Here is a 123,659-nt window from a genome sequence, read left to right on the forward strand (position 1 = left end):
GTCTTCACCAAGGTAGCGCACAGCACTGCAGCTGTGCGCCATTGCTCCTCAGCACACTTCACACTTCGGTCACTGAGGGTGCAGGGCGCTAGGGGGGGGGCGCCCTGAGCAGCAATAAAAACACCTTGGCTGGCGAAAATACATCACATATAGCCCCCAGGGCTATATGGATGAATTTTAACCCCTGCCAGATTACACTGAAAAACGGGAGAAAAGGCCGCCGAAAAAGGGGCGGAGCCTATCTCCTCAGCACACTGGCGCCATTTTCCCTCACAGCTCCATTGGAGGGAAGCTCCCTGGCTCTCCCCTGCAGTCACTACACTACAGAAAGGGTTAAAAAAGAGAGGGGGGCACTAATTAGGCGCAGTATAAACAATACAGCAGGTATAAGGGGAAAAACACTTATATAAGGTTATCCCTGTATATATATAGCGCTCTGGTGTGTGCTGGCAAACTCTCCCTCTGTCTCCCCAAAGGGCTAGTGGGGTCCTGTCCTCTATCAGAGCATTCCCTGTGTGTGTGCTGTGTGTCGGTACGTTTGTGTCGACATGTATGAGGAGGAAAATGATGTGGAGGCGGAGCAAATTGCCTGTAATAGGGATGTCACCCCCTAGGGGGTCGACACCTGAGTGGATGAACTGCTGGAAGGAATTACATGACAGTGTCAGCTCTTTACAAAAGACAGTGATTGACATGAGACAGCCGGCTACTCAGCTTGTGCCTGTCCAGACGTCTCATAGGCCGTCAGGGGCTCTAAAGCGCCCGTTACCTCAGATGGCAAATACAGACGCCGACACGGATACTGACTCCAGTGTCGACGGTGAAGAGACAAATATGACTTCCAGTAGGGCCACACGTTACATGATTGAGGCAATGGAAAATGTTTTACACATTTCTGATAATACGAGTACCACCAATAGGGGTATTATGTTCAGTGAGGAAAAACTACCTGTAGTTTTCCTGAATCTGAGAAATTAAATGAGGTGTGTGATGAAGCGTGGGTTTCCCCCGATAAAAAAACTGATAATTTCTAAAAAGTTATTGGCATATATCCTTTCCCGCCAGAGGTTAGGGTGCGTTGGGAAACACCCCCTAGGGGGGATAAAGTGCTCACACGCTTGTCAAAACAAGGGCTCTACCCTCTCCTGAGATGGCCGCCCTTAAGGATCCTGCTGATAGAAAGCAGGAGGGTATCCTAAAATGTATTTACACACATACTGGTGTTATACTGCGACCAGCAATCGCCTCAGCCTGGATGTGCAGTGCTGGGTTGGCGTGGTCGGATTCCCTGACTGAAAATATTGATACCCTAGATAGGGACAGTATATTATTGCCTGTAGAGCATTTAAAAGATGCATTTCTATATATGGGTGATGCACAGCGGGATATTTGCCGACTGGCATCAAGAGTAAGTGCGCTGTCCATTTCTGCCAGAAGAGGGTTATGGACACGACAGTGGTCAGGTGATGCGGATTCCAAATGGCATATGGAAGTATTGCCTTATAAAGGGGAGGAGTTTTTTGGGGTCGGTCTTTCAGACCTGGTGGCCACGGCAACAGCTGGGAAATCCACGTTTTTACCCCAGGTCGCCTCTCAACATAAGAAGACGCCGTATTATCAGGCGCAGTCCTTTCGTTCCCATAAGGGCACGTGGGCAAAAGGTTCCTCATTTCTGCCCCGTGACAGAGGGAGAGGGAAACGGCTGCAGAAATCAGCCAGTTCCCAGGAACAGAAGCCCTCTCCCGCCTCTGCCAAGCCCTCAGCATGACGCTGGGGCTTTACAAGCAGACAGGGAGGCAGTGTTGGAAGCCATTCACAAGCTGTATTCCCAGCAGGTGATAATAAAGGTACCCCTCCTGCAACAGGGAAAGGGGTATTACTCCACACTGTTGTGGTACCGAAGCCGGACGGCTCGGTGAGACCGATTTTAAATCTAAAATCTTTGAACACTTACATACAGAGGTTCAAATTCAAGAGAAGGGGACTACATGGTGTCTCTGGACATCAAGGATGCTTACCTTCATGTCCAAATTTACCCTTCTCACCAAGGGTACCTCAGGTTTGTGGTACAGAACTGTCACTATCAGTTTCAGACGCTGCCGTTTGGATGGTCCACGGCACCCCGGGTCTTTACCAAGGTAATGGCCGAAATGATGATAATCCTTCGAAGGAAGGGAGTTTTAGTTATCCCTTACTTGGACGATCTCCTGATAAGGGTAAGATCCTGGGAGCAGTTGGAGGTCGGTGTAGCACTATCTCAGGTAGTGTTGCGACAGCACGATTGGATTCTCAATATTCCAAAATCGCAGCTGGTTCCGACGACTCGTCTTCTGTTCCTAGGGTTGATTCTGGACACAGTTCAGAAAAAGGTGTTTCTCCCGGAGGAGAGACCCAGGGAGTTATCCGAGCTAGTCAGGAACCTCCTAAAACCGAGCCAAGTCTCAGTGCATCAATGCACAAGGGTTCTGGGAAAAATGGTAGCTTCCTACGAAGCAAAGCCATTCGGCAGATTCCACGCAAGAACTTTCCAGTGGGACCTGCTGGACAAATGGTCCGGGTCGCATCTTAAGATGCATCAGCGGATAACCCGGTCACCAAGGACAAGGGTGTCCCTCCTGTGGTGGTTGCAGAGTGCTCATCTTCTAGAGGGCCGCAGAGTCGGCATTCAGGACTGGGTCCTGGTGACCACGGATGCCAGCCTGCGAGGCTGGGGAGCAGTCACACAGGGAAGAAATTTCCAGGGCTTATGGTCAAGCCTGGAGACATCATTTCACATAAATATCCTGGAGCTAAGGGCCATTTACAATGCTCTCAGCTTAGCAAGACCTCTGCTTCAAGGTCAGCCGGTGTTGATCCAGTCGGACAACATCACGGCAGTCACCCATGTAAACAGACAGGGTGGCACAAGAAGCAGTCAATGGCAGAAGCTGCAAGGATTCTTCGCTGGGCGGAAAATCATGGGATAGCACTGTCAGCAGTATTCATTCCGGGAGTAGACAACTGGGAAGCAGACTTCCTCAGCAGGCACGGCCTCCACCCTGGAGAGTGGGGACTTCACCCAGAAGTCTTCCACATGATTGTAAACCGTTGGGAAAAACCAAAGGTGGACATGATGGCGTCCCGCCTAAACAAAAAATTGGACAGGTATTGCGCCAGGTCAAGGGACCCTCAGGCAATAGCTGTGGACGCTCTGGTAACACCGTGGGTGTACCAGTCAGTGTATGTGTTCCCTCCTCTTCCTCTCATACCAAAAGTACTGAGAATTATAAGACGGAGGGGAGTAAGACGTGGCTCCGGATTGGCCAAGAAGGACTTGGTACCCGGAACTTCAAGAGATGCTCACGGAGGACCCGTGGCCTCTACCTCTAAGAAGGGACCTGCTCCAGCAAGGACCCTGTCTATTCCGAGACTTACCGCGGCTGCGTTTAACGGCAGGGCGGTTGAACGCCGGATCCTGAAGGAAAAAGGCATTCCGGATGAAGTCATCCCTACCCTGATCAAGCCAGGAAGGATGTAACCGCAAAGCATTATCACCGCATTTGGCGAAAATATGTTGCGGGGTGCGAGGCCAGTAAGGCCCCGATGGAGGAATTTTCAACTAGGTCGATTCCTGCATTTCCTGTAAACAGGAGTGTCTATGTGCCTAAAATTGGGGTCCATTAAGGTTCAAATTTCGGCCCTGTCAATTTTCTTCCAGAAAGAACTAACTTCAGTTCCTGAAGTTCAGACGTTTTGTAAAAGGGGTACTGCATATACAGCCTCCTTTTGTGCCTCCAGTGGCACCTTGGGATCTCAAGGTAGTTTTGGGGTTCCTAAAGTCACATTGGCTTGAACCACTTGAGTCTGTGGAGTTAAAATATCTCACATGGAAAGTGGTCATGTTGTTGGCCCTGGCCTCGGCCAGGCGCGTGTCAGAATTGGGGGCTTTATCCTGTAAAGGCCCTTATCTGATCTTCCAGACAGGGCGGAATTGAGGACTCATCCTCAATTTCTCCCTAAGGTGTTTTCAGCGTTTCACGTGAACCAGCCTATTGTGGTACCTGCGGCTACTAGGGACTTGGAGGACTCCAAGTTGCTGGACGTAGTCAGGGCCCTGAAAATATATGTTTCCAGGACGGCTGGAGTCAGAAAATCTGACTCGCTGTTTATCCTGTATGCACCCAACAAGCTGGGTGCTCCTGCTTCTAAGCAGACTATTGCTCGTTGGATTTGTAGCACAATTCAGCTTGCACATTCTGTGGCAGGCCTGCCACAGCCAAAATCTGTAAAAGCCCATTCCACACGGAAAGTGGGCTCATCTTGGGCGGCTGCCCGAGGGGTCTCGGCTTTACAACTTTGCCGAGCAGCTACTTGGTCAGGGGCAAACACGTTTGCTAAATTCTACAAATTTGATACCCTGGCTGAGGAGGACCTGGAGTTCTCTCATTCGGTGCTGCAGAGTCATCCGCACTCTCCCGCCCGTTTGGGAGCTTTGGTATAATCCCCATGGTCCTTACGGAGTTCCCAGCATCCACTAGGACGTCAGAGAAAATAAGAATTTACGTACCGATAATTCTATTTCTCGTAGTCCGTAGTGGATGCTGGGCGCCCATCCCAAGTGCGGATTGTCTGCATTACTTGTACATAGTTGTTGTTACAAAAATCGGGTTATTGTGGTTGTGAGCCATCTTTCCAGAGGCTCCTCTGTTATCATGCTGTTAACTGGATTCAGATCACAGGTTGTACGGTGTGATCGGTGTGGCTGGTATGAGTCTTACCCGGGATTCATAAATCCTTCCTTATTGTGTACGCTCGTCCGGGCACAGTATCCTAACTGAGGCTTGGAGGAGGGTCATAGGGGGAGGAGCCAGTGCACACCAGGTAGTCCTAAAGCTTTACTTTTGTGCCCAGTCTCCTGCGGAGCCGCTATTCCCCATGGTCCTTACGGAGTTCCCAGCATCCACTACGGACTATGAGAAATAGAATTATCGGTAAGTAAATTCTTATTTTTTGACTCTGTGACGAAAATAATAGATCAAGGGGGAGCTGTAGATGTAGCATATCTAGACTTTAGTAAGGCATTTGACACTGTCCCACATCGCAGACTGCTAAATAAACTTGAAAGCGTGCGGGTGGATTATAAAACAGTTAAATGGATAAGAAACTGGTTGCAGGATAGGAAACAGACAGTTGTAGTTAATGGAGTGCAATCTATGGAGGGAAATGTAACCAGTGGAGTACCCCAGGGATCTGTACTTGGTCCAGTTCTCTTTAATATCTTTGTTGGTGACATTGCAGATGGTATTGAAGGGAAGATATGCCTTTTTGCAGATGATACAAAGATATGCAACTGAGTAGACACACCGGGCGGGGTAAAACAAATGATTGATGACCCAGGTAGGCTTGAGAAATGGTCAAGAACGTGGCAACTACAGTTTAATGTTAAAAAATGCAAAATCATGCACTTGGGTCTCAAAAACCCAAAGGCTAAATATAGTATCAAGGGTACTATAATGGAAACTACTGAGGAGGAAAGGGATTTAGAAGTCACTATTTCAAGTGACTTGAAGGCAGGAAAGCAATGCAACAAAGCAATGAGAAAGGCAAGTCAGATGCTTGGTTGCATAGGGAGAGGAATCAGTAGCAGGAAAAAAGAAGTGATAATGCCACTGTATAGGTCATTGGTATGGCCCCATCTGGAATACTGTGTCCAGTTCTGGAGGCCATATCTCCAGAAGGATATAAATTAGAGTGTACAAAGAAGGGCAACTAAAGTGGTGCATGGCCTACATCACAAAACTTACCCGGAAAGGCTAAAAGATCTTAACATGTATAGTTTGGAGGAGAGAAGGGAAAGGGGGGACATGATAGAAACTTTCAAATATATCAAGGGTCTTAACAAAGTTCAGGAGGGAAACTTTCTTCAAAGGAAGAGAAGTATTAGAACTCGAGGACATACACTGAGACTGAAGGAGGGGAGGTTCAGGGGAAATTTAAGGAAAAATTACTTCACAGAAAGGGTAATGGATAAGTGGAATAGCCTCCCATCAGAGGTGGTAGAGGCTAAGACTGTAGACCAATTTAAACATGCTTGGGATAGGCATATGAATATCCTTACAAAGAATTAAGGTTGAAAAAGGGTTGAGATTGCCTAAAGGATAAAAAAAAATGGGCAGACTAGATGGGCCAAGTGGTTCTTATCTGCCGTCAAATTCTATGTTTCTATGTTACAGAGCTTCTTTAGTTAAAGTTTCGTTTTAGAGTTTATTATTTTACAGGAAGGCTGCTGGCAACAGCCTCCCTGCAGCGAGAGACTAAGGGGGGGAGCAGTGTCTGCCCTGGGGGTCTGAGCGACTGTCTCCGCTGACTGGACACTGAGCTCCAGAGGGGATAGATCGTTCCCCGCCGCAGGGGATCGCTCACCCCAGCAGCATGCCGCCACCCCCTTACAGAGCTGAAGATTGTGGCGAGTGAGTCACCGACCACCCTCACAAGCGGGGGGCCGGTGTGAAGATGGCGGCATTAGGGTAGGAGCTCAGGAGGCTCAGCGGTACATAGTGCGGCGCTGTGAGGGGCGCCCTGAGCCAGCGCCTACACCCTACACTGGTCACACAGCCTGTTGGGGTCTCCGGATCTCAGCCAGCATCAATCCTCAGGCCAATATAATCCTGTGAAGAGCAGGAAGACAGCGCCATATTGGGGGCGGGGCTTCTCAGAGCGGACCCAGCAGCGTTCAGCGCCATTTTCCTGCCTGCACAGCGCTGTCAGTGAAGAGCAAGTCCCTCCACAGCAACTCCAGCTATCTATCACGGTACCAGGGGGTTGTAGAAGGGGGGGGGGGGGCTGCAAAACGGCTATGTATCCTATTAAGGTACACAGGCTTTGTATTAAAAGTGCTGTGTGTGGGTTGGCTCTAATCTCTGTGTCTCTCTTGCCATTCTTGGGGGTGAAACTCTGTCTGCCCTCCCCTGTGTGTGTGTGTGGAGTGTTTGTGGTCTCTATTAAGCAATGTCCAGGGACTCTGTGTCATATGCTGCAGAGGATATGTCCTCTCAGGATGATCCCATTCCATGTAATCAGGATTGCACTGATTTAGCACAGATTCCAGCAAGGGAGCCTGAGTGGTTATCCTCTATCAAATCTATGATTTCTCAGATTTCAAATAGGGTTGCACAAAATGAATCTGCAACTCAGGCTTTACAGAACTCTATGGCAGTATGGCCCAGTTCTGGTACATCAGGGCTTCCCGCTGTATGTTCACATAAACGTGCTCTTGCTCAGATCATGCAGGAAGATACATATACCGACTATGATACTACAGACGGTGACGGGGAATTGTTGCGGGGGGCTGCATCACTTGTTAAAGGGGTGCAGTTGATGATAGAGGCTATTAGGGATGTGTTGAATATTGCTGATACAACACCCGAGCAGGTTGAGGAGGCTTATTTCACTGAAAATAAGAGCCTCACTAACCTTCCCTGCATCAAAGGAATTAAATGCTATATATGAAAAAGCTTGGGAAAACCCAGATAAAAAATTCCAGATACCTAAAAAGGGTTCTGGTAGCGTTTCCGTTCCCGGCAGAGGATAGGAAAAAAAGGGGAAACCCTGCCTATTGTTGACGCATCTGTGTCCAGACTCTCAAAAAAGGTGGTTTTACCTGTCCCAGGATCTAACGCCTTAAAAGAGCCAGCTGATCGTAAAGTTGATAATACGCTCAAATCCATGTACACGGCTTCTGGGGCAATACTACGTCCCACTATTGCCAGTGCTTGGATTGCCAAAGCCATAGTAAAGTGGTTATTTGAGGATTTGGATACTATGGAAAAATGTGATGTTGAATTGTTTTTACGTAACATTCAGGATTTGGCAGGTTTTCTGGTAGAATCCATGAAGGACCTGGGTTCCATGGCTGCAGGGATTTCTTCCATGTCAGTATCAGCTCGTCGAGGGCTGTGCTAGCGCCAGTGGTCTGCCGACACAGAATCCAGGAGAATTGTGGAGACCCTACCCTACACAGGTCAGGCTCTCTTTGGGGAAGCGTTAGATGCGTGGATCTCCACGGCTACGGCTGGTAAGTCACCCTTCCTTCCCTCAGCTGCACCTGCTCCGAAGAAACCCTTTTCTTCAGTTACATCACAGCCCTTTCGGTCTAACAAGCCCAGAAAGGCAAAGCCGTCCAACACGGGGAGGTCGGCCTAAGTTCAAGAAACCTGCGGCTGCAGGTTCCCAGGAACATAAACCTGCTTCAGGTACACCAAAGTCCTCCACATGACGGTGGACTGCACCCCCCGGAGGTGGGGCCGGTGGGAGCGAGACTCAGACATTTCAGTCATGTCTAGGTGTCCTCCGACCTGGACCCCTGGGTGCAAGATATTGTGTCCCTGGGGTACAGGCTGGAATTTCAAAATCTCCCTCCTCATTGATTTTTCAGATCAGGCTTGCCAGCTCTGCTGGCAGACAGGACTGTCCTGCAAGAAGCAGTCCAGAAGTTGGTGGAGGCACAGGACATTGTGCCAGTACCACCTCACATGCAGAACAAAGGTTACTATTCGAACCTTTTTGTGGTACCGAAACCGGATGGTTCGGTCAGGCCCATTCTGAACTTAAAATCACTGAACCCCTTTCTAAAGGAGTTCAATTTCAAAATGGAGTCCCTAAGGGCGGTGATATCAGGTCTAGAGGAGGGAGAATTCCTAGTATCCCTGGATATCAAAGATGCTTACCTCCACATTCCGATCTGGCTACCACATCAAGCTTATCTGCGATTTGCGCTGTTGGACTGTCATTTTCAGTTCCAGGCCCTCCCATTCGGTCTCTCCACAGCACCAAGGGTCTTCACCAAGGTGATGGTGGAAATGATGATTCTACTCTGCAGACAGGGGGTGAACATAATTCTGTATCTGGACAATCTGCTGATAAAAGCATCGACCAAGGAGAAGTGTTACGGTCCATAACACTCACGACTCAGCTTCTCAGGAAACATGGTTGGATTCTGAATCTTCCAAAGTCACATTTGGAACCAAGCAGAAGGTTGTCCTTTCTGGGAATTATCCTCGACATGGAGGTGCAGAGGGTGTTTCTCCCAGAGGAAAAGGCATTGGTGATTCAAACGATGGTCCAGGATGTCCTGAAGCCAGCCCGGGTGTCAATTCATCAGTGCATTCGCCTTCTGGGGAAGATGGTGGCCTCGTACGAGGCTCTGCAGTATGGGAGGTTTCACGCTCGGTCCTTCCAACTGGATCTCCTGGACAAATGGTCAGGATCCCATCTACACATGCACCAGAGAATACGTCTGTTGCCAAAGGCCAGGATTTCACTCCTCTGGTGGCTGCAATTATCTCACCTTCTGGAGGGCCGCAGATTCGGGATTCAGGACTGGATCCTTCTAACCACGGATGCAAGTCTCCAGGGCTGGAGCGCAGTCACTCAAGGGGAAACCTTCCAAGGAAGGTGGTCAAGTCTGGAAGCCGGCCTGCCGATAAACATTCTGGAACTTAGAGCAGTCTACAACGGTCTTCTCCGAGCGGCCCATCTTCTGAGAAATCGGGCCATTCAAGTGCAGTCGGACAATGTGACAACAGTGGTTTACATAAACCGAGAGGGCGGAATGAAGAGCAGAGCTGCAATGGCAGAGGTAACAAGAATCATCCTCTGGGCAGAAAAACACGAGTTGGCGCTGTCAGCAATCTTCATTCCGGGAGTAGACAACTGGAGGACTTCCTCAGCAGACACGATCTCCATCTGGAGGTGTTCAAGGAGGCAACAGATCTTTGGGGCCTACCTCAGATCGACATGATGGCCTCTCGTCTCAACAAGAAGCTTCGGCGGTATTGTTCCAGGTCGTGGGACCCGCAAGCAGTGGCGGTGGACGCCCTAGTGACTCCGTGGGTGTTCCAGCCAGTGTACGTGTTTCCTCCACTTCCACTCATTCCAAGGCTAGGAAAGGAGTAACGTCTAAACATTACCATCGAATTTGGAAAAAATATGTATCTTGGTGCGAGTCCAAGAAGTTTCAACTGGGGCGTTTTCTCCTCTTCTTACAAGCTGGTGTGGATATGGGCCTAACGTTGGTATCTGTGAAGGTCCAGATTTCGTCCCTATCCATTTTCTTCCAAAAGCAATTGGCTGCCCTCCCTGAGGTTCAGACCTTTTTGAAGGGAGTTCTGCACATCCAACCTCCCTTTGTACCGCCTACGGCGCCTTGGGACCTTAACGTGGTGTTGCAGTTCCTCCAATCAGACTGGTTTGAACCTCTACAGGAGGTTGAAGTAAAATTTCTTATGTGGAAAGCTGTCACTTTGTTGGCTTTAGCTTCTGCTAGACGTGTGTCGGAGTTGGGTGCTTTGTCATGTAAAAGCCCATACTTGATCTTCCATGAAGATAGAGCTGAGCTCCGGACACGTCAGCAGTTTCTTCCGAAGGTTGTGTCGGCATTTCATATCAACCAACCATTGTAGTACCAGTGGCTACTGACACCTCAATTCCATCAAAGTCCTTGGACGTTGTAAGGGCTCTGAAAATTTATGTGAAGAGGACTGCTCGTCACAGGAAATTGGACTCTCTGTCCTGTATGATCCCAAGAAAATTGGGTGTCCTGCTTTTAAGCAGACGATCTCTCGCTGGATTAGGTTCACTATCCAGCATGCATATTCTACTGCAGGCTTGCCATGTCCTATGTCAAGGCCCACTCTACTCGTAAGGTGGGGTCTTCCTGGGCAGCTGCCCGGGGTGTCTCGGCATTACAACTTTGCCGAGCTGCAACTTGGTCTGGGTCGAACACGTTTGCAAAGTTCTACAAGTTCGATACTTTGGCCTCTGATGATCTGAAGTTCACTCAATCAGTTCTGCAGGAGCCTCCGTGCTCTCCCTCCCGTTCTGGGAGCTTTGGTACATCCCCATGGTACTAATGTGGACCCCAGCATCCTCTAGGATGTAAGAGAAAATAGGATTTTGGTTACCTACCTGTAAATCCTTTTCTCGTAGTCCGTAGAGGATGCTGGGCACCCACCCAGCGCTTCGTTTTCCTGCAATTGTTATCTGGTTCAGTACAACTTTGTTTTAGTCAAGTACTGCATTGTTACTTGATAAGTAATGTTTTCAGCGGTTGCTGAGTTTTCAAGCTATGTTAGTTTGATGTACCTTGTATGTGTGAGCTGGTATGAATCTCGCCACTATCTGTGTTAAATCCTTCTCTCGAAGATGGTGGTCTCCTCGGGCACAGTTTCTAGACTGAGTCTGGTAGGAGGGGCATAGAGGGAGGAGCCAGCCCACACTCTCAAACTCTTAAGTGCCAATGGCTCCCAGTGGACCCGTCTATACCCATGGTACTAATGTGGACCCCAGCATCCTCTACGGACTACGAGAAAAGGATTTACCGGTAGGTAACCAAAATCCTATTTTCTGGGTAAGTTTTGTGATGTAGGCCATGCACCTTTTTTAGTTGCCTTTTTTTGTGTGTTCGCTAATGTATTTATATTCTTCTGGAGATCTTGGCCAGTATTTACTAAGAATCCGAGTTTGTCCGATTTGTTGTTTTTTTTCTAAGTCCCAATCCGGGAATTCACTAAGCACAAATCTCGGCAGTGTTTGGACTATTCGTAATGGTTTGAATGACAACGTTCACAAATACGAATGAATAGACCATCGGTCAAACGCGACTGTTATTACATAGAATACGGGAATTCACTATTCATTCGTATTTGGGTGTTAGTCTCTGAGTGCTCAAATGCGGTCGTATTTTTTTGCGATTCGTAAAAAAAAGCGGCAGAAAAATAGACCTGCTTTTTTCAGTCGTGTTTACATGTGTTGCAAATAAAAAATCACTCACACCTGAATTAGGATGCCTATAAAAGGATGTTAGGCCCATTTCAATACACCTACACTCAGAAATGGCAGCAGGACTGTGGGCCAGTGATCTTTTGTGTGCTGTGGGATTCCTCAGACTCAGACATCAGCCTGTAAGTAACCAGGGCCAAGAAACTGAACATGGTCAGCAGGTTGTACAGGTTCCGCGGAGGCTGCGCAGGCCTCGTTTTTTTAGGGGGCGTTTAAACTTGAACGCATTGTCCGATGATAAGATCATACAGATGTTCCGTCTAAATCGTAACAACATTTTCCATCTGTATGACCTTGTCAAACTGGGCCTAGACCCTGAGACAGCACGCTCTCGCTCTGTCTCAGGCCTGCACAAACTCCTGGCTGTGTTGCACTTTCTGGCTACTGGCAGCTTTCAGGCTGTGTCTGGGGATTTCATAGGAATCTCACAGCCCTCATTTTCCAGAATCTTAACACAGGTGATGTATACCTAACTACCTCTTCTGTTGTTTGTTTTAATTTCTCGGTGGCCAGTTCTGTCCTAAAATCTCATGTTTATTGTTCTTTAAAATATACACACAGGTGTTGGCTGTTTTGCAGCCCCACATCGAGGCCTCAATCTGCTTCCCTACCCAGGAGTCTCAGTGGCATGCCGTCAGGGTAGATTTCTATGAGCTGGCTGGCATGCCCAATGTGCTTGGAGCCATAGATTGCACACACATTCAGCTGAGACCACCTAGGGGCAGGCAGCACATATATACAAACCACCATTTCGAACACTCCACAAATATGCAGGTGGTTTGTGATGCAAATCTCAAAATAATGAGTGTTGTTGCTGGTTACCCTGGGGGCTGCCATGACTCCTTCATCCTCAGTCAGTCATCCCTCTTTGATAAGTTTGAGGATGGACAAATGCCAGATGGATGGCTGCTGGGTATGTAATTTGATATGTGTAGGCCTGCGTATACTTTGTCCAAATACAGGTGTAGATGTATTAACCTGTAGAAGGCATGAGGAACTGAGAAACCAGTGATCTGTGCAAGGTGATAAAGGCACCAGCCAATCAGCTCCAATATGTAAATGAACATTTAGGAACAGATTGTCTGCTGCTTTTATTACCTTGCACATATCACTGGTTTTTCACTTCCTTATGCCTTCTACAGGTTAATACATCTGCCCCACAGTGTGTTACTTATGTGTTGCTGTATGTGAACATGAATCACGTTACTATATCTGTCTTTTAGGTGATGGAGGATATGGCTGTTTCTCTTGGCTTCTAACTCCATTGTCCCGACCTGATACCCTGTGCTGAACACAATTACAATCATGCACATAAGTCCACGCGGAATGTGATAGAAAGATGTTTTGGTGTGCTGAAATCTAGGTTTCGGTGTCTGGATAAGTCTGGTGGCCTTTTGTTGTATAGTCCCTCCAAGGTGACTCAAATTGTGTTCTGCTGCTGCTTTCTTCATAACATGTGTTTGCAACAACATCTGCCACATGTTGAGGAGGAGGAGGAAGAAGAAGAAGAAAGCAGCCAGCAAGCAGAGGAATTAGAGACATCTGGTGATACTTGGAGTACAGATGTAGGGAGGCAGGTTAGGCAAGAGATCATCAATCGCTATTTCTAAGGTAAGTTTCGTTTGCTTATTTCATTTGTTGTGTAATCATAAATAGATGTTTTGCTTTTTTCCCCCCAAAACCATTACTCAGAATGTGTCTGTCTCCTTGACACATACAAACATACCCTCGCTTTATGAAAAACAAATGTCGCATGTGTATTGTGTGTATTTTTATTCTCAAAACAACAGATTATGAGTGTAATGCATTAAGTCTGGATAAGTGATCGTAAACTTGCAGTGCTAATTTATTACAAGCCCACATAATCCATTTAGTATTTTACTTTATCATTGTGTGTAACGTCCTAATGCACAGGTTCACAAACTCGGCCCTCAGGACCACACACAGTGCATGTTTTTCACGTAACCCAGTAGAAGCACAGGTGTATGAATTACTCACAGACATATGTTAAAAGGTTCACAGGTGGAGCAAATTATGTCACTTGTGATTCTGTGAGGAGACCTGCAAAACATGCACTGTGTGGGTTCCTGAGGGCCGAGTTTGAGAACCTGTGTTCCCAAAAAACACTCCTCAACATATAATATGTTAGCCTTGAGGAATACATGTGTCCCTCTGTGTGATGCACCATCATATTTAAGACACACAAACTTACTGTAATCAGGAATAATTTATTTCCTAATGTTTGATGCTGTAAACTTGATGATGTGTAAGTAAATACACAGTTTGCCACAGATATACATTATTATACACATTCTTTGATTTTTGTAGTAAAAGTACATATTTGTTTGTTTCAGCATCATGTGTAAAAACATTCTTACTAATTTTTAACACACACAAGCATGTCCCAACAATACTGACATTCATTTTGACAATGTTTTTAAAACAAAACAAAGCCAACATATTACAAGCTTTTTACGCAACTCAATTGTGTTTTTCTTGTAATGTTGTATAGAGAAGAAAGCTAAAATATGCATCAATAACATTGTAATTTGGATTGTCTGCAGGAAAAGAGAATGATTGGAATCTAGAAAGAGTAATGATTAGAAAAAAAATCAAGTGGTCAGTTTACTTCCTGCTAAAGACATACTGCCTGGCTGGCAATTATTGTGTCTGCAGGAAAAGAGAATGATTGGAATCTAGAAAGAGTAATGATTAGAAAAAAATCAAGTGGTCAGTTTACTTCCTGCTAACATGTATGTGTGACTCCATCAACATTTCCCTCCTCCAATACAAAAAAAAATGGTAAAGAATAAATGTGCGTACAAATTTTATGTTTTTGTTTGTACCACTTATAATTAATGATGTTGAAAAAAAGTGTCAAGGAGCTAAGTGTTATATATTTTTTGCAAAAAATACACTTACTAACTATTTTGAGTTACTTATCACAAATGTCTAACTTGTATTTTTTTCACTTTTTTTGGTGGCTGCTTGTCCTGCCCTTTGCCTTTAGCACTGTCATGTTGCCGTGCTCTGGTGGAGCGTCTTGGTGGTGATGAGACTGGCGTGATATTTGGAGTAGTCGTACCAGAACTGCTGCTTGCTTGCTGTTGGTGCATGCATCTGAGTGTTTCATTCAGGTTAGTGAGGGTGGCATTGAGTTCACGTGTAGCAGCATTTTGATTGTCTACTATTCGGAATAAACTTTCATTAATCTTTTGATTGTTTTGAAAAATGCTCATATAACTTTGCTGTTGTCTGTGCTGTTCTTCCATTATGCGCTGTAAGTTGCCCATGACCTGTGTAATGTCTGTATGCATGAGTTTCATGGTATTGCCTATTCTGGTTGTTTGTTCATTTTGTCTACTCAGATTTCTTGATATTCTTCTGAGGTGAGATGGTAGGCTTGCAAACATTTGTGTCTGCTTACGCAGGCAATCTTCATTAGTGGCCTGCTGTCTAGCCCAAATAGACCAAAACACCTGATCAGGGCCTTGTGTTCCTGGTGTTGTTGGGCTGTGTTGTGGTGGTGGTGTGCTTTGCTGTAGTGGTGTACTCACAGGTGCTGGGGGGCTCATTCCTTGCATTAATGGCTGCATTTCTAAGATGTTTGTCTCCTCCATGTCACTGTGTTGCTGTTGTTGCGGAGGGATGCTGTTCCCAGGACTCGAAGCTGAAATGTTAAACAAATCTCTGTTAGCTATCCATATGTGTGAGAAATGTAAACAAATCACTACACATGGAACACATGTCATTCACTGTTGCTTTCAACTATTCTGCCTAGCAACATCATCACTCATAGCTTAAATACATACATATGCCTGTTTGTGGCAAGTGTGTCTGGTTACTTAATTGTGAAAGCAAACACTTTAGTTTTATTGTAGCTCACACATACTCCACCATAAAAACACATTGGAATACATAATGTGTTACCTTATAGCTTTGTTCAAACAAACATAAAAACATTACTATATGTATTTTGCAATGTTACCTCAAACACACATGTGAAATTTGGAAAAACAACCTTACTTTTTGCAAAAAAAACAACATGCTTTTTTGTTGCAGCATCTTACACACAATGTCATACTGTATGGCTCAAGTGGACATACATATCTTTACTGGATGTGGACAAGGCCATTTAGCTTGGATTCCATTTCAGCTTTTACTTACTGCGTAAGTATTTAAGTTTTTGATGTGTTTTGACTTAACGCGGTTATGAAATATTTTGATTACGTTCTGAAATTTCTCTAACGTCCTAAGTGGATGCTGGGGACTCCGTAAGGACCATGGGGAATAGCGGCTCCGCAGGAGACTGGGCACATCTAAAGAAAGCTTTAGGACTATCTGGTGTGCACTGGCTCCTCCCCCTATGACCCTCCTCCAAGCCTCAGTTAGATCTCTGTGCCCGAACGAGAAGGGTGCACACTAGGGGCTCTCCTGAGCTTCTTAGTGAAAGTTTTAGTTTAGGTTTTTTATTTTCAGTGAGACCTGCTGGCAACAGGCTCACTGCATCGAGGGACTAAGGGGAGAAGAAGCGAACTCACCTGCGTGCAGAGTGGATTGGGCTTCTTAGGCTACTGGACATTAGCTCCAGAGGGACGATCACAGGCCCAGCCATGGATGGGTCCCAGAGCCGCGCCGCCGGCCCCCTTACAGAGCCAGAAGACAGAAGAGGTCCGGAAAATCGGCGGCAGAAGACATCCTGTCTTCACCAAGGTAGCGCACAGCACTGCAGCTGTGCGCCATTGCTCCTCAGCACACTTCACACTTCGGTCACTGAGGGTGCAGGGCGCTAGGGGGGGCGCCCTGAGCAGCAATAAAAACACCTTGGCTGGCGAAAATACATCACATATAGCCCCCAGGGCTATATGGATGAATTTTAACCCCTGCCAGAATCCATAAAAAAGCAGGAGAAAAGTCCGCGAAAAAGGGGCGGAGCCTATCTCCTCAGCACACTGGCGCCATTTTCCCTCACAGCTCAGTTGGAGGGAAGCTCCTCTGGCTCTCCCCTGCAGTCACTACACTACAGAAAGGGTTAAAAAAGAGAGGGGGGCACTAATTAGGCGCAGTATTAACAATACAGCAGCTATAAGGGGAAAAACACTTATATAAGGTTATCCCTGTATATATATATATATATATATATAGCGCTTTGGTGTGTGCTGGCAAACTCTCCCTCTGTCTCCCCAAAGGGCTAGTGGGGTCCTGTCCTCTATCAGGGCATTCCCTGTGTGTGTGCTGTATGTCGGTACGTTTGTGTCGACATGTATGAGGAGAAAAATGATGTGGAGACGGAGCAGATTGCCTGTAATAGTGATGTCACCCCCTAGGGGGTCGACACCTGAGTGGATGAACTGTTGGAAGGAATTACGTGACAGTGTCAGCTCTGTATAAAAGACAGTGGTTGACATGAGACAGCCGGCTACTCAGCTTGTGCCTGTCCAGACGTCTCATAGGCCGTCAGGGGCTCTAAAGCGCCCGTTACCTCAGATGGCAGATATAGACGCCGACACGGATACTGACTCCAGTGTCGACGGTGAAGAGACAAATGTGACTTCCAGTAGGGCCACACGTTACATGATTGAGGCAATGGAAAATGTTTTACACATTTCTGATAATACGAGTACCACCAAAAAGGGGTATTATGTTCGGTGAGGAAAAACTACCTGTAGTTTTCCTGAATCTGAGAAATTAAATGAGGTGTGTGATGATGCGTGGTTTTCCCCCGATAACAACTGATAATTTCTAAAATGTTATTGGCATTATATCCTTTCCCGCCAGAGGTTAGGGTGCGTTGGGAAACACCCCCTAGGGTGGATAAAGCGCTCACACGCTTGTAAGGGCTCTACCCTCTCCTGAGATGGCCGCCCTTAAGGATCCTGCTGATAGAAAGCAGGAGGGTATCCTAAAATGTATTTACACACATACTGGTGTTATACTGCGACCAGCAATCGCCTCAGCCTGGATGTGCAGTGCTGGGTTGGCGTGGTCGGATTCCCTGACTGAAAATATTGATACCCTAGATAGGGACAGTATATTTTTGCCTATAGAGCATTTAAAAGATGCATTTCTATATATGCGTGATGCACAGCGGAATATTTGCCGACTGGCATCAAGTCTAAGTGCGTTGTCCATTTCTACCAGTAGAGGGTTATGGACACGTCAGTGGTCAGGTGATGCGTATTCCAAACGGCATTTGGAAGTATTGCCTTAATAAGGGGAGGAGTTATTTGGGGTCGGTCTTTCAGACCTGGTGGCCACGGCAACAGCTGGGAAATCCACGTTTGTACCCCAGGTCGCCTCTCAACATGAGAAGACGCCGTATTATCAGGCGCAGTCTTTTCGTGGACAAGCGGGCAAAATGTTCCTCATTTCTGCCCCGTGACAGAGGGAGAGGAAAAAGGCTGCAGAAATCAGCCAGTTCCCAGGAACAGAAACCCTCTCCCGCCTCTGCCAAGCCCTCAGTATGACGCTGGGGCTTTACAAGCAGAATCAGGCACGGTGGGGGGCCCGTCTCAATGAATTTCAGCGCGCAGTGGGCTCACTCGCAAGTAGACCCCTGGATCCTTCAGGTGATATCTCAGGGGTACAAATTAGAATTCGAGACGTCTCCCCCTCGCCGTTTTCCTAAAGTCAGCTTTACCGATGTCTCCTTCTGACAGGGAGACAGTTTTGGAAGCCATTCACAAGCTGTATTCCCAGCAGGTGATAATCAAGGTACCCCTCCTGCAACAGGGAACGGGGTATTATTCCACACTGTTGTGGTACCGAAGCCGGACGGCTCGGTGAGACCGATTCTAAATCTAAAATCTTTGAACACTTACATACAGAGGTTCAAATTCAAGATTGAGTCACTCAGAGCAGTGATTGCGAACCTGGAAGAAGGGGACTACATGATGTCTCGGGACATCAAGGATGCTTACCTTCATGTCAAAATTTACCCTTCTCACCAAGGGTACCTCAGGTTTATGGTACAGAACTGTCACTATCAGTTCAGACGCTGCCGTATGGATGGTCCATGGCACCCCGGGTCTTTACCAAGGTAATGGCCGAAATGATATTCCTTCGAAGGAAGGGAATTTTAGTTATCCCTTACTTGGACGATTCCCTGATAAGGGTAAGATCCAGGGAACAGTTGGAGGTCGGTGTAGCACTATCTCAGGTAGTGTTGCGGCAGCACGATTGGATTCTCAATATTCCAAAATCGCAGCTGGTTCCGACGACTTGTCTTCTGTTCCTAGGGATGATCCTGGACACAGTCCAGAAAAAGGTGTTTCTCCCGGAGGGGAAAGACAGGGAGTTATCCGAGCTAGTCAGGAACCTCCTAAAACCGAGCCAAGTCTCAGTGCATCAATGCACAAGGGTTCTGGGTAAAATGGTGGCTTCCTACGAAGCAATCCCATTCGGCAGATTCCACGCAAGAACCTTCCAGTGGGACCTGCTGGACAAATGGTCCGGGTCGCATCTTCAGATGCATCAGCGGATAACCCTGTCACCAAGGACAAGGGTGTCCCTTCTGTGGTGGTTGCAGAGTGCTCATCTTCTAGAGGGCCACAGATTCGGCATTCAGGACTGGGTCCTGGTGACCACGGATGCCAGCCTGCGAGGCTGGGGAGCAGTCACACAGGGAAGGAATATCCAGGGCTTATGGTCAAGCCTGGAGACATCACTTCACATAAATATCCTGAAGCTAAGGGCCATTTACAATGCTCTAAGCTTAGCAAGACCTCTGCTTCAAGGTCATCCGGTGTTGATCCAGTCGGACAACATCACGGCAGTCACCCACGTAAACAGACAGGGTGGCACAAGAAGCAGGAGGGCAATGGCAGAAGCTGCAAGGATTCTTCACTGGGCGGAAAATCATGTGATAGCACTGTCAGCAGTATTCATTCCGGGAGTGGACAACTGGGAAGCAGACTTCCTCAGCACGACCTCCACCCGGGAGAGTGGGGACTTCACCCAGAAGTCTTCCACATGATTATAAACCGTTGGGAAAAACTCGACAGGTATTGCGCCAGGTCAAGGGACCCTCAGGCAATAGCTGTAGACGCTCTGGTAACACCGTGGGTGTACCAGTCAGTGTATGTGTTCCCTCCTCTGCCTCTCATACCCAAGGTACTGAGATTGATAAGATGGAGAGGAGTAAGCACTATATTCGTGGCTCCGGATTGGCCAAGAAGGACTTGGTAACCGTAACTTCAAGAGATGCTCACGGAGGATCCGTGGCCTCTACCTCTAAGAAGGGACCTGCTCCAACAAGGACCCTGTCTGTTCCAAGACTTACCGCGGCTGCGTTTGACGGCATGGCGGTTGAACGCCGGATCCTGAAGGAAAAAAGGCATTCCGGATGAAGTCATCCCTATCCTGATCAAAGCCAGGAAGGATGTAACCGCAAAACATTATCACCGCATTTGGCGAAAATATGTTGCGTGGTGCGAGGCCAGTAAGGCCCGACGGAGGAAATTCAACTGGGTCGATTCCTACATTTCCTGCAAACAGGAGTGTCTATGGGCCTGAAATTGGGGTCCATTAAGGTTCAAATTTCGGCCCTGTCAATTTTCTTCCAAAAAGAACTAGCTTCAGTCCCTGAAGTTCAGACGTTTGTAAAAGGGGTACTGCATATACAGCCTCCTTTTGTGCCTCCAGTGGCACTTTGGGATCTCAATGTAGTTTTTTGGGTTCCAAAAGTCACATTGGTTTGAACCACTTAAATCTGTGGAGTTAAAATATCTCACATGGAAAGTGGTCATGCTGTTGGCCCTGGCCTGGGCCAGGCGCGTGTCAGAATTGGCGGCTTTATCCTGTAAAAGCCCTTATCTGATTTTCCATTCGGACAGGGCGGAATTGAGGACTCGTCCTCAGTTTCTCCCTAAGGTGGTTTCAGCGTTTCACCTGAACCAACCTATTGTGGTGCCTGCGGCTACTAGGGACTTGGAGGACTCCAAGTTGCTAGACGTTGTCAGGGCCCTGAAAATATATGTTTCCAGGACGGCTGGAGTCAGAAAATCTGACTCGCTGTTTATCCTGTATGCACCCAACAAGCTGGGTGCTCCTGCTTCTAAGCAGACTATTGCTCGTTGGATTTGTAGTACAATTCAGCTTGCACATTCTGTGGCAGGCCTGCCACAGCCAAAAATCTGTAAATGCCCACTCCACAAGGAAGGTGGGCTCATCTTGGGCGGCTGCCCGAGGGGTCTCGGCTTTACAACTTTGCCGAGCAGCTACTTGGTCAGGAGCAAATACGTTTGTAAAATTCTACAAAATTGATACCCTGGCTGAGGAGGACCTGGAGTTCTCTCAATTGGTGCTGCAGAGTCATCCGCACTCTCCCGCCCGTTTGGGAGCTTTGGTATAATCCCCATGGTCCTTACGGAGTCCCCAGCATCCATTTAGGACGTTAGAGAAAATAAGAATTTACTTACCGATAATTCTATTTCTCGTAGTCCGTAGTGGATGCTGGGCGCCCATCCCAAGTGCGGATTGTCTGCAATACTGGTACATAGTTATTGTTACCAAAAAATCGGGTTATTGCTGTAGTGAGCCATCTTTTCTAGAGGCTCCTCTGTTATCATGCTGTTAACTGGGTTCAGATCACAAGTTGTACGGTGTGATTGGTGTGGCTGGTATGAGTCTTACCCGGGATTCAAAATCCTTCCTTATTGTGTACGCTCGTCCGGGCACAGTATCCTAACTGAGGCTTGGAGGAGGGTCATAGGGGGAGGAGCCAGTGCACACCAGATAGTCCTAAAGCTTTCTTTAGATGTGCCCAGTCTCCTGCGGAGCCGCTATTCCCCATGGTCCTTACGGAGTCCCCAGCATCCACTACGGACTACGAGAAATAGAATTATCGGTAAGTAAATTCTTATTTTTACACATTTATTTCAGTTTGATACTCACAATCAAGATGAGGGGAGTGTGGATGACGTCTTGGAGGTGTGTCCAAAATTTGGAGTGGGGGGACAGAACATACGGACGATAATCTTCGTGGCGGGGTAGCCTGCTGTGTTTGGGCCGGGACATACGACCTTGCTTTCTTTTCGGCCACAGGTTTTTTGTGGTGATGTCTTACAGAAGTGCCACTTCTGCTGCTCCATACTTCTTTTGATGGACCTTTTAATGAAAGTGCAATTTTGTTATGGCCATTCCTTTACAAGCATACCCTATAATACAATGGACACTTTACCTGCTTCCGCAGCATCATCATCATCAGATGTGATAGGAGTTACTGGCCGACGAGTAGTACTGCTTTTTTCTAACACTGTATAAAATTAATAAAAAAAATGTGTTCATGCTATTGTGTATACATCCACCGATTATGCTTATAAACATTTATTCTTTTAGAAATGCTTGGTTTTTATTTATAAAAAACATAAGGACCAGAAATACAAAAATAAAAAAACAAAAAACTAAAAACATTGACCAAAACACATATGCACTATGGCAACATCAACACAGGAAAACATGTACAGGATACTGACATAGGCAACAAGTTAAAGAAAAAAAAACAAAAAGAAAAACACACACAACTTCATTTTGTATTGAAAGGATAAATATTACAGATGCAATATATAAATTGCTCTGTGATGTGGCACTCCAAAGACACATTACCACTATATGAGCCAAAACAAAATGTAGCAATTTTAAAAAAAATTACACTGCAGTGTGGTGTCACGGAACAAATACAAGCAAAAAAATAACAAAACAATAGTGTTATTTTAATTAAATAAGTAACATTATCTAATAATGACATTACACATGTAAGTGGTTTCCAAACCACTTTCCAGTACTCCAGCCTCTAACATGACAACCACTGTTTTTAAAACATTGCACATGGATCACTTAAATATAAAAAATAGTCACAATTTTAAATAAAAAAACGGCCAAAAGGAAAACATTATTGCAGGACAATTCAGAGACACACCAAGTCCAAACTACACATGCAAAATATCTGTCAGAAAAACACATGACATACAATAAAGTAAGATGTTACATTGGCTTTTGTATAAAACATTAACCAAAACAATGTATTTGCTGACACACACTTGAAGATGGGAGTAATATGCAACGTCACATGACACACATTTAAAAAAAACAACAACATAGAATGTAAATGCAAATACACATGCTCACCATTCTTCCTGGGCCTATCTGAATCCCGGACATGGGTTGCAGAGACAACTTCTGGAGGGATTACACTCCGCATGGGCTCCTCATACTCCAGATATCTTGCAATATAGGGCTGCCCACCACCAGTTTTCCGAGCCGACTTGGCCTCCTTGGCAATTTTGGACTTGACACGTCGCTTTATGTCATAGTACCGTTTGCGGCACGTGTCCTCCGTCCGCTTGACCACCCCCTCACTATTGACAGCAGCAACAACTTTCGCCCACAACACCGTCTTCCTCCGTGTTGGCACCTTGGCGGACTCAGGGCCAAATAGCTGCCTCTGATACTTCATCAACTCACGCACCAATGCCACATTTTCAGCAAAACTAAACTTTACATTCCGCCCAGTCTTAGTAGTGGTGCGTGGCTGCGGAGCACTCTGACTGTCACTATCACTTGAGGCTGCTGCAGCAACCTCACCCACCTCCTCCACCTCACTAACCTCACTAACACTCACCTCCTCCACCTGACCAACCTCCTCCCCCTCACTCACACCCTCCACCTCACCCACTTCTGAGTCACACATAATTGTTTGTCTAAACAGTTAACACAGGGGAAAAAAAAGACAAACAACACACTCCTCCACTACCACTACACAACACACACACACACACACACACACACACACACACACACACACACACACACACTGGCAAGGGACTATAAAGAAAAATAACTTGGACTAAAAATGAGACAAAACCACAAAATACAAGACAACAAGAATGACAAGACGACTTTCAAACACAATACCACACTCAGAAATCGCTACCAACACTCCTCACCAAACCACAAATTCACCTACCTCCACAGCACAACCTCCCTCCTCCTCACCACTAACTAAACCCACGAGGTGCGGACGGTTTGGGGCGTATTTATATGGTTGCGCACAGACACTCCTACCATCTGAAACACAACCAATCACGAACGGGGATGAAAATCGAAACTGAAAGTGAAAATGCGGCCGCTGGAAAAAAAAAACCCTGCCGCGTTTTTCTTAGGAAAAAAAACAGCAAATACAACAAAAACACGTACGCAAACGACAATGACGGCCGTAAATGTGCCAAAAAAACCCGACTGCCATCGACATCGGAAAACACGACAACCATAAAGTCGACTGCTTCGTAACTTTGCGTATATGGATTCAAAAAGTTGCATGAAAATGCACACGATACAAAACGAGTTTAAACACTACACAAACCGACTCAAACACGAATATTAGTAAATATTGCCCCTTGTCTCCAGAACTGGAAACAGTGGGGGTCATTCCAAGTTGATCGCTAGCTGCCGTTGTTCGCAGCGCAGCGATCAGGCTAAAAATCTGCATTTCTGCGCATGCGTATGCATCGCAATGCGCAGGCGCGTCGTACAGGTACAATGAGCATCGTGGGTTTGCACAAAGTCTAACGAACATTCCTGTCGCACGGCCGAGGGCAGGAAGATTGACAGGAAGTGGGCATTTCTGGGTGTCAACTGACCGTTTTCAGGGAGTGCTTAGAAAAACGCAGGCATGGCAAAAAAAAACGCAGGCGTGGCTGGGCGTTCGCTGGGCGGGTGGGTGACGTCAAAAGCCGTCCCTCCAACGTTAGAATCAACCCACACGAAGAGTAACTACAGGGCTGGTCTTGTTTTGCACAAAAAGATTTTGGAGGTGCTCTGCTGCACAAGCGTTCGCACTTCTGCAAAGCGAAAATACACTCCCCAGTGGGCAGCAACAATGCGTTTGCACGGCTGCTAAAAACTGCTAGCGAGCGATCAACTCGGAATGACCCCCAGTATTCCAGATGATTCCATACCAATTTTCTATATACAGTGGCATTATTACATATTTTAAAAGTGCCCTCAGGAGAGGATGCATACTCGAGCTCCAGAGAGTTTTCTTTAGTTTCTTTTAAAACTTTATTATTTTTGGTATGCTGTTTGGGCAACAGCATACCTGCACCATGGGAGTTAGGGGGGAAGCGGTCACCGGCCTCTGTAAGGTGTCAGAACCGCTTTCCCGCTGAGAGGTTGTTGTATAGCGGGGCACAGCGCCTTAGCGGCCACAATCGCAGGATGCTGCAAACCCCTAACATTGCTGACGGTGACAACAGTGGTGAGTACAAACCGGGAGCCCCGGTTCTTTGTGCGGCAAAGATGCAGGGGCGGCATTCGGGACCCTCATGGGGGGACCCGCTATAGCCCCCCTGTGTACACTGGCAGCGGTAGTGAAAACTAACACTTGCTGTGATGTTTTACACTTATATGGAGACTTTGCCAGTATAAATATCACTGAAGCTCCGGCGCCATTACAGGGGGAGGAGCTTCCTCAGTGCGGGACCAGCAGCATTTTGGCGCCTTCCTCTGCTTACAGCTGCAGCAGCAGGCACACATAGCTCCTCCAGACACTCAGGATACACATGAAAACTGGTACAGGGGTGTAGCAAAGGGGGAGAGCCGCTATTGTACACAATATGTGTCCTGAAAAGGACAAATACTCTGGTGTTACACCATGATATAACAGCTTGCAGCCTCACTGTGGCTGTTTAGCTTGGCTGTTCCCTTCTCTCTGTCTCCCTCTCACATACAGTAAGGGCAGGTTTGCTATTGTATTACATGTCTGTGTGTATGTGTATATAAGTGTTGCTTACTGTGAACATGGTAAAACACCAATTATGCAGTGTATGTCACACCAGATTCTCTCCCTCTACATCTGGTTCCATACCGTGTGAACAATGCAGCCAGTCCTCACAACTCAGTGAGGGGGCTGGGGAAGGAGGGTCAAGAGACTTCCTGGCTAGGTGCCATAAAATCCATGATGTCAGATACTAATACTCAAAAAACTCAACAACTGCAGCAGGCTGTTGCAGACCTAGCTGCAAGGGCAGATGTTCCGCAGTCCCCCTTCCTCTCTAGATCAGGACCACAAAAACGTGGGTTACCTGCTTTACTCTCAGACTCTGATGAGGAGATACAAGAGGAGGGGGGGGACTTGGATCTTGTTACTGGGGACTCTCCTTCTGCACAGGGTATTAAGCCCCTCATTCTTGCTTACGGGACATGTTAAAACTCCCTCTAGAGGACGGTGCCGGCACAGCAGTCGTTTTTCTTAACACAGAACAAACTCAGTGTCACTTTCCTTGATTTTGCAGAGTTAGATGACCTGTTTAAGTTAGCCTGGAAAAATCCAGCTAAAAAATACCAAGTGTCAAGACGGTTTTTGCACACTTTCCCATTTGCTCCTGAAGGCAGGATAATCTGTGTAGAACCCCCAGCTGTTAACGTATCAGTCTCTCGCCTATCTAGGAAGGCGGTACTGCCAGCTCCGGGCTCCTTTACCATAAAGGATCCTGCGGATAGAAAAAAAGAGACTACACTGAAGTCTATCTACACTGCGGCAGGTATATCACAAAGACCGGTCATTGCAGGTTGCTGGATGACTCATGCCATTCATATGTGGGCTACTCAGATTCAGGAGGGCCTCTCAGGGGATATGTCCATGGTCACTACAGTGACTCTCCTAAAACACATTCAGGACACTGCACGCATCCTATGTGACTCTGTCAAGGAGATAGGCAATATTAATGCTAGGACCACTGCTATGGCAGTGTCGGTGTGCAGAGCTTTGTGGTTGTGTCAGTGGATAGCAGACGCAGAGTCCAACCACAGTATAGAGTTTCTCCCTTTTTCAGGGGATTGGCTCTTCAGGGTGGAATTGGATATGTGGATTTCTAAAGTTACTGTGGGGAAATCCACATTTCTCCCCTCTGGGGCTCCGCCGGCTAGACGTTCCTACCCAGGGCCGTCTACCCAGTCCTACCCAGTTCCAGTCTAACAGATTTAGATCAAAGGCAAAGGGTGCTCCTCCCCAACGATTTTTCAAATCAACCTTACCAGCTTTGGAGGATATGCGTGTTACGCTTCAATAGGCCATTCTAAAATTGGTCCAGTCCCAAGTCATTGTTCCAGTACCACTGCAACAACAGGGAAAGGGTTACTACTCCAACCTGTTCATGGTACCAAAACCGGATGCTTTGGTAAGGCCCATTTTGAATCTAAAATCCTTGAACCCTTACCTAAAGGTTTTCAAGTTCAAGATGGAATCCTTGCGAGCAATGATTGCGGGCCTGGAGGAACGGGATTTCATGGTCTCCCTGGATATTAGGACGCCTCTCTTCATATCCCGATTTGACCACCTCACCAGGCTTACTTGAGGTTTGCCCTGCTGGACGATCACTACCAGTTCCAGGCGATACCCTTCGGTCTGTCCACAGCTCCAAGGGTATTCACGAAGGTGATGGCGGAGATGATGTTCCAACTCTTGGCCCAGGGGGTCAATATTGTCCCTTATCTGGATGATCTCTTGATAAAGCGAGATCCAGGGAGCTTTTATTGCTCCATATAGACCACACTATCCAACTTCTGTCACACCGTGGGTGCATCCTCAATTTACAGAAGTCTCACTTGGAGCCAACTGAGCAGCTCCTGTTCCTGGAAATGTTGCTGGACACTGTGGCCCAAAAAGTGTTCCTTCCAGAGGACAAAGCGAGAACACTTCAGGAGATGGTCCGAATGGTCCTCCGGCCTACTCGAATATCCATCCATCTTTGCATAAGATTGTTGGGGAAGATGGTAGCCTCATATGAGGTGATCCAGTATGGAAGGTTCCATGCCAGAACATTCAATTGGATGTCCTGAGCAAGTGGTACGGATCACATCTTCAGATGCACCGGATAATACGGCTGTCACCTCAGGCCAGGATTTCCCTCCTGTGGTGGCTGCAGTCCTCCAACCTCCTGGAAGGTCGAAGTTTCGGGATTCAGGATTGGATCCTCCTCACGACGGATGCGAGTCCGAAAGGATGGGGAGCTGTCACCCAGTGGGCTCAGTTCCAGGGCAGGTGGTCAGCCCACGAAGGCCTACTTCCGATCAACATTCTGGAACTTCGGGCAATCTACAATGCTCTGATTCAGGCCTCAACTCAGGGATCACGTGATGCAGGTTCAGTTGGACAATGTCACGGCAGTGGCGTACATCAGTCGGCAAGGAGAGACAAAAATCAGGGCATGCATGTGAGAGGTGTCAAAGATACTCCTCTGGGTAGAAAAAAATGCAAGAGCAATGTCCGCAATCTTCATTCCGGGAGTGGACAACTGGGAAGCGGACTTCCTGAATCGTCACGATCTCCACCCGGGAGAGTGGGGGCTCCACCATCAGGTGTTTCAGCAGATCATCGACCGATGGGGCTGCCCACAAATTGACATGATGGCTTCTCGACTCAACAAGAAGCTTCACTGGTATTGCTCACGAACCAGGGACCCTTCTGATGAAACCATTAATGCTTAAGAACGGAGAAACGCGTTAAGGGACACTTAATATTGGAGACAGACTGCCATCCATCTAAAACGCTATACAACTGCTGCGGAGAAAGCGCCCTCCCTCCTTGCTGTACCATATCTGCAATAGGTACCGGAGCCGTAATACCATCCAGCGACCAAGAGGTAACGGGGAAACACGCTGATAATACCCGCCTGGTGGGTTCGCTAAAGCCTGCATTGGCCGGAGCTGATTGCTCTCAACACGGCATTAGAGATACCGGTATATGGACTTACACTCAGAGACTGAGTTTAACGGAGGTGGAGCATAGCGCAATACCGCGCACTGAAAAGGGTGAGAACCTAAATACTATCTGGGACTGTGTGACATACACTATTCAACATCTAATCAGACTGTCATTATCAAATGATGTTTAAAATGCGCATGGAATAATTGGATACAAATTACATTCCTTATCTGTTGATATTCCTACTCACAGCTAACATAGGAAAGTGAAAAAGGGAATATTGCAGGTATATGGTGTGATCACAATATTAGAGATCCCATAAGAGATTTATGGTTGGAGAGTCTAAATACGATTTTTAGCTTTTTAAATAACTTGTAATTGTTATATCCACTGTGTTTTTATAATAAATATGGAATATTTTTGCGCTCCCTTGGTTTAAATTATTGTATATTTGCTAATAGTAGGACATTTCAGACTACGTTGTGGGAGCTGCATGGTTTCTAATTGTGTGTAATGGTAATATTATTCTAATACAGCTCTGTGGAAAACTGTTTTGCTCCCGAAATTGATTCTGTGCGTACATAGTCCGGTGGACTAATAATTATACTCCGCCTGTGTATGTATGCGCACAATCAAAATATATATATTTTTTGGGGCAGTAGATGCACTGACGTCACCTTGGCCATATCGGCTGGTCTACCTGTTTCCTCCAATTCCATTGCTCCCAAAGGGTGCTCAAGTGAATTAGGAATCAAAGAGTCCAGGCAATTCTGATTGCCCCGGACTGGCCTCGGAGGGCGTGTTACGCAGATCTTCTGGACATGTCCGTCGAAGACCCTTGGCCCTTGCCAATGAGAAGAGATCTTCTTCAGCAAGGACTGTTTGTCTACCCGGACTTATGGCGACTTCGTTTGACGAAATGGAGGTTGAGCGGAACATCCTAATTCACAAAGGCCTTTCCAAAAAGGTTATTGCTACCATGGTTCAGGCCAGGAAACCTGTGACGTCAAAACACTATCATCATATCTGGAGAAGATATGTCTCTTGGTGTGAGGAATGCACATACCCGCCTGCTGTGTTCCACTTGGGACGTTTCCTACGTTTAGTGCAGGCTGGTGTGGATAAGGGCTTACCTTCTGGGTTCCATTAAGGTCCAGATTTCAGCTCTATTTTCTTCCAGAAGAAATTGGCAGAGTTGCCAGAAGTTCAGACCTTCTTGCAAGGGGTACTTCACATATAACCTCCTTTTGTACTGCCCACGAACACTGGGATTTGAATGTAGTGTTGGAATTTCTACAGTCCTCCTGGTTTGAACCACTGATGACGGTAGAAGACAAGTACCTCCTGTGGAAGACGGTGATGTTATTGGCCCTGGCTTCTGCTAGGCGTGTCTCAGAATTGGGGGCCTTATCATGTAAAAGTCCCTCCCTGGTCTTTTACGAGGACAGAGTGGAGCTCAGGACTAGGCAGCAGTTCCTGCTGAAGGTCGTCTCTGTGTTCCACTTGAATCAACCTATTGTGGTTCCGTCAAGCTCTGGCACTTCTGCTCCTCCGGAGGCATTGGATGCTGTGCGAGCCTTGAAGATCTATGTCAAGAGAACGGCTTGGATCAGAAAGACGGATTCCTTGTTCGTGCTATATGATGCGCAGAAAAAGGGTTGCCCTGTTTCTAAGCAGTCCATTGCTCTTTGGCTTAGGCTTACTATCCAACAGGCCTATGTGTCAGCAGCCTTACCTGTTCCACAGTCCCTGAAGGCCCACTCTACAAGATCGGTGGGGTCTTCCTGGGCGGCTGCCCATGGAGTCTTGGCCTTGCAACTATGCTGAGCTGCTACCTGGTCAGGGAAGAACACCTTTGTGAAGTTCTACAGGTTTGATACCCTGGCCAAAGAGGATACCCAGTTTGGGCAGGCGGTGCTGCAGGCGTCTCTGCACATTCGCGCCTGTACTGGAAGCTTTGGGACGTCCCCATCATATTAATTCCCCAATATCCCTTATGGATGCTAGAGAAAATAGGATTTTAAATACCTAGCAGTAAATCTTTTTCTCGTAGTCCATAAGGGATATTGGGCACCCGTCTCAGTGTGTTGACTTTTCTGCAGGTTGTCTCTTATATGGTTACGTGTTCATCTGTTGCTGTTTTGTTACCAGCCATTGCTGGTCGTTTTATGTTATTGGTGTGCTGGTGTGTGAATCTCACCATTCATTGTTGTTATGTTTCTTCTCTCAAGTATGTCCTTTCTCCTTCGGGCACTATTTTAACTATAACTGCCTGTGGGAGGGGGCATAAAGGGGAGAAGCCAGCACACCCAGTTGAAGAAATTTAAAGTGCACCGGCTCCTTTGGACCCTGTCTGTACCCCCCATCGTACTAATTCTCCAATATCCCTTATTGACTACGAGAAAAGGATTTACTGGTAGGTATTTAAAATCCTATTTTACCTGCTACTGATTCCTCTCCCTCACAATCAAGCATCTGACTTGTCTTTCTCATTGCTTTGTTTCCCTGAATTTAAATCACTTGAAATAGTGACTCCTAAATCCCTTTCCTCCTCAGTAGTTTCCATTATAGTACCCTTGATACTAAGTGCATAATTTATCATTTTTAGCATTCAATTGTAGTTGCCATGTTCTTGACCAAACTAGATGATCAATCATTGTTTAACCCCTCCCGGTGTATCTACCCTGTTGCATATCATTGTGTAATCTGCAAAAAGGCATACTTTCCCTTTAATACCATTTGCAATGTCACCAACAAAGATATTAAAGAGCACTGGTCCAAGTATAGATCCCTACGGTACTCCACTAGTAATGTTTCCTTCTATAGAATGCTCCCCATTTATTACAACTGTTTGTTTCCTACCCTGCAACCATATTACTGTTTTATAATCCAATCTTACGCTTTTTACTTTATTTAGCAGTCTGCAATATGGAACTGTGTCAAATGCCTTACTAAAGTCTAGATATGCTTCTTCGAATGTCCCGCATTGATCTATTATTTAAGGTACGGAGTCAAAAAAGTCAATAAGATTTGTTTGGCATGATCTCCCACCAGTAAAGCCATGCTGTTTGGGATCCTGTAAGATGTTTAAGATATTCCACAACTCTTAATAGTATTTGCATTACTTTCCCTACTACTGATGTAAGGCTTACTGGTCTGTAGTTACTAGCTTCTTCCTTGCTTCCACTTTTGTGCAGTGGTACTACATTCGCTCTTTTCCAGTCCTCTGGAATTGCACCTGTAGATTATGACTGATTGAATAATTGTTAATGCTACCAGCACGTCTTGTAGCTCTTTTAGTATCCTTGGATGTATTCCATCTGGCCCCACTGATTTATCTACTTTCAGTTTGGAGAGTCCTGTTAGGACCATCTCCTCTGTAAATATACTTTCATCTACCTTATTTTAATGTCCTTGTAATTTAACTGTGGGCCCTTCCCCTCTATTTTGCTTACACACTAGTTGATATCTCTTTTGTAAACCACACTGGCTTCCTTTTCCTGCTGCTTTTCCTAACCCTTTTAATACAAAAGTCTGATGCTTTTAGTATTGCACTTTTTTAGTTTTCCCACCTCTCCTGTACTCCTTGCAAATTCCTCCAACCCGCCAATGAATCGCTTAAACATCCCCATATTTGCAAAGTTTGCCTTCCTAAAATCCAACATCTTTGTTTTTGTGTGGCATGAGTAGTACCCTGTCTCTATACTAAACCATACTGCTTGATAGAACCTAGGTTCTCACCCACATCAATGTCTGATATCCTGTGAGTATTAAATCTAATAAAGTACAGAAACAGTGAAGTACAGTAAAGTTTTTCAGAAATTACAGAGTGCATGGATATACTGAAGGGAAATTAAGGAAATGTTTGAGTAAACAGGAAAGAATTTAGTCTGTTTTTGAAAAATTACAGAGGGCCTCTCGAACTGTATGGCAAAGCAAGCTCCATAGAGTCAGAGCTGCATGGCTAAAATCAGGACCCCCAGATGAATTGGGTCGGGTTCGGGTGGTCACCATATCGATGCATGTTAGATGGCCGGTGGGGGGTGGGGGAGCTGTTGGGCTTTTGCGCAATGAAGCCCCTTGCGGGCTCGGTGGCTCGCTATTGCCACAGGTTCTATTCCCACTCCATGGCTGTTGTGGATGAACAGCGAGCTATTCAGGGTTCGTGATCCACATGTCGGTATTGTGATCGGCAGTCTGCCGACTGGTGGTCACATAACCACATCCCGATGAATTACAGGAGATTCTAGATAATGCTAAAAGTCTTTCATCTACAGATCACAGTGATGGAGCAGGGCAGTATGGAATCAGAAGCTGGTTCAGGTACCTGGAGCCCTGGTTATGTAGGGCTTTGAAAGTCAGTAAGCCATTCTTGAAAACAATTTGCCACCTTACTGGCAGTCAGTGGAGGGAGTATATAATGGGTGTTATGTGGTTGGAACGGGGCTGGTTGGTTAATTAAGTACTACACAGTATATGCTATAAATATGATTGAGTGCCTAAATCAGCATGGATCGTAGATGTGCGAAAAATTGCACATCTACAATCCATTACACTGACATGCGGGGGGGCACCCAGCACAGGGCAAGTCCAGCCCGCTTGCCGAGTACCACCCCCCGCAAACATGCGGCGATGCCTTCGCATGTTTAGGGTTGCCCTATGCCTCCACAGCCTAGCTGCTAAGGCTGATGGCAACCCTCCATGTTTCGGGTCTCAGAGGCTGCGTGTGATGTCACGCATCCGCCACAGCCCACACCGCAAATGGTTTGGACACTCCTGCATTGTCTGGACGTTGCCCCCCCCCCCCCCCCCAATGCCACCGCGACGCCCCTTCCTAGCCCACAAAGCCTCTGCTTGCTGTCTCATCTCACTGTGTGCGCACGCGCAGTGCGGCTTCTGCTCGTGCGCATACTTCACAGGGCATCAGCATGCCGCAGCAGCATTACATGCTGCATTAGGTCATGAGTTTCTAGCAAAATTGCTAGATTACAAACAAGAATATAATCTTTGGAAATATCAGTGGGTCAAAACTACTATGTTTAATACATTTAGAAATGGATTAAGCTTTGACCAATTAGTAAAATCTCATAGACATCAGTAAAAAATGAAATATTCTGCTGATGCAAATAAGCTATGCTCAGAAAGCCTCCCACATCTCTGGTTTGACTAAAATAAGGTTAGGATGTTTAGTACTTTGCACATGTGTTGGACCCATACTGCGCATGTGCAGTACGGGTCTGCAACATCGGTCGCACTACGTCATCAGATTTTCAGTGATTGACAGTCTGATACAATTTGGGGGCAGCTCTGTTTCTCGAAATGAAGGTGCGTTGCCACCGTTACAGGGGAGGGACGATGCTTGGATCTCCAACAGAGGACGAAGATATCCTGGCCTCTAGGTAGGATTTGTGGTGACAGGCTTGCCCAACCTCATGTATTACACAGCCGGCCGAGGGTGCCAAGGAAGATCCGATACTGCGTCCTTGGACATAGTTCGGTTCAGTAATGCAGCAGGAGGCGTTACACCTCCTGCTGCATTACCATATTAGAGCTATCGCTGCTGCTTCGATAGCTACACCAACCACATCTGAATCAGGCCTCATCAGACGTCTTCCTACCCCTTTCCTCCTTGAAATGATTAGCAAAGGCAGCATTAACGCTCACTTTGGAGGATATTTACATCAAGAGCACACTGATACTTGCACAATTCAGAGACGTGGGCATCTGACAGGAATGTCACATACCAATTCTACAGTGTGTGACCTACTGGGCGGTATTCAATTCTTTTCACCCCCTTCACACCTGTTCTGTTTCTGCTGACGGGCGTGGTCATTCATTTCATAATCGGGCATAATCATTTCAGCTCGGAGGGCTCCCAACCCTTTACGCAGTTAAACCTGATTACTATAGGCACGATATGTGCAAAAAAGGGGATCACTTTAGAAAGCAGAGCTATATCCATTACTAACCCTGGGAGAGCTTGGACTATATACCGGACGAAAGGTGGAGGAAGCGCCGCGGTTGCCGTGGAGATATTCCAACTTACATGCCCTTTTTGCACCTATTTCTGGTAATTATCCATATTGGACTCCCTGGGTGGACAGATTATTTGTGGCTGAACAAACTGCCTTTGTGTCAATTGCTGCTATTACCATTTCTGTGATTTTCCATTTGCTACTATACACATTGCACTTTGTGTTATATCCAGAAGCTGCTATCTTTTTTACCTTTTTTAACCTGATGTAATTTCATTGTGAATAAATTCTTTTTTAGTGTGCTAAACTATATGCACTTTATTTAATTGTGCTTCACTATATGCACTTTCCATTTCTTTCCTTTGGATACTTGTTCAAAATTCATGGGAATGAATAATTAAGTACAGTGGGCTCCTGACTACAAAAATTCCCTACTGTGACGCGCTTGGTTGTATGTATTGGTACCATTTTTTGTTTCTGCATGTATCCTATATTTTAGGGTGGAGGTTGTTTCAGGGAGTCACCTCTGAGTTACCACTACACGTTACTGAGCTGCTAAAACGAGTGCGCACCTGCAGGGCCGAAACTAGGATTTCTCTCCCCCGGGGCAAGACAGTAAATCTGCGCGCCCCCCCCCACACACACACACACACACACACACACGCACACATTATGTATAAAAATAATAATAATTAAAATACAATACAATACAATATATATATATATATATATATATATATATATATACCCATTACATAGATTGTATAGGGGGCACACTGACACACATATAGTGCAGGTCCCAGGGGAACACTGACACCCACACACAGACCAGGAGCACACTGACACAAAAACAGATTGTATATGAGCACATTGACACACACACACACACACACACACACACACACACACACACGGTATAGGGACCAGATGCACACTGACACACACACACACACACACACACACACACACACACACACACACACACTAAATGTATAGGGATCAGATGCACACTGACACACACATACACACTGTATAGGGATCAGATGCACACTGACACACACACACACACACACACACACACACACACACACACACACACACACTGCATAGGGACCAGATGCACACTGAAACACACACACACTGTATAGGGACCAGATACACACTGACACACACACACTGTGTATAGGGACCAGATGCACACTGACACACACACACGCACGCACACACACACACACACACACACACACACACACACACACACACACACTGTATAGGGACCAGATGCAAACTGACACACACACACACACACACACACACACACACACACACACACACACACACACACACACATTGTATAGGGACCAGAGGCACACTGACACACACACACACACACACACACACACACACACACACACACACACTGTATAGGGACCACATGCACACTGACACACACTGTATAGGGACCAGATGCACACTGACACACACACACACACACACGCACACACACACACACACACACACACACACACACACACATTGTATAGGGACCAGATGCACACTGACACACACACACACACACACACACACACACACACACACACACACTGTATAGGGACCAGGGGCACACTGACACACACACTGTATAGGGACCACATGCACACTGACACACACTGTATAGGGACCAGATGCACACTGACACACACACACACACACACACACACACACACACACACACACACACACACACACACACACATTGTATAGGGACCAGATGCACACTGACACACACACACACACACACACACACACACACACACACACACACACACACTGTATAGGGACCAGATGCATACTGACACACACACACATACACACACGTTGTACAGGGGGAGCTGTCTCCTGTCTGTCTGTCTGTCACAGGTCCGCTCCATCTCCCTCTCGTTCAGAGTTGACGCTGCACTGTGTTCCCAGGCATGGGGGAGGGCTGTGTGCTCAGGGCTGCCGGAGAAATACAGTCTCCGTGAAAGCTCCCCTGTCAGAGGAGCCTTTAGAATCCAGTGCGGAATGCTGCAGCGTTAGTGACAGTGGCTCTTTCACTGTCACTGATTGCAGCCAGCGTGCCCTTATCAGTCCCGCGCTCTATGCGCATGGGTTCAACCCCGCCAGCCAAACTCCTATCTCCAGTCCGTCCTCTCTCCCTCTCCTCCGTCGATGCCTGATGTGTGTGACATCACGCATCGACGTGGCAGCCAGAATCCGAACGCGTCCCTGGAGCCGGCACCCGATAGGCTGTCAGGTATTGACAGCTGCTGTTTGTTGGCGTCTGCAGGCACAGCACGCGGTAACCTCAGATAATCTTGGCTCCGAAAACAGCCTCCCTAGCGCCCCCTCATTCCAGCGCCCGGGGCGCATTACCCCCTAGCCCCCCCCCCCCCTAGTTATGGCCATGGCACCTGGTAGAGGATCTACACTGCAATTTTTCCTACTGGGCGGTATTCAATTCTTTTCACCCCCTTCACACCTGTTCTGTTTCTGCTGACGGGCGTGGTATAATCATTTCAGCTCGGAGGGCTCCCAACCCTTTACGCAGTTAAACCGGATTACTATAGGCACGATATGTGTAAAAAAAGGGGATCACTTTAGAAAGCAGATTGGGCGTGATATATCATTTGAATACCGCCCACTGTATGTGAAGTGCTTCAAAAAGTGAGAATATTATCCCAATCCCTTAAAAAGTGGCACATAAGATAGCAGAATAGTGCAGAAGGCTATTAGTGGCAATAAGCAATGTACTGGAGGCAGTTAAATGGTGTCAACTGGTTGCATTTGGTAAGCTTTGTAAATGATGGAAAAGTGACAGCCAGCAAGTGTTTTACAGCAAATAGAAGTATCTAGCTGATCTTGGGGTGCTATAAATGTCTCTATAGAGATTTTCAAGAGTGTATTTAAGAGTTTGTAAAATATTGGAAGAAACACTTGTTTCTTGTATCTCACTTCTGCAAATTCAAAAAGTCCTTTAACGTCTTGTGTATCACTAAACACATTTTTAGCTGTTTAGACAAAATTATGCGTTCCGGTCATTCAATTGACCTTTTTCAAGATTGGATCCAATCTTGAAAAAGGTCAATTGAATGACTGAAACGCGTTGCTTGGACGGAGGAGGTATACATGAAGGACCGGGGTACACTGTCTGCTGTTTGCTGAAAAAAAGCTCAATGCGGTGGTGCCGGGTTATTCAGCCTTGGACCACACTTGCTTATTGCTAAGCTAGCCCACCGCACTTTGGGATTATGGTGAGAGATTTTGTTTATGGCACAGTCACCTTATCTGGACAGTTTGCACACCCCCATGATTTTTTATTGTGATATTTTATTGTGCTATTTTATTATGCTGTTTGAAACATTGCAATACATTTTTTGTTCCATTGTGGACCATTTGCTGATAGTTATACCATGAAAAATAGGGGATATCCTTAAGGTTTCTGCACCAGTGGTACCCTTCGTATTGTTTTATATTTCAACTATTCTGTAAATACCATCTCTCATTGAAATTTGAATATAAAAGTCTCGGCCACAGCTTTTACCCATGCTAAGAAATCACATAACCTAATTTGCAGCTAACTGAATTCAACCCTTACTCTATAGGGATTCTTCATTTCTTTTCTTTAACTCTCCTTTTCTACAACACCTCCATTCATGAATCATGTACTTTTGCTAGATTTCCATACTAGACAATATTGTGCAATCTATACATACAGTAAAATAGAACTGTAAGGGTTGTGTCTGTACATAGCAATTTTAATTTTAGAACTGTACTTCTAGGGACTGTTTATGAACTATGGAGGTGTAAAAAAAATTTGATTTTATTTCTGTTCGTTCCGCATCCACAAAGACTATAGGTTGAAATGGATTGTGTTTTTACTATTATATAGCTTAGTGACCTAGAGGGTAATTCAGAGTTGATCGCAGCAACAAATTTGTTAGCAGTTGGGCAAAACCATGTGCACTGCAGGGGAGGCAGATATAACATTTGCAGAGAGAGATAGATTTGGGTGTGGTGAGCTAAATCTGCAATCTAAATTGCAGTGTAAAAGTAAAGCAGCCAGTATTTACCCTGCACAGAAACAAAATAACCCACCCAAATCTAACTCTCTCTGCAAATGTTATATCTGCCCCCCTGCAGTGCACATGGTTTTACCCAACTGCTAAAAAAATTCCTGCTCCGATCAACTTGGAATTACCCCCCATGTGCACTGCAGGTGTGACAGATATAACATATGCAGAGAGAGTTAGATTTGGGTGGGTTATTTTGTTTCTGTGCAGGATAAATACTAGCTGCTTTATTTTTACACTGCAATTTAGATTTCAGTTTGAACACACCCCACCCAAATCTAGCTCTCTCTGCACATGTTATATCTGCCACACCTGCAGTGCACATGGTTTTGCCCAACTGCTAACACATTTTCTGCTGCGATCAACTCTGAATTAGGCCCTCAGAAAGAAACTGTGGTGTGTATGATCTTGATGTGACATCAAGTGGAGGCGTAATATAAAGGAAAAACCAGACGCTTGACACTCGGCGCATGCAGTGTACAGGCTCCTTAAATTCAAATGAATATAAATATAGTAAGTTGGTGTTCCGATCATGCTTCTGCGGAACTTGACTCCGCCCAAGTTATGCAACGGACCCTGACTTAGGCCCTCATTCCGAGTTGTTCGCTCGCTAGCTGCTTTTAGCAGCCTTGCACACGCTAAGCCGCCGCCCTCTGGGAGTGTATCTTAGCTTAGCAGAATTGCGAACGAAAGATTAGCAGAATTGCGAATAGAAATTTCTTAGCAGTTTCTGAGTAGCTCGAGACTTACTCCTACATTGCGATCAGTTCAGTCAGTTTCGTTCCTGGTTTGACGTCACAAACACACCCAGCGTTCGCCTAGACACTCCCCCGTTTCTTCAGACACTCCCGCGTTTTTCCCAGAAACGCCAGCGTTTTTTCGCACACTCACAGAAAACGGACAGTTTCCGCCCAGAAACACCCACTTCCTGTCAATCACACTACGATCACCAGAACAATGAAAAATCCTCGTTAGGCCGTGAGTAAAATACCTAACTTTTGCGAACCTTGTGCATGCGCAGTAAGCGACTAATCGCAGTATAGCGAAAATCGGCAACGAGCGAACAACTCGGAATGACCCCCTAAAAGAGACTGCTCTCCAGAGGAATCTAATTGAGGTAGACGTGGTGCAGATAAGTGGTGTGTTTATACCACGTAAACAATTTTCCTTTTCAATTCAAGCGGCTGCAGTTTCCTGTAAGCATCTGCTTCGCTATGACGATCAACAAGTCGCAGGGGCAAATGCTCAGGGCTGTAGGCGTAGATCTCAGGACCAGCTGTTTCTCCCATGGGCGGCTTTACGTGGCTTGCTCACGAGTTAGTAACCCCAGGCATATTTTTGTGTTAATCCCTAAATGAAAAACTGTAAATATTGTTTGCAAAGGAATTTTGTGATCAGTGTGTACATTATAAAATTTTAATCATAATATTACATGGCACTACTATCTTTGTAAAATTAGTTCTGTTGAACAATAATAGACATCCACATGAGCGAAGCCACAGGCAAACAATAGTATATAAATAAAAGTAATAAATATTTAAGATGAATGAAAAGATATTTACTAATGTAATTTTTAATTTTAGCCAACAATTTAAAAAAAAATAATCTTTATTTTATGTATAATGACATCAATGCAAATGTTTAAGAATTGGGAGATTGAAATCTTGAAATCTACCAGTAAAGAAGAGACATCTGACTAATGGAGTTAAAAGTAGCAAATTTTCCCATCTACAAAAACTAGTTCACTTTGTGAATATATTATGACACATACTAATTATTAATGCAAGAGACGACGCAATTGCAAAATCTTCTCAGAGTGGAGAACTGCTTAGCGCTGTAACTACTCTGTGATCTTCAAGCAACGTTTTGTCTGTAACTACAAATTAGTATTTCCACTCTAAAATAGGAGATCAGCTGCTGCAGCCCATTCTTGTCTGGAATTTTCCAAGGCAGGCCTGTGGTAATTACATTCAGTAATCTGTTAGACATACTGAAAATGGTGCCCTGCCCTTTGTAGTGCCAAAATAACTGCTGTGAGCGCACTGCTAAGACACACAAGTTTTAAAAATAACTACAAAAATAAAAAAAAGCCTGCACACAGGACCAGGGGCCTAATTCATACCTGATCGCTAGCAAGCGATTTTTGCACTGCTACAATCAGATAGTCGCCACCTACAGGGGGAGTTTATTTTAGCTGTGCAAGTGTGCGAACGCATGTGTAGCAGAGCTGTACAAACAGATTTTGTGCAGTCTCTGAGTAGCCCAGGACTTACTCAGCTGCTGCGATCACATCTGCCTGTCCGGGACCGGAACTGACGTCAGGAACCCTCCCTGAAAACGCATGGACACGCCTGCGTTTTTCCAGACACTCCCTGAAAACAGTCAGTTGACACCCACAAACGCCTTCTTCTTGTCAATCTCCTTGCTATCGCCCGTGCGAACGGATCCGTTGCACAAACCCATGGCTGAGCGGCAATCCGCTTTGTACCCGTGCGATGAGCCTGCGCATTGCGGTGCATATGCATGCGCAATTTAGACCTGATCGCCTGCTGTGCGAAGGTCTGAATTTCCCCCCAATTCCTTACTTCTTCAATCACTCTCTTGATTCCTGCAGGCCACAGAATTGTGCAGTGAAAGGTGCGGGATCCAGTCTTTAGGTTGACCACTATTGGTCAACATGCATTGGTTCGACATGGTCTATAGGTCGATATGGAAAAGGTTGACATGAGTTTTTCACATGTTTTTACATTGTTTAACTTTTTCATACTTTACGATCCACGTGGACTACGATTCGGAATAGTAATCTGTGTCGAGCGCAGTCCAAAGCATGGAAAGCGAAGTGAGCCATGCGAGGGGATATGGTGCACTAATTGGGGTTCCCGGTCACTTTACGAAGAAAGCGACACCAATTTTTTTTTTAAACTCTCATGTCGACTTTTTTTCCATGTCGACCTTTTTAACGTCAACCTAATAACCGTGTCGACTTCTTTCTGGTGTCGACCTAGTTACTGTTGACCCTATGATCCACACCCAAAGGTGCACCTCACTGGATTGCTGCTGTCAGTAGACGTTCCCTGTGTAATACCATCTTTCGACCAAAAATCCAGGTCTGACCTGGGTTTCCAGACACGTTTACAACCCAGGTAAGGCCAGGTCCAACCCCGCTTACACTGCACCTTGGACCCGGGTTATTCCCAGATTGGCCCTGTTTATACCCCTTTCACACCGCACAAATAACCCGGTATCAACCTGGCATATTGCCGGGTCGGCATGCGGTGTGAAAGCGCCATAGTTGAAATCCCGGGTCGTCTGACCCGGTAATTCAATCCAGGAATAAAGCAGTGTTATTCCCGGGTTGAATACCGGTTCAATGGCAGCATAAACGGGCTCCCGGGTCGATGCGACCCAGGACCCGTTCACTACAACAGGGAGAGGCGGTGCGGAGATGATCTCATCTCCCAGCGCAGCCTCCGCCCCCGCTGCCGGCTCCACCCTCACCGCCATGGCAATCCCCCCGGCATATTGCCAGGTCGGGGAAGCCACCAGCAGCGTCCAATGCAGGATACCACTAGGGAAGGACCCATTTCCAATTCCCGGGTGGGACCCGGCATTGGCAGTGTGAAAGGGGTATTACACTGATCCTGTATCTTCCCTGCATGTCACTCACAGACACTCCCTTGAGGCGGCCCTCTGCATGCACAGCCAATCAGCAGGTTTTAAGCATAACCCAGGTTGCGCCGTTTACACTATACCCACCCGGTGAAGAGTCAGATTCCCAGGTCACTCGACACGGGTTATTGTTTAAGGACCATTTTACGTTGAGCCACGACCCAGGTATTAATATTACCAAGTGGTTCTGCTTTAAAAGTGACTGTAGGACAAAATGGAATCTGTGGTTGGTATGAGGTAGAAGTTACAAAAATGCATTTACTGACTTTTCAGAACTCCCCTCCAGACAGTACAGACTGCAAATCTATGAAGCTGGGGGAAGATGAGGCATGATGATGTCATGTGTTTCATTATACCATGGCTACAGCAGCGTGATAATGCAAATTGTGTCATCATAGTGCTGTATGAGGAGTCTGATGATGATTATTGGGCTCTGCCCACAATGCTCTGCTGGCCAGCTTCAGGAAGATTATGACTCTCAAAGGAGAGATTATGACTCTCAAAGGAGTCAGTGCAGTCCTCTGTTATTTTGTATGTCTTCCAGACATTTCAAGAGAGCCATCAAGGGCTGTACAGACAAGGTCCAAAATCACAAAATCAGTGTCCCCTCCCCAACATGCTACTACTGGGGGAGATTTTCACACATACAAAATTGCTTTGCCAATAAGGTGAAAAATAATGTGTTGTAATCCATAGCAGTTAACTGAAAATTAGCCTTCAGTAGTCTAGAGTGAAAGTAGATGTATAAAAAGAAATATCTGTTTACCACAGCTCTACGTTCTCCCACCGTATGAATGTGCACAGCTAGGGAGTTAACTTGCTTAAAACAGTGACTGCAGACCCAACTGGAATCATGGCATGGCTGTAGCTGTGCAGTAGTTGTCCTGGCAGTGTATGTAAATATCTTATGAATGTCTGGGTAAGAGCTGTAACTACACTTTTTGGTGCCTGTGCCAGAAAGAGAATTGGTTCCGCCCCCCAATATTTGTCCAATAGGGACATAAGGCGCATACCTCGTGGGGATGGGGCATGGCACACACATTTATAGACCACTGCAAGGAAATGGATTTGGACACAAATCCTCTTTTTATACCACATGCATGCACTCGACCTGAGAGCTTGCCTCCATTCAGCCACAATACCCCTCATTAAATAACACATTTCAATATACTGCCACACCCAGGACCCAAACCCACAACCTGCTGCATCCCAGCCAAACATCCCACCCACCGAGCCACTATGAGATTTCTAACTATATGAAGCTATGTGTACCCAGTAAAAAAAAACAGCACCATAATCAAGCAGATCCATGCAGTGTGCAGCCACACACTACATACAGTATATCTGCCCAGTCGCAACACTGATCACATCTTCACCAAGTACGAGGTAAGCTTCAAATAGTTAAAACTCTCCAGCTTGGAATTCTCTAGCTCAGGGCCGAAACTAGGATTTTTGGCACCCGGGGCAAGGAAGCCATTCGGCGCCACACACACACACACACACACACACACACACACACACACACACACACACACACACACACACACACACATTTTTGTAATGCTGGTAGGCACCGCCCCCTTCCTGCCCCTGCTAATCACGCTGCGTCTGTAGTGCACTGTAAACGCGATCACAGGACTCATTTCGCACAGGCGCTGATCACCCACTATCGGATCCTTATGTAATCCATCAGGTCTGTGTAAAATCCAAATCAGGGCCTGTGTGCGGCAGTAGTATATACACAGCTGTGACTGACACTATTTAAAAATGGTGAACATTGACTCATTACCATTTGATGGCGACAAACATCGAAAAGTTGCCATCAAGTGGTAAAACTACTACCAACAAAACAAAAACATCGATGGTGTGAGCCATCGTCATTCGATGTCCATCCCTAGCTACAGTACTTAGCAACTGCACTAATGCATGTCACACTCACAGAAACTCAACAACTGTAGAGGTACAAATAAGAACAGCAACACATATTAGAAGCACATTATAAAAGTGTGACCGGTCTCACCTGAGGCTAGGGGGTATATTTCATACAGGTCGATTGAAAATCGATTTCAGATCATTTAAAAACCGGTCTTAATCGATGTTGGGCTTCAAAAGGGATGTTGGGCTTCCAGGGGTAAAACAAGCATTTACTAACAATTAAAAAATATAAACAATAAATGTGTGTTTAAACACTGTAAACCCAACATCGATTCAAATCGATCTAAAATCGATTAAAAAAATTGACTTTTAAATACACCCCCAGCAGTCATTACACGCATCAGCTACGTGTCACCAGTGTACAATATGTGACCGGGATAGTACTTGATGCTGCTGCCACTGAGAGAGAGTGAAGTGGACCGGGGGTACGTAGTGTGAGCAGAGGGGGAGCTGACGGGGATGCTGCCTGATGCCGCTGCCACTGAGAGAGAGTAAAGCAGGGTCCACTTCACTCTCTCTCAGTGGCAGCGGCATCAGGCACCATCCCCGTCAGCTCCCGCTCTGCTCACACTACGACCCCCGGTCCACTTCACTCTCTCTCAGTGGCAGCGGCATCAGGCACCATCCCCGTCAGCTCCCTCTCTGCTCACACTACGTACCCCCGGTCCACTTCACTCTCTCTCAGTGGCAGTAGCATCAGGCACCATCCCCGTCAGCTCCCGCTCTGCTCACACTACGTACCCCCGGTCCACTTCACTCTCTCTCAGTGGCAGCGGCATCAGGCACCATCCCCGTCAGCTCCCTCTCTGCTCACACTACGTACCCCCGGTCCACTTCACTCTCTCTCAGTGGCAGTAGCATCAGGCACCATCCCCGTCAGCTCCCGCTCTGCTGACACTACGTACCCCCGGTCCACTTCACTCTCTCTCAGTGGCAGCGGCATCAGGCACCATCCCCGTCAGCTCCCGCTCTGCTCACACTACATACCCTCGGTCCACTTCACTATCTCTCAGTGGCAGCGGCATCAGGCACTATCCCGGTCAGCTCCCGCTCTGCTCACACCACGTCCCCCCATCCACGCACGCAGATCACTATGGTCAGATTAGCCATCTCCCTTCCGCACAAGGCAGGCTGTGAGGGGGGAGGGGGGGAGCGTTACCTTGCAAGGCGGCAGGTGGACGCAGCTACCGGTGCCCAGTGCCAGGCAGTGTTCTCGGCGCCCCCTCAACTCCGGCGCCCATGACCCCTTAGCGCCCCCCCTAGTTACGGCCCTGTCTAGCTTTCTATGCAAATGCAGATAGCTCAATGAATAGAGTGTCCGACTGCAATGTCATATGCGAAGGGGTCGAACCCCGGGCACATAAGCATCCCAAAATGTAATAAAGGACAGTGTGACTGAAAAAATAAGAATTTACTTACCGATAATTCTATTTCTCGGAGTCCGTAGTGGATGCTGGGGTTCCTGAAAGGACCATGGGGAATAGCGGCTCCGCAGGAGACAGGGCACAAAAAAGTAAAGCTTTTACCAGATCAGGTGGTGTGCACTGGCTCCTCCCCCTATGACCCTCCTCCAGACTCCAGTTAGGTACTGTGCCCGGACGAGCGTACACAATAAGGGAGGCAATTTGAATCCCGGGTAAGACTCATACCAGCCACACCAATCACACCGTACAACTTGTGATCTAAACCCAGTTAACAGTATGATAACAGAAAGAGCCTCTTAAAGATGGCTCCTTAACAATATAACCCGAATTTGTTAACAATAACTATGTACAGTATTGCAGATAATCCGCACTTGGGATGGGCGCCCAGCATCCACTACGGACTCCGAGAAATAGAATTATCGGTAAGTAAATTCTTATTTTCTCTATCGTCCTAAGTGGATGCTGGGGTTCCTGAAAGGACCATGGGGATTATACCAAAGCTCCCAAACGGGCGGGAGAGTGCGGATGACTCTGCAGCACCGAATGAGAGAATTCCAAGTCCTCTTTTGCCAGGGTATCAAATTTGTAGAATTTTACAAACGTGTTTTCCCCCGACCACGTAGCTGCTCGACAGAATTGTAATGCCGAGACCCCTCGGGCAGCCGCCCAAGATGAGCCCACCTTCCTTGTGGAATGGGCCTTAACAGATTTAGGCTGTGGCAAGCCTGCCACAGAATGAGCAAGTTGAATTGTGTTACAAATCCAACGAGCAATCGTCTGCTTAGAAGCAGGGGCACCCAACTTGTTGGGTGCATATAGTATCAACAGCGAGTCAGATTTTCTGACTTCAGCCGTCCTTGAAATGTATATTTTTAAGGCTCTGACAACGTCCAACAACTTGGAGTCCTCCAAGTCGCCAGTGGCCGCAGGCACCACAATAGGTTGGTTCAGGTGAAACGCTGATACCACCTTAGGGAGAAAATGCGGACGAGTCCTCAGTTCTGCCCTATCCGAATGGAAGATTAGATAAGGGCTTTTATAAGATAAAGCCGCCAATTCAGATACTCTCCTGGCGGAAGCCAGGGCCAGTAACATAGTCACTTTCCATGTGAGATATTTAAAATCCACCTTTTTCAATGGTTCAAACCAATGGGATTTGAGGAAATCTAAAACTACATTTAGATCCCACGGTGCCACCGGAGGCACCACAGGAGGCTGTATATGCAGTACTCCTTTAACAAAAGTCTGTACCTCAGGAACTGAGGCCAATTCTTTTTGGAAGAATATTGACAGGGCCGAAATTTGAACCTTAATAGATCTCAATTTGAGACCCATAGACAATCCTGATTGTAGGAAATGTAGGAAACGACCCAGTTGAAATTCCTCCGTCGGAACACTCCGATCCTCGCACCACGCGACATATTTTCGCCAAATGCGGTGATAATGTTTCGCGGTGACTTCCTTCCTTGCCTTAATCAAGGTAGGAATGACTTCTTCTGGAATGCCTTTCCCTTTTAGGATCTGGCGTTCAACCGCCATGCCGTCAAACGCAGCCGCGGTAAGTCTTGAAAGAGACAGGGACCCTGTTGTAGCAGGTCCCTTCTCAGAAGTAGAGGGCACGGGTCGTCCGTGACCAACTCTTGAAGTTCCGGGTACCAAGTCCTTCTTGGCCAATCCGGAGCCACTAGTATTGTTCTTACTCCTCCTCACCGTATAATCTTCAATACCTTTGGTATGAGAGGCAGAGGAGGAAACACATATACTGATTTGTACACCCAAGGTGTTACCAGTGCGTCCACAGCTATTGCCTGTGGATCTCTTGACCTGGCGCAATACTTGTCCAGTTTCTTGTTGAGGCGAGACGCCATCATGTCTACCATTGGTCTTTCCCAACAGTTTATTAGCATGTGGAAGACTTCTGGATGAAGACCCCCCTCTCCCGGGTGAATATCGTGTCTGCTGAGGAAGTCTGCTTCCCAGTTGTCCACGCCCGGGAAGAACACTGCTGACAGTGCTATTACGTGATTCTCCGCCCAGCGAAGAATCTTGGCAGCTTCTGCCATTGCACTCCTGCTTCTTGTGCCGCCCTGTCTGTTTACATGGGCGACCGCCGTGATGTTGTCCGACTGAATCAACACCGGTTTTCCTTGCAGGAGTGGTTCCGCCTGGCTTAGAGCATTTTAGATTGCTCTTAGTACCAGAATGTTTATGTGAAGAGACTTTTCCAGGTTCGTCCATACCCCCTGGAAGTTTCTTCCTTGTGTGACTGCTCCCCAACCTCTCAGGCTGGCGTCCGTGGTCACCAGGATCAAATCCTGTATGCCGAATCTGCGGCCCTCCAATAGATGAGCCTTTTGCAACCACCACAGAAGATATACCCTTGTCCTTGGCGACAGGGTTATTCGCAGGTGCATCTGAGGATGCGACCCTGACCATTTGTCCAACAGATCCCTTTGGAAAATTCTTGCATGGAATCTGCCGAATGGAATTGCTTCGTAAAAAGCCACCATTTTTCCCAGGACTCTTGTGCATTGATGTACAGACACCTTTCCTGGTTTTAGGAGGTTCCTGACAGGTCGGATAACTCCTTGGCTTTTTCCTCGGGAAGAAAAACCTTTTTCTGAACCGTGTCCAGAATCATCCCTAGGAACAGCAGACGTATCGTCGGAAAACAGCTGCGATTCTTGGAATATTTAAAATCCAGTCGTGCCGTCGAAGAACTACTTTAGATAGTGCTCTTCCGACCTCCAACTGTTCTCTGGAACTTGCCCTTTTTAGGTCGTGCAAGTAAGGGATAATTTAGATGCCTTTTTTCTTTGAAGAAACATCTTTTCGGCCATTACCTTGGTAAAAAGGCCCGGGGTGCCGTGGATAATTCAAACGGCATCGTCTGAAACTGATATTGACAGTTCTGTACCACGAACCAGAGGTACCCTTGATGAGAAGGACAAAATTTGGACATGGAGGTAATCCTTGATGTCCAGGGACACCATATAGTCCCCTTTTTTCCGGTTCGCTATCACTGCTCTGAGTGACTTTATCTCGATTTGAACCTTTTATGTAAGTGTTCAAAACATTTTAGATTTAGACTATGTGTCACCAAGCCGTCTGGCTTCAGTACCACAATATAGTGTGGAAAAATAATACCCTTTTCCTTGTCGTAGGAGGGGTACTTTGATTATCACCTGCTGGATATACAGCTTGTGAATTGTTTCCAATGCTGCCTCCCTGTCGGAGGGAGCCGTTGGTAAAGCAGACTTCAGGAACCTGCGAGGAGAAGATGTCTCGACTCTCCAATCTTTACCCCTGGGATAATACTCGTACGATCTAGGGGTCAACTTGCGAGTGATCCCACTGCGCCCTGAGACTCTTGAGACTACCCCCCCACCTTGAGTCCGCTTGCACGGCCCCAGCGTCATGCTGAGGACTTGGCAGACGCGGTGGAGGGCTTCTTTTCCTGGGAAAGGGCTGCCTGCTGCAGTCTACTTCCCTTACCTCTATGTCTGGGCAGATATGACTGGCCTTTTGCCTGCATGCCCTCATGGGAAAGGAAAGATTGAGGCTGAAAAGACGGTGTCTTTTTTAGCTGAGATGTAACTTGGGGTAAAAAAGGTTGGATTTCCCAGCTGTTGCTGTGGTCCCCAGGTCCGATGGACCGACCCCCAAATAACTCCTTCCCTTTATACAGCAATACTTCCATCTGCCGTATGGGATCTGTATCACCTGACCACTGTCGTGTCCCTGACATCTTCTGGGAGATATGGACAACGCACTTATCTTGATGCCAGAGAGCAAATATCCCTCTGTGCATCTCACATACATATATATAGAATGCATCCTATTAAATGCTCTACATGAATAAAATATTTTCAGTCAGGGAATCCGACCAAGCCAACCCAGCACTGCATCTCCAGGCTGATGGCGATCGCTGGTCGCAGTATAACCACCGTATGTGTGTATATACTTTTTAGGATATTTTTCCAGCTTCCTATCAGCTGGCTCCTTGAGGGCGGCCGTATCTGGAGACGGTAACGCCACTTGATAAGCGTGTGAGCGCCTTATCACCCTAAGGGGTGTTTCCCAACGTACCCTAATTTCTGGCGGGAAAGGGTATAACGCCAATATTTGCTATCGGGGTAACCCTACGCATCATCACACACTTCATTTTATTTTATCTGATTCAGGAAAAACTACAGGTAGTTTTTTCCACTCCCACATAATACCCTTTCTTGTGGTACTTGTAGTATCAGAAACACGTAACACCTCCTTCATTGCCCTTAACGTGTGGCCCTAATGAGAAATACGTTTGTTTATTCACCGTCGACACTGTATTCAGTGTCCGTGTCTGTGTCTGTGTCGACCGACTGAGGTAAATGGGCGTTTTTAAAACCCCTGACGGTGTTTCTGAGACGCCTGGACCGGTCCTAATAGATTGTCGGCCGTCTCATGTCGTCAACCGACCTTGCAGCGTGTTGACATTCTCACGTAATTCTCTAAATAAGCCATCCATTCCGGTGTCGACTCCCTAGAGAGTGACATCACCATTACAGGCAATTTCTCCGCCTCCTCACCAACATCGTCCTCATACATGTCGACACACACGTACCGACACACAGCACACACACCGGGAATGCTCTGACAGAGGACAGGACCCACTAGCCCTTTGGGGAGACAGAGGGAGAGTCTGCCAGCACACACCAAAAACGCTATAATTATATAGGGACAACCTTATATAAGTGTTTCTCCCTTATAGCATCTTTTATATATATACAATATCGCCAAAATCAGTGCCCCCCCTCTCTGTTTTAACCCTGTTTCTGTAGTGCAGTGCAGGGGAGAGCCTGGGAGCCTTCTCTCCAGCTTTTCTGTGAGAGAAAATGGCGCTGTGTGCTGAGGAGATAGGCCCCGCCCCTTTTACGGCGGGCTCGTCTCCCGCTATTTTTGAAGTTAGGCAGGGGTTAAATATCTCCATATAGCCTCTGTGGGCTATATGTGAGGTATTTTTTGCCTCTAATAAGGTTTTTATTTGCCTCTCAGAGCGCCCCCCCCAGCGCTCTGCACCCTCAGTGACTGTTGTGTGAAGTGTGCTGAGAGGAAAATGGCGCACAGCTGCAGTGCTGTGCGCTACCTTTATGAAGACTCAGGAGTCTTCAGCCGCCGATTTTGGACCTCTTCTCTCTTCAGCGTCTGCAAGGGGGCCGGCGGCGCGGCTCCGGTGACCATCCAGGCTGTACCTGTGATCGTCCCTCTGGAGCTAGTGTCCAGTAGCCAAGCAGCAAATCCACTCTGCACGCAGGTGAGTTCACTACTTCTCCCCTAAGTCCCTCGTTGCAGTGATCCTGTTGCCAGCAGGACTCACTGTAAAGTAAAAAACCTAAGCTAAACTTTCTCTAAGCAGCTCTTTAGGAGAGCCACCTAGATTGCACCCTTCTCGTTCGGGCACAAAATCTAACTGGAGTCTGGAGGAGGGTCATAGGGGGAGGAGCCAGTGCACACCACCTGATCTGGTAAAAGCTTTACTTTTTTGTGCCCTGTCTCCTGCGGAGCCGCTATTCCCCATGGTCCTTTCAGGAACCCCAGCATCCACTTAGGACGATAGAGAAACAAAGAGCTCTCAAGTCAAGTCCCTGAATGCTGTCAAGGAGATGTTGGGCTTCGAAAAGGGGGGAAGCTGCAAGTGAAAGTAATTAGATAATTCATAATTGGCAAACGCTGCCAACAGCGCCCCCTACCCTGCAGCACTATGTATGGACCACATTCCGCACACACCTGATTAAACCCTGGTGGGGTTTCAGGACTGGTAGCAATACAGGTTTTTAGATGGCTGTGAGGGATCTTTGTGTTGAGGTATGCAACAACCCTACTTCCAGAAAATAAATCACATTTCAACAAGAAGTAAAAACATTTGTATTTATTTATTTGTTTTTTCTTTTTTATACCTTACAGAAGACATACAAGATCACATGGGTGTAGAAACTTATATTCACTTCTTTTGCCGTATTACTTTTGAAGTTGCATACATGGTACATCTTGCAGTATCCTGTGCCTCAAAAAGTTAATATTTTATTTGTTAAATTGTACAACATACCTTTTATGCAGGTGGAGAAATGTGTCAGCCACACACACTCCTGTACTTCAGAACCCTCTTCTCAGAACACACTGAAAACTATAAAGTGATTGTGAAATCAGCATGCAAGATTAATGTTATGTTTAGCAATGATCATTTGAATCTTCCCATATGAAGACAGATAAATCATTTCAAAAAATTGCACTGAGTACTCATTATTGTGTACTTTGTACTGATTTTATACTTGTTAGCGTTATGTTCTGTAATTTTCAGTACGTTCCATCTGCTGATAATATAAATAAAAATTAAACAATAATGAGCAGAGACATGAACATTGACTCATTAGGCATTTTTCCACTAACTTCCAATTCAAACAAACCACACTCGAGTGATCTGCTGCAAGAACTTTACTTCCATGAATTCTAGAATTATATAGTGCAAATACTGTATCAAGACCATTTCTTAAATTGTATATTATATTATGACATTTGACGTGCTCGCCTAGATGTCATAACTGACTGCACTTAGTTATACCCCTTTTATACCACATGGTATATCCGCTTTTATACTGCATGATTGCAGGTGGTGTAAAAGGGTTCCCTCTCCAAAACCCAGGGTCCATTTTCCCAGAAATCCAACCTGGCTATTACACACGGGTAAGATCCGTGTAGGAGGCAGTGTAAATGGACAAGGTAAGTTATCCGACCCAGTACCTATTTACAGCATGGCAGACCTCCCGAACCACAGTGTCCGGCGGGCGGTCGAGAGGCTGTGGTCACGGCGCACGATATGTAGACAGCAGCGCCGTGCTGGTTGCCATGCAGTACCTGAGGCTGGGGACACGGTGCAGTAGTGCCATGTTGGGTGCCCGGCATCGCCAGAGGCTGGATGCAGCACAGCAGCTTCCAGATTGCTGGGCTTGCCCCCAGTGTGACGCACCAGAGTCACGATCTGCCGGGTTTCCTGGCACTTGGAGATGACGTCCTCTCTAAGCGCCGGCTCAAAAGACACTGCACCCGTGTGCAGTGTAAACAGTGCCGGATTGGCACTGCGGTGTAAAAGGGGGGAGTCCCGGGTCTGACCCGGCTTGGAACCGTGTTCCAAATCTTGGGTCAGATTCGGGATTTTGGTGTAAAAGCGGTATTACTGGCTGTGGAAGATATCACCTCTCAAATACCCCTTTTCCACAAAACAAATAACCAGGGGTTTTTGTCGGGTCAACATTTGGTGTAAAAGTGTTTCTGAAAAAAACCCAACAAACCTGTGGACAGAAACTAACTGGTAACATTGATTGTCAGAGCACCTGTGAGAAGCTGATATACTGATATGTGAGTATGTCAACTGATTACCTCCTCCCACTCTTACCTACAAGATTTTGCACGTGCTGCTCCCTATCTCTGGAATTCTCTACCTCTCCCCATCCGGCTCTCCACCTCTCTATAAAACTTCAAACGAGCTCTCAAGACCCACTTCTTCACCAAACCCAGCCAACTCTCCTCCTAACCCTCTTGTCTATACTGTCTACCCCTTCTGTGTAACCCCGGTCTGTCAGCCCCTCACCTTTTAGATTGTAAGCTCGCAAGAGCAGGGACTTCTTTCCTCACGTGCCTTTCCTTTTCTTACTTACACTTATACTCCATACTCCCTTTCATGGCACCTAACTCCTGGTTTTCCATACCTGTCCTATATTGTCTTGAACTGTAAGTGCTGTTTTCTTGTTGGCTCATTTGATTATGTACTGTGTAATGGGCGTTGCAGATCCCTTGTGGCGCCATTTAAATAAAGGATAATAATAAATTATAAATATGTTGCTAGTCTCCGTCTCACTATCTGGGGAGCAGGCAGCAGGACAGTGATTACTGGCTGTAAGTACTATGCTAATACTACCTTTTTGTGAGAAGGGTTAGGTCTTTCCACTTTGAGAGAGTGAATTATTTTGTTTAGTTAGAGACCGACAAGCAAGGCTTTTATTTATCTTTGTGATGCAAATAAAACTAGTTGCGGCTATTTGTCCCAAGGCCCATGTACTGGTGTGTTACTAATTGACTGATGTGTGAAAGTGCACCCATCTACAACTGGAGACAGAATCCTTACCCTGATCTTTCCACACAGTATTGATTCTTTTCATTGTAAAGGACTGTAGCCTCCATTTGCCTTTATGTTATGTATTTGCGGTTCAGTGAAACATTCTATCTATGAAAGCAGAAAATAATTGCATTTTAAACTTACTGAAATAAATCTGTTATGGCGCAAACTTGGACATGACTATAATATGCAATGATCTATTTAAGTATAGAATCTATTAGTATTACTGGAAACTTTTTTTTTTTTTTTTTTGCAATATCAAAGTTTCAAAATACATTTAAAAGTTACCCGTGTTTTACCACACGCTGTTCCTGCCACTACTGTACCTTCCTGTATAAAAATGAATAGCAGACCTCCCCATATTACTTGTAAGAATAAACAATAATCATTTATATGTAAATGACAAAATCACAAAACAGCAGCAATTATTTGTTCCCTTCTTAGTTTTGACATTTTAACTTTCCAGGTAACAGATCTCCGACCTGAACAGCCTGTTCAAATATAAAATAATGAACATAGATTACAGGGCTAACGAAGCATATTTTCGTAAACATGTATATGTATAAGATATATTTTCAGACAAAATTATGTAAAATGTATATGATAAATAAGAGTTACTGCATAATAGAGAGGAGACAGTATATTAGAACTGCAATAAAGTGTGCCACAAAGTACAGTAATACTGATTAGATAAAACTAACCTACAGTAACTTCAATTCCACCAGGACACTTAATCACAAAACATACAATTGTTTTTCTAGAATACTCACAGTTTTTAAAGTTTGTACCTTGATGACCAGCATAATATAGACTACTACAACAGAGTGCTAGTAGGACTATGACATTTACATAGCACCGAATGCTCATTGTGCTGACCACAGAAGGGCTTCCCATTCACAGGTATGAATAGGCACGCTACTGAATACAGCTCACTATTCATGTGCATGGAAGTGTGTAAATGTGCTGTTTGCTTAGACTGTGGAGGAGATTGGGCTGTTTACTTAAGCCGGGTATACAGTACACGACATCCTGCCCTATATATTGTTCTGACGCGGATTGGAACGATATATTGGCCAAATCGTCTAGTGTGTACGCCCAATCTGTGCGCCTCCTCTGCTGTTAGCGATGTCTTCTGGTCGGCCCAACTGCAGGGTCATTCAGAAGACATTACTAGCGATGCCATGCTGCATCCCCCCCCCCCCTCTTTCCTTAATGCATTGGCAAGTGTGTATGCACTTGCTGGTGCAGAATCCCATCGCCTGCGATGTTGGCCGGGTACACATCGCTCCAGTGTGTAGCCGGCTTTAGACTATTGGGGAATTAAGCACAAAGTGCCATATGAGCCTTGCATGATGTTCTCTATAGGATGTTAATGTTATAGTACTGTACCATTGACTGTAAGCTATGTTCACAGTACAATAAAATACCTGGAAGCACATCACGTGCGGCTGCAGCGGAACCTCACACTTAACTGAATTTGGGGATTAGGATCAGATTCAATTATCAGTGACTTCCTGCACTTCTCTATGGGGCCCAAGGAAATATGAGCCACATTGCCACATACATTGCCACAGAGTGCTTTCCTCACCGCTCTGGAGGTGTTTATGGAGAAATGAATTCTACTATTATGTTACTTGTATGTTATATAATCTACCAGATCCACCACAGAATATATGCTTCATATAATATCTTATTCTTCAGTCTACACTGAGGACTTGTAACTGGAGTTACTCCAGTTGGAAACTATGATGTTATCATAATATGTATTAGAGTTGAATATGATCTAATAAAGATTAAGGGCATGATTCAGAGGGGAACGCAGTTACGCTGCAAAAATATGTTAAAGCCGCAGCCGTTGTAGCTTGTACAGAGTTACCCCCCATAAATGCACGCTGTCAATCACTCTGCATCCAAATTTTCAATGCGTCCGCAGTTTGGTAATCAACCGCAACGTATGCACAGTACAACTCAGAAGCATGTGCAGTACAACAAAGATGTATGCACAGTACAGCTCAGACGAACACACGCACTACAACTCAGACATATGCGCCGTACAACTCAGATGTATGCACACTACAACTCAGACATATGCGCCGTACAACTCAGATGTATGCACAGTACAACTCAGACGTATGCGCCGTACAACTCAGATGTATGCACAGTACAACTCAGACATATGCGCCGTACAACTCAGATGTATGCACAGTACAACTCAGACGTATGCGCCGTACAACTCAGATGTATGCACACTACAACTCAGACATATGCGCCGTACAACTCAGATGTATGCACAGTACAACTCAGACGTATGTGCAGTACAACTCAAATGTATGCACAGTACAGCTCAGACGTATGCACCGTACAAGTCAGATGTATGTGCAGTACAGCTCAGGTGCACGTGCACTATAACTCAGACGTATGCGCCGTACAACTCAGATGTATGTGCAGTACAACTGATGCGCATGCGCAGTACAACTCAGGCATATGCATAGTACAACTCAGGCGCATGCGCGGCACAACTCAGGCGCAAACGCAGTACAAAAATAAAAAGCTGAACTGCATCCACCTCTGAACAGGACCTAAATCTGTCCACAATATCTGTGCACATTTTGCTGATCTGCTTACGTGGCACAGCAGGTGGATTACAATACTGATTCAACCAGCGTCATGCAATTACCTTTACTTCCATGAGGAGATACACAGATTGTACACTGTTGGTAAGGACCGACTGAAGAAACAGGCACTGAAAATCATAGCCTCCAGCTGGCATGAAAGCTCCATATACATTTAATATTACATATTCTTCAATCTCACAAGTGAAAAGTATTGTTTGACAGTATTGTTTGATGCATGAAATGAGAAATAGCATAGGTGCTAGGCTCACAGAAACCATATGTTATCAGGAGGCATCGTCTTTATAGTACTACCCATGTGTCAGCTATGCATTAATATTACTTCTAGAATTATGCTGTAGAGAACAGGAGCTGTGTTTAATTGTGTATTGTGCTTTTTCTTGTGCTATAGTGCAGTATGATAACAGTATTCACAACGCCCATGTTCATATATTGCTTATTTGTTATATCCAATTTAAATGGAGTAACAAGGCCTTAGTGAGGGATACATCTATGGCATTTATAAGGTGGACATTAAGGGGCCAATTGGAGTAACTGCGGGACCCGCCAGAACGGCTAGTTGTGTTATGTCATGGAAGGCTAATTCTGCCAACTCTGTAGAGGTACAAATAGAATCAGCCTACCGTATCTGGCTGATACATGCTCGACACAAACTGTCGCTGGCAGATAACATCTGTGGCCCTAGGACTTTTCATTATTATTACATAATCCCATACATGGTGACATATGTATATTATTCTGATGACAACACACAGGGCCTGATGCAGAGCTGGGAGTAAATGAGTATTGTACATATCTCAAAAGAAGCGTACACGGAGAAATGGTTTTATTTGTCCTTCTATGCATGTTAGATAGTAGATAGCATCTGCGCCTAGTTTGCTACTAGCAGTGAGCATCTGTCCTACACTAGGGGTTCCACTGTATAGACAGACAATGTCTAGATTGACCCCATATGGTCGACATGCATTAGGCCGACACTGACAAAAGGTCTACATATGAAAGGTCAACACTGGAAAAAGGTCGACAGATACAAAAAGTTGACAGGTTCAAATGGTAATTTTCAACAGATATATAGTCGACAACTTTTTAAGTTTTTTTTCCTCTTACGTCCTAGATGATACTGGGGTCCATTTAGTACCATGGGGTATAGACGGGTCCACTAGGAGCCGTGGGCACTTTAAGAATTTGATAGTGTGGGCTGGCTCCTCCCTCTATGCCCCTCCTACCAGACTCAGTTTAGAAAATGTGCCCGGAGGAGCCGGTCACGCTGAAGAAAGCTTCTGAAGAGTTTTCTGCATTTATTTTATGTTTGTTATTTTCAGGCAGGGCTGGATGGCACCAGCCTGTCTGCTTCGTGGGACTTAGGGGGGGGAAACGGCCCAACCTCTTGAAGGGTTAATGGTCCCGTTCCCCGCTGACAGGACACTGAGCTCCTGAGGGACCTATTCGCAAGCCCATCACGGCGAGCGTACAGTCCTGCAGCACGCCGCCACCCCTAACAGAGCCAGAAGAATGAAGAGTTGTGATTACTGAGACGGCGTCCTGTCTAGCGAGGCCCTGCTCATTATGGCGGCATGAAGGTACGGAGACGCACGGCTTCTAAACGGGGCGGAATGCATCACAACTACGTCCCCATGCACTGCACACAGTACCCATTCTGGAACTCAGAACTCGTCAGCAATTTCTTCCTAAGGTGGTGTCGGCGTTTCACATCAACCAACCTATTGTGGTTCCGGTTGTCACGACACCTCTGCTACTTCAAGGTCTTTGGATGTCGTGAGGGCTTTGAAGGTGTATGTGAAAAGAACTGCTCGTCACAGAAAGACGGACTCGCTATTTGCTTTTTATGATCCCAATAAGATTGGGTGTCCTGTTTCAAAGCAGGCAATTGCTCGCTGGATCAGACTTACTATCTAGCATGCTTATTCCACAGCAAGTTTGCCTTGTCCAAAATCTGTACAGGCCCACTCTACTAGATCGGTGGGTTCTTCCTGGGCGGCTGCCCGGGGTGTCTCGGCTTTACAGCTCTGCCGAGCAGCTACTTGGTCAGGTTCGAACACGTTTGCTAAGTTCTATAAGTTCGATACTTTGGCCTCTGAGGACCTTCAGTTTGGTCAATCAGTTCTGCAGGAACCTCAGCACTCTCCCACCCGGTTTGGGAGCTTTGGTACTTTCCCATGGTACTAAATGGACCCCAGTATCCTCTAGGACATAAGAGAAAATAGGATTTTAATTACCTACAGGTAAATCCTTTTCTCGTAGTCCGTAGAGGATACTGGGGACCCGCCCAGTGCTTCGTTCTTCCTGCACTATTACTTGGTTAAGTAATGTTGGTTCAGCTGTTGCTGTTCCTGTTTCAAGTTTGGTTAGCTTGGCTTTCCTCTTATTGTGTGCTGGTTCGGAATCTCACCACTATCCTTATCTATCCTTCTCTCAAAGTATGTCCGTCTCCTCGGGCACAGTTTCCTAGACTGAGTCTGGTAGGAGGGGCATAGAGGGAGGAGCAAGCCCACACTACCAAATTCTTAAAGTGCCCATGGCTCCTAGAGGACCCGTCTATACCCCATGGTACTAAATTGACCCCAGTATCCTCTACGGACTACGAGAAAATTATTTACCAATAGGTAATTAAAATCCTATTTTTGCATCTTTTACACTTTTTTCATACTTTACCATCCATGTGGACTACAATTGGGAATAGTATCCTGCAAGTGAAGCGAGCCAAACAGGGGGACGTGGTTCACTAAATGGGGTTCCTGGTGAAAATGATACAAAAAATTAAAAGTGCTACCTTTTATTGTGTCGATCATTCCTCGTGTCGACCTTTTGAAACTATCAACCTTCAACAGGTCGACCTTTTGTCCATGTTGACTTTTTGGCAGTGTCGACCTAATGCATGTCGACCATATGGGGTCAACCTAATGACTGTTGACTTACACATTGTAGATCTTCTATACCACACCCCTATACTAGGTGCAAAAGATTTTTCTCAGAATAGACATTTTGCCTTGCAGCCAGATCTGCACAGTCCGCAGTTGTGAGAACATGGCCCTTCTGCACCATTCTTACATGAGAGCTCTCCATTCTGTCTCTTTGGTCATAAGTGTAAATGTGGCTGAAATGCATACAGCTCTGTAATGGCCGTTTCTGAGCATCTACAGTGAACATTCACCCACAATATGCTCCGTAAACCAGCATATGTTCAACTCTGCATCAATCCCATAGTGTTTACTTGGCCACATTAGCAGTCTGCTGGTTCATTTTTGGCTGTTGTTTCAAGCATAACATGATTTTTCGACAATGGAGACTACGGCGGAAAGTACAGGTAAGAAAATATAATATCCTAAAATCAGAGTGAACTAAGAAGAGGAACTAAAATGATATTAATATACTGTTCCTTGAAGGAGACATTCAGTCACGAAGCATTCTTCTAGTGTCCTGATAAGATCTTCATTCCAGAACAGTGATTTTCCTATACAAATGTGACAGTGAAGGCTTTATGTATTCACCAGCACTTCGTGTTGGATCACTCAGCAAATACGAATAGATGTACAATCTATTTTCTGCAGTGCCCTCAATCTGCTTATCAGAGCCGGCCCTAGGCATAGGCAAACTAGACAATTGCCTAGGGCATCTGGTAAGCCTAGGGGCACCAGCAGCTTCTGCTGATTAAAATGATATGCGGCATGCCTATATTCTGTGTGTAGCATTTCGTATGCAGATACAGCCACAGTCGCACACAGTATATAGGCATGCTGCATATCATTTTAATCAGCAGAAGCTGCTTGTGTGTCCTAGCCACATAGCAATGCAAATAAGATGCATTTTCATAAAAAATAGGCACCCGACATTAGCAGAGCTGCCAGTTGACTCACGCCAGGAACTATATGTGTCATTATGTGTATAAGGGCATTAATAATGTGCAACATATGAGTAAGGGGCACTATGTGTGTCATTATGTGTATAAGGGCATTAATAATGTGCGGCATATGTGTAAGGGACATTACATGTATAAGGGCATTAATAAAGGTTGGCATAATGTATAAGGCGCATTATGTTTATAAGGATATTAATAATGTGTATCATATGTTTAAGGGGCATTACTGTGTGGTATTATGTATATAAATGCATTACCAATGTGTGGCATTATGTGTATTAGGTGCTCTACTGTGTGGCCACGGCGTAACGTATATAAAGGGCACTACTGTGTGGTCTAATGTGAATAAAGAGCAATATGGTGAGGTGTAATGTGAATAAGGAGCAATATGGTGTGGTGTAATGAGAATAAAGAGCAATATGGTGTGGTGTAATGTGAATAAGGAGCAATTCAGTATGATGTTATGTGAATTAGGGGCACCACTGTGAGGAGTAAGGTATATAAGGTAAAGTGGTACTACTGTGTGATGTAATGTAAATAAGGGACACTATCGCATGATAAATTGTGAATAAAGTTGCACTACTGTGAGGCATAATTTGAATTGGGGGTACTATTGTGTGGCCATGCCCCTTGCCAGCAAAAACACATACCTTTTTGGGCTGTGCGCCGAATGTGCACACTGTTCTTATTTAAATTACAGGGGGTAGGAAAACAAAAAAAAAGGACTGCTTTGGGTGGGGGGTGATGGTGCTGGGAAAGGGGTGCAGGTTCAGAGGCGGAACTAGCGGTGGTGCTAGGGGGCACCAGTCAAAATCTTGCCTAGGGCATCATATTGGTTAGGGCCGGCTCTGCTGCTTATTGTTTAACCTCTTGGCAAAAACTGGTCACTCGGACTTCATCTGTCTTTCTTGGCGTGGAGAGATTGCCTGGAGGCAATGTACCTGGCTATAAATTCACAGTTATGATACATACACATTCCTGCCAAGGTGAGACCAATGCCCATGTAACTAAGCACTGTCAGATGACTCCCAAAAAGTACTCTGGATAGAACAAGGTTCCCAACCACATTCAGGTTGCCCAGTACATGTATGGTGACAGCGGAGGTCAGTGTGATGACACAGAAGCTGGCTAGGTTGTACAGAACAGATCCCAAGCAGCTGAGGAGGATGAAGAGCCAAAGCCGATTGTCACAGTCAGGTGGGCTCTCCCACACCACACCTCTCTCCAGCAGCACTGCAGCCACCAGCAAGATACAGAAACTGGGGATGGACATCAGGTAAAGAAGGGTAACAGAATGGATGTTTTCTTCTTTAAGGAGTAAACCTAAAAAATATCAAAGAATTGTTAATGCTACATAAACAAATCATCGGTCATATACAGTTAGACTATAAATGATTAACTGCAAGTTGTCAGGGAATGAGTAAGAGGAAGCATCACATTTTCCAAATGACTAAACCACCCCACCCATAGGTTTCCCTTCTATCCAGGATCTACCCAAAACCAAAGATTAGGCTTTTCAACACTTTTCATGAAGTTAGTCCTTAGAAAAACAAAATAATTTCCAAAACTCATAACAGCATGCTGCACTTGCAAGGAAGCTGGGTTATATTTGTGTGTAATGTAATACTGTATATGTAAACTTCAACTTCAGTTTCACATATTCTTGAGGCTGTAAAAAGAGTGGAGAAAATAAGAATTTACTCACCGGTAATTCTATTTCTCGTAGTCCGTAGTGGATGCTGGGAACTCCGTAAGGACCATGGGGAATAGACGGGCTCCGCAGGAGACTGGGCACTCTAAAAGAAAGATTAGGTACTATCTGGTGTGCACTGGCTCCTCCCTCTATGCCCCTCCTCCAGACCTCAGTTAAGGAAACTGTGCCCGGAAGAGCTGACACAACAAGGAAAGGATTTGGAATCCAGGGTAAGACTCATACCAGCCACACCAATCACACTGTACAACTTGTGATAACCATACCCAGTTAACAGTATGAACAACAACTGAGCCTCAGTAACAGATGGCTCATAACAATAACCCTTTAGTTAAGCAATAACTATATACATGTATTGCAGAGAGTCCGCACTTGGGACGGGCGCCCAGCATCCACTACGGACTACGAGAAATAGAATTACCGGTGAGTAAATTCTTATTTTCTCTGACGTCCTAGTGGATGCTGGGAACTCCGTAAGGACCATGGGGATTATACCAAAGCTCCCAAACGGGCGGGAGAGTGCGGATGACTCTGCAGCACCGAATGAGCAAAGGCAAGGTCCTCCTCAGCCAGGGTATCAAACTTGTAGAACTTAGCAAATGTGTTTGAACCCGACCAAGTAGCAGCTCGGCAAAGCTGTAAAGCCGAGACCCCTCGGGCAGCCGCCCAAGAAGAGCCCACCTTCCTTGTGGAATGGGCTTTTACTGATTTAGGATGCGGTAACCCTGCCACAGAATGAGCTTGCTGAATCGTGTTACAGATCCAGCGCGCAATAGTTTGCTTTGAAGCCGGAGCACCCAGTTTGTTGGGTGCATGCAGGATAAACAGCGAGTCAGTTTTCCTGACTCCAGCCGTCCTGGCTACATAGATTTTCAAAGCCCTGACTACGTCCAGCAACTTGGAAGCCTCCAAGTCCCGAGTAGCCGCAGGCACCACAATAGGTTGGTTCAAATGAAACGCTGATACCACCTTTGGGAGAAATTGGGGACGAGTCCTCAATTCTGCCCTGTCCATATGGAAGATCAGATACGTGCTTTTACATGACAAAGCCGCCAATTCTGACACACGCCTAGCTGAAGCCAAGGCCAACAGCATGACCACCTTCCACGTGAGATACTTTAGCTCCACGGTCTTAAGTGGCTCAAACCAGTGTGATTTCAGGAAATCCAACACAACGTTAAGATCCCAAGGTGCCACTGGAGGCACAAAAGGGGGCTGAATATGCAGCACTCCCTGAACAAACGTCTGGACTTCAGGCAGTGAAGCCAGTTCTTTTTCAAAGAAAATAGATAGGGCCGAAATCTGGACCTTTATGGATCCTAATTTTAGGCCCATAGTCACTCCTGACTGTAGGAAGTGCAGGAATTGACCCAGCTGGAATTCCTCTGTAGGGGCCTTCCTGGCCTCACTCCAAGAAACATATTTTCGCCATATACGGTGATAATGTTTTGCTGTCACGTCTTTCCTAGCCTTTATCAGCGTAGGAATAACTTCATCCGGAATGCCCTTTTCCGCTAGGATCCGGCGTTCAACCGCCATGCCGTCAAACGCAGCCGCGGTAAGTCTTGGAACAGACAGGGCCCCTGCTGTAACAGGTCCTGTCTGAGAGGCAGAGGCCATGGGTCCTCTGAGATCATTTCTTGAAGTTCTGGGTACCAAGTTCTTCTTGGCCAATCCGGAACGATGAGTATAGTTCTTACTCCACTCTTTCTTACTATCCTCAGTACCTTGGGTATGAGAGGAAGAGGAGGGAACACATAAACCGACTGGTACACCCACGGTGTCACTAGTGCGTCCACAGCTATCGCCTGAGGGTCCCGTGACCTGGCACAATATTTTTTTAGCTTTTTGTTGAGGCGGGACGCCATCATGTCCACCTGTGGCAGTTCCCAATGATTTACAATCTGTGTGAAGACATCTTGATGAAGTCCCCACTCTCCCGGGTGGAGGTCGTGCCTGCTGAGGAAGTCTGCTTCCCAGTTGTCCACTCCCGGAATGAACACTGCTGACAGTGCTAGCACGTGATTCTCCGCCCATCGAAGAATCCTTGTGGCTTCTGCCATTGCCATCCTGCTTCTTGTGCCGCCCTGGCGGTTTACATGGGCGACCGCCGTGATGTTGTCTGACTGAATCAGTACAGATTGGTTTTGAAGCAGGGGCTCTGCTTGACTCAGGGCGTTGTAGATGGCCCTTAGTTCCAATATATTTATGTGTAGAGAAGTCTCCAGACTTGACCACTGTCCTTGGAAGTTTCTTCCCTGAGTGACTGCCCCCCATCCTCGGAGGCTTGCATCCGTGGTCACCAGGATCCAGTCCTGTATGCCGAACCTGCGTCCCTCGAGAAGATGAGCACTCTGCAGCCACCACAGCAGAGACACCCTGGCCCTTGGGGACAGGGTGATCAACCGATGCATCTGAAGATGCGATCCGGACCATTTGTCCAACAGATCCCACTGAAAGATCCTTGCATGGAACCTGCCGAAGGGAATTGCTTCGTAAGAAGCCACCATCTTTCCCAGGACTCGCGTGCAGTGATGCACCGACACCTGTTTTGGTTTCAGGAGGTCCCTGACCAGAGATGACAATTCCTGGGCCTTCTCCTCCGGGAGAAACACCTTCTTCTGTTCTGTGTCCAGAATCATTCCCAGGAAAAGCAGACGCGTCGTAGGGATCAGCTGCGACTTTGGGATATTCAGAATCCAGCCGTGCTGTTGCAACACTTCCTGAGAGAGTGCTACGCTGACCAACAACTGCTCTTTGGACCTCGCCTTTATGAGGAGATCGTCCAAGTACGGGATAATTATAACTCCCTTTCTTCGAAGGAGTATCATCATTTCGGCCATTACCTTGGTAAATATTCTCGGAGCCGTGGAGAGACCAAACGGCAACGTCTGGAATTGGTAATGACAGTTCTGTACCACAAACCTGAGGTACTCCTGGTGAGGTGGGAAAATGGGGACATGCAAGTAAGCGTCCTTGATGTCCAGCGACACCATAAAATCCCCCTCTTCCAGGCTTGCAATAACCGCCCTGAGCGATTCCATTTTGAACTTCTTTATATAAGTGTTCAAGGATTTTAAATTCAGGATGGGTCTCACCGAACCGTCCGGTTTCGGTACCACAAACATTGTGGAATAGTAACCCCTGCCCTGTTGAAGGAGGGGGACCTTGATTATCACCTGCTGGAGGTACAGCTTGTGAATTGCCGCCAGTACTACCTCCCTTTCCCTGGGAGCAGCTGGCAAGGCTGATTTGAGGTAACGGCGAGGGGGAGTCGCCTCGAACTCCAGCTTGTATCCCTGAGATACAATTTGTACAGCCCATAGATCCACTTGTGAGCGAACCCACTGGTTGCTGAAGTTTCGGAGACGCGCCCCCACCGCACCTGGCTCCGCCTGTGGAGCCCCAACGTCATGCGGTGGACTTAGTGGAAGCAGGGGAGGATTTTTGTTCCTGGGAACTGGCTGCTTGGTGCAGCTTCTTTCCTCTACCCCTGCCTCTGGCCAGAAAGGATGCTCCTCTGACCCGCTTGCCTTTCTAAAGCCGAAAGGACTGCATTTGATAATATGGTGCTTTCTTAGGCTGTGAGGGAACCTGAGGCAAAAAAGTCGACTTCCCAGCAGTTGCTGTGGATACGAGGTCCGAGAGACCGTCCCCAAATAGTTCCTCACCCTTATAAGGCAAAACCTCCATGTGTTTTTTAGAATCAGCATCACCTGTCCACTGCCGAGTCCATAATACTCTCCTGGCAGAAATGGACATTGCATTAATTCTAGATGCCAGCAGGCAAATGTCCCTCTGTGCACCCCGCATATATAAGACGACGTCTTTTATATGTTCGATGGTTAGCAAAATAGTATCCCTGTCGAGGGAATCAATGTTGTCTGACAGGGTATCAGGCCATGCTGCTGCAGCACTACACATCCAGGCTGAAGCAATAGCAGGTCTCAGTAGAGTACCAGAGTGTGTATACACAGACTTCAGGATAGCTTCCTGCTTTCTATCCGCAGGATCCTTTAGGGCGGCCGTATCCTGAGACGGCAGTGCCACCCTTTTAGATAAGTGCGTTAGCGCCTTGTCCACCCTAGGGGATGTTTCCCAACGTAACCTATCCGTTGGCGGGAAAGGGTACGCCATCAGTAACCTCTTAGAAATCACTAGTTTCTTATCAGGGGAACTCCACGCTTCTTCACACAAATCATTTAATTCATCAGATGGGGGAAAAGTCACTGGCTGCTTTTTCTCCCCAAACATAATACCCCTTTTGGTGGTAACCGGGTTAATATCAGAAATGTGCAATACATCTTTCATTGCAGTAATCATGCATCGGATGGCTTTTGTAGACTGTACATTTGTCTCATCCTCATCTACACTGGAGTCAGACTCTGTGTCGACATCTGTGTCTACCATCAGAGTGAGCGGGCGTTTATGAGCCCCTGACGGCTTCTGAGTCGCCTGGGCAGGCGCGGGCTGAGACCCCGGCTGTCCCAAGGCTGCTGCGTCATCAAACCTTTTATGTAAGGAGTTGACACTGTCGGTTAAGACCTTCCACATATCCATCCAATCAGGTGTCGGCCCCGTCGGGGGCGACACCACATGTATCTGCCCCTGCTCCGCCTCCACGTAACCCTCCTCATCAAACATGTCGACACAGCCGTACCGACACACTGCACACACACAGGGAATGCTCAGACTGAGGACAGGACCCCACAAAGTCCTTTGGGGAGACAGAGAGAGAGTATGCCAGCACACACCACAGCGCTATATAACACAGGGATTTACACTGCTAATAATAAGATTTTACTCACCGGTAAATCTATTTCTCGTAGTCCGTAGTGGATGCAGGGAACTCCGAAAGGACCATGGGGATAGCGGCTCCGCAGGAGACTGGGCACAACTAAAGAAAGCTTTTAGGTCACCTGGTGTGCACTGGCTCCTCCCACTATGACCCTCCTCCAAGCCTCAGTTAGGACACTGTGCCCGGACGAGCTGACATAAGAAGGAAGGATTTTGAATCCCGGGTAAGACTCCTACCAGCCACACCAATCACACCGTATAACTCGTGATACTATACCCAGTTTAACAGTATGAAAACAACTGAGCCTCTCAACAGATGGCTCAACAATAACCCTTTAGTTAACAATAACTATGTACAAGTATTGCAGACAAACCGCACTTGGGATGGGCGCCCAGCATCCACTACGGACTACGAGAAATAGATTTACCGGTGAGTAAAATCTTATTTTCTCTGACGTCCTAGTGGATGCTGGGAACTCCGAAAGGACCATGGGGATTATACCAAAGCTACCAAACGGGCGGGAGAGTGCGGATGACTCTGCAGCACCGAATGAGAGAACTCAAGGTCCTCCTCAGCCAGGGTATCAAATTTGTAGAATTTTGCAAACGTGTTTGCCCCTGACCAAGTAGCAGCTCGGCAAAGTTGTAAAGCCGAGACCCCTCGGGCAGCCGCCCAAGATGAGCCCACCTTCCTTGTGGAATGGGCTTTTACTGATTTAGGATGCGGCAGTCCAGCCGCAGAATGCGCCAGCGGAATTGTGCTACAAATCCAGCGAGCAATAGTCTGCTTAGAAGCAGGAGCACCCAGTTTGTTGGGTGCATACAGGATAAATAGCGAGTCAGTTTTCCTGACTCTAGCCGTCCTGGAAACATAAATTTTCAAGGCCCTGACTACGTCCAGTAACTTGGAATCCTCCAAGTCCCTAGTAGCCGCAGGCACCACAATAGGTTGGTTCAAGTGAAAAGCTGATACCACCTTAGGGAGAAACTGGGGACGAGTCCTCAATTCCGCCCTATCCATATGGAAAATCAGATAAGGGCTTTTACATGACAAAGCTGCCAATTCTGACACACGCCTGGCTGAAGCCAAGGCCAATAACATGACCACTTTCCACGTGAGATATTTTAGATCCACGGTTTTAAGTGGCTCAAACCAATGTGATTTTAAGAAACTCAACACCACTTTGAGATCCCAAGGTGCCACTGGAGGCACAAACGGGGGCTGAATATGCAGCACTCCTTTCACAAACGTCTGAACTTCAGGTAGTGAAGCTAGTTCTTTCTGGAAGAAAATCGACAGAGCCGAGATCTGTACCTTAATGGAGCCTAATTTCAGGCCAATAGTCACTCCTGCATGTAGGAAGTGCAGAAATCGACCCAGCTGAAATTCCTCTGTTGGGGCCATACTGGCCTCACACCAAGCAACATATTTCCGCCATATGCGGTGATAATGCTTTGCAGTTACATCTTTCCTGGTTTTAATCAGCGTAGGAATGACTTCCTCCGGAATGCCCTTTTCCTTCAGGATCCGGCGTTCAACCGCCATGCCCTCAAACGCAGCCGCGGTAAGTCTTGGAACAGACAGGGCCCCTGCTGCAGCAGGTCCTGTCTGAGCGGCAGAGGCCATGGGTCCTCTGAGATCATCTCTTGAAGTTCCGGGTACCACGCTCGTCTTGGCCAATCCGGAACCACGAGTATTGTTCTTACTCCTCGTTTTCTTATTATTCTCAGTACCCTTGGTATGAGAGGCAGAGGAGGGAACACATAAACTGACTGGTACACCCACGGTGTCACTAGAGCGTCCACAGCTATCGCCTGAGGGTCCCTTGACCTGGCGCAATATCTCTCTAGTTTTTTGTTTAGGCGGGACGCCATCATGTCCACCTGTGGCCGTTCCCATCGATTTACAATCAGCGTGAAGACTTCTGGATGAAGTCCCCACTCTCCCGGGTGGAGGTCGTGCCTGCTGAGAAAGTCTGCTTCCCAGGTGTCCACTCCCGGAATGAACACTGCTGACAGTGCTAGTACGTGATTTTCCGCCCATCGGAGAATCCTTGTGGCTTCTGCCATTGCCATCCTGCTTCTTGTGCCGCCCTGTCGATTTACATGGGCGACTGCCGTGATGTTGTCTGACTGGATCAGTACCGGCTGGTGTAGAAGCAGGAATTTTGCCTGACTTAGGGCATTGTAAATGGCCCTTAGTTCCAGAATATTTATGTGTAGGGAAGTCTCCTAACTCGACCATAGTCCTTGGAAGTTTCTTCCCTGTGTGACTGCCCCCCAGCTTCGAAGGCTGGCATCCGTGGTCACCAGGACCCAGTCCTGTATGCCGAATCTGCGGCCCTCTAGAAGATGAGCACTCTGCAGCCACCACAGCAGAGACACCCTGGTTCTTGGAGACAGGGTTATTAGGCGATGCATCTGATGATGCGATCCAGACCATTGGTCCAACAGGTCCCACTGAAAGATTCTGGCATGGAACCTGCCGAAAGGAATTGCTTCGTAAGAAGCCACCATCTTTCCCAGGACCCGCGTGCAGTGATGCACCGATACCTGTTTTGGTTTCAGGAGGTCTCTGACTAGAGATGACAGCTCCTTGGCTTTCTCCTCCGGGAGAAACACTTTTTTCTGGACTGTATCCAGAATCATACCCAGGAACAGTAGACGTGTCGTCGGAACCAGCTGTGATTTTAGAATATTCAGAATCCAACCGTGCTGGTGTAGCACCTCCTGAGATAGTGCTACTCCCACCAACAACTGCTCCTTGGACCTCGCCTTTATTAGGAGATCGTCCAAGTACGGGATAATTAAAACTCCCTTTCTTCGAAGGAGTATCATCATTTCCGCCATTACCTTGGCAAACACCCTCGGTGCCGTGGAGAGTCCAAACGGCAGCGTCTGGAATTGGTAATGGCAATCCTGTACCACAAATTTGAGGTACTCCTGGTGAGGATAGTAAATGGGGACATGCAGGTAAGCATCCTTGATGTCCAGGGATACCATGTAATCCCCCTCGTCCAGGCTTGCAATAACCGCCCTGAGCGATTCCATCTTGAACTTGAATTTTTTTATGTATGTGTTCAAGGATTTCAAATTTAAAATGGGTCTCACCGAACCGTCCGGTTTCGGTACCACAAACAGTGTGGAATAGTAACCCGTCCTTGTTGAAGTAGGGGCACCTTGATTATCACCTGCTGGGAATACAGCCTGTGAATTGCCGCTAGCACAGCCTCCCTGTCTGAAGGAGTAATCGGCAAGGCAGATTTTAGGAACCGGTGGGGTGGAGACGCCTCGAATTCCAGTTTGTACCCTTGAGATACTATTTGCAGGATCCAGGGATCCACCTGTGAGCGAGCCCACTGATCGCTGAAATTTTTGAGGCGGCCCCCCACCGTACCTGGCTCCGCCTGTGGAGCCCCACCGTCATGCGGCGGACTTGGAAGAAGCGGGGGAGGACTTTTGCTCCTGGGAACCTGCTGTTTGTTGCAGCCTTTTTCCCCTACCTCTGCCTCTGGACTGAAAGGAACCGCCTTTTCCACGCCTGTTTTTCTGAGTCCGAAAGGACTGTACCTGATAAAACGGCGCCTTTTTAGGCTGTGAGGGAACATGGGGTAAAAATGCTGATTTCCCAGCAGTTGCTGTGGAAACTAGGTCCGAGAGACCATCCCCAAATAACTCCTCACCCTTATAAGGCAAAACTTCCATGTGCCTTTTTGAATCTGCATCCCCTGTCCACTGGCGAGTCCATAAGCCTCTCCTAGCAGAAATGGACAATGCACTTATTTTAGATGCCAGCCGGCAGATCTCCCTCTGTGCATCTCTCATGTATAAGACTGAGTCTTTTATATGCTCTATGGTTAGCAGAATAGTGTCCCTGTCTAGGGTGTCAATATTTTCTGACAGGGAATCTGACCACGCAGCGGCAGCACTGCACATCCATGCTGACGCAATAGCTGGTCTAAGTATAATGCCTGAGTGTGTATATACAGACTTCAGGATCGCCTCCTGCTTTCTATCAGCAGGTTCCTTGAGGGCGGCCGTATCCGGAGACGGTAGTGCCACCTTTTTAGACAAACGTGTGAGCGCTTTATCCACCCTAGGGGGTGTCTCCCAACGTGACCTATCCTCTGGCGGGAAAGGGAACGCCATTAGTAACTTCTTAGAGATTACCAATCTTTTATCAGGGAAAGCCCACGCTTCTTCACACACTTCATTTAATTCTTCTGATGGGGGAAAAACTACGGGTAGTTTTTTCTCCCCAAACATAATACCCTTTTTAGTGGTACCTGGGTTTATATCAGAAATTTGTAACACCTCTTTCATTGCTTCAATCATGCAACGAATGGCCTTAGTGGACATTAGACTAGACTCATCGTCGTCGACACTGGTGTCAGTATCCGTGTCGACATCCGCGTCTGCCATCTGAGGTAGCGGGCGTTTTAGAGCCCCCGATGGCCTTTGAGACGCCTGGACAGGCACGAGCTGAGAAGCCGGCTGTCTCGCATTTGGCATGTCGTCAAATTTTTTGTGTAAGGAGTCGACACGTGCACGCAATTCCTTCCATAAGTCCATCCACTCAGGTGTCTGCCCCGCAGGGGGTGACATCCCTTCTATAGGCATCTGCTCCGCCTCCACATCATTATCCTCATCAAACATGTCGACACAGCCGTACCGACACACCGCACACACACAGGGAATGCTCTAACAGAGGACAGGACCCACAAAAGCCCTTTGGGGAGACAGAGTGAGAGTATGCCAGCACACACCAGAGCGCTATATAATGCAGGGACTAACTGAATTATGTCCCCTATAGCTGCTGTTATATATACTGCGCCTAAATTTAGTGCCCCCCCTCTCTTTAGACTGCAGGGGAGAGCCAGGGAGCTTCCTTCCAGCGGAGCTGTGAGGGAGAAATGGCGCCAGTGTGCTGAAGGAGATAGCTCCGCCCCTTTTTCGCTGAGTTTTCTCCCGCTTTTTTATGGATTCTGGCAGGGGTAATTATCACATATATAGCCTCTGGGGCTATATATTGTGGTATTTTTGCCAGCCAAGGTGTTTTTATTGCTGCTCAGGGCGCCCCCCCCTAGCGCCCTGCACCCTCAGTGACCGGAGTGTGAAGTGTGTATGAGGAGCAATGGCGCACAGCTGCAGTGCTGTGCGCTACCTTGGTGAAGACTGATGTCTTCTGCCGCCGATTTTCCGGACCTCTTCTTGCTTCTGGCTCTGTAAGGGGGACGGCGGCGCGGCTCCGGGACCGAACACCAAGGCCAGTTCCATGCGGTCGATCCCTCTGGAGCTAATGGTGTCCAGTAGCCTAAGAAGCCCAAGCTAGCTGCAAGCAGGTAGGTTCGCTTCTTCTCCCCTTAGTCCCTCGATGCAGTGAGCCTGTTGCCAGCAGGTCTCACTGTAAAATAAAAAACCTAATTATATACTTTCTTTTTAGAAGCTCAGGAGAGCCCCTAGTGTGCATCCAACCTCGGCCGGGCACAAAATCTAACTGAGGCTTGGAGGAGGGTCATAGTGGGAGGAGCCAGTGCACACCAGGTGACCTAAAAGCTTTCTTTAGTTGTGCCCAGTCTCCTGCGGAGCCGCTATCCCCATGGTCCTTTCGGAGTTCCCAGCATCCACTAGGACGTCAGAGAAAAGTGATTTTCCCAATAGCTGCTTGTTTGTATCGATTTGCGCCTAAATTTATGTGCCCCCCCTCTCTTTTTAACCCGTCTTGTACCTGGATACTGCAGGGGAGAGCCTGGGGATCGTGCTTCCAGCGGAGCTGTGAAGGGAAAATGGCGCTGGTGTGCTGAGGAAGAAGGCCCCGCCCCCTCAGCGGCGGGCTTCTGTCCCGCGTTTTTTGTAACTTAATGGCGTTTTTTTTTTACACATATACAGTTAACTGACTGTATTATGTGTATTCTTTTGCCAAAAGGTAATATAATTGCTGCCCAGGGCGCCCCCCCCCAGCGCCCTGCACCCTACAGTGACCGGAGTGTGTGGTGTGCTGTGGGAGCAATGGCGCACAGCTGCAGTGCTGTGCGCTACCTTAATGAAGACAGGAGTCTTCTGCCGCCGATTTCATCGTTCTTCTGTCTTCTGGCTCTGCAAGGGGGACGGCGGCGCGGCTCCGGGAACGGACGATCGAGGTCAGGCCCTGTGTTCGAACCCTCTGGAGCTAATGGTGTCCAGTAGCCTAAGAAGCACAAGCTAGCTGCAAGCAGGTAGGTTTGCTTCTCTCCCCTCAGTCCCACGTAGCAGTGAGTCTGTTGCCAGCAGATCTCACTGAAAATAAAAAACCTAACAAATACTTTCTTTCTAGCAAGCTCAGGAGAGCCCACTAGGAGCACCCAGCTCTGGCCGGGCACAGATTCTAACTGAGGTCTGGAGGAGGGGCATAGAGGGAGGAGCCAGTGCACACCAGATAGTACCTAATCTTTCTTTTAGAGTGCCCAGTCTCCTGCGGAGCCCGTCTATTCCCCATGGTCCTTACTGAGTTCCCAGCATCCACTAGGACGTCAGAGAAACAGCCTAGCGGAGAAGTTTCCCGTGGCAACCAATCAGCATCTCCCTTACATTTGATAGACTGTACTTGATAAAGGCTTCCTTCAAAGCTGATTGGTTGCCATAGGCAACTTCTCCACTCTTTTTACTGCTTCATGAATAGACTCCATGGGGTATATAGTTCATGTAAGTAACTTACAAGCCATCTTATTAATATCCATGGAGTTGTTTTGTTTATTTTACTGAAATAATCAGGAGATTGATGTTTTAAAGATTTATAAACTATTAACGAGTAACTCAAAAATGAATTAGCCTGTGTACTACCAAATGCATCTGTATTCAGAGTTGATGTAGGGTGAGTACAGTGTACAGCCCCCTGGAGATGCCTCCTAATATATTTAGCTGCATCTTCAGATAGTCTTCTGAGGAACCAGAGGACTGGTGTAAAGTCACATGATGAAGATGATTCTGATACCAGCAGCTGCACTTATCTATCTCCCTCTGATTGGCTGTTTGCATACTGAACCCTTCATCTGATTGTATAACATTCATTTGGCATCATTATTTATCGTTATTTATCAGTTTGTGGACATTGATCTCTTGTTAAACTACCGTAGGATAGCAGGTTCCCACTGGATTTCTAATGGTAAACAACAGGTGTAGGGGTGTTTGTACTGATTTATATTTTAGATTAAAATGCATTTTTTTACTCTGTGGTTACTACATTGCATTAATACAGTAATAGTGTGCATGGGATGTGTACTGCGATTTTTCACATTTATTCCATTCTTTGTTATTGTAAATTACTACATATGGCACCGAAACGGGGGCAAGGGGGTGGCTCACCCTGGGCCACATCATTCAAAAGGCTGACTAGTCCCACACAGACTAGGATGGGGTGGTCAATTTTCATTGCTGAGGCACTGCTACCTGCGCTCTAGGGCTCCAATGGTTAAAAGCACTTTGGACGTAGTAAGCTGAGGTTTGTTTTAAGACGACGGGAGGAGGGGGGGAGGTCAGTGACCAACAGCGCACTAGCGTCAGGGTTGTGATATCATATCGCTACCCCCTTATTAAACCTCCATGAGCAATACATTTTAATCGTGACCTTGATCGCATGTGCACGAATGTTCCCACAAGCTGCTGGGACCAGCCAAAACAGTTATTAATTATGCATTTACAAATAACAAATGGCAGCCACCATGTACAAGCATAAGTCCGGATTTCAAAAGAAAAGGAAGACCGATTGCGATGTGAGAAAAGAGGCCAGCAGACTTTATTTCATGTGGATATCGATGTATGTGTGACTACTGAAAGTGTAAATGATGGCATAAGCTCTGCTTCCCAAATGTCAGCTGTAGTTGGGAGAAAGATTTAACTGCCGGAGGGGGCCTGAAATACTTGAAAGTCTAGGGGCCTGGCCATGCGTTAATATGGCCCTGGGCTCACCCCTCCACCTAAACATATGAGAGCGGCGCCCCCAATGTACTGAGTTAATGCAGGGACTTGTGATTTGTTAGGTTAATAAAGCTGCTGGCTTCACGTCTCCAAACTTCCATTGAAAGTGTAGGAAAAGGGGCGGCCCTTTACCCATGACCACGCCCCCTTTTCTCATTTGTACCGATTTTTATGTGTAAAATGTTGGAGGGTATGCATGATGGTGTCTGTAGTCCTATTGCGAGGCTCAGTGCACCGTGGCGATAAGCTCACCTCAGACTACAACTCCCAGCAGCACGCAGGTAACTACCCTCCTCTCCCAGTGCTGGTTAGATAACTTGTCAGTGAGTGAGAAGACTGTCAGAGAGCAGTGATATCCGCCTACAGAGGACAAATCAGCACAATTAAAGACCCATCAGGCATACTGATCTCTGTCATCAGGTAGGTGGTGTGCTGGGTTGCTTCAGCTGCCCCTGACAGTGATTTAGGGGTGCCAAAATGACATTTTATCTTTGCTCCTCCCCCTAAAACCTAAAAATGTTCTCGAGCCCCTGCTACATTATATTACAATGTGTCTGAATAGCCTATTACAAATTTGCCCATTAGAAAAGTCACTGAATATATATAAATCTCAATTGCATATTTCTGATGCGGTGCATGTGCAGTTTGTAAACATCGCAAGCAGCGGCTGCATTTTACTCTGCGATTAATAGTGTCCAATGCGTGCATGTGTCGTTTGCTTCAGTTTTGTTTGGACTAGGAGGACCAGCAGCAGCAGCAGCCAATGGCCAGGATCAAGTGGAGGATACACCTGGACTTGGGCACTTAACTGCATCCCTACGATATCTCGCGTTGGGCATATAAGTATATGTCTGACATATATTTTGAGTTGAACATATCTTGTGATAAGTGACACTCACAGTACACATACAGTACATTAAAGTCATTTGCAGTAGTTCTTTTAATGTACGTTTTAGGCCACAAATTTGTAACAAGTGAGGCCTATAGTGTGCATCTGTTACCTATACTCTCTTACTGGGATTTATAAGTGATTGCACATAAGTAAATGTAAACATATACTGCAATTGACAAAACGTTTCTACACTAACAGAATTGCTTAAATGTGATTGCTCAGAATATAAATTATTCAAAGTTAAACCATACAGATCTAAGTAGATTAACACCCCATGGGAACATACTACTGGGGTAAGAACCTACCCACCCCACAAACATAAAAATAAGATTTTACTTACAGGTAAATCTATTTCTCGTAGTCCGTAGTGGATGCTGGGGACTCCGTAAGGACCATGGGATAGACGGGCTACTTTGGTAACATTCGCCCTAATGTAATGCTTAGGACGTGCTTGTTTAGAGCCAGTCATATCTTCCATAAAGCAACGGTAGTCTACCTAACCAGACAACCTAACCTGTTTTCTCTAACGTCCTAGTGGATGCTGGGGACTCCGTAAGGACCATGGGATAGACGGGCTCCGCAGGAGACATGGGCCCTTTAAGAAAGAATTTAGGTTCTGGTGTGCACTGGCTCCTCCCTCTATGCCCCTCCTCCAGACCTCAGTTAGAGAAACTGTGCCCAGAAGAGCTGACAGTACAAGGAAAGGATTTTGGTAATCCAGGGCAAGATTCATACCAGCCACACCAATCACACCGTATAACATGTGATAACAACCAGTTAACAGTATGACAAATAACAGAGCATCAGGTCAAACCCTGATGCAACCATAACTTAACCCTTATTGAAGCAATAACTATATACAAGTATTGCAGAAGAAGTCCGCACTTGGGACGGGCGCCCAGCATCCACTACGGACTACGAGAAATAGATTTACCGGTAACTAAAATCTTATTTTCTCTAACGTCCTAGTGGATGTTGGGGACTCCGTAAGGACCATGGGGATTATACCAAAGCTCCCAAACGGGCGGGAGAGTGCGGATAACTCTGCAGCACCGATTGAGCAAACACAAGATCCTCCTCAGCCAGGGTATCAAACTTGTAGAACTTTGCAAAAGTGTTTGAACCTGACCAAGTAGCCGCTCGGCAAAGCTGTAATACCGAGACCCCTCGGGCAGCCGCCCAAGAAGAGCCCACCTTCCTAGTGGAATGGGCCTTAACTGATTTTGGCAGTAAGTCCCATTGAAAGGTCCTCGCATGGAACCTGCCGAAGGGAATGGCCTCGTATGATGCCACCATCCTTCCCAGGACTCGAGTGCAGTGATGCACTGACATCTGTTTTGGTTTTAATTGGTTCCTGACCAGTGTCATGAGCTCCTGAGTTTTCTCCATCGTGAGATAAAACCTTTTCTGGTCTGTGTCCAGAATCATGCCCAGGAAAGGCAGACGAGTCGTAGGAACCAACTGCGACTTTGGAATATTTAGAATCCAGCCGTGTTGCCGTAACACCTCCAGAGAAAGTGCTACGCTGATCAGCAACTGCTCTCTTGATCTCGCTTTTATGAGGAGATCGTCCAAGTATGGGATAATTGTGACTCCTTGCCAGGGCCGGTGCAAGGTTTCTCGGCACCCTAGGCAAATCTTAAACCTACCCCCCCCCCCCCTTATTTAGGTTATGTCACACAGTAGTGCCCCTCATTCACGTTATACCACAGTAGAGACCATTTACGCTAAACCACAAGGTAGAGCCCATTCAAGTTCTGCCACACAGAGCCCATTCACATTCTGGTAGAGCCCATTCATGTCTTGACACACAGTAGGACTGCCCCTTATAAGTGCATTACTGTACGACATATAATGTTATAACATTATGCCACATAATAGTTGGCTTCCGGTACGTGAGCTCCGATTGGCCCACGGATGGCTCCAGATTCAGAATGAAGGAATCACTGTCTCTCACATGGCTGAGAGTCTGTGTGCTAGCGCACCAGCTGAAATCAGCTGGCGTGTAAAACCAAAATGTGCACCAGTACAGAAATGCAGATATATATATAAAAATACATTCTTTAATTTGCAAAAGTGCAATAACCGAAACGGGCTGTAGGGATAGCCATTTGCCAATATGCTGACTGCATCCATGATATCCGGATGAGTATAAATGCTGCTATGTTTTGTTGAAGGGTGGTCTTCTGTATGCCGAATGACGGGATCCCGGCGCACAGTATACCGGCGCCGGAATCCAGACACCCGGCATACCGACAACTATTCTCCCTCGTGGGGGTCCACGACCCCCCTGGAGAGAGAATAAAGCCACCGTGCCCGCAGCGTGGCGAGCGCAGCGAGCTCGCAAGGGGCTCCTTTGCCCTCGCCACACTGTCGGTATGCCGGCGGTCGGGCTCCCGGTGCCGGTATGCTGGTCGCCGGGAGCCTGAGTGCCGGCATACCGTACTACACCCTTTGCTGAAGGCCTGAAGCTATTTACAAATTAAAGAATGCTATTTTTTCTACTTTTCTAAGAGGTGGTGTGCTGGTCTAATGCTGTTTGTTAATTGCGGACATCTGTAGAGATGATTACTGGATGTATTTGACTGCGCACCCAAGGATTCATTCACATCAAGTGTGTGCGAACTTGTAATATATATATATATATATATATATATATATATATATATATATATATATATTGCAGTGGTGTAACTAGAAATTTTAGTTGCTGCAAAACCATTTGTGAATTGTGAAGTTTCTTTTATATCACCGGGATGTCTGTATGCTGTGGATCGTTTTGGTCACGGAGGCACCGGCGTTTTGACTGACCATTCATGGGGAGTGCCGTGCCTGCTTCTGTGTGTATGTATATGTATATATATATATATATATATTGCAGTCAGGCCCGGCGACAGGGGGGGGTCAAAGGGGACACTCGTCCCGGGCCCCGTCATTGTGAGGGGCCCCAAGGTCCAGCGGCGGCAGCATGTAATCATAAATGTAAAATAATTATATAACTCACGGCATCTCGCAAGCTGCAGGCCGCCCGAGCCCTGTGGTCACCCCTCAGTGCACTGCCCCTAGCCCCAAGTCAGCTGTCAGCCTGAGCCAGTCCCCGGCCGTGCCATGTGCAGTGCACTGACGTTGCACCACTAGTCACACAGCAGGACGCTGGTCCAGACCGCCCTCTCCTCTTCAAGTCCTCACCGCACTCCGCCCTGTGTCTCTGCTGTGTGTGAGGAGCCGGAGCGCCAAGCAGGAGCGGCACAGGACAGACTCGGACAGTACTGCAGGACTGGGACTGCTGGCAGATTGTCACTCGGAGGAGCTGGTTAATTAGCGGCACCAGCGGTTGTGTGCTGCTGGTAAGGATCTCTCCAACTCCAGCATGTTTGTGTATTTGGGTTTGGTTTGGGCTTTTGGGTTTGGGGCGGGCTGCGGGCAGGCACATATGGATGTATCTGCATGCATATTTATTGGAACATGCAGGGAGGGTTGTGTATGGGTCAGAGGGCAAGAGGGGGGGCCCGCAGAGATATCAGTGTAATGGGCCCCAAGATTTCTGTTGCCGGCCCTGATTGCAGTGGGGTAACTAGAAATTTTTCCCCCGAGCCAAAAAATTCTCTGGCACACCCCCACCCCCCATATTTGGCACTAGCAAAGTGAAGAATGTGCGTGCGCCAAAGGCGCGCGTGTCAAAAAAGAGGTGTTGCTTCACTAAAATGGGTGTGGCTTTGCTAAAAGTGGCGTGGTGTTGTAGGAAAAGACTACCTTATACCCCAGTTTTGCAACCTGCACGCCGAGACATTAGCGACCATAGGGAAAAGAATAATCCTGATTTATGCCCTTCACATTATTTGTCATTATTCCCATTACACATTATGCCACAAACTGCAATGGCCCTTAAACATTATGCCACACACCGTAATGCCTGTGACACATTATGCCACACCGCAATGCCCGTTATAAATTATGCCACACACTGCAGTGTCCCTGAGACATTATACCACATTATACCACACACCATAATGCCTGTGACACATTACGACACACACTGTAATGCCTGTGAAATATTACGCCATGCATCACAATGCCCTTTATACATTATGCTACACACTACAATGCCCCTGAGATATTATACCACATACAATGCTCATGATACAGTATACCACACACCGTCATGTCTGTGACACATTATGACACACACCGCAATGCCCGTTATTCATTATACCACATACCACAATGTCCGTGATACATTATTCCACACACAGCAATGCCCGTTATATATTATGCCACACACCGCAATGCCCACTACACATTAAGCCCTACAGTAAGGCTTCTAATTACTTTTAAATTACCTGCTCGTAGCCAAGGGTTTCATGATCTTGGTTCCATGCACGGTGCCAGGGGTTTCATGCTCAGGGTGTCATGCTCGTTGCCAGGGGTTTCATGCTCAGGGTGTCATGCTCGTTGCCAGGGGTTTCATGCTCAGGGTGTCATGCTCGTTGCTAGGGGTTTCATGCTCGTTGCTAGGGGGTAATGCTTGTTGCTAGGGATTTTATGCACTGGGTGTCATGGGGAGTAAAGCTGCCCAAACCGCTCCGTGTGCAGCGGGCACCGCTGCCCGATCCCCCCATTGCTGCTGCCCCCCACGCCGCTCCACGGTAGCAGGGCGGCAGGGCACCGCCAGCCATGGCCAGCGCTATCGTGGGTCCCGGCACTTCCTAAATGCTAAAGGTCAAGTATGACCTCTAGCATGTCTCTTCCATGGCGGCGGCCATTTTGGAAGACACATTTAGCAGATTGACATGCGGACGAGTCGTCCGCAGGTCAATCTGCTCTGAATCAGTTGAGGCGCCCCCGCAGCCCTGCGCCTCTGCAGTGGTTGCGGGGACAGTAGTTACGCCACTGATATAATGGTGTATAAATTAAATACACCATCATTTCACATAATTTCAAGTCTCCAGAGTGCTGCCTTATTGCAAAATGTATATATATATATATATATATATATATATAATATGTCTGCCAGTCTATAAGATAGAAAGTAAAAAAATGCTATTTTAGGTCAGGTTGCTTCCAGGATAATTGTGTCCCAAAAGAGACTCCCCCACAGTACAGGGCTGCTTTTAAGGGTTAAAGTAGCTGGTATTTATGGCTGTAAATCTCTTGGTGCACGCACCGCATACCTTCCAATGTAATGTTCTCTTCAGCAGTCTCCTATCACACGTGTGCAGGCTCCCTCCCTCGTATTGTGCTGGCATTCCGGAGGCCCATCAGCTGTCCTCTGGTGAGAATGAGATGTGCCCCCTCACTGCAGCCTGCCTGGCTGAGTTATTGCCAGTGTAGCTGCAGAGGTGAACGGGAGCCGCAGATGCTCCTGCTGGCTGCTGACCCGGGCGGTTGTTTCCGGGATCGATCAGCAAGGAGGGAGGGAAGGAGGGAGGGAAGGAGGGAGGGAGGGAGGGAGGGAGGGGGGGGGGGGGGGGGGCGTCGGCCCGCAGCAAACGCTTCACCTAGGTGGCCCTGTCTGGGGGTGAAGATGATTGATAATGGTGGCGGCGGCAGGCCAGACTTGCGCCGCGACCGCTGCTAAGTTAACACAAAATATTTTTTTAAGTAAAACTTACTCAGCAGCTGTGTACCGCCCTCTAGTGGCTGCCGCCCATAGGCAGCTGCCTAAAGCTGCCTAATGGTAGCGCCGGCCCTGCTCCTTGCTTCCGCAGGTGCACCATCATTTCCGCCATTACCTTGGTAAATATTCTTGGTGCCGTGGAGAGACCAAACGGCAATGTCTGAAATTGGTAATGACAATCCTGTACCACAAATCTGAGGTACGCCTGATGAGGTGGATAAATGGGGACATGAAGGTATGCATCCTTTATGTCCAGAGACACCATAAAATCCCCCCCTTCCAGGCTTGCGATGACCGCTCTCAGCGATTCCATCATGAACTTGAACCTTTTCAGGTATATGTTCAGGGATTTTAAATTCAATATGGGTCTGACCGAACCGTCCGGTTTCGGGACTACAAACATGGTGGAATAATAACCCCTTCCTTGTTGAAGGAGGGGAACCTTGACCACCACCTGTTGAAGATACAATTTGTGAATTGCAGTTAACACTATTTGCCTCTCGTGGGGGGAAGCTGGCAGGGCCGATTTGAGGTATCGTGAGGGGGCATCTCCTCGAATTCCAGCTTGTATCCCTGAGACACAATATCTATTGCCCAGGGATCCAAATGGGAGTGAACCCACTTGTGGCTGAAATTTCGAAGACGTGCCCCCACCGGCCTAGCTCCGCTTGTGGAGCCCCAGCGTCATGCGGTGGGTTTTGTAGAGGCCGGGGAAGACTTCTGTTCCTGGGAACTAGCTGTGTTGTGCAGCTTCTTTCCTCTGCCCCTGCCTCTGGCAAGAAAGGACGCACCTCGGACTTTCTTGTTTTTCTGTGATCGAAAGGACTGCATTTGATAATACGGTGCTCTCTTAGGCTGTGAGGAAACATATGGCAAAAAAATGTTACTTTCCAGCAGTAGCTGTGAAAACCAGGTCCGAGAGACCCTACCCAAACAATTCCTCACCCTTGTAAGGTAAAACCTCCATATGCCTTTTTGAGTCGGCATCACCTGTCCATTGCCGAGTCCACAGGACCCTTCTGGCAGAAATTGACATAGCATTTATTCTAGAACCCAGTAGACTAATGTCTCTTTGAGCATCTCTCATATATAGGACAGCGTCTTTAATATGCCCCAAGGTCAACAATATAGTATCCTTGTCTAAGGTATCAATTTCCTCAGACACGGTATCCGTCCATGCTGCCACAGCACTACACACCCAGGCCGACGCGATCGCCGGCCTCAGTAAGGTACCTGAATGTGTATAAATGGACTTCAGGGTAACCACCTGTTTGCGATCCGCAGCATCTTTGAGGGTAGCCGTATCCTGTGACGGCAGGGCTGCCTTCTTGGATAAGCGTGTTAAAGCTTTGTCCACCTTAGGGGAGGATTTCCAGCGTAACCTGTCCGTTGGCGGGAAAGGATACGCCATAAGAATCCTTTTGGAAATCTGCAGTTTTTTATCTTGAGATTCCCAAGCCTTTTCACATAACTCATTTAGCTCGTGTGAGGGGGGAAAGGTTACCTCCGGCTTCTTTTCCCCATACATATGTACCCTCTTGTCAGGGACTGGGATTTCCTCTGTGATGTGCAACACATCCTTAATTGCTATAATCATATATCGGATGGATTTAGACAATTTTGGCTGTAACTTTGCATCATCGTAATCGACAATGAAGTCAGAATCCATGTCGGTATCTGTGTCAACAATTTGGGATAGTGGGCGCTTCTGAGACCCTGACAGCCTCTGCGACATAGGATCAGGCACGGGTTGGGACCCTGACTGTCCTGAGGCTTCAGCTTTTTCCAACCTTTTATGCAAGGAATTAACATTATCATTTAAAACCTTCCACATATCCATCCAATCAGGTGTCGGCGCCGTCGGCGGAGACACCACATTCATTTGCTCCCGCTCTGCTTCCACATAGCCTTCCTCATCAGACATGTCGACACAAGCGTACCGACACACCACACACACAGGGAATGTCCTTTTTGAAGACAGTTCCCCCACAAGGCCCTTAGGAGAGACAGAGAGAGAGTATGCCAGCACACACCCCAGCGCTATAAACCCAGGAATAACACAGTAACTCAATGTTAACCCAATAGCTGCTGTTTATATATTGTTTTTTGCGCCTAATTATGTGCCCCCCCTCTCTTTTTACCCTCTTCTACCGTGTATCTGCAGGGGAGAGCCTGGGGAGCTTCCTCTCAGCGGAGCTGTGGAGAAAAAATGGCGCTGGTGAGTGCTGAGGAAGAAGCTCCGCCCCCTCGGCGGCGGGCTTCTGTCCCGCTTAAATACACAATTTTTGGCGGGGGCTCATACATATATACAGTGCCCAGCTGTATTTATGCTTAACTTCTGCCAAGAGAGGTCCCAAATGCTGCCCAGGGCGCCCCCCCCTGCGCCCTGCACCCTTACAGTGACCGGAGTATGTGAGGTGTGTGGGAGCAATGGCGCACAGCTGCAGTGCTGTGCGTTACCTCAGTGAAGAACGGAGTCTTCTGCCGCCTGTGAAGTCTTCTTTGCTTCTCATACTCACCCGGCTTCTGTCTTCCGGCTCTGCGAGGGGGACGGCGGCGCGGCTCTGGGATCGGACGGCGAGGGTGAGATCCTGCGTACGATCCCTCTGGAGCTAATGGTGTCCAGTAGCCTAAGAAGCAGGACCTAGCTTCAGAGAGTAGGGCTGCTTCTCTCCCCTCAGTCCCACGATGCAGGGAGTCTGTTGCCAGCAGAGCTACCTGAAAATAAAAAACCTAACAAAATACTTTCTCTCAGCAAACTCAGGAGAGCTCACTGAAAAGCACCCAGCTCGTCTGGGCACAGTATCAAACTGAGGTCTGGAGGAGGGGCATAGAGGGAGGAGCCAGTGCACACCAGAACCTAAATTCTTTCTTAAAGTGCCCATGTCTCCTGCGGAGCCCGTCTATCCCATGGTCCTTACGGAGTCCCCAGCATCCACTAGGACGTTAGAGAAAACAGGTTAGGTTGTCTGGTTAGGTAGACTACCGTTGCTTTATGGAAGATATGACTGGCTCTAAACAAGCACGTCCTAAGCATTACATTAGGGCGAATGTTACCAAAGTACTCAGTTCACGTTTCCAGGTCTCCTCACAGGATCACAAGTGAAATAATTAGCTCCACCTGTAAAATGTGTCAGTGAGTAATGATTACACCTGTGCTCCTGCTAGGTGACCTGGAAAACATGAACTGTTGGGGGTCCTTGAGAACCGATTTTGGGAACCACTGCACTAGGGGCTGAGAAATAAGACCAAGCACACAAAACGTGGCACACTGGGGGTCATTCCGAGTTGATCACTCGCTAGCTAGTTTTAGCAGCCGTGCAAACGCATAGTCGCCGCCCACGGGGGAGTGTATTTTCGCTTTGCAGGAGTGCGAACGCCTGTGCAGCAGAGCGCCTGCAAACACATTTTGTGCAAAACATGACCAGCCCTGTAGTTACTTATTCTGTGCTATGATTGCTGCGACGAGTGACACGGTACTGACGTCAGATACCCGCCCAACAAACGCCCGGCCACGCCTGCGTTTTTCCAAACACTCCCAGAAAACGGTCAGTTGACACCCATAAACGCCCTCTTTCTGTCAATCTCCTTGCGTTCAGCTGTGCGATTGGAATCGTCGCTAGAACCAGTGCAAAACCACAATGGACTTCATACCCGTACGATGCGCGTGCGCATTGCGGTGCATACGCATGCGCAGATTAGCCGTTTTTTTCACTGATCGATACGCAGCGAAAAACGGCAGCTAGCGATCAACTCAGAATGACCCCCATTGGACTAATAATAAGAATTTACTCACCGGTAATTCTATTTCTCGAAGTCCGTAGTGGATGCTGGGACTCCGTAAGGACCATGGGGAATAGCGGCTCCGCAGGAGACTGGGCACAACTATAAAGAAAGCTTTAGGTCTAACTGGTGTGCACTGGCTCCTCCCACTATGACCCTCCTCCAGACTTCAGTTAGGATACTGTGCCCGGAAGAGCTGACACAATAAGGAAGGATTTTGAATCCCGGGTAAGACTCATACCAGCCACACCAATCACACCGTATAACTCGTGATACAATACCCAGTTAACAGTATGATAACAACTGAGCCTCTCAACAGATGGCTCAACAATAACCCTTTAGTTAAGCAATAACTATGTACAAGTATTGCAGACAATCCGCACTTGGGATGGGCGCCCAGCATCCACTACGGACTACGAGAAATAGAATTACCGGTGAGTAAATTCTTATTTTCTCTGACGTCCTAAGTGGATGCTGGGACTCCGTAAGGACCATGGGGATTATACCAAAGCTCCCAAACGGGCGGGAGAGTGCGGATGACTCTGCAGCACCAATGAGCAAACTCTAGGTCCTCCTCAGCCAGGGTGTCAAACTTGTAGAATTTAGCAAACGTGTTTGACCCCGACCAAGTAGCTGCTCGGCAAAGTTGAAGAGCCGAGACCCCTCGGGCAGCCGCCCAAGAAGAGCCCACCTTCCTCGTGGAATGGGCTTTCACTGATTTAGGATGCGGCAGTCCAGCTGCCCTGCATGTGCAAGCTGAATCGTACTACAGATCCAGCGAGCAATAGTCTGCTTTGAAGCAGGTGCACCCAACTTATTGGGCGCATACAGGATAAAGAGCGAGTCAGTCTTTCTGACTCCAGCTGTCCTGGAAACATAGATTTTCAGGGCCCTGACTACGTCCAACAACTTGGAAGCCTCCAAGTCTTTTGTAGCCGCAGGCACCACGATAGGTTGGTTCAGATGAAAAGCTGATACCACTTTAGGGAGAAACTGGGGACGAGTCCTCAATTCTGCCCTATCCATATGGAAAATCAGATAAGGGCTTTTACATGACAAAGCCGCCAATTCTGATACACGCCTGGCCGAAGCCAAGGCCAACAACATGACCACTTTCCACGTGAGATATTTCAAATCCACGGTTTTCAGTGGCTCAAACCAATGTGACTTTAGGAAATCCAACACCACGTTGAGATCCCAAGGTGCCACTGGAGGTACAAAAGGGGGCTGAATATGCAGCACTCTCTTAACAAAAGTTTGAACTTCAGGTAGTGAAGCCAGTTCTCTCTGGAAGAAAATCGATAGAGCCGAAATCTGGACCTTAATGGAACCCAATTTAAGGCTCATAGTCACCCCTGACTGTAGGAAGTGCAGGAAACGGCCCAGCTGAAATTCCTCCGTTGGGGCCTTCCTGGCCTCACACCACGCAACATATTTTCGCCATATGCGGTGATAATGGTTTGCGGTTACTTCTTTCCTAGCTTTAATCAGCGTAGGAATGACTTCCTCCGGAATGCCCTTTTCCTTCAGGATCCGGTGTTTACCGCCATGCCGTCAAACGCACCCGCGATAAGTCTTGGAACAGACAGGGCCCCTGCTGCAGCAGGTCTTGTCTGAGCGGTAGAGGCCATGGGTCCTCTGAGATCATTTCTTGAAGTTCCGGGTACCAAGCTCTTCTTGGCCAATCCGGAACAATGAGTATAGTTCTTACTCCTCTTCTCCGTATTATCCTCAGTACCTTTGGTATGAGAGGAAGAGGAGGGAACACATAAACCGACCGGTACACCCACGGTGTCACTAGAGCGTCCACAGCTATCGCCTGCGGGTCTCTTGACCTGGCGCAATACTTTTCTAGCTTTTTGTTTAGGCGGGATGCCATCATGTCCACCTGTGGCCTTTCCCAACGGTTTACAATCAGTTGGAAGACTTCTGGATGAAGTCCCCACTCTCCCGGGTGGAGGTCGTGCCTGCTGAGGAAGTCTGCTTCCCAGTTGTCCACTCCCGGAATGAACACTGCTGACAGTGCTAACACGTGATTTTCCGCCCATCGGAGAATCCTTGTGGCTTCTGCCATCGCCGTCCTGCTTCTCGTGCCGCCCTGTCGGTTTACATGGGCGACCGCCGTGATGTTGTCTGACTGGATCAGTACCGGCTGGTTTTGAAGCAGGGGTTTTGCCTGACTTAGGGCATTGTAAATGGCCCTTAGTTCCAGAATATTTATGTGCAGGAAAGTCTCCTGACTTGACCATAGTCCTTGGAAGTTTCTTCCCTGTGTGACTGCCCCCCCAGCCTCGAAGGCTGGCATCCGTGGTCACCAGGACCCAGTCCTGTATGCCGAATCTGCGGCCGTCCTGAAGATGAGCACTCTGCAGCCACCACAGCAGAGACACCCTTGTCCTTGGAGACAGGGTTATCAGCCGATGCATCTGAAGATGCGATCCGGACCACTTGTCCAACAGGTCCCACTGAAAGGTTCTTGCATGGAACCTGCCGAATGGAATTGCCTTGTAGGAAGCTACCATCTTTCCCAGGATCCGCGTGCAGTGATGCACCGACACCTGTTTTGGTTTTAGGAGGCCTCTGACTAGAGATGACAGCTCCTTGACCTTCTCCTCCGGGAGAAACACTTTTTTCTGTTCTGTGTCCAGAACCATCCCCAGGAACAGTAGACGTGTCGTAGGGACCAGCTGCGACTTTGGAATGTTTAGAATCCAGCCGTGCTGTTGTAGCACCTCCCGAGATAGTGCTACCCCGACCAACAACTGCTCTCTGGACGTCGCCTTTATCAGGAGATCGTCCAAGTACGGGATAATTAAAACTCCCTTCTTTCGAAGGAGTATCATCATTTCGGCCATTACCTTGGTAAAGACCCTCGGAGCCGTGGATAGACCGAACGGCAACGTCTGGAATTGGTAATGACAATCCTGTACCACAAATCTGAGGTACTCCTGGTGAGGATGGTAAATGGGGACATGCAGGTAAGCATCCTTGATGTCCAGTGATACCATGTAATCCCCCTCGTCCAGGCTTGCAATAACCGCCCCGAGCGATTCCATCTTGAACTTGAATTTTTTTATATATGTGTTCAAGGATTTCAAATTTAAAATGGGTCTCACCGAACCGTCCGGTTTCGGTACCACAAACATTGTGGAATAGTAACCCCGTCCTTGTTGAAGTAGGGGTACCTTTACTATCACCTGTTGTGAATACAGCTTGTGAATTGCCTGTAACACTGCCTCCCTGCCTGAGGGAGTGGTTGGCGAGGCAGATTTGAGGAAACGGCGGGGGGGGGGGAGACGTCTCGAATTCCAGCTTGTACCCCTGAGATACTATCTGAAAAATCCAGGGATGCACCCGTGAGTGAGCCCACTGATTGCTGAAATATTTGAGACGGGCCCCCACCGTACCTGGCTCCGCCTGTGGAGCCCCAGCGTCATGCTGTGGACTTAGAGGAAGCGGGGGAGGACTTTTGCTCCTGGGAACTGGCTGTATGCTGCAGCTTTTTTCCCCTACCTCTGCCTCTGGACAGAAAGGACGCGCCTTTAACCCGCTTGCCCCTATTGGGCCGAAAGGACTGTACCTGATAATACGGTGCTTTCTTTGGCTGTGAGGGAACATGGGGTAAAAATGTAGACTTCCCAGCTGTTGCTGTGGAAACGAGGTCCGAGAGACCATCCCCGAACAACTCCTCACCCTTATACGGCAGAACTTCCATGTGTCGTTTGGAATCTGCATCTCCTGTCCACTGCCGAGTCCATAACCCTCTCCTGGCAGAAATGGACATTGCACTAATTTTGGATGCCAGCCGGCAAATATCCCTCTGTGCATCCCTCATGTATAAAAGTGCGTCTTTTATATGCTCTACGGTTAGCAATATAGTGTCCCTGTCTAGGGTATCTATATTTTCTGACAGGGAATCTGACCATGCAGCTGCAGCACTGCACATCCATGCTGAAGCAATAGCTGGTCTCAGTATAACACCTGTGAGTGCATATATAGATTTCAGGATAGCCTCCTGCTTTCTATCAGCAGATTCCTTCAGGGCGGCCGTATCCGGAGACGGTAGTGCCACCTTCTTTGACAAGCGTGTGAGCGCTTTATCCACTCTAGGGGATGTTTCCCAACGTGACCTATCCTCTGGCGGGAAAGGGTATGCCATTAGTAACCTCTTAGAAATTACCAGCTTCTTATCAGGGGAAGCCCACGCTTCTTCACACACTTCATTTAACTCCTCAGATGGAGGAAGAGCTACTGGTAGTTTTTTCTCTCCAAACATAATACCCTTTTTTGTGGTACCGGGGGTAACATCAGAAATGTGCAACACATTTTTCATTGCCTCAATCATGTAACGTGTGGCCCTACTGGAAGTTACATTAGTCTCATCGTCGTCGACACTGGAGTCAGTATCCGTGTCGACATCTGTGTCTGCCATCTGAGGTAGCGGGCGTTTTAGAGCCCCTGATGGCTTTTGAGACGCCTGGGCAGGCACAGGCTGAGAAGCCGGCTGTCCCACATTAGGTATGTCGTCAAACCTTTTATGCAAGGAGTCGACACTGTCGCGTAATTCCTTCCACAGCACCATCCACTCAGGTGTCGACCCCGCAGGGGGTGACATCACATTTACAGGCATCTGCTCCGCCTCCACATAAGCCTCCTCATCAAACATGTCGACACAGCCGTACCGACACACCGCAAACACACCGGGAATGCTCTGACAGAGGACAGGACCCCACAAAGCCCTTTGGGGAGACAGAGAGAGAGTATGCCAGCACACACCAGAGCGCTATATAACACAGGGATCCCACTATAAATGAGTGTTTTCCCTTATAGCTGCTTTTTATATATCTATATATATATATATATATATATATATATATCCTGCGCCTAAATTTAGTGCCCCCCCTCTCTTTTTTATCCTTCTGTAGGTTTCAGACTGCAGGGGAGAGCCAGGGAGCTTCCTTCCAGCGGAGCTGTGAGGGAAAAATGGCGCCAGTGTGCGGAGGGAGATGGCCCCGCCCCTTTTCCGGCAGACTTCTCCCGCTTTTTCTGGAATACTGGCAGGGGTATTTTTTTACATCTATATAGCCTCTAGGACTATATATGATGTAGATTTGCCAGCCAAGGTGTCATATATTGCCCTCAGGGCGCCCCCCCCCCCCCCCCCAGCGCCCTGCACCCATCAGTGACCGGAGTGTGAGGTGTACATGAGGAGCAATGGCGCACAGCTGCAGTGCTGTGCGCTACCTTGGTGAAGACCGAAGTCTTCTGCCGCCGATTTTCCGGACCTCTTCTTGCTTCAGGCTCTGTAAGGGGGACGGCGGCGCGGCTCCGGGAACGAACACCAAGGTCGGGTCCTGCGGTCGATCCCTCTGGAGCTAATGGTGTCCAGTAGCCTAAGAAGCCCAAACTACCACCTGTTAGGTAGGTTCGCTTCTTCTCCCCTTAGTCCAGGCCTGGCCAACCTGTGGCTCTCCAGCTGTTGTAAAACTACAAGTCCCATCATGCTTTGCCACAGTTTTGCTATTAAGGAATGCTAAAACCATGGCAGGGCATGCTGGGATGTGTAGTTTTACAACATCTGGAGAGCCACAGGTTGGCCAGGCCTGCTAGTCCCTTTGCTGCAGTGAGTCTGTTGCCAGCAGATCTCACTGTAAAATAAAAAACCTAAATATACTTTCTTTCTAGGAGCTCAGGAGAGCCCCTAGTGTGCATCCAGCTCTGCCGGGCACAAGATTCTAACTGAAGTCTGGAGGAGGGTCATAGTGGGAGGAGCCAGTGCACACCAGTTAGACCTAAAGCTTTCTTTATAGTTGTGCCCAGTCTCCTGCGGAGCCGCTATTCCCCATGGTCCTTACGGAGTCCCAGCATCCACTTAGGACGTCAGAGAAAGTAACATTTGACAAAAAGCAAGTTACATCCGAGAATCATGGCTATGAACACAGTGCATTTGGTGTTTTAGGTTTCGCTACTGTACATTAAGGTTCATTCACACCATTTCATAACATTTTCTTGTGATTTGGGCGTATGAAAGCCACGTTACCACATTGAAAATCAAGAACAGTCCCTCTAACAGTCTAACTCCATCCCCACAGTGAGGTGCGTTTCTCTGAATACAGAACCTGAAGCGCCACCGATATACCACTTGATGCTCAGAACAACAGTCTGAGTACATTAAATATAATTACATTCTGAAGCTTTTTTTCAGTTACATAAATTGCATATTGCCATGTTATAAAATCTAAATGTGTTAATTGGGTCAAAGTAAAAAAAAATAAGAATTTACTTACCGATAATTCTATTTCTCGTAGTCCGTAGTGGATGCTGGGAACTCCGTAAGGACCATGGGGAAATAGCGGCTCCGCAGGAGACAGGGCACATCTAAAGAAAGCTTTAGGATCACCTGGTGTGCACTGGCTCCTCCCCCTATGACCCTCCTCCAAGCCTCAGTTAGGATACTGTGCCCGGACGAGCGTACACAATAAGGAAGGATTTTGAATCCCGGGTAAGACTCATACCAGCCACACCAATCACACTGTACAACTTGTGATCTGAACCCAGTTAACAGCATGATAATAGAGAAGCCTCTATAAAAGATGGCTCACTACAACAATAACCCGAATTTTTTGGTAACAATAATTATGTACCAGTATTGCAGACAATCCGCACTTGGGATGGGCGCCCAGCATCCACTACGGACTACGAGAAATAGAATTATCGGTAAGTAAATTCTTATTTTCTCTGACGTCCTAGTGGATGCTGGGAACTCCGTAAGGACCATGGGGATTATACCAAAGCTCCCAAACGGGCGGGAGAGTGCGGATGACTCTGCAGCACCGAATGAGAGAACTCCAGGTCCTCCTCAGCCAGGGTATCAAATTTGTAGAATTTTACAAACGTATTTGCTCCTGACCAAGTAACTGCTCGGCAAAGTTGTAAAGCCGAGACCCCTCGGGCAGCTGCCCAAGATGAGCCCACCTTCCTTGTGGAGTGGGCATTTTAAGATTTTTGGCTGTGGCAGGCCTGCCACAGAATGTGCAAGCTGAATTGTACTACAAATCCAACGAGCAATCGTCTGCTTAGAAGCAGGAGCACCCATCTTGTTGGGTGCATACAGGATAAACAGCGAGTCAGATTTTCTGACTCCAGCCGTCCTGGAAACATATATTTACAGGGCCCTGACCACGTCAAGCAACTTGGAATCCTCCAAGTCCTTAGTAGCCGCAGGTACCACAATAGGTTGCTTCATGTGAAATGCAGAAACCACCTTAGGTAGAAATTGAGGACAAGTCCTCAAATTCTGCCCTGTCAGAATGAAATATTAAATAAGGGCTTTTATATGATAAAGCCGCCAATTTTGACACACGCCTGGCTGAAGCCAGGGCTAACAGCATCGTCACCTTCCATGTGAGATATTTTAAGTCCACAGTGGTGAGTGGTTCAAACCAATGTGACTTTAGGAAACTCAACACAACATTGAGATCCCAAGGTGCCACTGGAGGCACAAAAGGAGGCTGTATATGCAGTACCCCTTTTACAAATGTCTGAACTTCAGGCACTGAAGCCAGTTCCTTTTGGAAGAAAATCGACAGGGCCGAAAATTGAACCTTAATGGACCCTAATTTTAGGCCCATAGACAGTCCTGTTTGCAGGAAATGGAGGAAACGACCCAGTTGAAATTCCTCTGTAGGGGCCTTCTTGGCCTCCCACCACGCAACATATTTTCGCCAAATGCGGTGATAATGTTTTGCGGTTACGTCCTTCCTGGCCTTGACCAGGGTAGGGATGACTTCATCTGGAATGCCTTTTTCCTTCAGGATCCGGCGTTCAACCACCAAGCCGTCAAACGCAGCCGCGGTAAGTCTTGGAACAAACAAGGCCCCTGCTGGAGCAGGTCCTTTCTTAGAGGTAGAGGCCACGGTTCGTCCGTGAGCATCTCTTGAAGTTCCGGATACCAAGTTCTTCTTGGCCAATCCGGAGCCACGAGTATCGTTCTTACTCCCCTTTGCCGTATAATTCTCAGTACTTTTGGTATGAGAGGCAGAGGAGGGAACACATACACTGACTGGAACACCCACGGTGTTACCAGAGCGTCCACAGCTATTGCCTGAGGGTCTCTTGACCTGGCGCAATACCTGTCCAGTTTTTTGTTGAGGCGGGACGCCATCATATCCACCTTTGGTTTTTCCCAACGGTTCACAATCATGTGGAAGACTTCTGGATGAAGTCCCCACTCTCCCGGGTGTAGATCGTGTCTGCTGAGGAAGTCTGCTTCCCAGTTGTCCACTCCCGGAATGAACACTGCTGACAGTGCTATCACATGATCTTCCGCCCAGCGGAGAATCCTTGCAGCTTCTGCCATTGCCCCCCTGCTTCCCGTGCCGCCCTGTCTGTTTACGTGGGCGACTGACGTGATGTTGTCCGATTGGATCAATACCGCCTGACCCTGAAGCAGGGGTTTCGCTTGACTTAGGGCATTGTAAATGGCCCTTAGTTCCAGAATGTTTATATGAAGAGATGTCTCCAGGCTTGACCATAAGCCCTGGAAATTCCTTCCCTGTGTGACTGCTCCCCAGCCTCGCAGGCTGGCATCCGTGGCCACCAGGACCCAGTCCCGAATGCCGAATCTGCGGCCCTCTAGAAGATGAGCACTCTGCAACCACCACAGGAGGGATACCCTTGTCCCCGGTGACAGGGTTATCCGCTGAAGCATCTGAAGATGCGACCCGGACCATTTGTCCAGTAGGTTCCACTGGAAAGTCTTGCGTGGAATCTGCCGAATGGGATTGCTTCGTAGGAAGCCACCATTTTTACCCAGAACCCTTGTGCATTGATGCACTGAGACTTGGTTCGGTTTTAGGAGGTTCCTGACTAGCTCGGATAACTCCCTGGCTTTCTCCTCCGGGAGAAACACCTTCTTTCTGGACTGTGTCCAGGATCATCCCTAGGAACAGAAGACAAGTCGTCGGAACCAGCTGCGATTTTGGAATATTGAGAATCCAATCGTGCTGCCGCAACACTACCTGAGATAGTGCTACACCGACTTCCAAGTGTTCCCTGGATCTTACCCTTATCAGGGAATCGTCCAAGTAAGGGATAACTAAAATTTCCTTCCTTCGAAGGGATATCATTTCGGCCATTACCTTGGTAAAGACCCGGGGTGCCGTGGACCATCCCTACGGCAGCGTCCGAACTGATAGTGACAGTTCTGTACCATAACCTGAAATACCCTTGGTGAGAAGGGTAAATTTTGACATTAAGGTAAGCATCCTTGATGTCCCGAGACATCATGTAGTCCCCTTCTTCCAGGTTTGCAATCACTGCTCTGAGTGACTCAATTTTGAATTTGAACCTCTGTATGCAAGTGTTCAAAGATTTTAGATTTTAGATTTAGAATCGGTCTCACCGAGCCGTCTGGCTTCGGTACCACAATAGTGTGGAATAATACCCCGTTCCCTGTTGCAGGAGGGGTATCTTGATTATCACCTGCTGGGAATACAGCTTGTGAATGGTTTCCAAAACTGCCTCCCTGTCAGCGGGAGACGTCGGTAAAACAGACCTTTGGAAACGGCGAGGGGGATACGTCTCGAATTCCAATTTGTACCCCTGAAATATTACCTGAAGGATCCAGGGGTCTACTTGCGAGTGAGCCCACTGCGCACTGAAATTCATTGAGAACGGGACCCCACCGTGCCTGAACTTGTAAAGCCCTAGCGTCATACTGAGGGCTTGGCAGAGGCGGAAAAGAGTTTCTGTTCCTTGGAACTGGCTGATCTCTGCAGCCATTTTCCTCTCCCTCTGTCACGAGCAGAAAAGAGGAACCCTTTTGTCCGCTTGCCAACCAGGACTGCGCCTGATAATACGGCGTCTTATTTTGAGAGGCGACCTGGGGTACATCCCCTTTTTTGTTAAGGCAATACTTCCAAATGCCGTTTGGAATCCGCATCACCTGACCACTTTACTGGTATAATTGGACAACGCACTTATACTTGATGCCAGTCGGCAAATATTCCGCTGTGCATCATGCATATATAGAAATGCATCTTTTAATTGCTCTATAGACAATAATATACTGTCCTTATCTAGGATATCAAATTTCCAGTCAGGGAATCCGACCACGCCAACCCAGCACTGCACATCCAGGCTGAGGCGATTGCTGGTCGCAGTATAACACCAGTATGTGTGTAAATACATTTTAGGATACCCTCCTGCTTTCTATCAGCAGAATCCCTAAGGGCGGCCATCTCCAGAGAGGGTAGAGCCCTTGTTCTTACAAGCGTGTGAGCGCCTTATCCCCCCTAGGGGGTGTTTCCCAACGCACCCTAACCTCTGGCGGGAAAAAAGGTATACTGCCAATAACTTTTTAGAAATTATCAATTGTTATCGGGGGGAAACCCACGCATCATCACACACCTCATTTTATTTCTCAGATTCAGGAAAACTACAGGAAGTTTTTCCTCACCAAACATAATACCCCTTTTTTTGGTGGTGTTTATATTATCAGAAGAGTGTAAACTTTTTCCATTGCCTCAATCATGCAATGTGTGGCCCTATTGGAAATCACGGTTGTCTCTTCACCGTCGACACAGGAGTCAGTATCCGTGTCGGCGTCTGTATCTGAGGTAACGGGCGCTTTAGAGCCCCTGTATGAGACGTCTGGACATGCACAAGCTGAGTAGCCGGCTGTCTCATGTCAACCACTGTCTTTTATACAAAGCTGACACTGTCACGCAATTTCAACAGTACATCCACTCAGGTGTCGACCCCCCAGGGGGTGACAACACTATTACAGACACTCTACTCCGTCTCCTCATCATTTTTCTCCTCATACATGTCGACACAAACGTACCGACACACAGCACACACACAGGGAATGCTCTGATAGAGGACAGGACCCCACTAGCCCTTTGGGGAGACAGAGGGAGAGTTTGCCAGCACACACCAGAGCGCTATATATATACAGGGATAACCTTATATAAGTGTTTTTCCCCTTATAGCTGCTGTATTGTTTATACTGCGCCTAATTTGTGCCCCCCTCTCTTTTTTAACCCCTTTCTGTAGTGTAGTGACTGCAGGGGAGAGCCAGGGAGCTTCCCTCCAACTGAGCTGTGAGGGAAAATGGCGCCAGTGTGCTGAGGAGATAGGCTCCGCCCCTTTCTCGGCGTCCTTATCATCCGTTTTCTTGTATGTTTTGGCAGGGGTTAAATGCATCCATATAGCCCAGGAGTTATATGTGATGCATTTATTTTAGCCATAAAAGGTTTTCTATCGATTTATTGCGTCTCAGGGCGCTGCCCCCCCAGCGCCCTGCACCCTCAGTGACCGGAGTGTGAAGTGTGCTGAGAGCAATGGCGCACAGCTGCGGTGCTGTGCGCCTACCTTTATCTGAAGACAGGAAAGTCTTCTGCCGCCGATTTTTCCGGACCTCTTCGCTCTTCTGGCTCTGTAAGGGGGCCGGCGGCGCGGCTCCGGTGACCCATCCAGGCTGAACCTGTGATCGTCCCTCTGGAGCTAATGTCCAGTAGCCTAAGAAGCCCAATCCACTCTGCACGCAGGTGAGTTCGCTTCTTCTCCCCTTAGTCCCTCGATGCAGTGAGCCTGTTGCCAGCAGGTCTCACTGAAAATAATAAACCTAAACTAAAACTTTCACAAAGAGCTCAGGAGAGCCCCTAGTGTGCACCCTTCTCGTCGGGCACAGAAAATCTAACTGAGGCTTGGAGGAGGGTCATAGGGGGAGGAGCCAGTGCACACCAGGTGATCCTAAAGCTTTCTTTAGATGTGCCCTGTCTCCTGCGGAGCCGCTATTTCCCCATGGTCCTTACGGATTTCCCAGCATCCACTAGGACGTCAGAGAAATATACTTAGTACATTTCCTCAGGCATATCCCTGAAGACAGCATGCCAATGTGCACTTGTGTGTGTGTGTGTGTGTGTGTGTGTGTGTATGTGTGTATATATATATATATATACACACACACACACACACACACACACACACACACACACACACACACACACACACACAATGCCACTTTGTTCTACATTCCTGAAACCCTTGCCAGCAATTTCATAATTTATAATTACATTATAGTCCTGGGTTGAAGTGTTACAGTGTCTGTGCCAAAGGTATGGGGACAATGCATGGTAAATATTTGTACTGTAGGACTTTATTGTCTTATATTGTTTAACTTTCTCACATAGCTTGTAACTTACCTAAACCTAGCTCAGCTATTCCTTAATTTTTAGTATAATTTCCTAATAAATAACTCTGTTCTACTTTTAGTGTTACAATTGCCAACAGGTGCATGTAACATTTTAATTTGCATCTTCTTACTGGTTGTCATAGACCAGGGGTCTTCAACCTTTAAGACAGTGTGGGCCACATAAAAAAATGAAACGAAGCCGAGGGCCACTAAGCTATACTGCGGTATTTAGAATCTAAATTTTAATTTATGATTGTAATGAGACCTTTTCTAGACTCATAAGACCATAAAAAAGACTTCAAAAGATAATTATTGTAATTTAATGAATGAAACATGGTCTACTTTACCTTTGTTATTATAATAAGTTCATATCAGTGGGAAACTTGGCATTGTTTTTGCTTGGCCAGCTTGTCGATGTTGGCATCAATGTTAGAAGTCGCTATGCGCAGAGTATTCTCAAGATGTTTGTCTGTAAGCACTGAACTGGACTCATACGGCAGTATCACTGGACTGGTGGGTATAATGTGGGCATGCTTTCACAATATTGCTGCTGTCTGTCTGTGATGGGGGGAGGGAGGGTATGATAGCGCCTATGTCAAGACATAGGTGCTATCATACCCTCCCTCCTCCCCATCACAGACAGACAGCAGCATTGTCAAAGCATGCTCCCTGCCATCTCTGCTCTTAATACTTAATACACCCCCTGCTGGGTCCCCCGCCACGCCCCCTGCCCTCAATACTAATTTATTCACTGCCATGCTCAGGCTGCCGCACCCCCGTCCCCGCCGCTCCCGCACGCCGGGTTCCTGCACTGCCCCCTGCCCTCAACACTTATACACTTTTATTCTCCTGCCGCAGCCCCCCCCCCCCCCGCGCCGGGTCCCCGCCGCACACAGCCATGCTCAGGCTGCATACATGCTGCCGCACCCCCTCCGCTCCCGCCCGCCGGGTTCCCGCACTGCCCCCTGCTCTCAATGGTAACTTGCCGCACCCCCCCCAGCCGGGTCCCCGCCGCTCTCACCCAGCTATTCAACACTGCAGGCGGAGGGAGACACAGGGAGGGAGACACAGTAAGGGTGACCAGACCACTGACCAGCCTAAGAGGAGCTACTCCCCTTCTTCACAGGCAACCAGTGACAGTGCGGGGGAGTCACATGACTCCGGGAAAGGGAAAAAAAAAATTTTTTTTTTTTTGTGTTCATATGTGCGCTGCGGGCGGGCGCGTCGGCGGGCCATGGAAACCATAGCAGCGGGCCACCTGTGGCCCGCGGGCCACGGGTTGAAGACCCCTGTCATAGACAATCAGTGTCTCACCAGGGTTGGACTGGCCCAAAGGGGAAACCCCCCGATAGGCACCACTGCCTGGGGGCCTACCTCCTCCTCTAGGGATCAGGTTCCAGACTGTACACTTGAATTATGCATTCTACATATGTTACTTTATGCTGCACAGGACTATGGTGTGTTCTCTACAGTGCATTGTTGTTATTAATCTGGCACATTATCATGCATGTACTAGCAGTAATTACAATACTGTGTGTATATATATGTATATATATATATATATATATATATACACAGTATAGAGGAGTTTCAGAACACAAAGTTCAAAACGGACACGGCACTGCAGGACTTGTAATTAACGTATTTTAATGAATATCCATGTCAAATGCTGCATACATACATATCCTGGATGGTGATGTCCTAGGATACAAGTTATGCAGTCAGCCAATACAAGCTCACGCCTGTAGAACAATGCGGCATTTCGGGCCACTGCGGGTCCCTTCGTCAGGTTCAGCGTGTGCTGCAAAAAACGTGAATGACATACAATACAAACAACACTTACCTAAATAGCATCCCCATGCTGGCGTGGTCGGCATCGGAGCAGCGGCGAGCTTCCGGTCAAGACAGGACGCTTGACTGATGACGTGCCTCGGGAGCGACGGTTACCATGGCAACCCGGTATACGGAAGCCAGCGCACTGATCTCAGCCGCTTTGCCTGACAGGGGATGCTATGTACAAAAAAGAAACATGTGATTATAGTAGAGCTAGTGAAAATAGACAAAAACAAAATATAAACATAACATACAGATTAAAACTATGTGTGGTCAGAACTTTCCCCCACACACTACATAAAAATAAAACACGGGATCATAGAGAGCTGATTAATCTAATCTATAATACGCTCACTCATAAGTATCCACACAAAGGGGGTGGTTGCATAAATTTACGGTAATAGATAAATTGTGAATCATTTAATTACATCATACTAAATGTATCTAAAATACCTATGTATCTCCCCTGAATTAGTGTTGGAGATAGTTCCAATTAATTTTCTCATTCAAACCGGCCGGTTGAATGGTGTTGAGTTTTACTATCCATCGGGCTTCTAATTTGTGTAAAGCCAAAACTCTATCACCCCCTCTATGTAAAGGAGGGACATGATCAATTATCTGGTATCGAAGATCCGTCAATGAATGTGCTTTTAAGCAGCAATGTCTTGACACTGGTTGGTCATTGGCATTGCCTGCTAATGCCTGGTTAATATTAGAACGGTGGAGAGCCATACGTTCTCGTAAAGTGCGTGTGGTTAGTCCGACATACAGCAGTCGACATGGACATATGATATAATAAATGATGAATTTGGTAGTACAGTTAAGGACGTGGCGAATGTTGAATTTCTTTTTGGTCTCAGGATGTTCAAAAAAAGAACCAGTGATTAAAGACGAGCAAGTGATGCATGAGGGACACCTATAACACCCAGCTTTTTTAATTGAGCCAAAAATTCCTGGTTTAGGAGTGTAATCTGTGATATCTGATTTCACTAAATGATCTCGCAAACTACGACCCCGCTTATAGCTCGTCATGATTCTAGTGTGTTGAAAACATGGTAAAGATTTATCTGTCTTTACAATGGGCCAAAGGGCTTTACTGGCACGGGGTATAACAGGACTTGCAGTAGAAAATTTAGTAGACCAAATGAATGTATCTTGTACTTTACTTTGATCAGAAGTTCTTTGTAACATCATTGAGCGATCTTGTTGCATGACTTTATTCTTAGCTGTTTCTAAGTCCTTCCATTTATAACCCCTAGTTAGAAACTTATCAATGACTATTTGTAATGCATCTTCTAATTGGGAAGGGTCGCTAGTTATACGAGCCACCCGTAACATTTGCGAGTAGGGAAGTCCCCTCTTTAATGGTATTGGGTGGTGACTACTTGCATGAAGCAGTGAGTTACGGTCTGTTTTCTTATAGAAAACTGAAGATGTTAATTTTCCCTCTTTGAGATGAACAGTCACATCTAAATAATCAATGCAATCAGGTCTACAAATGTATGTAAATTTGATAGAACCTGGTGATTGGTTAATGTTGTGCATCAATTCCTGAAATGCTGTCAAACCGCCACTCCTATATCCTATATACAGTAGAAACATCATATGGTTTATTCGTTATATTGATGATTTATTTATGTTATGGAGTGGCGGTTTGACAGCATTTCAGGAATTGATGCACAACATTAACCAATCACCAGGTTCTATCAAATTTACATACATTTGTAGACCTGATTGCATTGATTATTTAGATGTGACTGTTCATCTCAAAGAGGGAAAATTAACATCTTCAGTTTTCTATAAGAAAACAGACCGTAACTCACTGCTTCATGCAAGTAGTCACCACCCAATACCATTAAAGAGGGGACTTCCCTACTCGCAAATGTTACGGGTGGCTCGTATAACTAGCGACCCTTCCCAATTAGAAGATGCATTACAAATAGTCATTGATAAGTTTCTAACTAGGGGTTATAAATGGAAGGACTTAGAAACAGCTAAGAATAAAGTCATGCAACAAGATCGCTCAATGATGTTACAAAGAACTTCTGATCAAAGTAAAGTACAAGATACATTCATTTGGTCTACTAAATTTTCTACTGCAAGTCCTGTTATACCCCGTGCCAGTAAAGCCCTTTGGCCCATTGTAAAGACAGATAAATCTTTACCATGTTTTCAACACACTAGAATCATGACGAGCTATAAGCGGGGTCGTAGTTTGCGAGATCATTTAGTGAAATCAGATATCACAGATTACACTCCTAAACCAGGAATTTTTGGCTCAATTAAAAAAGCTGGGTGTTATAGGTGTCCCTCATGCATCACTTGCTCGTCTTTAATCACTGGTTCTTTTTTTGAACATCCTGAGACCAAAAAGAAATTCAACATTCGCCACGTCCTTAACTGTACTACCAAATTCATCATTTATTATATCATATGTCCATGTCGACTGCTGTATGTCGGACTAACCACACGCACTTTACGAGAACGTATGGCTCTCCACCGTTCTAATATTAACCAGGCATTAGCAGGCAATGCCAATGACCAACCAGTGTCAAGACATTGCTGCTTAAAAGCACATTCATTGACGGATCTTCGATACCAGATAATTGATCATGTCCCTCCTTTACATAGAGGGGGTGATAGAGTTTTGGCTTTACACAAATTAGAAGCCCGATGGATAGTAAAACTCAACACCATTCAACCGGCCGGTTTGAATGAGAAAATTAATTGGAACTATCTCCAACACTAATTCAGGGGAGATACATATGTATTTTAGATACATTTAGTATGATGTAATTAAATGATTCACAATTTATCTATTACCGTAAATTTATGCAACCACCCCCTTTGTGTGGATACTTATGAGTGAGCGTATTATAGATTAGATTAATCAGCTCTCTATGATCCCGTGTTTTATTTTTATGTAGTGTGTGGGGGAAAGTTCTGACCACACATAGTTTTAATCTGTATGTTATGTTTATATTTTGTTTTTGTCTATTTTCACTAGCTCTACTATAATCACGTTTCTTTTTTGTACATAGCATCCCCTGTCAGGCAAAGCGGCTGAGATCAGTGCGCTGGCTTCCGTATACCGGGTTGCCATGGTAACCGTCGCTCCCGAGGCACGTCATCAGTCAAGCGTCCTGTCTTGACCGGAAGCTCGCCGCTGCTCCGATGCCGACCACGCCAGCATGGGGATGCTATTTAGGTAAGTGTTGTTTGTATTGTATGTCATTCACGTTTTTTGCAGCACACGCTGAACCTGACGAAGGGACCCGCAGTGGCCCGAAATGCCGCATTGTTCTACAGGCGTGAGCTTGTATTGGCTGACTGCATAACTTGTATCCTAGGACATCACCATCCAGGATATGTATGTATGCAGCATTTGACATGGATATTCATTAAAATACGTTAATTACAAGTCCTGCAGTGCCGTGTCCGTTTTGAACTTTGTGTTCTGAAACTCCTCTATATCTGAATTAAGAGACAAGGGCACGCAGGCAATTGAATTAGTACCGAGAGTGCCGGATTATACAGATACTATATACACAGTATATATATATTTATGAAGGGGCCAAGACCATTCACTCTCTAATGGTTAGGCAAACCAATATGGTTGCTGGCGCCACACCCCATCTGAAGACTGGCCACACCACTAAACATGGGCCTTTACCAATGCATTCACCTGGTGGGCCATTTATGCCCCAGTCTGACACTGGCGTGTCATAATCCAAAACCCCACCGTCACATCACACTTAATGCACAGCAACTCAGATTACTAATGTTAGTGTTCACTCTAGGTGTCTTTCACAGGGCGCTGCGCCCTGTCCCTTTTTTAGACACCTAAAAGCCGCCCTGCCCGTTTGTGTGCGCCCTCCCGCCCCGCACTTTGCTGCCTGCCGGACCCCGCCACGCCGCCGGACACATTACTGCAGTGTGATTACTGCAGTGTGCTTAATCACACTGTCTCCCTGCATGAGAGACAGAGACCTCCGCGGCCCGCCCCGTCCCGCCCGCCTCGTCCCACCCGTCCTTAGTTGTCAGCCGCCGCATCTCCCCTCCTCTGCGAGAGACAGGAGGGCTGGGTTTGCCTCTCCCGCCGAGGCAAACCCAGCGCTCCCTCCTCTGTGTGCATGGCCAGACACCCGCGGGCAGCCCCCATCTCCCACCAGCCAGTGCCACTGGCCAGCGTACCCACCTACCGGAGTGTGACCCTCAGCTGCCAGAGTGTGAGTAGATATACACAAAGTAATGTACATGTATTTTAATGCCTTGCCATATCCTGCCCCCCCCCCACCCCCTGCATGAGGCCCCATTTACCCCCAGCCTTTGTGTGTGGCACACTTTACCCCCCTCACCAGTGGCGCACACAGGGGGGGTTTCTGAGTACCCAGAACCCCCCCCTGACTAACCGACTCGGAAGCTGTGGTAGCCGTAGGCATTCTGCACTGTAAGGGAGCACTCGGCAGTAGCAGCGGAGGGGAGGCAGGCACCGCGGGAGCTGAGAGACCACGGCAGCAGGTGAGGAAGGCACCGCGAGACCTGAGAGACCACGGCAGCAGGTGAGGAAGGCACTGCGGGAGCTGAGAGACCACGGCAGCAGGTGAGGAAGGCACCGCGGGAGCTGAGAGACCACGGCAGCAGGTGAGGAAGGCACCGCGGGAGCTGAGCGACCACGGCAGCAGGTGAGGAAGGCACCGTGGGAGCTGAGAGACCACGGCAGCAGGTGAGGCAGGCACCGGAGGGAGCTGCGGGACCACGGCGGCAGTGGCGGCATCTGTGGGAGTCAGGACCGTAGCGTCAGCGGCTGGTGAGGTAGGCAGCAGCGAGGGCTTCTGGACCCCAGCAGCAGAGAGAAGCAGGGGCTTGTGTGAGTGACTGTGCATGTATTTTTATACATGTTAGCATTGTAGTTTACACATTATATATATATATGGAATAAGATCTAGCAAGTATATATATATATATATATATATATATATATTTATTGTGTGTGTATATATATATATATATATTATAATTTATATATATATATATATATGTGTGTACAAAAAGCAGGGGTCCGGCACAGCCACTTAAACACGATATACACTGGGTGCCTTCACATATGGGTCAATACACTGCAAAGTCGGTACGGCACTCCAATGATTTTCCCACAGGGAATAGTTTGAAAGAACAACGTTTCAATGCCCTTTAATCATATGGCATTTTAGTCAGGTATTCAATACCTGACGAAAATGCCATATGATTAAAGGACATTGAAACGTTGTTCTTTCAAACTATTCCCTGTGGGAAAATCATTGGAGTGCCACACCAACTTTGCAGTATATATATATATATATATATATATATATTTAGCGCACATACTGTATCTGGAAACCCCTCTTTAGAAATCCTGCGTTTGCCCCTGCTCACCCTGGTTTGTGCCCCCCCCCCCCCTGTGTGTGTGACACCTTGTGCCCTCCTGCCCCCCCCCAACCCCCTGTGTGTGGCCCCACTACCCCTTGACTTATGTGTGTGCGGAACCATCTACTCCCCCCCCCAACCCCCTGTGTGTGGCCCCACTACCCCTTGTCTTATGTGTGTGCGGAACCATCTACCCCCCCTCCCCCCTCCTCCTCCCATGTTGTGTGGCCCCCTGTGCCTGCTGCACTTTGAAAATATCTGAGTGCCTCTGCCTGGTTCCAGTATCCTGCATCTACAGGGTGTATATATTATTATATATATATATATATATATATATATATATATATATACACATAGAACAAAATGTTGCGACCCCGAAACGTAGATTTGATGCTGACAATAAAGTCACTGCACTTGCTACACTGATTCTGAGTCTCTGAGTGCCGCCTATTCAGTTCGAGTATATATATATACATATATATATATATATATATATATATACGGTGACGCTGTCCGTCTGATTACTCTTGTCTCAAGTCTCGTGAGTGCCGCCTTACACTGCTTGCATATATATATATATATATATATATATATATATACACACATACAGTACCAGTCACAAGTTTTGTCACACTTTCTCACTGGAGTGAATGAGAAAGTGTGTCCAGATTTTTGCTTTTGACTGGTACTATATATATATATATAAAATCTATCAGTAACGGCCGGCACTCTGTCCTGGATGTAGTAAGCGCCTTGGTGCCCTCCTTACCACTCGAAGAAGTGGAATATAGAGACGGAAGAGATTAGGCGGCACTCACAGGACTGAATATGAAGAAATTAATATCGAGGCAACTAGTGCCTAATTATCATCAACGTTTCAGTTTTATTTAAAAAAAAAAATAGTATCCTGACGAAAGTTTTTTTTTAAATAAAACTGAAACGTTGATGATAATTAGGCACTAGTTGCCTTGATATTAATTTCTTCATATTCAGTCCTGTGAGTGCCGCCTAATCTCATCCGTCTCTCTCTCTCTCTCTCTCTCTCTCTCTATATAACAACTTTAAATTTTAGTCCATGGGGGCCCCCTGCTCTTTAGTGCTCCTGGCCTCCCAGAGCCTTAATCCAGCTCTGCATGGATCATTGTGGTGGCCATTTTCAACTAGTTTCGCGGTGTGTGAGGGGGAAACCAGCGCGATCAACCGCCGCAGCATCAGCCCCCAGTAAGTAAAATTGGCAGAAAAAAAAGCGAAGATCAAAAACGTGCCCTACCTGGTGCAGTGTGTCTCAGTACTCTCAACCTGGTGCAATGTGTCTCAGTGCTTTCTACCTGGTGCAATGTTTCTCAGTGCTCTCTACCTGGTGCAATGTTTCTCAGTGCTCTCTACCTGGTGCAATGTTTCTCAGTGCTCTCTACCTGGTGCAATGTTTCTCAGTGCTCTCTACCTGGTGCAATGTGTCTCAGTGCTTTCTACCTGGTGCAATGATTCTCAGTGCTCTCTACCTGGTGCAATGTGTCTCAGTGCTTTCTACCTGGTGCAATGTTTCTCAGTGCTCTCTACCTGGTGCAATGTTTCTCGGTGCTCTCTACCTGGTGCAATGTTTCTCGGTGCAATGTTTCTCGGTGCTCTCTACCTGTTGCAATGTTTCTCGGTGCTCTCTACCTGGTGCAATGTTTCTCGGTGCTCTCTACCTGGTGCAAAGTTTCTCAGTGCTCTCTACCTGGTGCAATGTGTCTCAGTGCTCTCTACCTGGTGCAATGTTTCTCGGTGCTCTCTACCTGGTGCAATGTTTCTCAGTGCTCTCTACCTGATGCAATGTTTCTCAGTGCTCTCTACCTGGTGCAATGTGTCTCAGTGCTCTCTACCTTGTGCAATGTGTCTCAGTGCTCTCTCCCTGGTGCAATGTGTCTCAGTGCTCTCTACCTGGTGCAGTGTGTCTCAGTGCTCTCAACCTGGTGCAATGTGTATAGGAGGTTCTACCTGGTGCAGTGTGTATTAGCTGCACTACTGTGTGAAAAACAACGCCCCTAAATTTTTGATGCGCGCCTTCGGCGCGCACTGTCCATTCTTTGGCATTTGGGAATGGGAGGGCCAAGCATTATAGTATGTACCTAATTTTGCCCTTCTAACTGAAAAATGTGCCCTCCCGAATGAAAAATGTGCCCTCCCCGTGATCAGCACCCTGCCCTAAAAAATTCCTAGAGTGAACACTACTAATGTTACTCTATGGGGTAAATTTACTAAGATTCGTGTTTTCCCGTTTGAGGTCAAAGTTCAATCACGAATGACATCGAAAGTGTAAATATGCAACTTTTTGAATTGATTACGACTAATTTACTAAGCTGCCGTACTCTGCATTTTCGGGTTTTCCGATGTCGATGTCATTCGTTTTTTTTGGCAGTGTTTTACGTGAGTGACTTGTAAAACATTGCCGACTTTAATACAATGAATCTCGGCCGGATCTGAGAGATCCGTGCTGGGCTTCATTGTGCACTTTGTTAAAAAAATAAATAAAGTTTAAATGTAAAAAAAAAATTGCGTGGGGTCCCCCCTCCTAAGGCAAACCAGCCTCGGGCTCTTTGAGCCGATCCTGGTTGCAGAAATATGGGAAAAAAATGGACAGGGGTTCCCCCATATTTAAGCAACCAGCATCGGGCTCTGCGCCTGATCCTGGTTCCAAAAATACGGGGGACAAAAAGAGTAGGGGTCCCCCGTATTTTTGTAACCAGCACCGGGCTCCACTAGCTGGACAGATAATGCCACAGCCGGGGGTCACTTTTATACAGTGCCTTGCGGCCGTGGCATCAAATATCCAACTAGTCACCCCTGGCCGGGGTACCCTGGGGGAGTGGGGACCCCTTCAATCAAGGGGTCCGCCCCCCCCAGCCACCCAAGGGCCAGGGGTGAAGCCCGAGGCTGTCCCCCCCATCCAATGGGCTGCGGATGGGGGGCTGATAGCCTTTGTGATAAGTGATTGATATTGTTTTTAGTAGCAGTACTACAAGGCCCAGCAAGCCTCCCCCGCAAGCTGGTACTTGGAGAACCACAAGTACCAGCATGCGGCGGAAAAAATGGGCCCGCTGGTACCTGTAGTACTACTACTAAAAAAATACCCCAATAAAGACATTACACACACACCTTGAAAGTATAACTTTAATACATCCATCCACACCTCCATATACACATACTTTCCTATGTTCCCACGCAGGTCGGTCCTCTTCTCCAGTAGAATCCATGGTGTACCTGTAGAAAAAATTATACTCACATAATCCATGGTTGAAGGCTCCTCGGTAAATCCATTTGTAATCCACGTACTTGAAAAAATAAAAAAACGGATACCCGACCACGAACTGAAAGGGGACCCATGTTTTCACATGGGCCCCCTTTCCCCGAATGCCAGAAACCCACTCTGACTGATGTCTAAGTGGGTTTCTTCAGCCAATCAGGGAGCGCCACGTTGTGGCACCCTCCTGAACGGCTGTGTGCTCCTGTACTGTATGACAGGCGGCACACGGCAGTGTTACAATGTAGCGCCTATGCGCTCCATTGTAACCAATGGTGGGAACTTTCAGGTCAGCGGTGAGGTCACTTTCGGTCAACCGCTGACCTGAAAGTTCCCACCATTGGTTACAATGGAGCGCATAGGCGCTACATTGTAACACTGCCGTGTGCCGCCTGTCAGACAGTACAGGAGCACACAGCCGATCAGGAGGGTGCCACAACGTGGCGCTCCCTGATTGGCTGAAGAAACCCACTTAGACATCAGTCAGAGTGGGTTTCTGGCATTCGGGGAAAGGGGGCCCATGTGAAAACATGGGTCCCCTTTCAGTTCGTGGCCGGGTATCCGTTTTTTTATTTTTTCAAGTACGTGGATTACAAATGGATTTACCGAGGAGCCTTCAACCATGGATTATGTGAGTATAATTTTTTCTACAGGTACACCATGGATTCTACTGGAGAAGAGGACCGACCTGCGTGGGAACATAAGGTAAGTATGTGTATATGGAGGTGTGGATGGATGTATTAAAGTTATACTTTCAAGGTGTGTGTGTAATGTCTTTATTGGGGTATTTTTTTAGTAGTAGTACTACAGGTACCAGCGGGCCCATTTTTCCGCCGTATGCTGGTACTTGTGGTTCTCCAAGTACCAGCTTGCGGGGGAGGCTTGCCGGGCCTTGTAGTACTGCTACTAAAAACAATATCAATCACTTATCACAAAGGCTATCAGCCCCCCATCCGCAGCCCATTGGATGGGGGGGGACAGCCTCGGGCTTCACCCCTGGCCCTTGGGTGGCTGGGGGGGGGGACCCCTTGATTGAAGGGGTCCCCACTCACCCAGAGTACCCCGGCCAGGGGTGACTAGTTGGATATTTGATGCCACGGCCGCAAGGCACTGTATAAAAATGACCCCCGGCTGTGGCATTATCTGTCCAGCTAGTGGAGCCCAGTGCTGGTTTTAAAAATACGGGGGACCCCTACTCTTTTTGTCCCCCGTATTTTTGGAACCAGGACCAGGCGCAGAGCCCGATGCTGGTTGCTTAAATATGGGGGAACCCCTGTCCATTTTTTCCCCATATTTCTGCAACCAGGATCGGCTCAAAGAGCCCGAGGCTGGTTTGCCTTAGGAGGGGGGACCCCACGCAATTTTTTTCCGGAAAATTTAGAACATTTCCCCCCCCCCCCCCCTTCCCACTGAAAAACATGCACGGATCTCATGGATCTGTGCATGCCTATACAAACACGGGATAAAAAAGCAGGTCTGGTTTTTTTTAGCACTTTTTCACGATTTGTATTTTATCACGGCAGTGTTTGGCTATTGACGGCAGTGTTTGTGTTTTGCACTTTTTAGTAAATTCCCGATTTCTAGCAAATTGCAGGCGTATTTGACCGATGGTGTATTGATTCGTGATTTTTTCCTAGGACTTCCAAAATATTACGAATGCCCTCATCACTGCCGTGATTTTTGCTTAGTAAATTACCGAGATGACACTTTGATGAAAAAACGGCATCTCGGTCAAAATCGGGACCTTAGTAAATTTACCCCTATGTCAGCTACCTAAGAGCAATGTTATACTCGGGAATAGGGAATAACATAATGAAGGACCAAAAATATGACAGTGTGTGGCTTCATTGGGTGTACAAAAGATGCTAAAAAGTGCAGTACGCAATTAATACCCATTACAGTAAATGGCTGGAGAGTTAGATAAGACTTACTCAAGTCACTTGTAGCCTGTGAAATGCAAAAAGAACAATCTGAGCTCCCCGTATTCCAACATTAACATGAGTCATTATTTGTGCAGTACCCGCACAAGTTATACCTGTTTTTTTCTTCCCAGGGAACTTTGAATTTCCCAAAAATATTGTTAGTATGCTTATATCTCCTCACATGGTAAAAACGGGATCCGGTCAGGACCCGGCGGTTGGGATCCTGGTAGTCTAAATACCGATGCCGGAATCCCGAAACTGATCAGAATTCCGGTACTGGCATTCCGGCTGGGATCACAATTCTGGCACCACAATCCCGGCGGGGAGGGAAGGTTAGGTTTAGGCACCACCGGGGAAGGGCTAGGGTTAGGCTGCGGTGAGGAGGAGGGTTAGTATTAGGCTGCAGGAAGAAAAGGGGTGTTAGGATTAGGCACCACCGGCGATGGTTAGGGTTAGGCTGCGGGAATGGGGGGTTAGGTTTAGGCTGTGGAAAGGGGGACATTGGGGGAAGGTAAGTATACTTACTGTAGCTGCGTAGGCAGTCGATGGGCTGCCATCTTTTGTGTTGCTGCGGCTGCGTGTGACGTAGTAGGGAAGGTGTGTGGGTGCATTAGTTTGGTAGTATAGGTGGTAGTAGGTAACCTCTAACATATATATTTTTAAAGATTTGAAGACTGTGGAATACTTCCCCCTGGAGTGGTACATGCCTTTGCTGCAAGCATTCCTTATGCGAATAGGAACACGTTGTGCTTTAGCCTGCATACCCACTATTTCCCCTTATTTATTTTGCAGTAAAAGGTCAGCATTGGTTCTTACATTATTATAATTCAGTTACAGCCTCTGAAGTCTAGATTGATAGATCACAATGTAATCAATGTGCATTGACACCTGGTCAGGCTAGGGGGACATTGGGGGAAGGTAAGTATACTAAGCTGTGTAGGCAGTCAAAGGGCTGCCACCTTTTGAGTTGCTGCGGCTGCATGTGACGTAGTAGGGAATGTGTGAGGGTCCATTAGTTTGGTAGTGTAGGTGGTAGTAGGGAAGGAGGGAAGGTGTGAGGGTGCATTAGTTTGGTAGTGTAGGTGCTAGTAGGGAAGGTGTGAGGGTGCATTAGATTGGTAGTGTAGGTGGTAGTAGGGAAGGTGTGAGGGTGCATTAGTTTGGAAGTGTAGGTGCTAGCAGGGAAGGTGTGAAGGTGCATTAGATTGGTAGTGTAGGTGGTAGTAGGGAAGGTGTGAGGGTGCATTAGTTTGGTAGTGTAGGTGCTAGTAGGGAAGGTGTGAGGGTGCATTAGTTTGGTAGTGTAGGTGGTAGTAGGGAAGGTGTGAGGGTGCATTAGATTGGTAGTGTAGGTGGTAGTAGGGAAGGTTTGCACCCTCACACCTTCCCTACCACCACCTACACTATCAAACTAATGCACCGACACCTTACCTACTACCACCTACACTACCCAATCTAATGCACCTTCCCTACTACCACCTACACTACCAAACTAATGCACCCTCATGCCGTCCCTACCACCTATACTGCCCACACTAATGCACCCTCACACTTTCCCTACTACCACCTATACTACCCAAACAAGTGCACCCTGTGGCATTTGGGGGGCAGCAACTGACACTATTCTTCAAAAATAGGGGCATATAGCCCACATTTTGTAGGTGTGCTGGTTCCAGGGACTGCCTTGTTGGATGCAGACTTCATGGACTCAGGTGTCTGGATCCTACGACCAGTCTGAGTAAGCTTCAGGTTGTGCAGACTGACCTCTGCCTGGAAACATCACGAATTGTGAACGCAAATGCACTCAGGAGGCATCTATCTCCTACAGGCATCTCCAGCTGCATTTCAATTTTATTTGCAGGGACTACTATAAATGCTCAGGACCAGCTCGCACGTGGAACAAATGTTGGTGTTTATTACCAGTGTGCATAGCGAGCAGCATGGAAACATTTGTAATAAATCACACCTTAAGCATACATTTATCAATTAGTACCTACTGAATGTTTGAAATGATGTGATGATTCAGGCATTAGCATATTAAACTAAATTAATTCATATTACAAATTATAATTAACTGAGCGTCAAAGCATAAATTATACCTCTCTTTGCCTAGTTAATCACCTGATTATTCATGTGTTATTGTACTTAGGCAGTGACTCACAGGATGGGCTGGTACACAGGATGGGCTGGTACAACTCATCCACCTTTATGTATTTCTCATTATGCTGGATATTTAGCCAGTATGCGGTCAGCATGCCGCTCGTTGGGATCCTGGCTGTCACAATACTGACACCGGGATCCTGACTGGGTTACCATACCGCCGCTGGTATACTGCCGGGGTAGGTGATTCCCTCTCTATGGGTGTCCACAACACACATAGATGGAGATTAGAACCAGTGGCGAGCGTAGCCCGCAAGTGGCTTCGTTGTGCTAGCCTCCCTATTCCACAGCTCGGGATGCTGATGTCGGTATACTGACATTTGTCATCCCGAACGGCGGTATAACATACCAATCCCAGCGACGATCGTTGCCGACCCGCGGGGCCGCACATAGTTCGTCGCTGGCGGCATACACACTGGCCGACAAAATGAGCGACGTCGCTCAGGAAGGGGGAAAATGAGCGACATTGTTCATTTTATCAGCAAGTGTGAATGAGCCTGTATTTACTACAGTATATCAATATTTCCTTTTTATTATTGTGGCCGGAGAGACCAACCAGCCACACGTGTAATGGCGGCTGCGGCACTGAAGGTGTTAACCCTCGTGCCCGGCGCCATATTAAGGGACAATGGGCGCTGGGCGTCACTGTTAAACGTACTTACGGCGCTGGGCGCGGACTGTTTAAAAGTTTGTTTAATGATGTATTTTAACATGTCATATGTAGTGCTCTATGCACAATTGCAGGAATGCATGTTTAACTGTATTTATTTTATATTCAAGATGTGGTAATCTGTATATTTAAAGAGGAAAATGCACTTACTCTTATAGATGTCTGAATAATCATCTCTTATCCTCTGGAAATAGGAAGTGGCATGCTAATGGCCCTGTCCTATCAGAGAGGTGTGAAGGACAATACCTTTTGATGTGTAAGTTCCTTAGAGAGAGATGCTAATCACTGGGTCTATGGGCTTGGAACTTGTTTCATGTACCTGATTTAATTGACATACGAACGACCGATGCAGGAAGGAAGACTGTTTGTTTGTATTGTAGCCTTCCTGTTGTAATCTCAAACACTGGGTTTGCCTGGAGATGTGAATGAGACAGAAACATTGTATTTTGAAGCTATGTGATAAATTTATCAATAGTGAATGTTAATCTGATACCAAACGTCTGTGTCACAGGAAGGAGGATATTGTTTTATTGCACTTATATCCTTGTAAAATGTGATTTATTGGTATTTTGTAAAATAACCTGATTGGTTGGAGAAGACAGGGAGGGCTTACCCCCCTGTGATACTGTGTGGAAAATTGACATAAAAAGGAGACCTGCGTGCCTTTAGAGTAGGTATTGTAACATCTTATTCTGCTGAAAACATCTGATTGTATGCTGTTGCCCCTAGCAATAGGGAGGAGCCTTTTTAAAGGTTATTGAGCAATAAACATCATTGCCTCAAGAAGACTGCTTCATCTTGTGACCAACAGGGTTAGGCCAGACCTAGCCCCGTCCTCCGGCTGTCCAGGGAAGCACCTAACGTCTCCAAGCTCCGCCTTCCGCCAACTACCGGTAGAGACCTAGCAAGTGGCTAGTGGGGATTCGTCAGCACCACACAGCTGTGGTAAGGCAGTGCGTCGGCACATACAGAGCAGAACCGTGGTTTCAAACGCCACGGCAGGTTAGGAGTTTGGTGGTGGCAGCGAGAACCCGCCCACAGCACAGTGGGTGGAGTCAGTAACAGGCGGTTACTGACGGTAAGCGGGAATCCCCTATGTGGTCAGGCCTCGTGCGGCTTGACCTTCCATTCTGTGCGCAGCCAACGGGACGCGAAAGCGGCGAGTGCTTTCGTACGGTACCGTCCTGTCACAGAAATTGGTGGCATAGTGGTGGGATATTCCCAGGCGGCTTTTCATCACCCGATTGGAGAAGCCGAGTTACTCAGGAGAGGAGTAACTGCAGCGCAGGAGAACGCACAAGATGGCGGAATTCAGCGGAATGTCCAAGGGCGATCTGGAGATCGTGTGCCAGGAGAAGGGTGTGGATATCTCTTCCAACGCGTCCAGAAGCGTCATGAAGGCGGCGCTCAGGAGCGTGGAGGAGTCTCATCGGGCGGAGGTGGAAAGCACTGACGGCGTCAGCATCGCAGAGGACGGCCCAACAGTGGACCTTCGTAAGGAACCGGTGAGAACCACAAGCCCCGCCCTCTCTCACAGCAGCAATGTTTCACAGCAATCCCTAGCAGGGCCAGGATCCCAACGTCCCAGGGGGGGCGGCCCGGATACCCTAGCAGATCGGCTAGCGGAATTGGGGGAAAGGGCAACGGAGCAAGAGCGCTTGATCATCATCCAGATGTGGCGTGATGAGCGGGCACCACAGGCTGTGGTACCCCGGGAGCCGCTGTCAGCTGTTGTACACAGATCGGGACGCATTCAGTTTGCCAAGTTTGCAGACAGTGATGGGGACATTGATGGACATTTGCAAGTTTTTGAAAGGACTTGTAAACTACACGATTTACCCAAGTCGGAGTGGGTGAGACACCTTGTGCCCACTCTGCATGGAGAGGCCTTGGAGGCCTATCGAGGAGTGGCGACGGAGGACTGTGGGAACTACGACGAAGTCGCGAAGGCCCTCCTCCAGCGATTCTTCATCACGCCAGAGTCTTACAGGAAGAAGTTCAGAGACTTGCCCAAGAATCCGAGCAGCACCCATGAGCAGTTCGCCACCCAGCTGCGGCAGTACGTGGTGAAGTGGGTGAAGGATTCGGAAGCCACTACATGGGACGCACTGATCGACCTGATCTGCAGGGAGCAGTTCTACCGCAGGTGCGCCCAAGAAGTGAAGGAGTGGGTGCTAGATCGGGAGCCACCCAGCTTAAAGATGGCTGCCCAATTAGCCGACAAGTATGTGGCAATTCGGCCACAGGGGCAGAAGCGCCCAGCCAGCAGCCAGCTCCAAAAGACTGCACCACCAAGGGGACCACCCTCTTCAGCTCATCAACCCCAAAGACAAGCATCTTCCAACCCGGGTGCTCTTGGCCAGCAACCGCACCGCAGCGACCCTGCAACTGATCAGAGATCATCGGTGCCACGACTGGAGAAGAAGTGCTACGGCTGTGGGAAAATCGGACATCTGAGGATGAACTGTCCTGCATCCCAAGCAGCCCAGACTCGTGCCCCAAATCCGAGTGCTGGAGCCCGGATCGCTTGTTTGACGAGAGGAGATGAGCCTAACGAGACTGTTCCCCCTCCAGTCAGTCCGATGGAGTGTGGCGAGAGACAGGTGCACTCTGCGGAGAGAGTCACCTGCATGGCCAAACAGCCCCTACACAACATGTGGAGGCACCTGCAGCCGGTCCACGTGGGACCCCTGCAGGGAGAAGGCCTAAGAGACTCTGGGGCCTCAATCACTGTGGTGAGCCCCCACCTTATAGATCCTGCTGCAGTATTGCAGGGTCGCACTGCCACGGTCACCCTGGCAGAAGGAACAGAGAAAGCGGTTCCCATGGCAAGAGTCTACCTGGACTGGGGAGCTGGACCAGAGTTGCGAGAAGTTGCCGTCATGGATGGTCTCCCAACTGATGTGGTCCTAGGAAATGATCTGGGTGGTGGGATCGTCACTACGTTTGTTGGCGCCATTCCCCGGAGTCAAGTTCCAAAACCACCGTTGACATCAGCTACTCCAGCACAGCCCAGCCCAGAGGAAAAGACTACAGCTGCTAGACAACTGCCAGCACAGCCAACCCCAGTATCAACCAGCCCAGAGGAAAAGATTACAGCGGCTAGATCAGCACATCGACCCCGCATGCCTTTTGCCTCTGGTATGCCTACGTCCCCTAGCAACGCAGAGGATGTCGGTTCCAGCTCGTTTGATCCTGTGGGGGTGCCCAATGATGCTCCTGACCCAAGTGGTTTGCCAACTCCGGCGGTGAGTATGAGAAACCACACTGACTTTTCCATGACTGACCCCTACCAGACTGACCCTAGTAGTCCCCACCTAGATCCCCCTGTAGAGTGTCCCAATTTAGGAGAGATTGAGGGCCACAGGCAGGAGTTTAGGGAGGCTCAACTCTCTGACCCATCCCTGATAGGCATGAGGCGCCACTCTGGCAGCGGCCTTGACAGGGTTGGGGCAGGAAGTTTGACCTTGCGGGAAGGGTTAAGGTACAGGGTAGCCAGGAAAGTGGGAGGGGAAAGACCAGATAGGGAATGTGTCCAACTGGTCCCCTCAGGGAACGTTCCTGCGCAACCAGTGTCGGTTGCCAGTGAAACCCCTTTGGACAGTAACCCGGAGACAGACCATACCCTGAAGTGCCTGACACAGTGCTTACCCTGGTCTGGAATGTCGGATGACGCCCAGACCAACTGTAAGGCTGGTGCCATGCGTTGGCAGCCGGGACACTCCAGCGGTTGTGTTGTCTCTGGGCCTCTGCCCATAGGAGAACCCTTGCAGCAAGTTGCTGTGGACATAGCAGGTCCCTTGCCTGTGCACAGTAGATCGGGGAAGACACGCAGCCTCCCTGTAGTGGATGCCACACAGGATCCAGAGGCTGGTGGTCTGGCCGCCATCACTGTGGCACAGGTAGCGGACGAGGAGGAAAGAGTAGGCCTAGGTGACAGGGTAGGTTTCCCGAGTCATAGGTCGACAGAAGAGGATTGGAGGGCAGATCTGACAGTTAGGGCAGACAGTTGCCAGATAGGTATGACGGAGGTGCAGTGCCTGGGGCACCATGTGGGAGGAGACAGGGGTAGGCCCAAACCAGAGGGGGTGGAGGCAACCAGAGGCTGTCCCCGACCCACATCACCCAGACCGGTACTGACCTTAGAACCTGTAAGGCCCTACGGACACGTTGTCATTGACTTTAGTCCTGTAGTGAACCCCTTGACAGAGATGGCTAGGAAGGGCATTCCCAAGTCAGTGGACTTTGCACCCGCTTGCGAGTTGGCATTCCAGTCATTGAAGGAGGCTCATGTACCCGCTCCAGTGCTGATGGCGCAAATTCTTGACCAGGACTGTGTGTTACGAACTATTGCGCCACTGCACGGACTGGGAGCAGTACCGAGCCAGAAAGAGCCATATGGGCAGGAGCACCCTGTGGCCTGTTTGAGCAGGAAACTGCTATGGTGGGAGGTGGGGTATGCCACAATTGGGACACCTTGGGTGGCACTTGTTTGTAACCAGCCCCCCGCCGTGGTGACTTACCACCCACCTGTTAGGTGGCTGCAACCTACCTTGGGGAAATTTGACAGACTTTTGTGGTGGAGCCTTGAACTTGGACTTCAGGTGGACTATTTGAACATTGTGCACCCACGAAGAGAGGCCCACTACACTATGGATTAACTGTCTAGGCCAGAGCCTACACATCCCAGGTAGCGTCCCCTTCACCCCAACGGAATGCGGGACCAGGACCCAAATCGTTGGGACATGGGTCCCTGGTTGACCCGCTTGAATGGGGGGGGAGGAGTGTGGCCGGAGAGACCAACCAGCCACACGTGTAATGGCGGCTGCGGCACTGAAGGTGTTAACCCTCGTGCCCGGTGCCATATTAAGGGACAATGGGCGCTGGGCGTCACTGTTAAACGTACTTACGGCGCTGGGCGCGGACTGTTTAAAAGTTTGTTTAATGATGTATTTTAACATGTCATATGTAGTGCTCTATGCACAATTGCAGGAATGCATGTTTAACTGTATTTATTTTATATTCAAGATGTGGTAATCTGTATATTTAAAGAGGAAAATGCACTTACTCTTATAGATGTCTGAATAATCATCTCTTATCCTCTGGAAATAGGAAGTGGCATGCTAATGGCCCTGTCCTATCAGAGAGGTGTGAAGGACAATACCTTTTGATGTGTAAGTTCCTTAGAGAGAGATGCTAATCACTGGGTCTATGGGCTTGGAACTTGTTTCATGTACCTGATTTAATTGACATACGAACGACCGATTCAGGAAGGAAGACTGTTTGTTTGTATTGTAGCCTTCCTGTTGTAATCTCAAACACTGGGTTTGCCTGGAGATGTGAATGAGACAGAAACATTGTATTTTGAAGCTATGTGATAAATTTATCAATAGTGAATGTTAATCTGATACCAAACGTCTGTGTCACAGGAAGGAGGATATTGTTTTATTGCACTTATATCCTTGTAAAATGTGATTTATTGGTATTTTGTAAAATAACCTGATTGGTTGGAGAAGACAGGGAGGGCTTACCCCCCTGTGATACTGTGTGGAAAATTGACATAAAAAGGAGACCTGCGTGCCTCCAGAGTAGGTATTGTAACATCTTATTCTGCTGAAAACATCTGATTGCATGCTGTTGCTCCTAGCAATAGGGAGGAGCCTTTTTAAAGGTTATTGAGCAATACACATCATTGCCTCAAGAAGACTGCTTCATCTTGTGACCAACAGGGTTAGGCCAGACCTAGCCCCGTCCTCCGGCTGTCCAGGGAAGCACCTAACGTCTCCAAGCTCCGCCTTCCGCTAGCTACCGGTAGAGGCCTAGCAAGTGGCTAGTGGGGATTCGTCAGCACCACACAGCTGTGGTAAGGCAGTGCGTCGGCACATACAGAGCAGAACCGTGGTTCCAAACGCCACGGCAGGTTAGGAGTTTGGTGGTGGCAGCGAGAACCCGCCCACAGCGCAGTGGGTGGAGTCAGTAACAGGCGGTTACTGACGGTAAGCGGGAATCCCCTATGTGGTCAGGCCTCGTGCGGCTTGACCTTCCATTCTGTGCGCAGCCAACGTGACGCGAAAGCGGCGAGTGCTTTCGTACGGTACCGTCCTGTCACAATTATTATTTTTGTTTTTTTAAAACTGACCATTTTTATATGCTGTACATGTTAGTGAAAATGTGGCCTTGGCTTATATTGAATATTTTGAGTTTATACAACATAATACACAGCCAGGAACTACAGTTTATCACTCCTCACAAGTAACTTTTCTTAAACTTGTACTAGGGATCCCACGTATTACATTATTGACAGAGGGGCAAATTCAGTACTGCGCATGTGCTCGCATTTCTGCGGGGGGCCGCAGAAAATGCGATCGCCTCTGCCTGTCAATCAGGCAGAGGCGGTCGCGGGGTGGGAGGGGGGCGGCAATGTTCCGTTTTCTGGGAGGAAACGGAGCGTTGCGGGGGCGTGCCAGCCGAAACGGTGGGCTGGTATGCACGAACAGAGGCGTGTCGGGGGTGCGTCGTGGCGGCTGTGTGATGTCACACGCAGCCGCTGCAACAGGAAAAATGGCGCCGGGACTCCTGCGGCCGCAGCTAAGCTGCGCCGGCTGGAGTCATCCTTAATTTCTGCTAAGAAGCAAAAATTGCATGCTGTTATCAATTTCTGCTTGTTGACGGAGGGGGGGGGGGGGGGGGAGGCGCTGGTCAGCATGCTGGGTGGCCCTGCCCAGTGCTGGGCGGCCCCCATCATGTGTGCTAATGGTTAGCAAATTCTGCTGATTAGCAGAATTTGCTAACCTTACTGAATTGGCCCCAGAATCGCTGACAATCTGCTAAAGTTTACTCAAAACATAAAAGCTCAACAATTCTTCCCTAAGCAATCTCACAGCAGTAACAACTGTAACACAATATTGTTACAAATTCTGATAATCTCAGATGCAAAAGAAAACTCAGTCAGTTTAGATTTACAGTGCTATAAAACAAGATTGTCCAATAAACATTAGGGAATTTATGGTCCCTGTCTTGGGCGCAATATTACCTTTTTACTAATAAATAATATACTCATGGGGGTAGATTTACTAAAGGTTTGTGGTGGTGTTATCCAAATCATCCAATCAGAATTTGCCTATCATTTTCTAGAATGCAATTGACGATGGATAGAATCTGATTGATTGGTTGTCTGTTTTAAGCTTTAGTAAATCTGCCCCATGCTGCAATATGCAATTGAGTTTGGCTGGAGTAAAGAGCATACAGAGTGATATTTCCCTGTGGTTAAATGACTTACTTTGCTGTATAGATTTCAGTCCCCTGAGAAACGTTGATGCAAAGATGAAGATGCATCCTGTCTGATCGTACTGCACCTCTCCAATAATACTAAAGCAAGCTCCCAGACATATGGGTACCATGGCAGTGTACTTAAGGGCATGGTGCTTGGTGCCCAGGAAGAGTTTAGAAAGAGCCAGGGTGAAAATAGGTGTTGTTGTGTAAATCATTTGTGCAAAGGAAAGCTGAACGCAGCTAAGTCCAAGATTTCCAAAGGCGATGCTGGAACAGAATGTCAAACTCAAGAGGAACACTTTGAGACGAGCACTGGTGTTCAGGGCCTGCCCTTCCTCAGTGCGTACATGTACCAAACCAAACCTGAGAATGGGATAGTCCAACAGGATAGCAGTGAGCATGTGAAGTGAGGACAGCAGCAAGGGGTACCTGAAGTTGTACACAGCAAATATCCATTTGTTAAGACTGGAGATGGTAGTTCCTGTCACTAGCCAGGCAAGTATTGCAGCAAATAGGTACAGGTTGGGGGTTCCTCTCTCCTGGGGGGATTGTTCTGGCTTGTGGTGTCTGATAGAAGCAGGAAACGCTCTATCAGAAGGTTCCATTTCAACCTCATCTTTCCTGCTGGGTGCTAAACACATGGGATTGTTGGCAATATTTTCCAGTTAGACTTCTGTCACTGTCAGATATACATGTTCACAGCTCAATCTGAAATCAGTCCTCCTGGGGCCCATTGGCTGATTCCCTTTCTGTCACTTATATCTATAGTCTTTGATGTAATATCAGATTTTCCTTTGGAAGTGTTCTTGAAGAAGTGTGCTATACAAAATATAAAACAGAAATGTTACAGGAATACACATTTGAGCTTCAAATACACAGATGGAGCTTTTCATAGCCACACACAGCGACACCTCTCACACACACACAGTCACGCTGCCTGTCCTGGGTAACGATGAAGACACTTACCTCACTGGTGTCCTGTAGTGACAGTCACTGGCTCGGCCATTCTTCACCTTCACACGTCCTCCCAGGTTAGCACAAGGCAGCAGTCCTCCTCAGCTCCTGTGATAGTGTGAGCCGGTGTATGTAAACATCTGAGCTGCTGCTACTGAGGGGAGCGATGCTCAGACTCCTCCTCCCCAAACCCTGAGCCCTGCCTGCCTACCTCCTCTCTGTGCTACACCGCCTGCAGGCGACTGGAGCGGGTTACTGGGTTCATTCAGTACTAGACTAGGGGAAAATAATAATCTTCTATTAGTTACCGTCTCCTAGCAACACAACACTGCCTCACTAGCACATACCAGGAGCAATGCCCGCCCGTGCTGCTGCTGCTGATTCATGAGCAGGGTGAGTAATGGGTGTGCACCTCCTTCCTGCCTTTTCCTCTGAAGACCAACACAAGCTGGGACGTAGTCGGGAATAAAATGCACAGGGCTAGCAGTGGCACACCACAGCCCTGCCCCCTGCCTAGCACATCCCGTCCCTTACATGTCACCTTTCCAAATATAGACCTCACCATGCCACGGAAAAGTAAACAGTTCCTAGAATCCGGTTTCATGTATTACATACTGACACCTGAGATCACCACATCAGCAGCAGCCACACTATAGTCTGTCCTGCCCGACAGCAGCAACAACGTATGATACATTATTATTATTATCATCATCATCATATGAGCAGGGAGATAGCATACTGGACACGCTAACAACAATCAGCACTGTGCCCATGGCATGTCCAAACTGCGGCCCTCCAGCTGTTGAGAAACTACACATCCCAGCATGCCTTGACACCGCTTTAGCATTCTTTGACAGCAAAACTGTGTCAGGGCATGCTGGGATATGTAGTTTCACAACAGCTGGAGGGCCGCAGTTTGGACAGGCCTGCGGGACAGCTCCATGATCATGTGCCTCTCATCATCAGGATTATTATGGGCAGCGAGTCCTACACCCGGATTTACAGTCATATCGCTATGCATAGCCGTAGTGACTGTCTGTACTGCGCAGCGCTAACAGGCGATAATAACGCTGTTACTGAGCTGCGTGCGCGCACCTAGTGTACAGCACCGTATGTATTTCACATGATGCACTGTGTGTATAGCGCTGTGTGCGGTGGCGGCCGGGCTTGGCACGCACATCAGTCAATCACTGTCACATGCTCGCTAGTGAATGCCTGAATGGGAGAAGGGAAGTGACGATGTGGGCGGAGCGTGCTACTGTCATTATTGGTCCTCCTACGTCCATGGGCGTGGCCAGCAGTCTAACCGCTGGACCGCGCACAACGCCCTTCAGTTGCTAGGGGACGGATTCCGTTGCTATGGTGATGCTGACCAAAGGATGCCCGCATGTGTTCCAGCATACGTCTATACATAAAGGACTTCATCATGTTTGTCATTTTTTTCTTATTTATCTGTGAATATGGAAAGTTTGAAAAATAAGTGGAGATTAATATTAACAGTGTTTGTCTTCTGTGGTGAACTTTAATAAGCTAGAAAACTATGCTAGCAGGGTATTTTTGTTTCCTTTTTATAATAGAAGCAGTTACTAAAGTGCTGATATTCATCATATATTCCAACATTGGCCGATGTACGGCCAGTTCGGTATGGTAAAGGTCACTGGCGTTTCTATAATGGGTGCAGTGTGTGCGGTGCACACGGGCCCCTGAGTCCAGAGGGGACCCCCACCGCACACACTGCACCCATTTTTAACATACCCCTCCGAAGTCCAGCGTCGGCATCCGCAGCGCTATTAGAACTCCATGAAAATGGCTCAGCGCATGCGCAGTAGAGAAATCTCAGGGAAAATGGCCGCCGCGCCATTTTCCCGGAGATCTGCGCATGCGCAGTAGAGTCTGAGCCCTCTAGAGCTCAGACTCTACAGCGCTCCGGTTAGAGAGGAGGGGGCCCAAACGGAGGAGGCTGAACACTATCCTCCCATACCCTCCAACATTTTACACATAAAAATCGGTACAAAGTAGGAAAGGGGGTGTGGCCACATGTAAAGGGGGCGTGGTCATGCCCCATTTTCTATACTTTTAATGGAAGTTTGGAGAGCCAAAAATCGGTACAGACCATAAAAATAAGAATTTACTTACCGATAATTCTATTTCTCATAGTCCGTAGTGGATGCTGGGGACTCCGTAAGGACCATGGGGAATAGCGGCTCCGCAGGAGACTGGGCACATCTAAAGAAAGCTTTAGGACTATCTGGTGTGCACTGGCTCCTCCCCCTATGACCCTCCTCCAAGCCTCAGTTAGGATACTGTGCCCGGACGAGCGTACACAATAAGGAAGGATTTTGAATCCCGGGTAAGACTCATACCAGCCACACCAATCACACCGTATAACCTGTGATCTGAACCCAGTTAACAGCATGATAACAGAGGAGCCTCTGAAAGATGGCTCACAACAATAATAACCCGATTTTTGTAACAATAACTATGTACAAGTATTGCAGACAATCCGCACTTGGGATGGGCGCCCAGCATCCACTACGGACTATGAGAAATAGAATTATCGGTAAGTAAATTCTTATTTTCTCTAACGTCCTAAGTGGATGCTGGGGACTCCGTAAGGACCATGGGGATTATACCAAAGCTCCCAAACGGGCGGGAGAGTGCGGATGACTCTGCAGCACCAAATGAGAGAACTCCAGGTCCTCCTCAGCCAGGATATCAATTTTGTAGAATTTTACAAACGTATTTGCTCCTGACCAAGTAGCTGCTCGGCAAAGTTGTAAAGCCGAGACCCCTCGGGCAGCCGCCCAAGATGAGCCCACCTTCCTTGTGGAGTGGGCATTTACAGATTTTTGGCTGTGGCAGGCCTGCCACAGAATGTGCAAGCTGAATTGTACTACAAATCCAACGAGCA

The 123,659-nt window shown here is 47.4% G+C and overlaps 1 protein-coding gene across 1 annotated transcript; it reads right to left on the reverse strand.

Moving 5' to 3' along the window:
- Positions 1-51,530: 51,530 nt before the first annotated feature.
- Positions 51,531-121,501, reverse strand: SLC35E4 (solute carrier family 35 member E4). Its single transcript, XM_063964289.1, has 3 exons — positions 120,761-121,501; positions 119,802-120,613; positions 51,531-61,619 (listed from the first exon to the last, which is right to left on the reverse strand). Exons 2-3 carry the CDS (start codon positions 120,433-120,435, stop codon positions 61,192-61,194), a joined length of 1,062 nt encoding a protein of 353 aa, XP_063820359.1. The 5' UTR covers positions 120,436-120,613; positions 120,761-121,501; the 3' UTR covers positions 51,531-61,191.
- Positions 121,502-123,659: the final 2,158 nt, after the last annotated feature.

The sequence above is a fragment of the Pseudophryne corroboree genome, chromosome 1, assembly GCF_028390025.1.
Source record: "Pseudophryne corroboree isolate aPseCor3 chromosome 1, aPseCor3.hap2, whole genome shotgun sequence".
Lineage (NCBI taxonomy): Eukaryota > Metazoa > Chordata > Amphibia > Anura > Myobatrachidae > Pseudophryne > Pseudophryne corroboree.

What these genes read in the sequence shown, in the direction of transcription:
- SLC35E4 (XM_063964289.1), bottom strand. Translation starts at nt 120,435, where the DNA reads ATGTGTTTAGCACCCAGCAGGAAAGATGAGGTTGAAATGGAACCTTCT. An exon ending in ACTGAAATCTATACAGCAAA is followed by an intron (nt 61,620 to 119,801) that starts GTAAGTCATTTA and finishes GATATTTTTTAG; the next exon opens with GTTTACTCCTTAAAGAAGAA.